General features: G+C 35.1%; 2 protein-coding genes across 2 annotated transcripts; one reads left to right on the top strand and one right to left on the bottom strand.

Annotated features, from left to right (window-relative positions):
• Positions 1 to 39,973: 39,973 nt before the first annotated feature.
• On the top strand, positions 39,974 to 83,447 carry LOC136040114 (protein dissatisfaction-like). Its single transcript, XM_065724248.1, has 8 exons — positions 39,974 to 40,268; positions 55,652 to 55,732; positions 63,257 to 63,418; positions 68,228 to 68,403; positions 72,750 to 72,911; positions 78,885 to 79,046; positions 80,025 to 80,106; positions 82,292 to 83,447. Exons 1-8 carry the CDS (start codon positions 40,226 to 40,228, stop codon positions 82,531 to 82,533), a joined length of 1,110 nt encoding a protein of 369 aa, XP_065580320.1. The 5' UTR covers positions 39,974 to 40,225; the 3' UTR covers positions 82,534 to 83,447.
• Positions 83,448 to 84,283: 836 nt separating this feature from the next.
• LOC136029744 (uncharacterized) lies at positions 84,284 to 92,650 on the bottom strand. The gene is made up of 2 exons (XM_065708253.1): positions 92,602 to 92,650; positions 84,284 to 87,342 (listed from the first exon to the last, which is right to left on the bottom strand). The coding sequence occupies exons 1-2, from the start codon at positions 92,617 to 92,619 to the stop codon at positions 84,373 to 84,375; spliced, it is 2,988 nt and encodes a 995-aa protein (XP_065564325.1). The 5' UTR covers positions 92,620 to 92,650; the 3' UTR covers positions 84,284 to 84,372.
• Between the last annotated feature and the right edge of the window lie 11,795 nt (positions 92,651 to 104,445).

Here is a 104,445-nt window from a genome sequence, read left to right on the forward strand (position 1 = left end):
TTTATATATATATATATATATATATCTATGTCATATCAGCTTATATTGTACATTGATATATCTCATTCTTTGATGTTTCTTCTAATAATATTTCAAAAGCAAATGGAGTCAAAAGTTCTTTTAAATGATCACTGAAAAGTTGATATTTTGATCTTGGGTATAATACTTAACAGCTTTGGGACAAAATTCATCATTCTTGGAAAGATAAAGTTTACAGTTCCCCTATTAACAATGAAAAGAATCCTTTTTCCAGTAGGCTATCTTTCATAAAATAAAGCCTTTGTGATTCTGCCGACCTGACACTAACCGCAAGATCAATGAGAAAACTTTGAGAAAAGCACAGGTGCAAAGTAATTTTCTCTCTTAGGGCACTTGGACACTTTCTACAAATTCCATTGGCCATTAAAATCACTTCACTGGTTTCTCATTGGTCCATTGAAGTTTTATAGCCTGGAAAGCGGGATTCTCCAACAGAGAAGAAGAGATGTCACAATTAATCTCGCAGCTTCCTACCTTAATGTCTTGCAGCTTTTTCTACAAACATTTCTATCTTTGATGGTGGGTTTTTCACCATCTGCTCTCCATTTAGGCAGACAATGGCCTCTAATTTTCTTGTTGTATATTTTGGACCGTGTCCGAATGATTCTATTGTTTCCAAAGACTATTTCGCGTGAATTTCTAATAGATACATTACACATGTTGCATTACCAGGAAAATAATTGGAGCTTTATTTCATTTTGATTTATGGCTAGTGCAGTTTTTCTGAAATCCCAAGGATAACTTTGGGGCAAGATAGTATCCAATTTGTGGGGGTTAGGGGTACTTTGAACTCTCTGTGAAATTTCTGTGCAATTCGCAAAAACGTAATGAAAATGCATATAAACAAGTGTGTGCTGCGTTTTTTGAAGTTTTTTGTAAGCCTACATCTCCCCCAAAATGTATACTCCCCTCGAACAAAAATCCTGGATACGGCCCTGCCTTAGGTCCAAATTAAGTCAACTTGAAGTCTTTTATTCTTTTGAAGTCTAATTTTTCATAAAAATAAGCACCGATCATCAGGAGCACCATTTTCTGTTCTAAACAGAGGGAAGAGAGGGTAGAGCCATGTGCAAGAATCGAAAAGTTTCCCATGCTTGGGTCTAAACTACGAAAATTCAACTTTTTATCGTACATTCTGGAAACTTTTCTATTTTAGCATAGGCCTTTAAATGTGACCTCAGGATGGCAGATCACTTTGTTGTTTATATTTTCTTTTACCCCTCTTTAACCTGTTTATGACGCAATATATTAGATAACTGTTAAATAATTATTAACTGAATGTTTTATTAATAAAGTGGAACATTCTCTCTCTCTTCCCCTCTCACTCCCTTTCTCCGTCTCTCTCCCCCTTACTCTCTCTCTCTCTGTCTGTCTGTCTGTCTGTCTCTCTCTCTCTCTTTCTCTCTCTCTCTCTCTCTCTCTCTCTCTCTCTCTCTCTCTCTCTCTCTCTCTCTCTCTCTCTCTCTCTCCTCTCTCTCTCTCTCTCTCTCTCTATCTCTCTCTCTTCGTGATCCGTAAACAAAGATAATTACCTGTTACAATAAAAAAAAATCGATGTGTTTTATATGACTGGCAATAAACAGCCTGTTTAACACTTTCCGAATAGACAAGCAAATCCTCAGTTTAAATATGAAAAAAGGCCCTATTTTTCAGTGAAAAATCATCAATATACTACCTTGTGTCAGACTTTTCCCATGCAAGTTAACACTCGTTTAACTTAATCCCGTGCAAATGAACCCTCGTACAACTCAGCCCCATTTTTACTGTGCCCCCGTGTCATTCAACCACTGTGCAACTCAATCACTGCTTAATTGAACCGCCCCACAACTCAAACCTCATTCAAATCAACCCCCTTTAACTCAAATCCTATGTGACTCAGCCTTCCTTCAACTCAACCCCCCTGTAATTCAACTCTCATTTATCTCAATCTCTTTTAACTCAACTCATGTGCAACCCAGCCCGCGTTTAACTCAACCTTTTTGAATCAACCCCTATTCAAATCAACCTCCAATCAACAATACGACTTGAAAACGTAATTCCCGTTTTATCGGAAGTGATAATAGTCGACTCGGATGAAATCGTCGTTATTCCTTTGTTAATTCTTATGAAAGTGTCTTAAGTTTAATTCAGAGACAGATTTATATTTGTAAATACATTTTATAAATTTTACAAACTTACGAATTATAATTTAGAAATTGCAAGGGAAGCGAGAATCAAACTCTGAGCTTCTAACCCGCACTAGTTTAAATTTATTGTTAAGCCTTGGGCTGATGAGTCAAACGAAGTTTATTTTAAATGAGAGTTGAGTTGCTTTGGGGTTGGGTTAAACGGGGTTTGGGTTAACTGAGGATCAAGTTCCTTGGGGGTTGAGTTGAATGGGGGCTGAGTTAAAGGGGGTTTGAGTTAACTGGAGCTGAAATAAATGATAGTTAAATTGCTCGGGAGCTGAGTTGCATTGGGTTGAGTTTAATGAAGGCGGGATTGCGAGGTGTTGATCTGAATTGAGTTGAGTCAAATGGGGTTTAATTGGGATTGAGCTGTGCCTAGGTTCAATTAAATAGGTTGAGTTACATGCGGTTTAGTTAAAAGAATGTTCAGGTGAATGGGAACCTTTGCCATATTTGGCAAGCAATTACTGTACAACCAGTGATTTGAGCTAATTGCTGAAACAATTGGAGAAAATTGTTTCTCTGGGAGGCAAAAGTACAGTTATATTTGTGTAGTAATAAATATATACTACCACTACCTAAAGTACCTTTTTTGATAAGTAAATAAAAGACAACTGTCAAATAAAAATGAAAACCTAAGTTTTTATATAGATGTTACTGTGAATGTCCGCAAATGTGTGAATGTTGACATACACCGGTGATTGTCCGAAATAGCTTTTTTTTCTCCTTAGATTTATTTAGAGTTGCCAGTCAACTTTTTCAATTTAATGCAAGGTTTGATGATGATAGGTTAAGTTAAAATAGATTAGGTTTGGTTAAGTGAGGTTAGGATGGGGTAGGTTAGCTTAGGCTAGATTTTTAACCCATTTCTGATATTTAAACCAAATTAAAACCAAATTTAACCTAACCAAACCTTTCGTAATATAACCTAACCTAAACTAATATATCTAACGTAACCTAACTTTAAATTTGTCCTTCGTAGCTTGCAAAAGACTTAAAAAGCTGACTCGCAAAGCTAATTGAATCCAAAGAGAAAAAGAAGGAATTTCGGACATTCTCCGGTAAATGTCAACATTGACCAGATTTCGAACATTCACGGTAACATAGAATTATTTTATGGGAAGATTTCAGAGAATTCAGCTTCCAATAAGACGTACCTGTCAGAAGCTAATCTCCGAGACTACATAAGCAAGCTGTATTTTCTGACTTGAGCTACTAATACTCAGACGTATCTTATATTTGTATGATAACAAAAATAAATTAGAAAAAAACAGACACATGGGAGAAAAGACTACTTCAAAGCGTGCAATTTTCTGATGATAGGTGCATCCCATCCCCAAAAAACTCCCCCCACAAAAAACTAATTACTGAGGGTTCGGCCCGGTACCTATCAAAAGCTTAATTAGCCCAATCATTTGGGGAGGGGAGGGCGGATTTTACTCCACCCTCTGAATTGCTGTTAGAAATTACTTTTCAGGGAATTCCATCTTAGTTATATAGGTATTAAAATTAAATTATTTTGCTTTTTATCGGCTGAGACTGATTTCTTTTATCATTGATTTTCAGTCATTTATTTCAATCAGCTTATTTAGCCTAATAAGAAAAATGAGCCAGTAAAATAGTGGTGCTTTGCGTAACTATTTAACCTGCTCAGATGTTTTTCCGACAGGCTGAAAACATTTGGGATGTCTTCCTACCTCTAACTGTGATGTAACTGCCAAAAACTACAGTGCATGATACCACTTCACCCCTTGCGACCGAAAACGCATCCACTAGGCGTACAATAGAAAGTTTTCCCGTCTGAAATACATTTAAACGGTTTTTCCTTTTTTTTAATAACATGGATTCCAGCTCAAAGTCGGAGCCAAGCAAACATAAAATTGACAGAAAATCTTATTCCAAATAAGGTCTGAAGTGCCATTAAGACGCTCTTCAATCAACTTCTTTATTTCAACTAAACAAGCAAATTAATTCCTCATATCCTTATCTTATCCTGCTATGGTCACTCAGTCTTCAGTCCCTTAACAACACTAAAAGACGAATTAAAAGAAATAAGATATAACAATAAATCCTACAGAATAAATTAAAAAAAAACACTTTGAAAATAAGGAGTAGCAATAAAACTTAAATGAGCAGAAATTATTGCGTTTATAAAGTTGCCTTCCCTCCTCAAGATCTCAGTCGTTACAGGTTAGAATATTTTAGTGCTTTCAAAAGCTTGTACTCCAGTTAAATGGCCATGTGTTTCTGCAGCCGTTCTTCTTTATGTAAAAATTAGGAAACAAAAAATAGGGAAAAAATTAGAAAATTTACTTAAAATTTCTGATGACTAGTATCAATAATACTTTTTATTTGTCTTTATTTCTCTCTGGCTGCTCATTCTTATATATTGCGAGAATTTTCCAGGGGGTCGGGGGGATTTCCCGAGAGAATTTTTGTCTGGAAAATTTTCCGGGGAGTTAAATTTTCCGGGGGAATTTGGAGGGCAGATATTTTTCAGGAGGGGGAATATGCCAGAATCCTGATTTATCTTATGCAAACTGGCTTAAAAACATGCCTGAAAACACTTTCACATTGTTACATAAAACCTTATGTAAGGTTCCATACGGCCCTCGGAATGGAACCGAGATCTGAGTGTTTTATTTGGTGAAGTGGAATTGATACAACCGCAAATATTTGAAAAAAAAAATATTTAAAATTGTGGATTCAGTTTTCAATGAGAAGCTTTCATGTGTGGTTTTTGGTAATACTGGATGCCAAATTTAGAAAAAGAGACGCTGGTGAACAATCAGCAAAACCAGCCGAAAACATGTGGAGCCAAACAGTTTTAAAAATTGTAGCTTTTCTTTGAAGGTATGATTATCTTTTGGAACGAATAGATTGTTGATGTTTGAATTTTTACGAGTTAAAGCATTGTCAAATCTAACTAATTAGACTTCAACTTGGCAAGACTGACGAAAATGCGGCACTGCCTTAAAAACTTCGTAATTTTGTAGCGATCAAAAGAATAGTTTGGTGACATTGCGATTATAAAGAATGAACAGGCTTATGATGGGTCTATGGGTAAAACAAGATTTTATTTTGACTTAGTTTTGACTTTTTTTAACTTATTTTTTATAAATATAAGACACTAGCAAGGATATAAATGGATATTTTGAAAGGGGTTTAAATTTTGGCCATACTGTAATAAAATTCAAAATAGTGTTTTTCTTTGCAGGTGTAATTATCTTTGGAAATGAGAAATTTTTGACGTTTGAATTTTTAGGAGTTGATGCGTTGTCAAATCTAAATGATTAGAGTTCAGTGTGGCAAGACTGACGAAAATATGGCACTGTCGTAAAAACTTCATTATTTGGAAACGATCAACAGAATATTCTGTTGAAATTGCGATTTTAAGTAATGAACCTACCCAAGATGGGTCTAGGGGCAAAATAAAATTTTATTTTTACTTAGTTGTGATTGTCTTATTCATTTTCTATGAATATAAGAAACTAGCACGAGAATAAATGAATATTGTTGAAAAAGGTGTAAATATTGGCCATCTTTTAATAAATTTAAAAAGAGGAGACTAGTTAAAAGATAAAAATGGGATTGATATGCTTCCTATAGAAATTAAATAAAAAAAAAACAAGTTTTTTCAACTGAAAGTAAGGAGTGACATCAAAACTTAAAACGCACAGAAATTACTTCGTATATGAAAGAGGCTGCTTCCTCATCAACGCCCCGCTCTTTACGCTAAAGTTTTTTACTGTTTTAGAAAGAAGAATTGAGAGAAAGAGTCAAACTTTAGCGTAAAGAGCGGGGCGTTGATGAGGAAGCAGCCTCTTTCATATTCGAAGTAATTTCTGTGCGTTTTAAGTTTTGATGTCACTCCTTACTTTCAGTTGAAAAAACTTGTTTTTTTTTATTTAATTTCTGAACGTTTTTGAATCAATGCATGTTTTGATTTTGGCTCTCCGCAGAGGAATAATCAAAACGAAATTTGCATATTTTTTTTTGGGGGGGGGGGGCTAAATGGCTTTCTCATAATTTTGATCGAATGATTTTGAGAAAAAAGAGCGGGTGCGAAGCCTAGTTGCCCTCCGATTTTTTGGTTAATTAAAAAGGCAACTAGAACTTTTAATTTTTTACGAATCTTTTTATTGGTAAAAGATTTACGTAGCTTATAAATTAGCTTACGTAAAGAACTTTTGTATTCTCATGTTTTTATTACATATATGAGGGGATTCGCCCCATCGTCAGTACCTCGCTCTTTACACTAAAGCTTAAATTTTATCCCAATTCATTAAGAATGACCCCTGAATCACAAAAGCCGTAGAATAAATAGTTGAAATTACTAAAAATACTTTAGCGTAAAGAGCTATGTATCATAAGGAGGTGAGCCCCTTATATGGCTAATAATTTCTGTTTGTTTTAAGTTTTATTGCTGTTCCTTACTTCCAGCTGAAAAAGCTTTTTCACATTTATTTTTTAATTTTTTTTTTTAAATAATGCTAGTAAATCCTGCTCTCCCTTCATGGAAGTTTTCTTTTCCCATGACAAATTCTCGATGGAAAGTTCCCCCAGCATATCCCCCTCTTCTCAACCCCTCCCCCAACCAAAAAAATCCTCCTGAAAACGCCTGTATACTTCCCAATAACCATTACTATATGTAAGCACAGGTCAAAGTTTGTAACTTGTTGCCCCTCCCACGGGGACTGTGGGGGAGTAAGTCGTCCCCAAAGACATAGTTATAAGGTTTTTTGACTACGCTGAATAAAATGGCTATCTCAGAATTTTGATCCGTTGACTTTGGGAAAATAATTAGCGTGGGAGGGGGCCTAGGTGCCCTCCAATTTTTTTGGTCACTTTAAAAGGGCACAAGAACTTTTCATTTCCGTTAGAATGAGCCCTCTTGCAACATTCTAGGACAACTGGGTCGATACGATCACCCCTGGGGGAAAAAAAAACAAAAAAACAAATAAACACGCATCCTTGATCTGCCTTCTGGCAAAAAATGCAAAATTCCACATTTTTGTAGATAGGAGCTCGAAACTTCTACAGTAGGGTTCTCTGATACGCTGAATCTGATGGTTTGATTTTTGTTAAGATTCTATGACTTTTAGGGGGTGTTTCCCCCTATTTTCTAAAATAACGCAAATTTTCTCAGGCTCGTAACTTTTGATTGGTAAGACTAAACTTGATGAAACTTATATATTTAAAACCAGCATCAAAATGCGATTCTTTTGATATAGCTATTGGTATCAAAATTCCATTTTTTAGAGTTTTGGTTACTATTGAGTCGGGTCGCTCCTTACTACAGTTCGTTACCACGAACTGTTTGATAAGTATTAGAGAAGATATTATGGACTGTAAACGTTTCAAAAGTTTTGATAGTATGGAAAAAAAGAACAAGGACTGTAGATTAAGAAAAACATATGAAAAAAAGCAAAAGCCCATAAAGATGTCTTTTTAGGTATAACAAAGTTTGTTTAATAATTTCGGACAAGCTGATTACAATAATGATTTGAAGCCATTCTTAGTGATAATTCGAACTCTAAAATTATTTTGGGACTTCCCAATTGGGACGTATGGAGCACAATTAAGGAACGATTCACTAGAGGCAAATATGATAAATATATTGAACTCAAATTTTCCTTTTTAATTCCAAATTTTTTTCCAAAATTATCAATTTAAAAATTCATAAAACTAGCACTCGATCAAATCAATTATTTGTCCTTTGAAATCCAATTGTTCGAAATGGTATACTTGAACAAATCATGTTTTTTTTTTCTAAATTCCTTTTGGTTGCAGAGGCTCGTGGGAACTTGAAACTTATTAATTCATTCCTTCGTAATTGTCAAGTGTTTACTCTCACCTAAGTAACAATAAGAAGCCTCGTTTTCGAGCAAATAAAATTAATCCACGAAACGTCATCAAGTGAATGAAATATTAATCCCTTTCCTCTGCTAAACATATGTCTTCTTGTGAGGAATCGCTTATGTAAGATCCCTGGGATACAAAATAAATATCTAAACCGATCCACTAAGTATGCCATTCAACACGTTCCTTAAATAGACAAATCCATCGAAGTGGTGGCTGGGAGAACTTAAATATTATTTTCAACCGACAAAGAAAACACTTAATGTGAAACATTGAAATTCAAATACTTTATTGCCTATCTCAAGTTGTTTGAAAGATTTGAATTTTTTATTAGTGGATTAGTTCCCATAGTTATTGCGGGATGAACACAGAGACTTTTTGTTATTGATATTATAATTTATTTTGTTCTATTCATACTTAAAAACTATAAAAAAGGAGTAAGTTTGTTAACAGGAGATTGGATAGCTTAGTGACTGAACCGGAAGCCTAATGTTTCTTATATTAAGTAAAAACTAACATAATAAAATTCTGAATAGAAAGTGAAAAAGCAATAAAATATCGACAACCCCCTAATTTTCAGTAATTATTTAAAGATCAAAGATGTCTATGCGTGCTCTGGCTAGGGGTTAGAGAGAGGAAGAGATTAGAGAAGGAGAGAGAGAGAGAGAGAGAGAGAGAGAAAAAACATTGGCTAATACCTTTCAACTTAAAACCAAACATACTAAAAAAAAACCTTTTTCTATCGTATTTAGTCTTTCTTAAAATATATTTACTTTCCTTAATTTTATGTGTTTGCTTTCTTATTAGAAAGAGACTTTGAGATTTCAAAATATATCTCTAAATTGATCACTGTCTCGATTAAAGTTTTAGGACGATGTCAATAATGTAGAACGATGTAAGCAAACAACAAATGCTTGTCATGTAATAGCTCCAATCTGCTCTCCCTCCGAGTGGGGAAAAATCCAGGGAAGTATTTTATCCCACTCCTGACAGCCCAATAAAACCAAAATTCAGAATTATTGTGCATTTCTTCGGGTACCGAATAACCGAGCTGCAATTCCAACTTTAAATTCTTCTTGGTCCGGAAATTGGTAAACTAATACCCAAATTTTAGGTCGCAAAGAGAATTGGCCCAAGTACCGAGGACCCAATTCGAGTGAGAACCGTGTAGTTGAAGAAAATCCGCGGTATAGGATAGTAAAACTACAAAACAAAATGGGTCAAACTTTGTCATTTGAACAAGAAAATGTTTTTGACACTTGCTTAATAACACATCCAAAATCGGCCGAAATAACTCGAGGAGAAATAACCCTTTTTCAGGGAGAAAAGGGGGGCAAGGGGGAAAATATCGAATTTTATATTTCTGTAATATTACCTGGATTGAAAGGTCGTTCTAACTTCCATTATTTAGTGCCCATTTTCAGTCTAAAGAAGCTCAGAGAGGGGTGAGAAATCAGAATCTTAATTTGTGTAGTATTTGCACACAAATGAACACTAAGATTTTCAGAAAAATTTGCTTGATAATTTATTCAAAATCACTTGAAATCGCTCGAGCAGAAAAATCCCTTTTTCAGGGAAGAGAGGGAGAGGGGGGAGGAGTGTCGAATTCAGATTTTTGCGACTTTTGCTGGATTGAAAGATCTTTTCCTATTAACATAAGCCTGGGGGGGTACGAGAATTACAGCGGAATTGAAACACTCTATCATTTATTACCCTGTTTTGCGCCCTAAGTCAAGTTAGAGAAGGATGAAAAATCAGAATCTTGATTCTTGCAATATTCTCACAGAAATGAACACCAAAATGTATTAAACTTTACACGAGGTCGACTAGGCTCCTCTTTCAGTCAATGTGTGATTTAGCTACCTCATACCCACAGCTCAATAAAGAACTCGAAAACGATTTGTTCTTGTTTGGGCGCTTGTCTGTTCGTCAGGGTAGTTTCCTGATTAAAAATTGAACAGGTCTTGATGAGGAATGAAAAGCGAGAAGGCCTAAAAAGAGGCCGGTGTTCTCTTAGCTCCAAAGAGGTGCATGGGCATTGGCAAGGCCAATAGGAAAAGGTACTGTACTTCACACGCCATTTTCAGGGGGATCTCAGACTTCCCTACAGGCTGTACCTTTACTGAATTTTCAAGGGACTCTGAAAATACAGAGCCCTGGTTACACCGAGTGTACATTTGTACTCAGTACACCAAGCGCCCCCCCCCCCCCCACTCGGTGAACCTATACAGAATTTCCTAGGCTCCTAAGCGGTATTTGGCTATCTAAGTGGTCGCACGAGGGTCTTTTATTTTGAGAGATAGCGGAGGCTCAGCAACGGATAATAGAGGACATAGGGGTAGGGGGTAGCTATACCTTACAGCGACATAACGCATGATTCATAACTTCTTATGTCTTTAAAAGCTACTAGCTCCCAATTTATTATTTATAAGAGGGAATGTGGTGATCAATCACACGTATTTATACGTGGATATTCCGCATTCACACATCTGGTCTTATGATCACACAGGTGGTATAGAGTTAATCTTGGAAGGATTTAAATGTTAGCTAAGTAAGCCGGAGGTCTACCATTTTGTCAAAGCACACTTTGGAAGAACTTCTGAACGTCTTGGTAGATTTAGCATTACAGATTTTCTTTCAGTTTTTTTTTCCGAAAATAAAGCAATCCGGACGGGAAGTCCAAGTATTCAGATTTTTTATCATTTATGTTTAGCATTTAATTTTATTCTCAAACAGATGGTATTGGAATACTTCTCGATATGCTCCTGTCTTGAGGCACTTGCCCTTTAAGGTTTGGGGCCGGCTCTCTTGTTCGACTTTCTTTTATTTAAAGCTTTTTTTTCCATTTTTTTTTCTATTACTAAAACTTTGGCAAAACAGGGTCGGGATTATATACCACCGTGAAGGGGCATTTCCTCCACTCCATGCTGAGGAGTTTGGGGTCAACTGTCTTATAAACTATCTTTTCCATATTTTGCACCTCCGTTTTTAACGTTTTTACCGTTCATCATTAGCATTTCATTTTTTCCATTAGGTTTTTTCTTCTAACTTTTGATACTACTACGGTTTTGGAGAAATTTGGCGAAATTATATGCCACAGTAAAGGGTGGCATATAATTTCCCCCCACTTCACGAATGTTTTTGGTCAACCGTCCTATAGACTATCTTTTCCTTATTTTGCACTGATGTTTTTTAACGTTTTTACCAGGTTTACGTGCTTATTTTTTGTAGTTCAAGATTTTAACGTTTTGATCTTGTTTCTTACTGCTCATCAATCTTATATTTAAATTTTATTACACTTCTGTAACACCAAATTGATCAAAGACTTTATTTTATTAATTTCGAAAAAGTTCTTTTTTATGGCCCAATAACCTTGTTTTTACACTTTCGCACACTCCCGTAACACTATATTGATCTAAAGGTTTTACTTGATTGGTTTCGAATGTCTTTTTCTTTTATTGCTAATTAGTCTTGTTGCCACATTTTCGTACACTCCAGGAACACCATATTGATTAATTTAATTGAGATCATTTTATTAATATCGAAAAAGTTTTTTTTTGTGTTGCTCATTACCCTCATTTTTACATTTGTGTAAACTTCCGTAACACTATATAAATCAAAATGCTTTATTTTATTCATTTCGAAAAAGTTATTTATTCTTTTTTTTTATTTTTTCTTCTTTTACTCATTTTATTCTTTTTTTAGCCTTATTTTTACATCTTCATACAGTCCTGTAGCAGCATATTGATAAAAAGCTTCACTTTATTAATTACAAACAAGTTCTTTTTTTTTCTTTTTTGCTCATTAGCCTTGTTTTACATTTTCGTAGACTCCTGTAAAACATATTACGCAAAAATTTATTTTAATAATTTCGAACAAGTTCCTTTCTCCTGTTTTTGGCAAGCTAAACTTGTTTTTTACATTTCTGTACGTTCTTATAACATCATATTGATGATTTGGCTAAAGTTCATTACTTTAGAATGGGTTCACTTTTTAACAGGTGAAAATAACAAGTTATTTTCTTTTCATTGCTTATTATCCTTGTTTTTACATTTCCGTACACTCCTTTAATACCATACTGATCAAAAGTCTTTATTTCACAAATTTAGTAAAAGTTCTGTTTTCTTTTTATTGCTCATTAACATTATCTTTAAATTTTCGTGCGCTAATGTAACACCATGTTGATCAAAAGGATTTATTCTATTAGATTCGAACAAAATTCTGTTTTCTTTTTATTGTTCATTAACCTTGTTTTTACTGTATAGTATAATTCTGTAACACCATATTGATCAAGAGGTTTTATGTTATTAAATTTGTACAATTTCATTTTTTTTTCTTTTTATTGCTCAGTGGCATTGTTTTTACATTTTGACTGCCGTAACACCATATTGATCAAAAGATTCTATTTTATTAATTTCGAACAAATTATTTTTCTTTTTATTGCTCATCTTCCAAGTTTTTACATTTACTTTACTCCTGTAACACCATATTGGTCAAAAATCTTTAACTTATTAATTTCGAACAAGTTCTTTTTTCTTTTTTTTGGCTCACTATATTTGTCTTTTTTGCATTTTTTTTACGCTCCTATAACATTATATTGATCAATTCACTAATTTCATTAATTTGGAATGGATATACTTTTCAACAAGTGAAAATAACAAGTTATTTTCTTTTCATTGCTCATTAGCCTCGTGTTTACAATTTCGTACACTCCTGCAAAACTATGTTGATCAAAAGACTTTATTTCACTAATTTGATATGAGTACTTTTTTTATTGCTCAATAATATTGTCTTTTGATTTTCAAAGGCTCCTGTAACACCATGTTTATCAAAAGGATTTATGTTACTGAATTCGAACAAACTCTTTTTTTTCTTTTATTGTTCATTAACCTTGTTTTTACGGTTTAGCACAATCCTATAACATCATATTGATAGTAATATCCTTTGCAAAATTACTGCAACAACCCTATTCTGGTGTACTATTTGAGTCACTAAGCCCTCCTATTCCTTACACAAATACTGCAACAGCCCTATCCCGGTGTGCTATTGGAGTCACAAATTCCTCACATCTGGTCTTTTGAGATAAAGACATTCCTGGAAACATTGGTTGCCAAGCTTATTGTGTAATAATCCAGTGGTTTCGAGCGGCCATTGCTCCCATTGCACAAGGTGTCTTGCTTAATCTGGTATTGCGTAATCATTACATGTTTCTTTTTAAACAAAACATTTTTTGCTTCTAAGTAGTTTTTCCAATGAATTTTTGACATTTTCATCTGATGTATGAATCGAACGTGAGATCCAAGATATTTTTCGGTAAAAGAACGACAAGTTAATCGACTGACCCAACAAGTTATTGATATTATTAGGTTTTTAGAAACATGTTCTAAGTAATCAACATATTATTTCCGTGCGCTAGCCAACTGGTGTTAAGCATCATTTATCGTGTCAAGTTAATTACGTTTTAGACTTTTAAATTGGAGTTGGATTTTTTCGTAAATTATTCTCGGGCGCCTTTTTTGGCATAATTCCAAGAATATGCATACCACGGTGATTTGAGATGCTTTCTGGACAAACATATTCTTTTGATGGTCAATGACACTTGTTTTGGTCCCGAAAAATTGTAATGACTACAACCGGTTGGCGTCCTTTTTTATAACGTAATGGAACTGAGACGACTAGTTTATAAAAAATCTTATAATGTCTTGCTACATTGAAGTTTTTTCAAAGGCAATTTCAATTATTTCGAATTCAAATTTTAACCATAGAATTTTCAAATATTCAATTCAGTCACATTCTTAACGCTGCCACCCATTCATTTTCATTCATAGATGGCGAAACATTTTGACCACCTTAAGGGCTGCAATCTTTTCCGCTTCAGTAATATATGGCAAAAGACTTTACAATTTTTTTACCCCTATTCATTTAAAATTGACTCTCACACTGCTCATTACAAACCAAGTAACACACAAATATGTGTCTGACCGTCTGTTTGTCGGTCTCTGAATCTGTAATTTTTACCAAATTAACGTCCTGCTGTCCTACGGTCCCCTTCAAAGAATATACAACTGACAAAATCATTTGGTAATAAATCATTTCAATTGCCTATGTCAACCTCATTACTAGTATACCATGTCCAATTCTAACATGAACCTGTTAATAATGCTTTCAAATTTCAAAACCAACGAAGGAATTTCAGGGTAAATTTCTTGATTCAAGCTTCTTTCTAGTATGGAAAATTAAACATTTCCCTAAAGCAAGCCAGTTGCATGACAAAGCCTTGATTCACTTTATCAAATTAATGTCCTACTGTCCTATGGTCCCCTTCAAATGATATACATCTGACATAACCATTTGTTAATGAATCATTTCAATTGTCTATTTTAACCTCATTACGAGTTTAGCATGTCCAATTCTAATATTAGCCTGTTAATAATACCTACAAATTTCAAAATCAAAGAAGGATATTCAGGGTATATTCATTGATTCAAGCTTCTCTCTAGCATGTAACATTAAATATTTTATTAAAACAAACCCTTTGCATGACCAAACCTTTATTTAAGTCTACAATTTTCCTCAAATTAATGTCCTACTGTCCTATGGTCCCCTTCTAATGATATACAACTGACAAAACCATTTGTTGAAAAATCATTTCAATTGAATGTGTCAACCTCATTACCGGTCTGCAATGTCCAGTTCTAATATAAACCTGTTAATAATACCTTCAAGTTTCAAAATTGAAGAAAGCATGTAACATTATACATTTTTATTAAACAAGCCAGTTGCATGACAAATCCTTGATTTAATTCTGCAACTTTTATCGATTTAACGTCCTACTGTCCTATGGTCCCCTTCAAATGGTATACAACTGACAAAACCATTTGTTAATAAATCATTTCAATTGTCCTTTTCACCCTCATTACAAGTATACCATGTCCAATTCTAATATGAACCTGTCAATAATACTTTCAAATTTCAAAATCAAGAAGTATTTTCAGGGTACATTCTTTGATTCAAGCTTTTTTCTAGCTTCTTTCTAACATCAAAAAAAATTTACTTGATAGAACCATTTACTAATAGCGTAGAAATCATTTCAAATTGTCTATGTCAACCTCATTACCGGCATATCATATTCGATTCTAATAAACTCCTGCTAATAATCAATTCAATTTTCCAAATTAATGAAGATTTTTCAGGCCCTTTTTTATTTGTCTCTGTGTGTCTTTTTGCCTGTCTGTCTATGAGTCTTTTTGCCTGCATGACTATATGCCTGTTTGTGTGTGGCAGCGTTCCTGTGCCCAATCCCCCCCCAAAAAATAATCTAAGTTAAAAAAAAATTCCTGACTTCCAGAAAGCAAAAAAAAAAATCAAAGTTAAAAAAAAAATCTAAGTTTAAAAAAAAGAAAATGCTAGAGGCTAAGGTGTTTTATAATAATATATTTAATATATTTATATAATATATTTATAATAATATATAATATATATTTTTATAATAATATATAATATAAATAGTTTATTTTTTTAACAGAAAAACAATATATACATAAGAGATTTGTTATATATAACCATTCACTACCCACTTGGTGTGGTCCCAATTTATACTCCACAAGTCCCTATTGTAGACATGCATATTGTGATTCACATACCAGTGATAGCATGACAATTCACTAAAGTCAATATTTAGTAATAAAAACAGAAACTCAAAAATTACACCAAACGGGGACTTCCTTAAACCAATTTACTCACAATCGAAAGCACCAAACACCTTTGAAACTTATTGAGCTCATTTCATCTAATGATAATAATTAGTGGCAATTCTTATTCTTTTATATCAAATACTTGGCAAACAATGTATTTCACCGGAAACTGAGATACCTTACGCAATGGTACTGGAACCAATGCATTGTTTCACTGGCAATATGAATGATTAGGCAATAGTGGCTGCTCTAGAGACCAGATGCAATGGGAGTACGGTCCGTCGGGAACAATTGTTTTTTTTTCAGCGACAAAATGAATGATCATGCAACCAGATGCTCGACGGACCAAAACAAATAAGTTTTAAAACATGGGGGGACAATAGGGCCTCTGGAGGAGGATATAGGGACCTGGAGGGGATCGTGGGGTCCAAACTTATGTGTTAAGCCCGGTAAAGGGAAACCAGTGTCCGCAGTCCCATTACATTACAAAAAAGGATACCTGACCATCATTGATGTCTGATGTCATTGACCATCAAAACAATATATCTGTCCAGCAGATATCTCGAATCACTGTGACATGCATATTCTTGGAATGATGCTAAAAAAAAAGGCGCTCGGACATAAAATCACTGATAGCACTTGCCAAAAAAATAACTCCAGTTGATAAGTCGATTACGCCATTAATTTGCCACGATACAATGATGCTTGACACCAGTTGGCTAGGGCCCCAAATTAACATGATGATTGCTTAGAAGGTATTTCTAAAAAACTTATAATATCAATAAATTTTTGTCTCTTTCGACTAATGTGTCGTTCTTTTACCAAAGGAAATCTTGGGTCTCAATTTCAATTCCGACACCAGATAAAAATGTCAGAAATTCATTAGTAAAACTGCTTAGCAGCTAAAACATGTGTCGTTTGAAAAGAAAACATTTAACGATTACTCAATAACAGATTAGGCAAGATACGTTACGCAATGGGAGTACTAGCCTCTCGTAACTATTGGACTGTAGCACAATAAGCTTAGCAAGCAATGTTTTCCAGGAATGTCGTTATCTCAAAAAGACCAGATGTGAGGGAATTGTAACTCCAATAGTATACCGGGATAGGGCTGTTGCAGTATTTGTGTAAGGGATACGAGGGTTTATTAACTCTAATAGTACACCGGTATAGGGTTCTTGCAGTATTTGTGTAAGGGCGACTGCGATTGGTCAAGAGGCTTTATATTATTAAACTTGAACAAGTTCTTTTTACTTATTAGTACAACCTAAACTTTTTTTTTACAGTTTAGCACAATCTTGTAATACCATATTGATCAAGAGACATTATGTTATTAAATTCGAACAAGCCCTTTTTATTACTGCTCACTAACCTTTTTTTTAAGTTTAGTACAATCCTGTAACAACATATTGATCAAGAGGTCTTATGTTATTACATTGGAAGAAGTTAATTTTTCTTAATATTGCTCGTAAACCTAGTTTTCACAGTTTAGCACAATCCTATAACACTATATTGATAAAGAGGCATTATGCTATTAAAATCGAACATGTTCTTTTTTCTTATTACTGCTCATGAACCTTGTTTTTACAGTTTAAACCAATTCTGCTACACCATAGTGATCAAGAGGCTTTATGTTATAAAATTCGAGCTAGTTCTTTTTTCTTATTATTGCTCACTAACCTTGTTTTTACACTTTGGTACACTGGTGTAGCACCATATTGATCAAAAGGTTCTATTTCATTAATTTCAAACCAATTTTTTTCTTTTTTTGCTAATCTTCAAACTTTTTACATTTTAGTGCCTCCTGTCACACCATCTTCATCAAAAGGTTTTATTTTACTAAATTTGGACAAGGTCTTTTTCATTCTTATTGTTCATTAATCTCGTTTTCTTTTACATTTTTGAATACTCTTACAATGCCATATTGATCAATACGTTAAATTCCATTAATTTTAAACAGGTTGCTTTTCTTTTTATTGCCTTTTAACCTTGTTTTTACATTTTGGTACACTCCTGTAATACCATATTGATCAAATCGCCAAATTTCATTAATTTTGAATAGGCTCTCTTTTCTTTTCATTGCTCACCAACCTTGTTTCCACACTTTCGTCATTTTCTATTACATAATGTTGATCAGAAGGCTTTATTTTATTAATTTGGAACAGATCATTGTCTATTTATCGCTCATTAACTTTGGTGTACATATTCGTACACTCCTATAAAATCATAGTGATCAAATTTAAAGCCAATTCTAAGTCTTTCATTGCTCATTATCCATGTTTTTACATATCCGTATGCTCCTGTAACATCATATTGATCAAAAGGCTTTATTACACTTATATTGAACAAATTATTTTCTGTTCATTTCTCATAAACATTGTCTTTATATTTTCATACGTTCCTGTAAAACCATGTTGATAAAAATACTTTATGTTATTAAATAGCAAAATTTCTTTTCTTTTTATTGCTCATTATCCTTTGTTTTTACATTTTAGCCATATAGATCTAAAGGCTTTATGCTATTAAATTCGAAAAAGTTTGTTTTTTCTTATTATTGCTCGCTAATCTTGTGTAGCATTATCGTACACTGCTGTAGCACCATACTGATCAAAAGGTTCTATTTTATTAGTTTCAAATCATTAGATTTATTTTTCTTTTTATTGCTCATTATCCGTGTTTTTACATTTTAGTACACTTCTTTAACACCGTATTGATCAAAACGTTTTGTTTTATTTATTTTGAACAAAGTTTTTACTTCTTTTTACTTCAAAGTTCTTTTTATTGCTCATTCATCTTGTTTGTACATTTTCGTACATTTCTGTAACCCTTTATTGTTCAAAAAGCTTTATTTTACTCATTTGGAACAAGGTCTTTTTTCTTTATATTGCTCATTAACTTTGTTTTTATATTTTTGTATGCTCATTTTACACCATATTGGTCAAGAGGCTTTATTTGATTAACGTCGATTTTTTTCTAATTATAGCTCATTAAGTTGATTATAAATCTGTAAAATTCTTCAGGTTTAAATTCATCCATTCAAAAGCTAAAAGCCTGGGAAAAAAGTCTAATTTTCTAAAAAGACGGATAACAACCCAAAAGGGCGAATAATGCTGATAGGAAAATTTGGTATTGAATTAAGCATGTAAAAGATCCTTCTTCTAGAGGTTTCATGCCAGTAACTACAAAAATGCGCAATTTTGTATATTTGTACAAGAGGGACGGTCACAGATGAGTGTTTATTTTTATTTTATTTCTATTCCCTTATAGGGGTCATCGTATCAAGTCCATGGTGTGAAAATATCAGAAGAAGGTTTGTTAGAAAAAAATTTACATTCTTCTGACTATTATAATGTCTAGAAAGAACTTTGCCGAGACAAAATATCAGTTTCTGCCATTTATTGCGTAAAATGTTGACTTTAGCCCATAAGATGCTCAGAAGCTGTTAAGTAGAAATTCTGAGATAGTGAGTAGATTTAAATTTACGAAAAATTGTATATTGAGCTTTTCAATCTCAGAGTAAGTAATGAACCGTGCTGGCGGCTTCGTTCTTAAAGAACCATACACTTCAAAAAAATAAACAGTTGATATATACGCTTCTATTAAGGGATCATTCAACTAAGTTCCATTTTTGGCTTAATAAATTACGTACAATAATATGCATTGCACATCAGCCATTATGTTGGAGGATCAGCTGATCTTTTTGTAGACAAGAGAAGTGTGCCTAAGGCCTAAAAAGTATACTTATATCCACAGAGTTCGGTTTGACTAATTTCGGTTTAATTTTGTGTGTAAATATAAGCTTTATTAAACTTACGTAAAAGCTAACTTGGTGTATTGTGATTATGTTTACATGCGTCAACAGCTAAATTTGATTAAAGTAACCAAGATTAATGAAACCTAAAATTAACATTCTATTTTTATTCATTATTAGGTTATCTATAGGTGCTTCGTTTTTCGTGGGGGGGGGGGGGTAGTTACCCCTCCAATAATGTGTAGATAAAAATTATTAAATATCCCATGCCCCTTGAGTATCCAGATATAAACCGCACTTGCCTCCCCCCAATGGAAATACTGGATATTCGCCCCTGGTTATCCAATTAAACATGTTCTAACGTGTTTAGGTTCAATTAGCTAAATTATACTTATACTTATACTTTGATTAGGACACTAGCTCTATAGCTCTCCCTCGCAAAGGGATATGGCAGATTGTTGAATTCTAATGAATACAGTTTTGGGTTAATGGTGCGTTAATTTCGAGCAATGAAGGTTCTCATCTGCAATCATGTCTGTGCAACCTGCCAATCGGCTCAGGACCAGATTTGACGGTGTTGTGCCAAGTTTTGACTTGTATTCCATGCCGTTTCCTCCAATCAGGTACCGGTTAGTAACATAGGCTTTTATTTGCAAAAGGCTCGGTAAAACTTTTGGCAAATATGGCCGACACAGGACAAGCCATGGCCTCGAATGACAGATGTGATGTTGTACTTCTGGTCACATCGCTGATGGATGATCGTATTTGGGATTCGGTCGCTGAGACATAACCCCAGTATTCTCCCCAGGCTTCTTTGTTAAAATATGCTGAGGGTGTGTGCCTCGGCAACTTGTAAGGGCCACATCTCGCAGCCTTGCAGTAAACCAATAGGACTATGTATGGTAAATAAAGATTTATGTTTTCAGGTGGATATTTTCCTTTTTCATAGTGGCATCTACAGCTGTGCAAAGACGGCAGAAGCTGATGCATTGCGGCACTGGGCTTCTTCGCTAAATCTGTCGTTGATTTCGATGTACGCTCCAATATACTTGAATTTATTGACAACTTTAGCCTGCCTTTGGTTATGGGTTATATGTGTAGAGTTTATATCCGGGACATTAGACACAGCTTTACTCTTGTCAATATTAATCTTGAAAATACACTTGGATAGCAACTTCCGAGACTTTCTGAAGAACGTTAAGGGCTTCGCGAAAGGATTCGCCAAGAAGAGCAACATCATCAGGACAATTAAGGTCGGTGGTACTAAAACAAGGGTTAACCTTGAGTCCTTGGAAGTTTAGCATTGCTTTTTTCATTATACTATCGAAGACAAAATTGAATAGTTTTGCCGTTTCCATCAGTTCGCGGGGTTATATTTAGCCGATGGTTCGCCAATCCGACTGCAGCCCTTCTTGATTTTTAAGGGCGTCTGCCGAGGTTAGATTGGTAAGGCTGTTGCCACCTTTCTTCCAAGGTGAGGCCACGCAACTGGATTTCTCCCTGAAGATTTAAGGACTGAAAAGATTCCCTTGGTATACCCCAGACACCCACAACCCTTTCTGGGGGCTGAATAGCAGCTTTTATCTACCCAGCCTAATCTACAGGGGAGCTTAGAAGGAAAAGTGACCTAAAATACAGAAATTTTGGCTAATTTTAACTAGCATGAATCAAGTATGTATCTTCAAAGGTTTGGTTGATTAAATTCATGCGTGTCTGAATTTTTAAAGCTTCTGGTCGTGTGTTTCTGACTTCTTAAAATTCAATTTGCATGTTTTTTAGCCTTTGAAAATTCTACTCGTGTGTTTTTGACCTTCTCAAGCATATGTTTTATACTTTTTGGAAATCATATTCACTTGTTTCTGACTCTAAGAGTTCTGTTCGTCTGTTTCTGACTTTTCAAGCATTTTTCCCGTGGTTTTCATTTTTTAGTGGCTCTATTCGCATGTCCTGACTTATAAAGTTTCTTAACACGTGCATCTTACTTTTCAAAATACTCTTTGCATGTTTAAGACTTTTTGAAAATCCTGTTTGTGTTTTTCGACTATTTAAGATTGTGTTCACTTTTTTCTGACTATTTAAAATTGTGTTCTTGTTTTTTTAATTTTGAATTTTTAGCTTTGTGTGTTTTAAACATTTTAAAGTTTCTGCTTGCATATTTTTGACTTGGTGTAAATTCTGTTCGTTTATTTTCAACCTTTTCAAGTATCTATTCACGTGTTTTTGACGTTTTGAAATTTTTGCTCGTATTTTTCGGACTTTTGAACATTTAATTTTTGTTTTTCTAATTTTGTCAACATTTATTTCAAAGGTTTCTGACTTCTGGAAAATTTTATTCATATTCCCAAATTATTCATGTTTCAGTTTACATATTTATCTTTTTCTAAAAATTCAGTTTTAATACATGTATTTTTAATTTTTTGAAGTTTCCGTTCTCAGGTTTCTGACTTTTGAAAAAAATCCCGTGTTCTTAGTCTTTTAATGTTACTGTTGACGTGTTCCCTGCTTTTTGAAAATTCCCTTCGAGTGTTTCTGACTTTGTGAAATTTTTTCATAAGTTTTTCGTCTTTTCAGGCTTCTATATCCGTTTTTCTGACGTTTCGAAAATCCTGCTTGCATGTTTTGACTTTTTGAATATAACGTTTTTGAGCTTTTCCCATACATATCTAAGGTATTTTAACTGACACGAGTTTAGTCTATTCTATTCTTTTAGGTAGTGAGACCTTTAAGAAAGTTGACGTTCGTGATTGAAAAAAAAGGGATTTTGATATTCATAATGGCATTTTCTAGGAAAATCTTCATCAGTCTTTCGAAGACTTTGAAAATGTGAAGTGAAAAAACAAATACCTGTATAAAATACCTGTATAAAATTTTGAATGTTGTGATGTTGAATTTTTTTAATGCATAGAATTTGTGAATTCTAAGGTTATCACATATAACAATAGAGGATACTAGTTTCAACTCTATCGTCCCTCAAGCGAGCCAATAGGTGAACAGCTTAAACGTGTACCTGGACTAAAAAATTCTCCTTAGGGGATGCTGGTTAGTTCGAAGCCATAAATGCGAGAGTCAACAGCGAAAAAATGAGTGGACAGACAAAAAATTACAGGAAATCTTGTTACTTTGGTAAAATGGTTAAGTCTCAATGATGAGTTTCAAAGATTGTCGGTGCAGTAGAAAATCTTGAGCCAAATAATGATTGAGGATATCAAGAAGCATGAGTTTCAAGCCTTGGATTATTGCTTGAAACTTGTGCATCTTGGTCCCAAAGCATTTAGTTAATTTGACAAGACAAAGAAAAAGACAAGACAAATTGATATTAGAGATTTGTTTGAAAATAACCCAAAGCTTCTACTACTTCTTTTATTTCTTTAGAGAGCCAATAGGCAAACAGCTAAACAGGAACCCGGAGCAAAGGAATTTTTTGAGATAATAGTTAATTTGAAACCTGGAGGACGAGAGTCAACAGTGAAGAAACGTTCCACATATATCTACTCTGCTCATACACATTGGGCAGGAGGATACTCTGTGAGAATTGAGCTAATGTGGATGAATATGATGAAGCGTGTGGACTATGCAATCCATTTAAATTATATTGAGAATATGCATTTCAAATAAAAGATTGTAAGTTATGTATTGAAGAAGTTTGTGACTCTCACATTATGGGATTCCTATGTACTAACTGTCACTATGATAAGTTTGAACAGTGGGAAAGGAGCTATTCTGGTATGATATCGAAAAGCCCCATAAAAAATTTTGTTATATTTCTAAGAAGCTAGTATCTTCGAGATTTTAAATTATTTTGGTAGGAAGAACATGGTCGTACTAAGAGGATTAAAAATGATAAGACCCCAGGTGCTGATAGTTTTGTAAATGAGTTTCTTAAATATGATGGCTCCGAGGTTAGAGAAAAGCTACTGAAGATTACGACTATAATTTTTGAAAAAGGGAAAGTACCTAGCGATTTTAGGAAGATTCCAATTAAACCATTGTATAATAAAGGTGATAAGAGTGAGTGTGGTAATTATCTAGGCCCTAGCCAAGTCTCTCTAGGTGGCGAATTACTTCGTATTTTGATGCTTTTTAGACTGGAAGATGCTATAAAAAAGTGATAAGAGAAAAACAGTGTGGTTTTAGAAACAGTAGACTGTAGAGGATATGTCGACCAAATTTTCACTCTTAGATTAATATTTGAGCAGTACTTGAGCTATCAAACACTTTAGTCCTCAGTCTTATGGATTATGAGCAAGCTATCGATTCTGTTGATAGAAGAGCCCTAGCAAAGATTTTATTCTTGTATCACAAAAACTGTATGAAATACCAAAAGGTGAAGTTAGCATACGGCATTGGATTTTACAGTCCTTGCCGGTGGTGCTGATCTCCGTTTCTAGGCCCTTGAGCCAGGAAGTGCAATGGGGGGGCTGAGGTCCAACCATCCTGGGCTTTCGCACACCTTTCCTGTTTACCTTCGCAAGATTTGTCCAGTTACCCAGTTAAAGCTGGGTCAACTCTGGCTGAGCTTACATAGTCACGCCCTTGACCCCCGTTCCAAACCAAATGAATAGTGTACACTAGGATTCGAACCCTCGCCCTCTCAGACAAAGGAACCTAAATCCAGCGCTCCAATCAACTCGGCTAGGACGGCCTGAAATATCAGACAAATACATTTAAGCGATTAGTGCAATGCACGAGAATAGCACTGCCGCGGATAAGGTAGGAAATGATGTTTACAGCTCGCTTCTTATTAGATCAAGAGCTAAGCAGTGTTGTCTTCTATCTCCTTTTATATGGTATATTTTCTTGGACTTTATCTTAAAGAGCAAAAGGAAAGGCAATGGGAGAACTGTGAAAAAACTGGTTAGCAAAACTTTTTTGGATTTAGATTATGCTGATTATTTAAGCACTAAGATTCGAACCCTCACCTTCTCAGACAAATGAACCTAAATCCAGCGCTCCAATCAACTCGGCTACAACAGCCTGAAAGACCAGATAAATATATTAAAGTGATTAATGCAATGTACGAGAATAACACTGCCGCGGTTAAGGTAGGAAATGATGTTAGCAGCTCGTTTCGTATTAAATCAGGAGCTAATCAGTGTTGTGTTCTATCCCCTTTTATATGGAACATTTTGTTGGAATTTGTCTTAAAGAGCAAAGGGAAAGGCAATGGGAGAACACTGAAAAAAAATGGTTAGCAAAACTTTCCTGGACTTAGATTATGCTGATTATCTCAGCATCCTAGATAAAAGTGTGAACAAAATGAATAAGCTTTTAGAGGTATTGCGAGTTCAGGGTGCTTGGATAGGTTTAAAAATTAATGTTAAGGAGACTAAGTTGCTAAGGCTAGTAATAAATGAAGTTGAAAAGGTGACGTTGATTAACAAAAAGTTTGATCAAGTGGAGATCTTACTTTGGTAATACTTTGGTAAAAGAACACTTACTTTAGTAATATTAACAGTAAGACGGTGGGATCAGTGAAGATTTTAAAAATAGAGTAGCCGAGGCTCAGGGTATTTTTTCACTACCGAAAAAAAATTGGAAGAGTAGGAAGAAAAGTCTACAAACCAAGATTAGAATATTGGAAGCTACAGTGATGACACTGGTCCGACATGGTTCTGAAGCATGGGCGCTCTGAAAAACTGATGAAGATTTGTTAGATGTTTCCCAAAGAAATTGCCTACGGATTGGTTTGGGTAAGTGGCTGACTGACCGTATTTCAGACAGTAGGCTGAATGATACCCCACTTTTTAGGTCTATAATGAAAGACCGTCTAGGGCTAAACAGAAAGGAGGTCGTCCGTGGCTTGGGTGGAAGGATGTCATAAAGAAAGATTTAAAGCAAATGGGAACTTCCTGGGAGGGTGTAAAGAGGAATACTTTAAATGGAATGGGATGGGGGGCAGCGTGATTAGCTGTGTTGGCCTCAGGCGGCATGTTGCTGCGGTGGGTTGTTAGTAATAGTAGTAGTATAGGTTTTTGATTTTGTTTTAATAGATATTTTAATGTCGTGATATTTTAATATCAGATGTGCTTAAATAACCCTAAGATCAGAACACAAATATCGTAAAACAGCATCGTAACTTCGTTGTAGTGAAAAATTCATAAAATCGTTCTGACGACATGTGTGGTAGCTCAAATGCTATTAAAGCTGTTTTTGCAAATACACGTTTCTTCATGACATGACAATATTATTATTTTTTTGCATTATAGTACCGTTGCATCATCTAAGCTACGAATATAAATAACTCACTCAAATTGTATATGCCTATTAGATACAAAAAAATAGTTTTTCAACTGAACGCTAGGAGAGTAACACTAAAACTTAAAACCAAGAAACTCAACCCCTAACTCGTTAAGCTAAAGATTTTTGTGCTTTAGAAATCTTCTAAAGCACTATTCCAGTTCAGCGGCCCTTGTGTTTAAGTAATCGGTCTTAAGGAATTTGGACAAAAATTCAAAGTTTAGCGCAAAGAGTGAAGGTTCGGTAGGGGGGGGGGCATCCCCTCCTGTACGGAATAATTTCCGTTTGTTTTAGTGTCGCTCCTTAATATTAGTTGAAAAAATTTGTTTGTTTTTATTCAATTTCTCATCCTTTTTCAAATCATGACAGAACCTAACGAAGATATGATAAGGAGCACCGACCCAACAAACCTTCGACTTCTTTCTGATAAATTGTTCCGCTTTTTAGTTTTTGGCAATTAAAATTTTTGACAGTATTTGAATAAAGTCAAAACTTTCGAAGGACGGTAGTCTTGTTTAACATTCCATAATAATATTCTTACTAAATAATTTTGAGCGGAAGAATAGGGATATGATCGTTGATATGGAATCCTGCGTGATCTCTTACGCAGCTGAAGCTATGGCGATCTCTACAAGAGGTTTATCTGATGTTTTAACACATTGGTAGATATTGGTAAATAATACATACTGTACCTTGTATACACATGTTTATTTGGTGGCTGGCGTTTACCTTCTTCCCCCCAAAAAAACAGGAAAATCCTCCCTAGATTATACACCCTGTGAAAAATTCTTTCACCAGAAATCCCTCCCCATAGAAAACACCTCCTGGCTTTCAACTGAAACCATGGAACGGAACTTAACCTTAAAACGAACAGAAATTATTACATATATGAGGGTCGTTAATCCCTTTATAATATCTCACCCTTTACGCTAAAGTTTGACTTTTTGTTCCAATAATTTAAGAATGACTCCTGAAACACAAGGGCCGCTTAATTGGATAAGCAAGCTTTCTTAAAAGTTAAAAAAAAAGTTAGCGTAAAGAGCAAGGAATTGAAGAGGGGACAACCGTCCTCATATACGTAATAATTTCTGTTCGTTTTAAAGTTTTAATGGTGCTCATTACTTTCAGTTGGAAAAACTTTTTATTTTATTTGTGACCATTTTTTAAACGCTACCGGGAAATCTGGCTCCCCCTACACAGAAAGTTTCCTTCGCCTACAAAAAACTCCTCTATGGGAAGATCCTCACACGTACCCCTCACCCCCCCCCCAGAACAATTCCCTGAAAATTACCTTATGAACAATGGGCAAAGTTAATAGCTTGCAGCCCTTCCTCCGGGACTGTGAAGGAGCCAAGTCATCCTCAAAGACAAAGTTATCAAAATTTTGATCCAAAAATTTTAATAAGGTCACCTTAGAGAAGAAAGTAGGGTGGTGGGATAGCTGCCCTCCAATATTTTGGGTCAATTAGGTAGAGCACTGGAACTTTTGATTTTCGATCAAATGAGCCATATCTTCTAGGATTACTGATTTGTTACGATCAACCCTGGGGAAAACATAAAAAAAAAAAATAAATAGACATCAGTGATCTTTCTTCTGGCAAAATATTCCTAATGTCACATGTGTGCATACAGGAGCTTGAAATCTCTACAGTTGTGTTCTCTGATATGCTGAACCTGGTGCTATTATCTCCAGTAATATCACCTGCTCTTTTAATGGTATTTTGTTTCAAAAATCGGGCAAGCTTTCTCAGGCTCGTAATTTTTAATGGGTAACATTAAATTTGATGTGTTTTGTATATTTTGAATAAACGTCAGAAGTCGATTCTTCTGATGGATCTATTGTTATGAAGACTTTCTTTCTTAAAGTTTCAGTTACTTAATAGTAATTCGGCTCGGTTATTCGTTTACTGTGAATGCAAAGTTTGGCAGCCACATCGCTCCTACTTACAGTTCGTGGACGTAAACTGTTTGAAAATAACAAATAAACACGTATCTGTGATCTCTTTTTCTACAAAAAAATACACAATGTCATATTTCTGCACAAAAGAGCTTGAAACCTCTACAATGGGAGGTTTGAATTCTCTTTATGCCATTTTCATGAAAATGGCTTGACTTCTGGAAGATGTTTTTCCCTTTTTTTGGCAATCAGGCAAATTCTGACATAGCTTTTGATAGGCAACCATTCAACTTTATGAATTTATATATTTGGAATAAGCATAAAAGGCTAATTCTTTTGATGTACTGATTGTTATCAATTTTTTTTTTTAGGGTTTCGCTTACTATTCATCTGAGCTCCTTATTTAGAGTTTGGTGCCGCCAACTGTTTGACATAATGATTAACCTACAGCACCAGCCCTATTTTGAACGCTAGACTCTAGAACGCTGTCTTCAGAGCGCATAATTGGTGGCAAAACACACAGTGGTAGTAGACCATCATTTATTTATGTATTTTTATTGCTATCACTATTATTCAACAGAAGGACGTAGTTTGGAGGGGGAGCAGTTGCCCCCTAATAATGTGGAGAAAAAATGATTATATATCCCATGCCCCATGGCTGTCCAGATATGGACCCTTCTTCCCCCCTCCCCAAATAAAAATGCTTGAAATTCGTCCCTGATTCAAATTACAATAAGGTCACGACCATACCCAAGTGGGTGGAGCTATTTGAAATGACAACCGCTCTTTTCTGAGATAAGAAATTTTCCGAAAAAGTGTACACCTTTGAGGTATTTAGTGGGCGATAAAGAAATGAGATTTTTTTTGTAGTTTTATTAAATAGGTTAAGTTTATTCAGTGTGAATCTATAGGTGATAAACTTCACAAAAAAATCGGTTGTTTTCTTCTCAAGCCTCACCTTGTTATATTGAAGCCTCTAGGTAGTCTTCTGAAATTTGTATAAGTTTGGCATATATCTCTGAATTCAGGTTATTTTAGCTATAACTTGAGGAATCATAGTCGACAGCGCGTAAGCTTATATTCATGCCAATCTAGGCGTAAGGTATAATCCCAGGCTATATTTTGAAGCCTGGATGAAACAACTCGAAGTGGCTAGGATCGGAGAAAGCTGGGAACAGGTGGAAATATTCCCAGAGAGATCAGGAATGACTTGCTTTAGACATGGGGACAAATGAGTTTGACATGGATCTGACCGGATCACTGATCTCGGTTCGTCTAAGCCGATTTGTTCTGTGTATACTGGACTATTAATGGAACGCTTCACTGAGCTGATACCTTTTTACGAGTGTTTCTTTTGACAATGAAATCAAACTCTAGTGAGATATAAAATCGGATCTTGCTAATAGTTTTAAAAAGAGAGGGGTGTTAAAACTGTGGACATTAAAGAAATATATTTGAAAAATCGTAAATGTACATTCAAAGAAGATATATTTAATCGTTATTATTGAGAGGGAGAGCAAAATGTACCACAATAGTGAAATGATAGGAAAATGAAAAAGGAGGAAAATGAAGAAAAAAATGATGATTGCTCCTTCAAATTCTGTACATAAGATAACTCTATTGTAGAGGATTCAAGCTATTACATAAAAAAACAGAAACTTGTTTTTTTTTCTGGACGGTTAGTAATGTTTCGTTATTTGTTTTTTCCTGTCATGAATATATCACACCATCGTATGAAGGTTCATTGGAAAGAAAATTGAACGTTCAACTGCCGTTGTTTAATTGTAGGAAAATATTTCTCGCAAATAAAGTAGTATTCTGCAATTTTGTGGCGTAAAGCGACGATTTTAGCTTGTTTAACTGCGACGATATATATATATATATATATATATATATATATATATATATATATATATATATATATATATATATATATATATATATATATATATATATATATATATATATATAAATATATATATATTATATATATATATATATATATATATATATATATATATATATATATATATATATATATATATATATATATATTCTCATCGTCGCTTGTCTTCAAACCGCAGACAATTCGAGGCAATTTGCTGTCTTTTTACAATGCAATTTTTTCAAAAATATTTGATGATTAAAGCGAGTCCAATTTCTTACAATGAAATCTACTAGGCTTCAAGCTTTTGGCTTTCTTTTTAAGGTTTTTGAATTGTTTTAATCCCTTGTTGAAATATATACAAATGTTTTTGCAATTACCAGCCGCCGGGCACCGGCACTTGGCAAGCGGCAGGCTTCTATATATAGATTCACATTTTCGCTCATCTTCTAAACGCAATTTGTTGTCTTTTTAAAGATATTTGATTATTAAAGCAAATCTGATTTCTAACAACGATACCAACTAAGCTTCCAACTTTTGGTTTTCTCTTTTAAGGTATTTGAAAAAACAAAATTATTGCAAGCATAAAATACAAATCATTATGCAATCTTATAATAATGAAATTCGGTGTGAATTGATAATTGGAAAAATTTGAATCTTGCTATTTCATAGGTAAACCCCTACTCTAAATATATCCTCATCCCTCTTAACTTCTGCACCCTGACCCTAAAATAAGGTTTTTAACATGTATGTATTTTTTAACCCTTAACATAGCTTTATAGAAAATTAAGGCAAAATTGAAAAAAAAAACCTTATTGCAAGCATGACATAAAAAATTCTTATACAGTATAATAATAATGAAATTTGGTGTAAATTGATAAATTGGAAAGTTTTGAATCTTGTTATTTCATAAGTAGAACCCTACTCTAGTTATCTCCCCACTCCCCTTAACTCATTCACCCTGTCACTAAAATGTGTTTTTTTTAAGTTTTGTCGAAAGATTAAGGCAAAACTGATCTTAAAAACAAACTTATTGCACGCAAAACATAAAAATTCTTATACAATATAATAACAAAGAAATTCGGTGTAAATTGATAACTTGGAAAGTTTTGAATCTTGCTATTTTATAGGTAAAACCCTACTCAAGCCATATTCCCACTCTCCTTAACTCATGCACCCTGACAATAAAATATGGTTTTTAAGAAATATGTATTTTTAAACCATTAAAATATCTTTATAAAATTAAGGCAAAATTGATACAAAAAAACAAACTTATTGCAAGCATGACATAAAAATTCTTATGCAGTATAATAATAATGAAATTTCGTGTAAATTGATAACTTGGAAAGTTTTAAAATTTGCTGTTTTATAGGCAGGACTTTACTCTAGTTATATCCCAGCTCCCCTTAACTCATTCACTTGTATTTTTTAACCATCAAAATATCTTTATCGAAAGATTAGCACAAAATTGAAATAAAACAAACTTATTGCTAGCATGACATAAAAACTCTTATACAGTATAATATTAATGAAATTTGGTGTAAAATGATAACTTGGAAAGTTTTGAATCCTGCTATTTCATAGGTAGAACCCTACTCTAGTTATATCCCCACTCCCCTCAACTCATTCACCCTGACTCTAAAATGTGGTTTTTTAAAGAAATATGTATTTTGTGACCCTTAACATAACTTTATCGAAAGATTAAAATAAAATTCATATAAAAAACAAACTTATTGCAAGCAAAACATAAAAATTCTTATACAATATAATAACAAAGAAATTTGGTGTAAATTAATAACTTGGGAAGTTTTGAATCTTGCTTTTTCATAGATAAAACCCTACTCTAGCTATATCCCCACTCCCCTTAACTCATGTAACCTGAAACTAAAATGTGGTTTTTAAGAAATAATTTTTAACCATTAAAATAGCTTTATCAAAAGACTTAGGCAAAATTGATATAAAAAACAAACTTATTGCAAGCGTAACAAAAAATTATTTTGCAATATAATAATAATGAAATTTAGTGTAAATTGATTAACTAGGAAAATTTTAAATATTGCAATTTCACAGGTAAAACCCTACTCTAACTTTACCCTCTCTCCCCCTAACTCATGCACCCTGACAATAAAATGTGGATTTTAAGAAAAATGTAGTTTTTCCTCCTCTGAAATAAAGGAATTGGTACTTGAAAATACCTCCCTGGGCCCTAGTTTCGACTGTGAATCCATTCTTTATCGCATGTTATTCATCTAGCACAGTAGATTTTAAATTTAGCTAAGGAATTTTAAATTTTATGACCCAATCTTGAACCAAATGCAATAAAGTGCCTCTGTTTTCTTCGTTAGCGCGTTTCATTCGTTAGCGAAAAAACGTATTGTGAAGTTGACATTTTTTCTTATCATTGCTATAGTGAGTAATGAGGCTTCTGCTGCATAAGGCCCATAATACTTAAGGCCCATTCAGTTTACTTAAGGCCCATTCAGTATGATTTTGATAGTATCAAGAATTAAATTGATACAATGTAACAGGCAGGGCCATTAATAGATCAAAAATCAGTACCATTGAGATGGCTGTGCGCTCTTATGTGGAAAGAGTTGGAAACATGCAATCCATTTAATCGTTTTAGAAAGCAGGCAGGGAATTCTCCGTTTGTGGAGTGGGTAATATCCTAGAATCTATTTCCTGAATCAAAATATTAGGGAGGTTTTCTTTGTCCCAGTGTCTAGCGCAAACTACCATATGGGGAAATCTCTTTCGAATAATAATGCGGACAAAAATCTTATATTATAAAGTTCCCCTGACAAAAAAAAAGGAAAATTAAATCTCGAAGGAAAAATCTCTTAAAGTATTATGCAACATCCCACGTGTGTATCGTCATTGCGTAACACCTTCGTGTGTGCCCTCCTCAGTTATAACCGGGGATTCCCCGGAGGCCTTAAGAAACAAGTCACGCGAGATTGCGTTATCTTTAACACAAGTTAGTATTCCCCCATTACGTGTGAATAAAAAAAATCTTGAAGAAAAATGTCTTGAAGATAAATATCTTAAAAACGTCTTGAAATCTCTTGAAACGTCTTGAAAAGCGTCTCGAAGAAAAATTTCTTAAAAAACCTCTTTAAATGTCTTGAAACGTCTTGAAAAACGTCTTGAAGAAAATCTCTAAAATAAAAACGCCCTGAAAACGTCTTGAAGAAAAATGTCTTAAAAATGTCATGAAATATCTTAAAATGTCCTAAGAAAAGTCTTGAAGAACGTCTTGAAGAAAACATTCTCCTACTACGTAACGCGTAAGTTTGAATTTTGAATAGCGGCTCCACCGTCACAGATGCGCTGTAGTATTGCGTAAGATTCAGGTGCACGTAATGACGTCTTGAGGAATTGGTAGCTCGAATAGTATACCCCTATTGCTGACTTTAAATCACTAACCCCTCACTACTCACAACAGCGTGTCTGCTTTATCTCAGGAAAAGCTAGGGGCTCAGTTGGAATTCTTTAAAGATGCTGGAGGGACATGTGGATCTCAAAATTTGACTTGTGGGGATATGCAGAGGTCAATTGTAAGAAAACAAGAATCCTGGCTATCAAAAAGGCACTTATGCAAGATTTCGGATGCTAACTGTGAGGATTGATCTGGAGTTTGTGGAGTGCTTGGGGGAGGCAATGGAACTTAATATTTTATATCAAGAGAGACTTTAGGTCCAACAAATGTGTGTCTGTAATCCGTATAAAAGTTTTGACATCATTAGTCCCGGCAGAACTTTGGCTCAATTTGCAGCAAAAAATGAGGTAAATCAAAAGATCCCAGACTTCCAAAATAGCGTATCTTAAAACTACCAGGGATAAAGTAGAAAGATCCTCATTGGTGGTGCAAAGGGAGTCGTACTGATGTTTCAACTGCAAGGTCTTTTTTACAGGGACAAGTGGGATCGAGTTAAAAGTTCTGGGAAGTTTTGAGGAAGGACATAAGGACTCAAAACATTATTTTTGGGAAAGTAATAACAGTGCAAAAGCTTTTTTGTCTTCTGAACACTGGGTCATCTGGGAAAGGAAATAACATGTTTCATTAAAAGCTTAAAGCTCATATCCGTAAGCTACTGGATAAAGGGACCCATATGCACAAAAAAACAAACTTGAAAAAAAAGTTTTGCCCAGGAATGGGTCCTAATATTTCTTTTTATCCTATCGGTTTCATTCACTTCTTTTTTCAGCTCAGTTGCTTGGCAGAAAATGTTTTTGATCATTCAAGACCAAAAGACTTAACGATCCGAGACGTGTAAAAAATGAGGCCTTAAATTTTGTCTCTTAAGATCGGCAATAAAACGACGAGTCATAAGTTTCTTGCCCAGGGGAACCCCTATGCAGAAGGCCAACTCTGAACTACAATGGCTCTATCGATTTGTGATGCCCGAGAATCGGACCAAGTATTGTTTCATCCCTTAGAGGTTATAACTTACAGGACATGCAAAAACGGCAAGATAGACTTCATTGAAAACTCAAATATTTCTTATATTGGTTATATTGCTATGTGACACTTTCAACTAAGCCCACAATATTTGTTTCTCATCTAGGCTTAGACCTACTGGTTATGTATTCGTATACAAAGACAAGGGACATAAGTACTTACCCGAACAAAATCTACGAGGAAAAAAATATTCTAAAAATGGCTTCATTTCGTGTAGCCCTAAAAGGGCTGATTTTATATATTTTGTATAAAAAAATCAGAGTAAGTCAACTCTATCTAGAGGAGCTTAATAAGGACAATATTTAGGAAGAATAAATGTGTTCATGTCAACTCTTAGCACGAGTATTTCGATTTTAAGTGGAAAAACTTCATTATCCCTTTTTTTGCCTGACCTACTTAAGGCCATGAGACACCTCAATTAAAACTTAAGGACCTAGGGAACATCGATTGAAAAAAAAGCAACACAAAGGAAACAAATGTTGTTGTACTGATTCGTGACGTCCTTATTTTTAATTAAATAAAAAAAACAAGTTTTTTCAACTGAAAGTAAGGAGTGACATCAAAACTTAAAACGCACAGAAATTACTTCGTATATGAAAGAGGCTGCTTCCTCATCAACGCCCCGCTCTTTACGCTAAAGTTTGACTCTTTCTCTCAATTCTTCTTTCTAAAACAGTAAAAAACTTTAGCGTAAAGAGCGGGGCGTTGATGAGGAAGCAGCCTCTTTCATATACGAAGTAATTTCTGTGCGTTTTAAGTTTTGATGTCACTCCTTACTTTCAGTTGAAAAAACTTGTTTTTTTTATTTAATTTCTGAACGTTTTTGAATCAATGCATGTTTTGATTTTGGCTCTCCGCAGAGGAATAATCAAAACGAAATTTGCATATTTTTTTTTTGGCTCAATGGCTTTCTCATAATTTTGATCGAATCATTTTGAGAAAAAAGAGCGGGGGACGAAGCCTAGTTGCCCCCCGATTTTTTGGTTAATTAAAAAGGCAACTAGAACTTTTAATTTTTTACGAATCTTTTTATTGGTAAAAGATTTACGTAACATATAAATTAGCTTAGGTAAAGAACTTTTGTATTCTCATGTTTTTAATACATATATGAGGGGATTCGCCCCATCGTCAGTACCTCGCTCTTTACACTAAAGCTTAAATTTTATCCCAATTCATTAAGAATGACCCCCTGAATCACAAAAGCCGTAGAATAAGTAGTTGAAATTACCGAAAATACTTTAGCGTAAAGAGCGAGGTATTAGAAGGAGGTGAGCCCCTCATATGGGTAATAATTTCTGTTTGTTTTAAGTTTTATTGCTGTTCCTTACTTCCAGCTGAAAAAGCTTTTTCACTTTTATTTTTTAATTGTTTTTTTTTAAATAATGCTAGTAAATCCTGCTCTCCCTTCATGGAAATTTTCTTCTCCCATTACAAATTCTCGAAGGAAAGTTCCCCCAGCATATCCCCCTCTTCTCAACCCCTCCCAAAAACCAAAAAAATCCTCCTGAAAACGCCTGTATACTTCCCAATAACCATTACTATATGTAAGCACAAGTCAAAGTTTGTAACTTGTTGCACCTCCCACGGGGACTGTGGGGGAGTAAGTCGTCCCCAAAGACATAGTTATAAGGTTTTTCGACTATGTTGAATAAAATGGCTATCTCAGAATTTTGATCCGTTGACTTTGGGAAAATAATTAGCGTGGGAGGGGGTCTAGGTGCCCTCCAATTTTTTTGGTCACTTAAAAAGGGCACTAGAACTTTTCATTTCCGTTAGAATGAGCCCTCTTGCAACATTCTAGGACAACTGGGTCGATACGATCACCCCTGGGGAAAAAAAACAAAAAAACAAAAAAAAAAAAAAACAAATAAACACGCATCCGTGATCTGCCTTCTGGCAAAAAATGCAAAATTCCACATTTTTGTAGATAGGAGCTCGAAACTTCTACAGTAGGGTTCTCTGATACGCTGAATCTGATGGTGTGATTTTTGTTAAGATTCTATGACTTTTAGGGGGCGTTTCCCCCTATTTTCTAAAATAACGCAAATTTTCTCAGGCTCGTAACTTTTGATGGGTAAGACTAAACTTGATGAAACTTATATATTTAAAACCAGCATTAAAATGCGATTCTTTTGATGTAGCTATTGGTATCAAAATTCCATTTTTTAGAGTTTTGGTTACTATTGAGCCGGGTCGCTCCTTACTACAGTTCGTTACCACGAACTGTTTGACAAAAAATAAAGCGTTTAACTGCATAATCTTGATATCCATTTAAGATCCAAATGACCCTTCCTCATTCATCTGAAATTCTATAATAAAACTATTTTCGAAAACTATAGCTCACAACTACCACTGATTGAAAATTTAAGCTGGATATTCAATGGGACGTTCTAATATTTAGAACGCTTTAGTATAACGTTTTAATTATTTGGCTTGTTAGGCTGGTGAGAATTTTCTTACAAAATTCTCAAGATTTACCTATAATAAGACTATGTCAATTAAAAAAGGCCAGTAATTAGTTTTTAAAAGTTTCCAAAAAGGAAAAGTAAAAAAGTTTTTCAAAGGAAAAGTAAAGAGTCATGTTAAAACCTAAGATGAACAAAAATAAAGCACGTAACAATTCAAACTTAAAAGAACCAAAAATTACTGTCAATGAATAAAGTTAATATAAAAATCACATCGAACCTAAATATAACAGGTACTGCTATAGATGAATAAAGTAATTCTAAAACCAACAGAAACTTAAATAGATAAGCAAATCAACATCAAAATGAACAGTAATTGATATGAACTTGAATAGAGCCAAAACGTCATTTGTACTTTACTAAACAGGAAAAACAAAAAACCTCAACTGTTCCAATCACATATCATTTTCAATAAAATAAATATGACACTCGAGCCGTTTAGAGGGTTTGAACGGGAAGTAGGGTTACAACTCTTTTCTGTCTTTTTTTTTTTTTTAATTGTCGTTGTTCTCGATGTTATTAAGAGAAAGAAACACACGGCGCTAAAATACAGATATTATTAGTTTAGTGCAAATGACACTCTGTCTTTTAGAGGTTCTAGAGGGCGGCAGCCCTACTCCTGTTTGCTGTAGTTTCTGTTGGTTTTTAGCAAGACTTGATTATTCATTTTAATTTCTGTTCATTTTAGAATCCATTTGTCCATCTACAGCAGTATTTATTACGTTTATATTCAATATGATCATTGTAAGTCTGCTCTCTTTCGGTTTTTATCTACCTTTTTATTCGATACTGTTTTAGTCCTGTTCATGCCACAAATGCTTCTTTACGGGTCAAAATACAAGAATTCAGCACTACCCTCTAGTGTGATCCCTTTTGTTACTTACAAGGGCAAAATATTTTTTTTTAATTTTGAGTCAAAGAACCCTCTATCAATAACCCACGACACATAGGTCAATACAACCAACCTTGGGGAAAGAGCAAAAATGCAAGCGTTACCATGCTTCTCCGGAAAAATAAAAAATTAACATTTTGTAGATCATGGCTTTATGGGTTCATGCATGTTGAATTTCAATGCATACTTTCTATTGAGTTTGTATTTCTTTTTCTAAAGCTTATGAATTTTTATATACTAATTAATTTTGATGAAAAACTTCTAGGTTAATTATTTTTTCATATTCAACATTGTGGAAATATTATATACGGCAATAAGTGGCCATCTTCCTATAAAACTTTGTCATAAATTTAGCTTCTGATCTTCCCTGTTTTTCTCGTAAAGTGAGAAAATTACAAGTTAACCCCCGTCCCCATAAAAAATTGCCCACCGCTGTACAGTAACAGGGATACTTCATTGTAAATTTGGCAATTTCTATTTTAGGGAATATACTTTTTTTTAAATTGTCCAGTCAAATTTAACTTGAATAAATTGTGTTGTGGGGTCCTCAGTCCACCTATTTACTTACAAATATCATTTCAAATTGTATAGCTCACTGCGCTACGATTGTGATTGTTGAGTTTTGGTATTTCTATTTTAGTGAATATATTTTTTTTCCAAATCATTCAGTCAAATTCAACTTGAATAAATTTTGTTGTGGGCTCCTCAGTCCACCTATTTACTTACAAATATCATTTTAAATTATATAATTCACTGCACTATGATTGTGACTGTTGCGTGAGAGTTGTGTAGTCATCTTCTAAAAATTTTGTCAGATATTTAACTTTGGTCAATACGAATATGTTTCTTTTGTTGCGTGAAGTGCGAAAACTATACTTCTATTTGTCCTTACATCAAAAGGATTTCCCAAAATCCAATTCAATATGTGAACCTCAATAGCTTATCGTATTTTCTTAGTAGTTTATCTTTAAATGAATTAAATAAATACAAACAGTTATTTTTTTAACTACAAGTAAGGAGCAGCATTAAAATTTAAAGCAAACAGGAATTATTCCGTACATGAGAGGGGTTTCCCCCTCCTCAACGTCCCGCTCTTTAAGCTAAAGTTTGACTCTTAGTCACAACTCTACCGCTTGAAACAATTAAAAAACAATTAAAAAAAACAATTTTTGGTTACTTAAAAATGCAACTAGATTTTTTTATTTTTTTACGAACATTTTTGTAAGTAATAAACATACGTACCTTACAACTTAACTTACGTAACGAAATTCTATACTTGTGTCTTTTTATTACGTATATGAGTGGGTTCGCCCCCTCGTCAATACCTCACTGTTTACACTAAAGCTTGAATCGAGTTCCAAATCTTTAAGAATGACTCTTGAATCACAAAGGCCGTAGAATAAATAGTGGAACTTACTAAAAATACTTTAGCATAAAGAGCAAGGTATTGTGGAGGAGACAAACCCTCTTATATACGTAATATTTTATCTTCATTTTAAGTTTTAATGCTGCTCATTGCTTCCAGTTGAAAAAAATTATTTATTTTTTCATTTTTTATAAAATACTGCTAGAAATACCCCCTTCATGGAAATCCTCTTCCCTCGTGAAAAATTCCTCCATAAGAAGATCATCCCATGAAAACCTTCCCCCCCCCCACCCACCCCCACCCTAACGCAAAAAAAGTCACCCTGAAAACGTCTGCACACTTCATAATAGCCATTACTATGTGCAAACAATGGTCAAAGTTTGTAACTTGCAGCCCCTCCCCCTGGGACTGTGGGGGATTAAGTCGTCCCCAAAGACATAGTTATTAGGTTTTTGACAAAGTTGAACAGAATGGCTATCTCAAAGTTTTGATCCAGTGACTTTTGGGGCGGAAATGTGCTTAGGAGGGGGCCTAGGTGCCTTCCAATTTTTTGGTCACTTGAAAAGCACACTAGAACTTTTAATTTCTGTTAGAATGAGCCCTCTCGCGACATTCTAGGACCACTGGGTCGATACGATCACACCTGGGAAAATAACAACAAACAAACGAACAAATTAAACACACATCCGTGATCTATCTTCTGGCAAAAAATACAAAATTCTACATTTTTGTAGATAGGAGCTTGAAACTTCTACATTAGGGTTCTCTGATACGCTGAAACTAATGATGTGATTTTTATTAAGATTTTATGACTTTTAGGGGGTGTTTTCCCTTGTTTTCTAAAATAAGACAAAATTTTCTCACGCTCTTAACTTTTGATGGAAGAGACTGAACTTAATGAAACTTATATATTTAAAATCAGCATTAAAATGCAATTCTTTTGATGCAACTATTGGTATCAAAATTCCATTTTTTTTAGTTTTGGTTACTATTGAGCCGGGTCGCTCCTTACTACATTTTGTTACCACGAACTGTTTGATATAGGAAATTCTTCTTAGGAATGAAGCCTGTCAAAGAGATAAGTTCGTGTCCAATTTGCTTTGTAACTTCTTCAGTGGAATTTGTTATTTGCTGGTGTCGTTTAAATTGTACAACCCACTTAAAATTTTCAATGACCAATCAACAATCACAGCCAAGTAAAGGAAACAAAAGAGAGGGAGAGAGAGAGAGATCCTAGCACATATTCCACCGAAAAGGTACTTCTTTTGAAGGGATCTAAGATACACCTGCAGTATTTCCCATGCTCAGCCTAATGACAAACTGGCAAGTATATAAGCTCAGTATTACTTGAGGGCCTGTGTCAATTGGCCTTGAGGCGAGTCATTTCTATCATCTGGAAAAAGACCAAAGTGCATTTGCACAGCCATTAAGAGTTAAAAGCTAGATCAATTAGAAAGTTGATCTAGCTGTGATTCAGTGACAGTTGAAAAAGGAATTTCAACCGGATATGGCAGTTTCTCAAGGAGGCTTTGATAAACAGGGAAGAAGGGGTGAGTTATAATAATTTAAAGAATGAAGTGGAAGCTGTATTAACCTAATTGTAGGTTAATTAAATGTATATATACACAGTTATATTAAGGAAAGCTGTCAGCAAGGAGCATCTTGAAAATATATTTGTAAATCCCTAAGTGGTCAAAACAACAAATATTGGGCAAAATGCTATTCTCCACTTGGTTCAAGTTTAATATTTGAGGATATTATTCGGCAAAATACTCTTTGAGTAATTCGATTAGGCAACTATTTACACTTCGCGACTATGGAACCAACGGATTCCTTTGGTTTGTGGGAATTATTATTTTTTTCTATTCAGAGGCATTTTTGCAGGTCTTACTAGATTTTCTTGCCAAAATTCAAATTTGTCACCAGATACATATTTAGGTATAAAGGTCTATCAGGTCTATACGTGGACGCCACCATGACAACACAAGCCGTGCAAATACTTCCTGATTGGTAGAAATTCCAAATTCCAAATGTGGAGCTCTAAAAAGGAGGGTCTTGGCTACATAAGTGCATAATTTACGGGGTATAGTCTTTCCCAAAATTCGTCTTTGGGAGTTCACACTTCACATAAAAGTTTGGATAGGCTCCACAGAATACCTAAAAATCTTCTTTCAGAATACTATCCTTTGGGTAACATCAATGTGAAGTATCTTCTCCTCTCAAAGCATCATCACTTTGCGCCAAGTCTGGCTGTAACTTGTTACGGCCGAGTGCTAAATTGATGTGTGAATCAAAGTGTATTGTAAACTTGTAAGAATATCAGGTACTTTTGTCTTATAGCCACCAAACTCAAGATCTTGTATTGCGAACATGACACAATATATGGTTTCCATGGTCTTTACACCGGATAATATTACCTTCGGCTCGGTGGAAAACTACATTGTAGCTACATTTTAATTAATTATTTAGTTGGTATTTCGGTTTGGTTAGATTAGTTTAGGTTTCGTGTTTAATATAATGCGGTCTGGTCAGTCCCCCTTAGATAATTTTTTTTTTTATTGATTTCATAATTTTGTTGATAAAGTGTTATTTTTTCATAATATTTTGTTTTATTTCATTAGCATTATCCAACTTCACTTCTCGACAGAACTTGAGTGTAGTGGCTATAAGACACTAGTACCGAATTTCATTCTCTTTGGTGTGAATGGTAGCTGCCTGGACACATTTGGCCAGGTACTTGTCAAGACAAAAATGATCTAGCTGGAAAGACATGTGAATACCGTCTTAAGCAACAAATGCTTAGTACTAGTGTCATTTCCTCTTTGCTTGGGAAACTGACAAAATAGACAACCTAACCATCAATTTTGCAAATCAGAAAAAACTGAATGTTTAAAATATATCAGTTTTTTTCCTATTTTGTCACCTGAATGACAATTTAGATTGTCACCAGTCAACCCTGATAGTAATGAAAAAATGACTTAATGCTAGTAGTCAGTTTTCAACAGCTACAAAATCTTAATCACTAAAAGTTTAATTTGAAATATATGCGATAGGTATTTTTCAAACGTTTAAAACCTATTGTACTACAGGCCAGCTGTTACAAACTATCCGTCATTCTTTCAGTAAATCTGACCAATACGTCCATTCCCATTAAAAAAAACACACATAAGCTGGGAAATTTAGATACTAACTGCTTTCAGCTTTTCCTTGAAGCTGCGATTCTTAACAGGTTGGAAACACGTTTCTTCCTTAGGTTTGACAAGGATATCAACCAGTTGGTGGTAACGAACTGTAGTAAGGAGCGACCCGGCTCAATAGTAACCAAAACTCTAAAAAATTGAATTTTGATATCAATAGCTACATCAAAAGAATCGCATTTTAATGTTGATTTTAAATATATAAGTTTCATCAAGTTTAGTCTTACCCATCAAAAGTTACGAGCCTGAGAAAATTTGCCTTATTTAGGAAAATAGGGGCAAACACCCCCTAAAAGTCGTAGGATCTTAACGAAAATGACACCATCAGATTCAGCGTATCAGAGAACCATACTGTAGAAGTTTCAAGCTCCTATCTACAAAAATGTGGAATTTTGTATTTTTTGCCAGAAGACAAATCACGGGTGCGTGTTTATTTGTTTTTTTGTTTTTTGTTTTTTTTTTCTTTTCCCCAGGGGTCATCGTATTGACCAAGTGGTCCTAGAATGTCGCAAGATGGCTCATTCTAACAGAAATGAAAAGTTCTAGTGCCCTTTTTAAGTGACCAAAAAAATTGGAGGGCATCTAGGCCCCCTCCCACGCTCATTTTTTTCCCAAAGTCAACGGATCAAAATTTTGAGTCGAAATTCGCTCTTTACGCTAAAGTTTGACTCTTTGCCACAATTCTACTTTTTAAAACAATTTAAAGCTTTAGCGTAAAGAGCGAGGGATTGCGGAGGGGACAACTCATTTCATATACGGAGTAATTTCTGTTCGTTTTAAGTTTTAATGTCGCTCCTTACTTTCAGCTAAAAAAATTAGTTTTTTTTATTTAATAGCAGTCAAGGCCACAGCAAGTCTTTACTGTCAAAGCGTAAAATATTTGACAAAATAAAACATGGATGGTGTGACTCTCCCTTATCATCAAAGGATTGGTTGTACAGCAGACAAAATAACTTATTTTGAAGGTTTTCTGGCATTAGCCTGCTTCTTTTCGTCTTAATTTTTAAAGATGATTCGGCCAGCTACACTTGGTGCCAATGCGCAAAGATAAGGTACCAGAGAAGATAATTCGTTCAATGATAGCTCACTCGTTACTTTCAGTTGTAAACTTTTTTTTTTTTTAATTTAATGCTCAATGAGAGCTGGGATGCTTAGGCATTAAAATGCAAATTTTAAGGTATCTCCCTCCTTCCGTAGCTACAAAACTATCAGAAAACCCCGTTTCAGAAGTTTAAGTGCTTTTTAATTTTTTTTTTTATTTGTCCATTGTTGATTCTGATATTGGGAAACATACGGATATTTTGGCGGGAGATTTTTCTGCAGGGGGAATTATCAGCTAGAATTTTCCAAGTAGAGAAACTTTTTCGGAAGAATTACCCTGAATTCTTTTCACCATTTTACATGTGGAGAAAATGTTACGGTGGAATTGTACGGGGAAATCCTCAGCAGGAATGAAATTTTCTGGCAAGATTTTTCCTTATAAAAATGTGTTTATTGTCCACAAAGATGCTGCAATGAGACAATTCCCTTCTTATTATACAAAATTTTTCTGGTGTTTATTTCAATTAACTCCCGGTCCTCCCCCCTCATCCTCCCTCCCCCACTACCCTACCCTCCCCCGCCTTAGAACCAATAATAATGTCGCACACCGAATGTATATATGGGAACTAAGAAGTCACTACTACTATCCTCCCCCCGCCTTAGAACCAATAATAATGTCGCACACCGAATGTATATATGGGAACTAAGAAGAATTAGACAACAAGTCCCAAAAACTCATTTAACATTCATCTGAAGGCTCAGTGAGGCCTAGAAAATTAGGCAATTGAAATGTCCTCTTTTTGGTATCTTACCAAACGTTGCCTTTGGTATCTTAATATATCCGTGCAATATGAAGCAAATTACTTCTAATAAAGGATTAAAAAAAAAGTTAGAAACATTTTGTGCTATAAGAAGGGAGATGGACATTACCTACACTTTACCACGGAAAAATCTTGTCAGACAATTTGATCCCCGTTGAAAGAAGTTTATTCCCAAAAATTTTATCCCCACGCGATATTCCCCTAAACAATTTCCCTCCGCCTGCAGAAAAATCCCGCGAAAAATGTCCGTATGTTTTTAATAGCAAATACTATCTGTAAGCAATGGACAAATTGAAAAAAAAAGGTTTAAAAGGCAATTAATTAAAAAAGGCAAATTAAAAAAGAAACTTAAAAAGCCAATTAAACTTCTATAATGGGGTCCTCTGATTGTTTTGTAGTTTGGAAGGGAAAAAGATATCTCAAGGATGCATTTTAGTGCCAAAAAAACCAGCTCCTATTGAAGCTTTAGATTAATGAATAATTAGTTTTTAGGGAGAGATGAGGGGAGTGTGGAGGTAAAAATTGACATATAACCCACAGGGGCCGCAGCCAAGACTTATTTCAGGTTTAGGGGGGGGGGTAATTTTTTGGGTGACGGTTGGTAAAAAATCTTTAAAAACGCATCGGAATGTAAAATTGATATTTAATCCCTCGTGATTTTTGGGAATATTTCTGGTCTGCACTGCCATTATGGAAGTAAAGAGTAAAATTAAACCTCAAAATGAAACAATTTATTCGTTTTTGCAGGTGACTACCCCTTCCTCATCAAAATTTTCCCTTTGTGGTCATAGAAACTTTGGAGGGTGCTCATTAGACCAGAAATTGAGAGTTCTAGTCCTTTTTTATAAATTAAAAGTGATTGGAAACCAACCAGTCGCGGTATGGGGACAACTATCAGAGAAAATATTTTCTTGGGGAGGGGGCCAACGCCGGCTCCCAAAAGTTTATGGGTTTCTATTGTACCTATTCAAAACCATTCAAAGGGGATGGGTACAACCAGGGTAACTGCCCCAGGTACCGCAGCAGGTGTGTGGGTGGTTTTAAATTTGTTTCAACTCGTTTTTAACTTTGGATCAGAGTTTTAACTTTAGTCAAGCTTTTTACTTATATTTGAGTATGTAGGGGAGCATTGTAATTCTAAAGTATCACCAACCCTGGTAATGACTCTGTGTCATTACTAAATAGCGAACCACTGCCCATAGTAAATAAAAGTTTAAAAATGCGTTTAGAGAAGAAAACTACTTAGTGAAAAATTGCCATTTTTTCACTAAGTGAAACAAAAATTCAGTGTCAACAAAAATTGAAAGTGATTCAGAAACGGTAGCTATTATTTCGGTTCGTTTTAAAATAAAAGTTTATTGCGAAAAAAGAAATTGGTAATTTCGAAAAAATAGTCTGAAATCCCCCAAAAAGGTGTCAGATCAAAAAAAAAAGTGTAATACTGAAATCAGCATGGTTAGAAACGCTTATAGAAGGAAATTACAATCCCTCATTATAAACAACAATGAAAATCATGTTTTTGCGTGGGCAGTAATGATCTGTCCCTCGGGTTTTTTTTCGATTATCTTTTTCAAGCAGGGATAGGGGTGACCAGAACATCATAGAGAAATATGTAACAGCCCATTCGAACAGGAATTTAATTTGCTCGTGCCCTTTTTAAGTGACCAAAAGCAGAGATTAATTTTCAGCAGGGATCAAATTGTCTGGCAAGAATTTCTGTGAATAAAATGTGGTTGATGTCCACAAAGATGTTGCAAGGTGTGACCTACCTTCTTATTGCACAGAAGTATTTCTGGCGTTTATTTTAATGTTTTATTTAACCGAAGTAATTTGCTTTATAATTGAGTGATATATTATTAAGGAAAGGAGGTAGATCTTTGTGTAGGGGGTGGTAGGATAACAAAATAAGTAAGTTTAGTGATTTAAATATTTCTCAGGGGTAATTATATCAAACCAAGGGTCCTAGAATATAGGGAGAGGGCTCGTTGAAAAAAAATAATAAAGTTCAAGTAACCAATACTAGGAGACTACTATCACCCCCTCCCCAGGACCTATAATAAAGGGATACAGTCAAAATATACGTGATAACTAAAAAGAATTAGGCAAGAAGTCTCGAAAACTCATTTAGCTTTCATCTGAGGCTTAGAAAATGAGGTCACTGAAACGTAATCCTTTTGGTATCTTAATTCCTTCCCTGCACAACAATCTACCATCTCTTATTAATAATAGACCACTGCATTGTTCAGCAAATCACTTTACGTCAATAAAGGATTAAAATAAACGCCAAAAATATACAATAAGAACGGAGGTATCACCCTGCAGCACCCTTGTTGAAATTACTTGCATTTTTACACGCAAAAATCTTGTCGGACAATTTGATCCCTGCTGACAGAAAGTTCTTTCCAAAAATATTCTCCCCACTGAAAATTTTCCCGGACAATCCCTCCTCCTTGCAAAAATCTCTCTTGCGAAAAATATCCATAAGTTTTGCAATAAAAAATACTATCTATAAGCGGTGGACACATTACAAAACTTTAAAAGGTATTTAAACTTCTAAATGAAGTTCTCTGATTGCTTCATAGTTATGGAGGGAGAGAGGTGCCTCAAAAGGCGTATTTTAATGCCAAAACATCCCAGCTATCACTGAGCCTTCTGATAAATTAAATTTAAAAAGTCAGTTTTTTCAACTAAAAATAAAGTTTGTAGCTTCAACAGAGGCCGTTTTCGAAAAAAAACTAAACACAAGTTTTTTAAGAAAACTGATGACATAATTAAAATCTGGTTCTTATATCTAATTTAGATAATTCAGTTGTTTCAAACTTTAAGAAATTCATATTTTCATTTATGTTTGTCATCTTGAAATAGAGCTTTTTAGAAATTAGAGTGCGTGTGACAGTTTATTTTTTATCTGATTACCAATGGTATCTTTTGGAAAAAATACTTCGTGTATATTTTTGGCCATGTTTAGGAGTATAAACATGGAATTTCTAACTAAAAAATACCAATTCCTGAGAAAGATATTGAGCATTGTTTGAGATAGAAAATAGAATTAGATCAAAATGGAGTAGATTCCTCATAAGAAAAAATATAGAAACTTTACTCTGCCTCTTTGACATTACTTAATTCCATACATCCCTGCTGCTTTCATTTTGTGCTGGATTGTTCTGACTAGGGCTCCCATCAGATAAAAAATAAAATCACTAAAAATGTGAAAAAAATCACTAGATGAGCAAAAAACCACTAAATTTAAAAAAATTTCTGGTCTCTATAAGAGGTAGAAAACGTTTACTTTTTGATTATCTATGTCTTTAGAAAAAAGCTTAAAGCAGTTTTCTGTAGAAAATAGAAGATATATAGAAGATCAAAATAGAAACAGGACCCAGTTAGTGACATGATGGGCATCATGCATGCATGCATGGGCATCATTAACCAAAACGTCTGCAATAGATTTTACCGACTTGCAGATCAGTTTTTCCGACTGCTCTTATTTTATCTAATTGCTTCTTGTATTCGTTTAACCGTAAGAAGCATTTAAATAGTTACCTATCAAGGAGGCTTTGAACAGTGTTGGATAGATTTTGAGGTTTTAATGGTTTTGGATTATAAACCCTCTCATTTTGTTAAGAAGATGTTCATGTTTGACTAATTGTACAGTTTGCTAATTTCAACAGGATTTCAACTGGGTCTAAGGTAATCTCTGGTTTGTATAATTATGATCAACATGTCTATATTCTAGAGCATCTAGGCCCAGAGATAGCTTTGATACTTCGGAAAGGCATTTATCGCTATCTTCTCCTTTACACCATATAGTTTGTCTAATAGTATGCTGGGTTCAGAAAACACGAGCTGTGGTGTGCATCGCCAATTCACTGCTAAATCCTAAAGACACTGTTGAGTCCAATAGCATAGAACGACTTCCAAGTCCTCCCGTGTTATCCGATCCTCCAGTGTTATGGCTTCAGAATCTGAAAATGTTTCTTTAAATTGTTGAGGTTCCTTGCGAATCGGCTGGTCATCTTGTCCCAGTGATGAAGTCCAGTTTTTAACCAATTATTTTCTGTCATTCTTTATTTAGACCCAGCAATAAGCAGCATGGATTCTCTAATCCCCTTTTTAGGCGTATTCGTAATCAATACCTAAATCATGTCTGTTAATATGTGATAACGACACTACTTCCTGTTTGACAAAGTTGTTGTTCAATGACATTACTTTAGCACCAGAAAGAGTTGAAGACAACATGAACCCAAATTCATCTTGGGGGAGGGTTTTTTGGGCAAGGGGATAATCGGAAAACACCAAAAAATCTCTGTGTAAAGTATTGAAAATATAACAAATCATGACCTTTGAAATCACTTTGCAACACTGACCCTTGATATTGCACTATAGAGAGGCAGTGTGGTCTGGAAAAAACATCTCTAATTTAAGGTATTATGCCCAGAATCCGTCTTATATATTTGGAAATGGGAGCAATCAAGAATGCAACTATAAATTCAATATTTCTTTTGCAATTAGAAGACACAGAATATATTGCCACCTTCATTGGAAATTTATTTTACATTTAGACAAGATTAAAGAAGAGAATTTACATCTCAAGACTTTGAATGAACCCTGTTTTTGAACTCTCTCAGAAAAATCTAGTGAATTACCCAGAAGTAAATTATTTTGTTTTCTATAAATTATTTAGTTTTCATTTTTAATACTGTATGATTTCCACTGATGACGATTCCTATATATGTGATTGAAATAATTATTGAATATTTCAACCAATGACGATTGCTGTATATGTGATGAAGATATCTAGACTTTTGTACATGTTTTTGCTGCCTAAATAAATGGACTTAAAACGTTTATTTGTTCGTCATATAAAGGCAATGTGGTCTGAAAAAGGCAGACCCAATTTTAGGTATTATGCCGAGAATGAGTCTGGGAGAACTACAGTCGGTGCTTCGGTACACCATCCGGGCCTCTGTGTATCTATAGTTGGGGTTGTAGCTTGCTAATTTTTCTCCCATAAAACTGAAGCTACATCGACCATCAAAGAGGTTGATGTTAATTTCGGTGCTCAGGAAAATCAATAAAGTAAATGTAGATAACATGATAGCATATTCAATAGGTACCAACAGGGACGGTACTTGTGAAAGCTATTTTGAAAGGAAAATATTAGTGAATAATGCAGATGAAATAAGACAGGAAACATGCGTTCGTTAATGAACTACCCCCACCCTAAGAATCCAAGAATAAAAGCAATAAAAAATTTCCCAGGAGCCCCATCCCTCAGAAAAGTCATGCCAATCAGTAGGGAGGGCTTACAACTACCACCTAAATTTGAAAAAAATACCTTCCTATCTTATGTTCATTTAGCATAAAATATTGAAAAAGTTTCTATTCTAGATTTTGAACACAACTTTTTTGCGTTTTCAGTAAAAAATAGGAAAATTTTCCCCTTCCCTCATCCTCGTGAATCAGTCCCATCTTTCAGAACCAAATTAAACAAATTCCAGGACCAAAATCCGAGGATACAAGCATTAGGAAGATGATAACTCATATTTAGATGCCTTTGGATCCCAGAATTAATAACTACTGGTCCAACTTTAAATCCCCAAGAGCACTGTATCGGTTGCCAAAGAATCAATTTTAGTGAAAACCACAAATTTCGACGTACCCCAGCTCTTTTACTCATGAAAAAAAGTGTCTCCTCGTCAACTATTGTTTTTTTATTGTATCAGTACCTTCTTAATCTTCTCTTCTTATTTTTGTTTTAATACGCCATGATATATACTTTTTACGCACTATACGCATACAATATAGGTTTAAAATTGATATTACTCAAAGCTCAGGCTGAAATGTGCTCGATCTTTTGAACTTATCCAAATCTTCTGGATTACCTATTAGCTCCCTAGATAGGTTTGTACTTCTCACTTCTTCACATGTACTTTAGCCTTCCGCTTTTCTTTTTGTTTCCCCTTTCTCTCCCCTTTTAATTCAGTACTTATTTTTTTTATGTATTATTACTTTTTAATCAGAGATGTTCTGTCTTCATGTGTATTAAAAGTATGTTGCTCTGTTGCACACTGATCTTGTCAATTTCATTACGTTTTGTCAACTTATTAATCCATGAAATGTAAACGGATTGTCTCAGAGATAAAAACTAAAAATAGCTATGATTCACATCTGATCAAATTTATCCCTGTGATAAACATATGTTCCCGTTCCCAATCAAAAGTGAACGGCAGCAGTAAATGTTTTGAAATGTTGATTCAATGTTACTATTATTGGTATTAGCCTATTCTTCGTTTAAGCTAAACAGCAATTTTGTTTTCCATTGTGTTTTCATAAAAAAAAATGTATCTCCTAATTTTAAAGCGATGATTGGATTCTAATTAAATAACCCCTCTCATCTTCAATGACAGTTTCTGCTGTATAGAAAATTACATAGACGACCAGTTAAAGCTATATAATCTCAACTCAATTGCTTGACAAAGATATTGAAATTCCTTAATAAGGGACATAAATTGCTATTAGAAGCAAATATTACACCTATGTGAATTAATATAACCAAAAAAAGTAATCTAAGTAATTATAGACAGCCAAACAGTTCGTGGTAACAAACTGTAACTAAGGAGTGACGCGGCTGAATAGTAACCGAAACTCTAAAGACGGAATTTTGATAACATCAAAATTCATTAAAGAATCAGCTTATTATGTTGATTCCAAATATATAAATTTAATCAAGTTTAGTTTTACCCTTCAAAAGCCACGATGCAGAGGAAATTTGGCTCATTTTGGAAAAAGAGGGAAAACATACATAAAAGTCAAGTAATATTAATAAAAATCACGCCGTTACGTCCAGAGTGTCAGAGAACTAGTATAGAAGTTTCAACCTCATATCAGCAAAATTTGGAATTTTGGGCTACTGCCAGAAGAAAGATAACGGATACTTGCTTATTTGTTTTTGTCTTTTCCAGGGGTGCCCGTATCGACCTAGTAGTCCTAACGGAGAGAACTCATTCGAACGGAAATTAAAAGTCCTGGTGCCCTTGTTTAAGTGATTAGTCTAAAAGACTTTTCATAAAAATTAATTTTGGTGAAAATTAATACGTATTACGTATATATTGCGCATTTTTGATACAAAAATCATTACGTATATGAGGGAAGTTGCTCCCTCTTCAATACCTCGCTCTTCACGCTTAAGTTTGAATTTTGTCCCGATTCTTTAAGAACGACTCCTTAAACACACGGGTCGTTTAATTAGAACAATAAGAAGCTTCCTTGAAAGTACTACAAAAATTCAGTGTAAAGAACAAGGTGTTGAGGAGGAGGCAGCCCCCTGATATACATAATAATTTCTGTTGTTTTAAGCTTTGATATTGTTCCTTACTTTCGGTTAAAAAAAAACATGTTTTTTTATTTAATCTAAGTTAAGAGCGAAGTTGAAACTTAAAATGAACAAAGTTATTGTTTTACTGCAAATGTTCCACGTCCACACTATTCAATTCAAAGCTTCAATTTTAAATCCATCCGATGGAGTCCCCATTTCCTTTAAGTCCTTTCTTGTTGCTTCCTCTCAACCCAAAACTTTTATGCTTGGGGCTTTTGCAGCATGTGTCTTTACAACTAGCACAGATAATTCAATTGATGGTATTTTCCTATGCTTCTGGAACTTCACAAAAGCAGCGTTTTATTAAAAAACCTTAATAACATACGATTTTTGCACAGGAGAAATAAACCAGTTTTTTATTGTTCTATTACATAAAAATTAGTTTGACTTTGTTTAATTTGCCATGACTTCTGCAAATTGAGCCCAGTTGAAAAAACGACTCTTTTGAGTCCTGAGCGGAACATTTAGGATTATTGTGCAGAAATGTCCAAAGTGAAGCCCGCCTAACTTCAGAATTCACATTACTCGAAATTATCACATTTATAGGCACAAAATACCTTGATTTCTTGAGTTTAAATTGTTATCTATTAGTTGTTTCTTTTGAAGGTTTTTAAAATGTGTTTCTGCAGTTTGAAACTGAATATTTTTAACTCTTGATGTTATGGCTGGTAAGACCAATTTTAAAAATCCATGAAAGTTTAAAAAAACAATATTACCACAAATGATAAAGGGGTTACACCCCCTAAGCCCTGACAGGCTACACGGTCACTGAAAATTTGTTCAAGAGGCCATGTTGTTTCAACCATGTGTTTTTGTTTATTTTAGTATCAACAACAAAGAAATACAAAAGTCAAAATACTGGTTCACTTTATACGAAAAAAATATTTGCTTAGAATCAATAGTTATGTGATTTTCAATTCAAAAGTTTGCTTCTTTGTCAGTAGGGCAAATGTCAGACTGTCGGGAAAAATTCTCAGAGGTACATAAACGTAGATCTTTTTAAACGAATTTGTCAAAAGAATAAATCTATAGGCAAAGTTGCAAGATTCTAAAGTGTCTTTATGCTAAAAATGCTCAGTGACAGGAGTTACGAACAGGCAACTAAGTTCGAGAGTAAAAAGATCAGAATGGCTGTAACTAAGGAGGGTGGAAAAAATCTGAAGTTGATAATAGTTCAACTATAGTCACTTAAATCCCATGGTTTACACATTCAGTCCCAACTGTCAGTAGAACTAATGAGATAAAATACCTCAAGCTAAAAGTTTCGCCGCGGACATTTAAAACATGTCCAGTGAGAGATCAGCAACAACTAGCTGAATTGGTGTCCCATAATTTTGTGCTTTTTATTCCGCCCAGATTTAAAAAAAGATTAATCAGAAATATTGACATAAAGTATTTGTATACCTCGCTATATTGCATTACCTCGTAGAGCCATCTGGATTATAGGAAAATTACACTCTAAAATGGGCAGTAAAAAAAAGTTTCAGGTTTCCTTTAAAGGTTCTCAATAAAATTTCGGGCAGTAATGGGTGGTATATTTAAAAACAGTTTTTAATACCAAATCAAATGATTTATTTTTGCTTATATGGACCTAAATAACACATACTTCCATAAGTATGGATAAAAAAAAAGTGGAAAGTGGTGGCATGGATGGGTGGGAATTGCCATAGGTCTGAAATGTCAAAACGATGTAGCCTGTAATCTACAAATACCTAATACTAAGCAATTGAGGAGGAATACTAGGAAAAATTTACAACACACATGACTGAAAATCACTGATCACCTTTTAGTTTTTGCCCTATATTCTATTAAAATTTCCTCCAAATTGGAGGGAAAAAAGAAAAATAGTAAAATTTCGTCGATTGTTTTTTTTTTAGAAAGTTGATTTTGTCAAATATTTGAGATGAAACATAGGTCAAAACACGGTCAAGATGCACGAAATTTACACAGGCGCCATTTAGACCAAATCTTGGGGTGGGCATTAACTCCATCTTGGCCCCTTCCCCCAACTCACTTCGTTTCGCGTAAGAAAAAATGTGGGTTTTTGCAGCACATCGATCGAATATTCCAAGTAAAAACGCATTATCAGCACCCGTGTGTTGCTTGGAAATGTACTGTAGCCGAATGTGTAACTCAGCCACACTGACCTCTAAGATTAGTTATAACATCGAAGATCAAAATCAACGAGGTTAAGTAATTAAACTGAAAGTGGGAAATTCAACCAGACTACAGGCTGGCCCTCCTCAGCGAGAATCTTTCCTATTTAAGTAAACAATAAGTCAGTGAAAGTAATCTTCATTGACATGCTGAGGCTTGTATCAAAAATATCGGTTTTCCTTCAGCTTTCAGATCAAATGTATTTACAAAAGGAAAAACAAGAGAAAAAAATATTACAACACTCAAGGTAACAAGGGGAACTGCCGAGGTTTCATCTTTGCAAAATCGTCAACAAGCTGGTCGTGGTCCAATTTTTTACTAAATCCTTCTCTGTAAACATCAAAAGGAGGTGACAGAGACGATCGTCTCCTGTTGTAGACCGCAGGTAGTTTTTCACTATTTCTAGGCTAGAAAACAAACGCTCATTCCTCGCTGTTGTCACAGGAAGTGTGGCAGCAATACAAAGTACTTTAATTACTTCTGAGTAAGCCACTGATAATGCCTGAAGATGGTCGACAATGTCTAGGAAGTTTTCTGGCTTTTTCTCCTTATCGAGCAAGAAACGCTTGGCAATACCAGCTTGAGATTCGAGAAGAATGTCGTCGATATCCAGCTCGCCGTAGAGAGCAGAGAAACGCTTGAGCAACTCTGTGTCCATAAGCTTTTCGAGCTTGGATCCAAGGCTTCGAGTGTGCTCATCACTGGCAAATTATCTGTAAACCTTCTGTCAAATTCGGATAGTAGACGGTCGAAAGTCTCGGAGTACTCTCGCTTCATTTCATCCGCCAAAGTAGTAGTCCGATTTCAAGATTGGATGAAGTTCTTTCCTAGCGTCGAAGTCGTCACAAATTGTTTCAGATGCTTGGTTATCTTTTGAGTTCTAATGCTAATGGCTATTAATACCTTTATACTTACCTTACTAAAAAGTTAATAGGCAGAATGATGTAAAGTCTTCTACTTCTCCCTCCCTGTGCTCTCGTCTTTAGAGTCTTATGGTAGAGTTGGCCTACAATCTGGGGTTCGACCGGTAGAGGATGTCAAGCGTCTCTAACTTTCATAAGGTTTATGTGTAGAGCATAAAAATGTTTACTTATACATATGATACAGTTTATGTACATAAAACGAGGACAGAAACAGAATAAGAACCGACTCAAGTAATCTAAAACGGTGGCTTATATTCACTAAAATAAAGAAATAAGCATCGAAACATTCTACAGGAACTGACCTATTTTGATCTGTCTTCTTAGAGGAATTACTGCAAATATTCAGAATTTATAATATTAATATAATTATCCATCTAGGAAGTTGGCATTTGACAGAACTTGAGACTTTTATTATGTATCTAACCTACTTTCAAAGTTTACAATGATTAATAGCAAATAGCGTAATTACCCCAAGGGTCGTTAGGTAATTACGCTCTTTGGTTAATAGGCGTGCAGTAATTTCAAATCAATTGGACAGAATGGATTATGTTGGACACAAAGGATTATTATGGCCAGCCAAGGGCCCTTTTTGGTGGAAGCTTGGGCCCCCTGGAAAATCTGGGATGGGCATTTGCCCGCCCCTGACCTTCCCTCAAATGGCACCTCTGCAAATTTTATAACTAAGCAAGAGTAAGCACTAAAAGATCAACACTTCATGAACTAGAAGAAAATCCTTTAAGACTGAGTCTGACAAGGGTTTAATATTTCACTAATTACACTAGCAAAAAACACTTTATAAGGAGCCTTTTTCCCTTGAAGGGGTGTGACCTATACTGAAACTCTAAATCTATTGAACTCTAGGCCTATCTTTAGAGTTCTATTAAAATTAAGGTTTATAATTCGGTTTAGACTCTTAAATGAATATTCATTCTTTATAACCTAGTGGCAGCTGTCTCCCAGCCTGGAAACCCCTCCCTCTTTTATACACGGCAAACGCCAATGCCCTTTTATTCTTTCTTTCCCTGAACTTGTCACTGGCCTGGAACCCCCTCCCTATTTTATACTAGGCAAACACCAATGCCCTTTTATTCTTTCTTTCCCTGAACTTGTCACGGTCATTGGGTACTTTGTTTAAATTTGTCTGAATAGATCGACGAAATGCTAATTTTTAGGGCAGGACTAAAAAGTCCCACTTGTGCATTATTTATCTTGACCAGCTAGGTTGATGACATACCCTTGTATGTGGTGCGTCTACAGGACTGCACAATGTCCCTATATCAGTTGTTATTATATGTTGAAGTCCATAGTTCTCAGAAAAACAACCTAAAATAAGGAGCAGAAGTGGCAAATTCGAGTATATACTGTGAATTAGATTGTTTATTAGAAATGATTTTACTATTTTCATTTTCTTATTAGGTGATCGTCTCTTGGACATTCCTTGCAAAGTTTGTGGGGATAGAAGCTCTGGGAAACACTACGGAATTTATTCCTGTGATGGTAAATATTAAATTTTTCAGGGAAGTTTTTCTGACAAGCTGTAGGCAAATACATCAAAAGCAGTTACATTATTAAATACATCTGTTAAAATATATGAATAAAATTTACATTCAAAAACATTCGTGGTTCTTTTTTACTTTTATAACTTCATTCAGAAAGAAAAATTTTCATTTTGCCTTATTGTAGTGTAAATAATAATAATAATAATAATTTGTTTGTGACCCACTTGAGACAGCGGAGTAGAAAACAAACACACAGAAAAAAAAACTTCTGATAACACATAAAATTACTGTAGAAAACATCTTAGAAGACCATGAAAAGGGTTAATAGTAAAATATATCGAGTCGGATAGTTTCTGGTGTAGCACTTTAAGTTTCTTTAATAAATCTGGAGCCCCGAAATTTGTTACCATATCACTGTTCTTGTACCAGGAAGGAAGATACAACAAAAATCGGAGGAAACGAAAATAAAATGACTTGAGAGCCTTTAAATCTTTTCTTTTTAAAACAGGATACAATCCAGAAAGATATAAAACCGAGTGATAACAAAAGCAAGAATAAATTTGTGAAAGTGCTTTGCGGTTGTATTTCCCCCTGTTCGCAACAATTTTAGAATAACCCACTTGAGGTTTAACCTTAGCATCAGAAACAATTTTATTACGAAAAGAGACTAAATTGTTAGTAAGAGTGATGCCCAACCACCTTAAAGAAGTCACGCAAGGAATGCTAAATTCAGAACAGTTTTCTAGAAAGTCTAGAAGATTGGTTAGGAGAAGGACCAAAATGAAGGAATTCACATTCATCAGGGTTAAGGGTTAGACCTACATTCGAGAAAGCAGTAGAGATAGAACGAACAGAAGCCGAAAGCTCAGATTTAGTTCTACTAATGAGAAGAATATCGTCTGCATAAGCAAGATATGAGACATTTGAACTACCTAAAAGGTAAGTTGTTGGAAGACTATTTAAAATATCAGCAATACAAATTTTGAAAATTGATGGAGATAAAACTCCACCTTGTCTCACACCTTGTCTTACGGAGATCTTTAAAATAGAAGAATCAGAAGGAGAAGATTTAATATGGGACATCCCAGATTTAAGATTCAATCTGGGACATCCCAGACCACGCTGAAAACCAAACTGGTTAACTCCAAAGTTTATATTATCTGTTATAGAAGGGAGAAGTAAATACTCAAGGACTTTGCTTAAGGTACAAGAAACAGTGATAGGACAATAAGAAGAATATGAAAATGGATCTTTCCCCCTTTTTAAAATAGAAGTAACTGTGCCACACAAGAAACTGTCCGACACGACAGAAAAACACAAACACATTTGAAAAAGTAGTTGTAAATGCGATATTAAAGGGGGGCAATCAGGTTTCAAATGATTCACTGATATTCCATTTGTGTCAACTGAATAGTCAGGTAAATTGAATCAGCGGATATCGGAAATATATCCTGCTGAGATAGAGCAGACGGTAGCATACGTTTCAAAACAGCTGAAAAACGTGAATGAACTGCATAATTAATCCGGGAAAAAAAATAGCAGTATAACACGATTCTCAAGCTGACTTATAAATATAAGTGCCAGGACCACCACTAACAATTTTACTAGAATTTAAAACTTTCTTCCAATCACTTGGATTTGATGTAAAATCAAAATCCCGAAATCGGACTGCACGAAGGTATTTCTTATAAGCAGATTTTAGTGCAATTTTTAATACTGAAAACAATACCAGAAGCAGGCCTTCCGCATTCTGACCATATACGCAACCATAACTTTGCACGGTTCTTAATCGACTTCAACTCTGAATCATTATTCCACACAGGTGGACGAGTCCCTAACCTAACTCGTTCACAAGGGACAGCACAAGACTCAGCGTTTTTCAAACAGGAAATAATTTGAAAATAGTACAGGTTTATATCGGCAACCATATTTTTCACAGGCACCCGCGTCTGGAGCAAATGAAACGAATACGAATAGAACTAAGCAGTGTAGCAAGCGTCACACTGTAAAGGGCAATATTTTCACGATTCCAATTATACTTGTCGAAACACCGTGAGGGCTTAGGAGTAGAGGAATATGCAGGAACATCAGATAGGGAAAACGTAAATGACATCGGCATATGATCAATGTCTTGTTCATCCGTAAGAACATGCACTACAGAAATACTGAGACTTGGCGAACAGATCACATGGTCAATATTTGGTACACTATCTGAATGATGAATGTAAGTATATGACTGATCCTTTGGCAAAATTTTATGATCAGGAACTAAATCTAACAAGCAGTCAGTTCTGGCCGAGTTATCTAAAATATTGCAGTTCAAGTCACCAACAATTAGATATGTAAGTTCAGAATCAGCGAATTGCTTCACAGCTGAGCATAACGAGGAGCAAGCTTTAGCGAACCGAGTCATAGAATCAATTCCACGTGCATTATGTGGCAAATAAGTGTTAATTATAACAGTATTGCCTAACTGGATGGCAAGAAAATGATCGTTCGAGCATAAACAAGTGGGATTTAGACCACTTAAACTCCGCTTCACAAAACATGCAAGCCCTCCAGAGGGTCTGTTAAAATTTGTGCGGGCATTTATAAGAAATAACTGATGTGATGTACTTCGTTGTAGGAAACTGAAACTGGTGGAAGAGAGCAGGTGTTCTTGTAAGCAGACTATATGGTAGTCATTTATGAACTCTTCGATCACAGAAGCTTTATCCTTAGTACCATTAATATTAAAAGAGAGTAGGAATATCGAGCGAGCCATCACTTGGCAGCAGATATCACTTTTTTAAGGACTTGACATTTTAGGCTAAACGACAAATGCGGACCACCAGAATTCGCACATTTTGCCGGGAGTTTACAGGGAGAGTCTTTCGTAGAGACATGGGGTCCTGAGCAGATTGCACACTTTGGATTTGAACTGGAACAGGCGGACTGGATATGGCTGGGGGATCTACACTTGTGACAGCATCTAGGTGGGGTCAGAAACTCAGAAACTCGAATAAGTTCATAGCCGATTTTTAGTCCTGTTTTTAGCAGCCGAGCCTTTGGCAATAGATCTGTAAAGTCAATCTTGACAACTGTAGAGGCACCAAGACAACTAGCTGATTCTATGCCTGCCTCACTGCAGAATTGGTCAACATCAAATTCAAAAGGAATTCCTTTAGCAATTCCAAGTATTTTTTTTTTGTGTGAGAATCTTAGTCGCACAAGATGTTACCGTATTTTTATTTGAAGAGCAAAAGTCATTCACTGCGGATTTGTCTATATGAACAATCAGTTGGTCCTTTTTTGCTTTTACACTACTAACACATTCATGACCAGTAACTTTATCCAGCATTTCTTTTCTTTTGATTGGATTGTCAAATGGAGCAGGGATATTGGAAACCACAATAGTCGCTAGGACATTTGGTTCAATAGGTTGAGGAAGGGGCGGAAAATGGTTATCATAAACTTCCGCACGAGACGCAACAGCATTAAGGACTTTTTCCATTCGCGTGAGCTTCGAGGATAGATGTGAAAACATCAGGTCAGGAACCGAAGGAACTTCATTAGCTGACAAGATAACATACGTAGGTACAGTTAAATCTTCAGAATCGCATTTCGCTAGTAGCTCAAGAATATCACATAAATGACTCTGTGTAGCCTTATATCCTGCACGTCTTGGGCAAATTTCTCCGGGCAAAACTTTGTTCCAAAAAGCAGACTTTGCAGCCGCAACAGCAGCTGCATCGAAGAATTCCAAGGCATGCCGAATAATAAGATCATGTTTTAATGAAAACCGATCTTTTGCCAAATATTGCTACATCTAGCTAGCTTTACTGGGATTAAAATTCATCATTCATAAAGTTCACTGAGAAAGCTTACTCGTTTGATATTGTCAATAAGTATCCAATTTTAAGATAGATGCATTCACCTTGAACTCTAAATCATTACTGAAAATGAATCATTAAAGAAAATTGAAGAAAGAGAAAGCTTATTTATTAATCTCACAGCTGGTCAAAACTTGACATTAATCTCTTGCTTGTCTTCTTGGCTTACAATTCCAAACAGCAGCCCTATCAGGCTTTAAAAAGCAGGGTTTGTGGTTCCAATGTGGTTCCAGCTTACGCTTAAGGAATAATGTGATTGCCTTAATTAGGTATGCAGTAGCCGCACACCAATGAAATTCAATCAAACCTTTCAGACTACTGAATCATATGAAAATAAACTCTCCTTTTCTCTTTAGTTACACTCCAAAATGATTATTCTAGACAGAATAAGGCAGGGTGTTTATAAAGTCCTTTACAATTGAAACCAATGGCATTGGTGAAAAACTCTACCTACATTTATTTATTTTTGTCAGAGTTTATAAGAAGTTTTTAACTGTATTTAATATCCCTTTATATGAGCAAATTTAGTAGTTCGAAGCTCATCAAGACATCACTTGATTTCCTGTCGTTTTGATACTAGATAGTCATATCATTAGTGGCAATGACATGCAAACTGTTTATTGAAACTCAGCAATGTTACTATTTGCCCAATATCTGTGGTTGATACATGATATCTGGAATTGACCCAGTCCCTTCCAATGCATCTGTCTTCAACACAGTGGCCATTAATTTGAGCTATCCCAACAAATTCATAGCCTAGAAACGTTTCACTGAAAAACTAACGAATATGCAATGTGACGGTTCACCATCTTGCTAAAAAATCAGGATCGAATACCAGTTAATCAGTTGTGGTTGCGAAACTGATGCATTTGGTCAGAAAGGTGAATAGATATCTACAGCAATTTTTGCGTCGATGAAGAAAAACGGATCAATTATCTGATCGCACTTGACTCCCCGTTACACGTTCACTTTTGAACTATGAAGCTGGGGCTCCTTAGTCAAATAAGTTGTTCTGATCCCCATATTCTCACAGTATGTCCATTTAAATCACCAGAAGCCTGAAAAGTTGTCCCATTGTCGAAACAAAGCTGTCTGAGGAATGCTTTATCTTCTGAATTGTGTTCCAGTGCGAACTCTTGTTGTTTAGCCATGAGTGAATTTAACAGTTACCTTTCTAAGCGTACAATAGTTCACTTTCATTTGAATATCATTTAATGATACAGAAGAACAATTTTTTTCCAGAGAGGGCTTTAAGTGATATCGAATCAAAATTCTTAACTTGCCGAGCTGTCAAAAAATCTTTTAAGTAGCTTCTCATTATCTGAGACAATAATAGTACACGGAGGTGCGTTCGTCTTTAAAGCTTCAGAAAATGCAATTTTTTTGGCTAAAATTTCGTAGCTTTCGTAGCTTTAAAGACGAGGAAAGAATCGTTCACAAAATTTGGACTAGGACTGGACATGCAGGCTGTGAGGTGACAACTCCCCTCTTATTACGGAAAGATTTTAAGTTTCGTGTAAAAGAGTTCTTTCATATGCTTACTTGCATACAAGGGAGAAAGGTTGTGCGGTATTCCGTCAAAGCTACATTTTTCCAAAGAAACACGTTTGATAAATGTAAAAATTTTTACCCTAGGGTTCAGCTTTTACATTTCAGACACCCCCACACACAACATAAGAGTTTTAAAAAGTGCACTTTTTCAAGGATAGTAATCATTTTTGAAGCATGGTAGGGCTTATTTATTTGAATTTGCTTTAAATAATAAAATATTCAGTTCAAACATCACGAAAGGCCTCCGGTAAATTACAAAACACTCAACAATAGCCAACCGGTTATATTTACTGCATTCATGTACATTTAACTTATAGATCATTCCGATATATAAGCCCCCTCCCTCCCCACTCTTTGTATACATGATAGTTTTTGTTCGTTTCAAATTTTTTTTTTAGGTCTTTAGTTCATTTGAAAAACATGTTTTGTCTTTTTCAGGGTGGATGATTAAGTAGATATATTATACTTTTTCCATAATTCTTATTTTTCAATCGAAAATAAATGGATATGATTCAACTTCCTTTTGATTTTCAACAGGCTATTTATTTTGTACTCTTTTCAACTATAAATAATGAAGTCCATAAGACAAACAGCGAAGAAAATGCATAACGAAGATTATTTGCTGATTTTCGTAATCCTGTAATAATCGTCTGGCAAGAAACTAAATAAGTGTGTATCAAACACAATTTAAAATATTAAAATTAATAGCTAGTTTACAATAAGATCTAGCTAACGGCAGGATTCAGCCAATGCCAGATCCATTCATAATAGGATTCATTCGATAGGATTGTTCTGGATAGTTAAAATATAGTCTTTTTTTAATTTTTTTTTTTTTTTTTTTTTTACTACAGCCAACGACTAATAATAAAGTTTTCTGATTGGTCAATCTTAGCTAAATTAAGAATAAATCAAGGAAATTGAATTTAGGTTCTTGATTGGTTCCTGATTTCAAATAAATCTTATTATCGATTGATAGTATGCCCGCTAAATCTCATTATAAATTATGTTTTTGTCAAATTTCGCTTTGAAAAGAAGGGACTGTTGAAGGGGCAAGATTTAATGCACAAATAAAAGGCGATCAGGAACGAGAATAAAACTCGTGCCTTTATGTAAATTGGTCCCGTACCCTTTTTGTATGGGTCCGCCATTTTAGATGGCATTGCTACTTTAGAGGATTACCATTTTAGATAAAATCCACACGAAGGTACAAGATATAAATTGTTCCAGTACTTAGACAATAGAATCTCATAAAATGTAAAAAGTGCTCTTGGACTGATTTTTGTTTTCCAAGAAATCGTTTTCTGAACTTTTCTCCACTTACTAACCTCAAAATCATTTTAACTTATAGCGCTTGCCATGTTCCTTTGAATAGTCCAAATCAAATTCCTGCATGCTATATAGTTTTCAAGATACTTTGAAGCTTTTTTTCAATCATGTAATATTTCCTCTTTCTTATCAGCAATGATTGTTTGAAGTTATAACCTTTCCCTCCTCAAATGGATGCACTGTAATTTCTCTATTGCATAGCCAATTCAGAGGGCGTCATACGAGCACAATCCATTTTGATTTATCATGGCCGATTTAGCTTACCGCTCTCCTTTAAAGTTTATGGCGAATATTTATAGACAGGAGGAATAAGCCTCCTTGCCAATCCAAAAAAAAATACAGCCTAAAAATAAACGGTCTTCTGGACTTACCACCCTTCGATGGAAAATTCAGGGACACTGTATTAGGAAAAATGAGAAAAGCAATTTCAATTTTCAAGTGTCCATATACAATTAATTCTTACTTCTTTTCTTTTCAAAATTTTTAATGCTGTACCAGCTCTTTGTCAAACTCATTTCACACAGGAATGTTTATTTATGTATTTTGAATTTCACCGATGTGTTGTTCTTCTCTGTTTTCAGCAATGTAATTTATTCTTTGGTATCGTCACTGCTCACAACTCAAAAGTTATACTAATACTGGATGAGTATTCTTCCATGTAAGTCAAAAATTGCTTGAAAGAAACAGATAGTTAGGCCTGGACCACACGCTATTATTCTTTTTTAAGTAGGTTCAATCATTTTCTTCGAAATAAAAAGATTTATTTCACGAAGGTTGTTCTGGCTTCTTCAAGAGAAGCATACATCGAGGCCGAATTTATACATGCAAAGCCCAAGGTGAGCTTAGAGGAAAATGTCCAGTTGATAAAACTCATAGAAATCAATGCCGAGCCTGCCGACTCAATAAATGTTTTTCAGCAGCTATGAACAAAGATGGTAAGAAAATTTTATTTTTTTTTTTTTACTTTATTTTCCTACCTTTTGGATTTCTTTTGCCTCTGATATTAAAAACTTTACAAGCTCATATAACATAATAAATTAGTATCGGGTGAAAGAATGTTGTCTTAAGTTCTTTTATTGGCTAAGATTGAATAGAATCGTCAATTTTGGTACAAAGAAATGTTTCGAATGAGTGTTCATCTGCTTTTTATTGTATATTAATTTAAAAAACTTTTTCCACAAAATAGGCCTTTCAAAAAAAGGTAAAGAACTCCATTAAACCAAGAATGAACAAAAAAGGAATCAAATAATCTACCAAGCATACAACTACCACAAACCAGCATCAATAAATAAATGAAACCCAAAACGAACAGAAATTAGAATAAATAACCGAGTCAAACTTAAAACGAGCAGAAATTAACATGAGTAGGGTTCAAACCCCTTTGCTTTCTAAAAGTTAGAAAATAATTTGCACTCTACTGAAAATAAAATCAGATGAGTGTGCATTGTTAGTTTAATATATATATATATATATATGCTGATATTTATTCCTTAAATTCTTAATTAATTTTTGATTTGTTAAATTTATAAAAGTGAAAATATTTAACAGAATTTCTTCAGTAAAGTACAAGTTATACTCTAGTTTTTAAAGGCGTAGGGACTTTGGACCCTACTCATGTTAATTTCTGCTTGTTTTGAGTTTGACTCGATTATTTGTTATAATTTCTGTTGATTTTGGGTTTCATTTACTTATTGATGCTGATTCGTGGCAGTTGTATGATTGGTAGATAATTTGATTCCTTTTTTTGTTCATTTTTGGTTCAATTTAGTTCTTTACTTTTTTTGAAAAGCTTATTTTGTGGAAAAAGTTTTTTAAATTAACGTACAATAAAGAACAGATAAACACTTTGACTCATAAAAGGGGAACTAGAACTTCTGATTACCAATCCAATGAGTCCCGTCCAAAGCATATACGACCACCTTTTCTATAAGAACCTTATATGTTCCCAGGGCATAACTTACAACCCTTGCCCTGAGTGCTGTTGGGGTGGGTTTGTCTTCCTGAAAGACGTAATTTCTGGACTCTACAACTACAGTGAACAAAAATTGAGAGATGTAGAGATGTAGGGGGTGGTTTCAGAAACATAATTTCTGAAACTTTCAACTGCGATAAACAAAATTGTTGTCTCCAAATTTTCATTATAAAAAATTAAGGGAAATGATATGTATGCATGGGAGGGGCTGGCTGCTCCCAAATCACTTTGAGTCTTAAAAAGGGCAATATAACTTCCAATTTCAAATGAAATAAGCCCCATCTAAATTTTATGCGATCGCCCATTCAATAAGAACCTGATATGCTCACATGGCATAACTTACAATTCTATCCCCATGGTGCTGGGGGGCTGTTTCACCCCTAGAGGCATTATTATATTTTCTTTGAACTATTTTTAACAATGTCGCTATGTAATTATTTCATTAAGATGCGTTTAGTGAAAAGAGGGGTTGTTAGGGAAAGGGGGCTAAACGCCCTCCATCACTTTTGACGCTTAAAAAGGAATTAAAATTTCCAATTTCCAACCAAATGAGTCTCTTCTAAAGATGAACAACCAACACTTCCATAAAAACCTTAAATGCCTCTTGATATAACAACCCTCGTCCCAAGACTCTGATGATTTGTATCAGTCCCAAAAGCCTTGTTATATGATTTTTGGACTATTTTCAATAAAAATAACTGTCTCAAAATTTTTATTCGATGTATTTCGGGAAAACACGACGTTTTTTGGGAGGGTGGGGAGGGGGTATCTGCCTTCTCATATCTTTGACTCTTAAAAGGGCAGTAGAAATCCAGATTACCAATCCAATGAGTCCCCTACGAAGCAAATACAACCACCCTTTCTATAAAAAACCTTATTTGCCCCCGGGGCATAACTTACAACCCTTACCCTGAGTGCTGTGGGGGTGGGGGTGTCTTCCTGAAAGACGTAATTTCTGGACTCTTTAACTACAGTGAACAAAATTTCTATCTAAAAATTTTGATTGGACGTCTCTGGGGAAATCATGAGCGTGGGAGAAAGGGTGGTCGTTGCTCTCAAATCGCTTTGACTCTTAAAAAGGGCACTATAACTTTCAATTTCAAATCAAATGAGCCTCATCTGAATTTTATGTGACCAACTATTTCATAAAGACCTTATATGACCCCAGGCCAAGATTTACAACCCTGAACCCAGGGCAATGGGGGGTTGCGTCAACCCTAGAGGTATGTTGAAGTTCTTTGGACGATTTTGTGCAAAATCAGTATCTCACAATTTTAATCAGATTCATCTGGTTAAGAGGGGTTCTTGGAAGGGGGAGGGCTAGCTGCCCTCCGTCACTTTTGACTCTTAAACGGGATTTTTGGCCAAATGAGCCTTCTCTCAAGTTTATCGACCGTCCCTTCCATTAAAACCTTAAAAAAAAACCCTGAGCATAACTTACAACCCTTGAGCCTAGGCTCTGGGATTTGTTTCAACCCTACAAGCCTTGTTATATGATATTTAGACTGTGTTGATTCAAATAGCTATCTCAAAATTTCTACTAGATGCATTTTTGGACATTACAAACGTGTGTGTGTGTGGGGTGGGGGGGGGTAGCTGCCCTGCGATCACTTCGTCTTTTTCAAGCTCCAATCAAATGAGTCCTTTTTGGAGTTTTTAAGACAAAACTTTCTACAAAAATCTTATAAGCCCCAGGGCATGAATTAGAACCTTTGCCCTTGAGGACTGGGGGGGATGTCATCCTCAAAGACATAATTTCCGGGCCTTTCAACTATGTTTGATAAAACGGCTATCTCAAATTTTGATTGGATGTGTTGGGGAAACGGTGGACGTGGGAGGGGGGTTAATTGCTTTCAAACTCTAATCGAAAGAGCCCTTTTTGAAGTTTCCACGACAACGCTTTCTATAAAAACCTTATATGCCCCAAAGGGTTTTTTTTGGGGGGGGGGTTATCCTTAAAGACATAATTTCCAGATCTTTCAACTATATTGAACAAAATGGCTATCTCAAAATTTTGATTGAATATGTTTGGGAAAATGATGGGTGTGGGAGGGGGGTTAGTTGTCCTCCAATCCCTTTTGACTATTGGAAAGAGCAATAGCACTTTCAATTTCCAAACGAATGAGCGCTTTTTGAAGTTTCTCCGACAACTCCTTCGACACAAAGTGAATGTTTAAAAAAAAAATGAAACAATCAAATAAAATAAATAGTAAATTGGGCCAAAATCGTTTTTTACTGGTTCTTTACATTCTTCACAACATCTTTCGATTTGCTAACATCGTTTTTTTTATGAAATCGCTGCCTGTGATAAGGAAACAGTTCCAAACTGTATTTGACCATAAATAAAATGATATCATCGAATTTTGTGTTACTGTTGTTGTTGATTTAGGTCCTTCTTTGACCCTAAAGTCCTTAAGACCCACTTGATGGTAATTAAATAACACTTTGAATTTGATAAATGTAGATGGCAGTGATGTAATGCTATTTTCGCATAGCTTAAATTGCAGGTTTTCATGCTTGGCTGTCTCAAGGACTGATTCTAATCGCAAACCTTTTTGTTTTATAATCGTTAGATGCATACATGCAAATTGAATCATCTGTATTTTATAATTTAGCAGAGTATTTTTATTTGTTTTCTTTTCCAGTCGATAAGTTGATCATAATTCGAGAATCTGAGATTTATCAAGATGTAAATCTCAGAACTGAAATAAAAAGACTTAAAAAGTAGTAAGCAGAGAACATAGGTACCCTTTTTGTGGCATCGTCCCATTTTCTAGGAGCATCAACTGTAAGTGGGCTCTGAAAAGAAGATACAACTATCGAGAGCAAAAACTGTTTTTCAACAACGGATTAGTCCTAAAAGACAACGAGCAAGAAGTAGAGAAAAAGGACAAGTTTGGATTTTTATTATATGAGAATGACCATTCCAAAGTCGAACATATGATTCACAGAAATACTAGATTGGTTTCAGTTTTAATTTGTACAGAAGGAGTCTTTTTGTCCCAATAAGACCATCATTACTGATGCTTACTTCCATGCGAAGATTTATAGTTTTCTACTTCCTTTTTCAATCAGAACATTTGAATGACATATATTGACTGAAAAAGTTTTAAATTAAAATTGAATATATTGTAAGATAAAATGAACCAAAGTCACCCAACAACAAAGGAAGAAAGCCATTCTGTGGCCTGCCTTGACCACAGAAGGTTTCCCGTTACATATTCAGTTTCTATTTTTACCTAATTATTTCTCAAAACTGTTTCTTTTTTATTTATTGGTTAATACTACAACGAATTCATTTATCAGAAAGCTGTTTCATTCAAAGAGTAGCCTGTAATGAAAAGAATTATATCCAAAGCCTTTAGAGCACATATTTTAATCAATTGTTGATTTCAGCTTCTGCACTTCAGTTACTAAGGACTCGAACGCACATATCAAAATATTGAGCTGTAATGGCATTGAGAACTTTTTTCATTTCCAGCCATGTATCTTTGGACATTCTCATTACTTTTGGTCTTCCAGATTCAGCTCTATCATTACTTTCGTTTTTTCGCGAAATTTCCTAAATAGGTTCTTGTGAGAAGACAAGATTGTCCTGGAACATATACAAGTAGTGTGCTGACATCACGATTTTTTACAGTTTATAGTTTTTCAATACATAATACTTCCAAGTGGGAGGATGAAGGTGTAAAAAAAATTTTTTTTTTCAGTTTGTTCAGTTTGTTGTTTAAATCTTTTTAAGCTGAAACAGATACTGTTCTTTTTTATGCAGCTGTACAACATGAGCGTGGGCCTAGGAAGTCAAAAACCCACAGGGAAACTAGAGCACTTGCTCCTTCTACGGCTACTACTGATTTCCGTCTCACTCTTCCATCTTTCATGAGTACATCAGTCACCCTACCAGAAATATTTGGAACTGGGATTCCTTGGCCTCATTTTGACATACACGTAATTATTATTTTGTTTTCATTTATTTATCAAACCATATAAGCCTGTTTTATCACTTCTTGGAAATTATTATTTTAACTATGTTTTCAAGACCTTTTTTTGCTGCCTGGCTTCATTCAAGTGTTCAGACTTAATCACAATCAAAACGGATTATTTACTTAGTTTTAGTTGAATACCAGATGAAAATACATGTAAGATTACCATCACGTTCATTGGAAGAATGAGGCATCTTTCTCAACAGCGTTAAGTCTTCGTGATTTGCTCTTGTAATGAAAATATTTGGAAATAGACTAAACTGCAATCTACTATTGTATTGGAAAATTAACTTAAGCTTGAAAAAGGTAAAAACGAAATCTCAGTTTCATTGCTGCTCTTGTAGGTAAATTTTAATAAAATATATCTCGTCTATAGATATACATGATGATCCTTGCAATTTGTAGTTTGGCTAGTAGACAACTCAAATGCCAATGTTGCCAAGTTATTTGGGCATTCTTCTGTGCTTTAAAAGAGGCTTAATAAAAGGATTTTGACATACGATATGGTATCCAGGGTTGTTAACACAGTAGGGGGAGGGGGCACTTACCCAAAGTGAAAGTTCTTAGGATTTTAATAAAACTAAAACCAAAATACTTTAAAATAATATAAATATTTTTAATCAGGATTATATTCCAAAGCAAGTTAATGCGTCTAAAATATTTGACAGTTCTGCTTCTACGCTATATTATTTTCCTTAACTACATTAATCTAAAAGATCAGCAACGCTGTTGCCTGGAAACATACGTTTTTACATGAGCAATTTTATACCAAATAAATTACAATTTATTGGTTTCACACCTATTAACATAGGAAATAAAGGGTGGTATTTCTAAGAACTCTCTTTCCTGGAAAGATAATGCATTATGAATTAGCCTTGCAACTAGTGCACAGAAATTGACGAAACTGAGAAATCGGACCAGATTTTCGTGATTTCAATTTTTTATGCCATAGATGTTTTTTTTCTAGTTTTTATGAAAAAATCTAACAATAAACAATATAAAAATGGTCATTCAGCCTTAACAAGATGCTAAAAGTTTAAACAACTTTTAATTTGCAATATCATATTTCTTTATAGCTTCTGTGACCATAAACCGGATGGTGGAATTCAGGACTCTAAACAGTATTTATTTTCAACTTCTGTTCAGTAGCGTTTTTGTCCAATTGAAGTTTGGTCCATAGGTGAAAAATTTCCCTTAATATTTATTCTTTAATAGATAATCAAAATTTACAGGGTTTTCAATTTTTCAGCTCTTCTTAGTCAAACTTAGGCTCTTGAACTTTCTTTAATCCTAATGTTTCACATGGTAAAAAAAAACATTCTTCTCCCCCATTGTCAATAGACATTGGAGGAAAATCCGCTTATCAACAGCAAAATCACACTACATTAAACATTACATGGAAAACAGAGAGGGGGAGGGGTTGAAGAATAAGATTCCAGGTGAACAGAGGCCATTAAAACATGTCCAGTATACGGGGGTAGCTATTGAACAGAGTGAAAGGTAATATGGTTTAAATAAAATATAGATATACGATAACAGGTGAATAGATTAAAGTAGGGATATGTGCAAATCCTTTGCAGTTGATTCTAGGACTCACAAACATTAAAAAAATCAGGCACGAAAAATAAGATAACAAGTAAAAAAAAAAATGTGGTAGATAGGGGAGGTGAGGGAGGGTGTGATTTGGAGCAAAAATTTTTATACTAATTGAAGGATAAAATAGGGGATTTTCTACAGTCGGTGGTGCCACTGTATATGGTATTCGTAAGAATTTGTTACACGATATAGTGCAAATTCTTCTTAACAAGATAGAAGAAAATTTTACGTGCATTTATCAAGCCTGGAATCCACCTTTCTACTCTTATGATAAATTCACACCCTTACGATAATCTCAGCTGATGTGACACAGAAGTAAAATATTACGTGCGTTAATCACATCTGCATGGTTACGGGAAAATTTTAAACAACACAAAAATATTAGCTAGGTGAGCAGGGACATGTGTTTCAGCGCACCTGTACAGACATTGATATATATAGTACATAAGGCCAAAGAAATTTGCTGAAAGTATACCTTTCGCTTTTGATGTGTTATAAACTGATGACATTATATCTTAATAATGACATTATATCTTGGGTAACTGACGTGGCTAAGCCCCTGAAATTCATATTTCTATTTTTATGATAAATAAACCTATGTATCTTCAACTGGTGCGACATTGAAGTTTTGCACCTCAACCCTAGTACACATAATGAGTCTAAGAAATCCAGCAAATTTTGAAAGGTCATGTTTAACACGTGTTTAACTTGGAGGAAGAAGAGACGGGGAAGCTCAGGCTTTAATTTCTTCTATATATGTAAAATATCCTTCTAAAATACAAAATGATGCTTTTGAATTTTAAATGTATCCCTTCAGAATTTGGCAGATATTATTGCTCTAGACCCATGCACAACGATCACGAACACTCATGTACAACGATTCTTGACATTAGCTTATAGGGAAGAATATTCTCGCAAGCAAAGGAGCTATTCTCAGTAGGGGGTAATTTTGGTAAAAAGATGAATTAGTAAAATTATATGAAAAGCATATAAAACCATTGGATAAGTTTTAAAAATTTTATAAAATTTCAAGAATTTTTATTTTTGCATATATCTGCCATGAGAGCCTAAACTATTCAAGGTCATTTCAAATTTTGAAATATTCTGTTGGAGGCATCTTTAACAGATTCAAAAATCTATTTTCTTTACATCATCCCTATTAGATATGGTGAGCCATAAAAAATCATAAAACTTGAGAAGCGTCAGGTTTAGCTTGATCGTAATTTGGGGGACTAAAAGGGCTCACATTTCCATTCCTATTAAGCCGTTGAAGCTTTTAATGAGATTTGCTTAACGTGAATGGGATGAACATTCAGACGAACAAGGATTTAGCCTCTGACCTACGAGTTTAGCCTAAAACTTTGACCTCTTCTCTAATTCAAACTTTAAGCACAAAGTTGCGACTGAAACATTTGGGACGTCTGTGTTTTTCTCAGGACCCTGGGGTGCCAGTGTTGAACTTACATAAGCCTCAAGCTTTAGGACGCCTCCAAGGATTTCAAAACAGCGGGAAAATTTTATTTGATAAATCTAATTGGCTTATGTAATTAAATGTAAACTAATTTAATATTTCTACTTTTGTTACAGTGTCTTAGACAAACTGTTTGATTTATTAATTACTTCTGTAAGTCCTAGTTATACTGGTGGGAAGCTTGGTGGCACCGATTTGTGCCAGCTCATTCGTCAAGGCTCTGTACTTCGTTTTATCTGTTACAGAGTGATAACTGGTCTATCTTAAAGTCGACAGATTTCTCCGTCCGTCTTTTTTGGGGCCTGCCCTATGAACATAGGCCATAAAGAGAATTCCCTATTATAATTAGCGAACTGTCAAATTGGAAATTTTCGCCTTTTTTCCAATAAATGAATTCCTAATTTAAAATTTTAATATATGAGATAATATTTTGTGTATAATTCAGCTAAAACAAGCCATGACAGGACGAATTCGATGTTTGGCTCCATTTCTGTAATAGACAGTGTGGTATTCGCGCTTAATATTAATTAGGATCTTGAACTAGTTAGAATCTAATTCGGATTTTATAACATTGACTTTCCCATCACATATCGTTCCGGCAATAAATTTCAAAAAATTCAAAGCCATAACTAGACTAGGAAGACTGTGGGCCTAATAGTTTGAACGGCCTCGTTCACTCTAAGTCTGCGGTATGCCATTCTCTCGAAGATTCTATTGTTTAAACCTGTAATAAACACGCACATCTTTAAAAAAATTCAGCAGCCAGGAAAAAAAAGCTTCAGAACCGTCCAGAAAATATCCTGTGGTCCAGACTGATCTGGAACCACCCGGGTTCTAGAAGTATGGGAAAAGTTGGACACATCAATGACTAGAGATAATAAAATCTGCAGAAGCTCATCACGAATGATGGTGCCAGATTGCTGGTGGCTAACAAATACCCCACTGAGCCTCGGAAGTCTTGTTACCTAAAATTACCAAGAGTAAGCAAGTATAGGCTGGATCAAGAACAAAGTCCTAAAAAAACAACTAAAAGTACAACATTGAAGAGAATGTTATCAAAGAAGAAAATTCCCAAAAAATGGAAAGACCATAAGCTCTCAAAATTTTCTCTTCTCGTCAGCCGAAAATTTCGAAGTAATTATCCATCCTTAGTGCCCCATTGAGCAGACCCTTGTATTGAGTACTCCTTTGCCTTGGGGAGCGATAACACTTAATTAAGATACATACGGTTGCTTCATTTTTAGGGTTTAACCTGGCCTTTAAGACATATGAGTCAAGAAACTATTCCTCTGATTAATTCACCAGTTCATGACCTCCTGCAAGAGACGAGCACGCGACTTTTAGAGATGGCCATTCGATGGGTTAAGTGGCTTGCACCTTTTCAGTCCATCTCAGAGTCAGATCAGGTACGCAGAATAATAGCATCAAAAAAGTGGTAATATCAAGCGTACTTTTTCTTCCTTTTGCTGCAGGCTTAGTTTCAGTATCTGTATTAAGAAAACTAAATGAAGGCAAACAGGAAAAATAATTCAATTTTACTGGAAAGCAAATTTTTCAACCCTTTCAAATGTCTTTTATTGCTTAATTTATCGTTTTCTGCAAGTGTCTCATTTTCATTTTACATACACTCTTATTGTACCTTCTTCTCCACTCTTCTCGCCAACTGATTACAAAATTGGCCTAAATATGGTGACTGGTGTAGACTTTAATTTAGAAGTGTGTATCCTTAATTAACAGCCAAATGGTCCTGAAAAAGGGGGGTTTTTCTGGCTGAGCATTTTTTCTGAATGAATTTTACGAATTATTTGGTGGTTATTTTAGAAAGTTTTTCATTTTAGAAAGTTCTTTTTGAAACATTCGAAACAACCAATTCACTTTTCTGTTGAATTTTTATTAGGTTTTTAGGCAACCGTAACTTAAATTTTACCATAAAGAGGGGCAGAAAGTCCTTCGCACTTAGGGTAATTTTACCCATTTTGGACTTTCACCCATTTCCTTCCATGAAAAAATTCGTTAAAACTTTATTTAAGCTTTTTGAACCTTATTTCTGAATGACTTTTACGAATTATTTTGTGGTTATCTTAGAAAGTTTTTCGAGAGTTTTTCATTTTAGAAAGTTCTTTTTGAAACATTCTAAACCACCGATTCACTTTTCTGTTGAATTTTTATTAGGTTTTTAGGCAACCGTGACTTAAATTTTACCATAAAGAGGGCCAGAAACTCCTTCGCACTTAGGATAATTTTACCCATTTTGGACTTCCACCCATTTACTTTCATGAAAAAATTCGTTAAAACTTTTTCTGAAGCTTTTTTTGTGTTTGGTTTTGTCCCGGTTTTTCTTTTTTCCTATGCCGCCGATGTTAGCTTATTCCTGGAAACTGGTAAGGGTCTAACCTGTCCGGTTTTTACGGAAAGTGTGGACCTCAGGCCGGATTGATGAATATGGCATTACATTTTGGAAAGCTCCGCAGAACTCTTGCCTGTGGCCAAAAAGGATGGTTTTTGCTTGTCCACGAGCCAGGGCCTATGGTGTGCGAAGTGAAGTGGAGTTATGTAGCCTATGTCAGAGAGGAGTATCTGAAGTTGCGCAGCCAAGCTTTCGTTTCATCAAATCATGTTTCTGCTTTCGAGTGGAAAGCTCCGTTCAAGCAGGCAGGCACCAATTTCAAATTGAAGAGGGACTAAAATCTATAAGTGTTAAATATATGCGACAGTTACCTGGCCCCACAGCCAATATATCTTCTTTGAGTGATAAATAGAAAAATTTACAGAAGCTAAAAAGAGGCATTTTCCCACGGGTCCGAAAGTGCTGCCGTGATTTTGTCTGGGTTTATCATTTGTTTTTTCGGACTTGGGATTGAGGTACAGAAATGTTATCAGATACACCTCTTAAACTTTAAAAGTTCTGTCATTGCTAAAGAAATTGGAGCTTATCCTTTGCTCCTTTCTAAGTGGTGAGGTTAGAAAGGTGGCCTACGGCAATAAAAAAATAATCCACTTTTGAACTAAGACGGATAGAATTTTGTTTTCGACGGCAATCGATAGCTCTTGATGAGCTGATCAAAGTTTATGTCATCCACTTTTTAGTACAAAAATTTCTTCATGAGATATACTAGTTTGAAAGTTTCAAGGGGTTGACAACTTCAGTAGTAGGGTACACACTGAAACCAAAAATAAGCCGATACCAATTGTGCGACATGTAGATGACTTGTAAGGAAAGATCGGCTGTTAGCTCATAATCATCTTCGGCAGTGAGGGGCTTGCAAATTTTGCTATCTGGTGTACCAATTATTTGTTTCCAGTGTATTTGATGGTAAGACAGAGTTGGTTCCAGTGGTAAGACATGTAGAGGACTTGTAAGTAGTAATCGTCTCTTAGGCTACAATCATCTTTAGTGAAGAGGGGTTTGTAACTTTTGCTAGTTGGTGTAGCCTACCCATACTCACCGTAACCTAGAATTAAGTGTTTACGCAACGGGTACAAACGATAACGTAAAACAACGAGTCAGTTTCGTAATAATTAATAGAGTGTCATCTAGGGTATTTTGATCCTGAAAAGTTACGGATAGCTTTAAAATACCAACTAGATTATATAAGATATTGTTCCAAGTCTTGATCAGTCACGATGTCTACGATTGAAAAGGATAAAGTTCAATTGGTTGCAAAGTCAATTTAGTCCCTTCTTTCGATATTCTTCTGTTATTGTTGTTTTTTCAACGCTGAGGAATAGCCTTTGATCATGTGATTACTGATTGCGTTCTTCTTTGAACATAACGTTTTAAAAGCTCCGATAGGCTGTCAACTTCAGCGTTTAACCGATAGCAAAGAAACAAAACCAAAGTGTTGCCCTCACAATACTTTATTCGGCGAAGCCGGACGAAGATTGCCGCAACACTTCACGTTACTCAGGCAACGCAGGTCTAGTTTCTAATTGCGATGAAAAGTAAAAAAGAAAATAAATATACTTTTCAAACTTCTACTCAGATAAATTAGCATTTCCTAGGATTAAAATGAAAGTGTGGAACGGTCATAACACAGAAAGGAGTTTACCCTTTTCGTTTTGAAGATTTATTTTACTAGATTGATTAAAGTATTTTTTAAAAGTGTTGTTTTAACTTTATTCTCTCTGGTAAATTTTAATGAATCTTAGGAAAGGCACGTAATGTTTTCGCACTTCATTTGTACGATCAAAACTTTATTGTAATTGATCTTGCGCGTAAAAGTTCATTCCCTGATCACTCCCACCCCTTTTTCAAACGATAGCCTTAGCACTTCAGTGCGTTACAAGTGTGATAGCATTACTTGCAAAGTCTAATCCACATGAATATTCAGCGAGAAATTTATGTCTAACCATATTCATTGTCTACCAATCACACTTTCCTTCTTCTTTTATGAGCAGTCTTGACTGGTCCCAAGTAATGACGGTTATAAATTTATGTCTAGATGAGCAAACGTGTGAACGTAGTTTTAACAGATATTTGATTTCTTTTAAGATTTTATATCTTTAAGTTATTTGATCCTCTGAAAAGCTAAGTGTTTATAAGGATGCGAAAATATTTTCATTTTCAATTTAATTTTGGTTAATTTCAAAATCCTGCTTTTTCAGAAGGTTCTTAGAAATTCAAGGTGAAAATTAGCAAAAGTGTGTAAAAAATAAGCACAACACAAAAAAGTGCACTTGGCGTAATCCCTTTATTTCTTTTATATACGCTTGGGGTAAAAATTGACCTCGACAACTTCTTAAGGGAAGTAAGAATATTCTGGAATACACAATTTATTTCTTGAAACTCCGCGCACCCCTCTTCCCCCAAGAGAATGTGTTGGACATGAGATTTCAAATATCTGTATATAAACAGTCCAAGTTTAACCGATTGTACAAATGTTTCGCGATGGCAAATTTTCAATATGACAAATTCAGCCCACTGAAATAATATCCCTCCTATAGAAGACTTTAAATGGTTTTAAAATCTTTGGCTGACTCAAAATTTTTGCCCAGTGGTGTTTTGGCCATATTCAAACACAAATTGGCATTTCTTCAAACAAAACGATTAGAATAGCTTTATGACATGGCCCCATGTGTTTTGTTAAAAGGGCATTAGAACTCAATTTTTTTTAATGAGTCATCTTCAAAGTTTAAAGGACTCATAGCTCAACATTATCAGCCGTATTGAAAAGATAGCAAATAAAATCACATCCCTGATGTTCTATAGAAAAATTAAATAAATAAAAAACAAGTTTTTTCAACTGAAAGTAAGGAGTGACATTAGAACTTAAAATAAACAGAAATTATTACGTAAATGATAGAGGTTGTCCCTTCCTCAACGCCTCACTCTTTACGCTAAAGTTTGACTATTTTTCACAACTCTTCTTTTTAAAAGAATAAAAAACTTTAGCGTAAAAAGCGAGGTGTTGAGGAGGGGGCATCTCCTTTTCTGCTGAATATAATGACTATCTCGAAGTCACCGATATGGTCCGTGGGAGGGGGCCTAAGTGTCCTCCAGTTTTTTTTGATCAATTACAAATGGCACTAGTACTTTGAGTTTCCGTTAGAATGAACTCTTTTGTGACATTCTAGGACCAATTGGTCGATACGATCACCCCTGCAAAAAAAGACAAGAAAACAAACAATAAATAAACATGCATCCCTGATCTGTCTTCTGGCAAACAAAAATTCCACATTTTTGTAGATAGGAGCTTGAAACTTTTATAGCAGAGTTTTCACAGACGCTGAATTTGATGGTGTGATTTCCGTTAAAGATTCTATATTTTTAAGGGTTGTTTCCCCCTATTTTGTAAAATAAGGCAAATTTTCTCAGTCTCGTAAGTTTTGATGGGTAAGACTAAACATGATGAAACTCGTATATTTAAAATCAGTATAAAATGCAATTCTTGTGATTTAACTATTGGTATCAAAATTCCATTTTTTAGAGTTTCGGATACTATTGAGCCAGGTTGCACCTTACTACAGTTCGTTGCAATGAATTGTTTGACACGAAATTGCGTATTTTTGCAAGTAAAGACTGAAATTTTCTATCTGAATTCTTCAGACAACAAATTTGATAGATTAATTCACAACAAATTTGTATTTCTCTTTCTTCTAACTTCAAAACTAAGTTTTTAAAACGTAAATGCTTGACATACTTTATAAATCCGGAATCAGCACAAAAAATATATGTATATTTATTTCCATAATAACTTCTTTTTTTAGCTTTGGTTACAACTTATTATGATATTTCGTTTTTCACTGTTCATTAAATTGAACAATTTTGCAAAAACTTTAAAACTAGAACGTAATTCTTGAAAACTTAATACAAAATTAACTTTATACATTCATTATGTATAGACTGTTTTTGGTCACTTCAAAATTCCTGTTTTTATAGTTTTTGTCACTATTGGAGATTACTCACCAAGGTTAATTACCATGAACAGTTTCATAATATTCTCAGATTACGGATGATATCAAGAAAGACATTTTTAAACATATGACTTGGTAAGTCCCACAATCAATTCAACTGATAATTTGCAATGTGACAAAACCAGGAACAAATTGTAAGTAATATTTCAAGCCCAGGCTAAACTATTAATGGTCGTTTTCTCATTTCCGTAGATGTCCCCAAGCTATATGCGATAAACTCGTCATACACGTATAATAATAATTATTGTTGGGTTGTTGCCTCTGAATTATTTGTCTTTACTGTTTTTATTGTTTGGTTAATGACGACTTATACTTATTGACGACATGACTGCCTGTCCATGGATTATTCTTTATGGTTGATTGTGTATGGCTATGCTGTTTGACCTATGTGGTTTTATGGATGAGTAGGGTTAAGGCCTCATTCAAGTGCTGGTCTATATTAATCACTAATTTAGGAAAACAGTTTTCCCTTTCTCCTTCTATCTCCTTTCTTTTTTTAATATGTTTGTGCTGTTGCATTGATGATTTCTCTTTTCGTTATATTCATAGATGGCAGTTTGCACTTGTGTCCCGGACTTCAATTATCATCAATGATAATTAATGAACCGTCATTAGTTTATTTCCAAGACACCAGGTAACAAAATCATAAATGATTCAAACATATAGAATGGACAACTAATTAAGCCTGTTTTATGTATTGCAAGGATTTTAGACCACAATGCCTCACCACTTACAGTTCAAACAGAAATATATTGATAATTGGTAAAATTTCTTATCAAGACAGTGAAAAAAAATTAGTACAAAAACAATAACATTTTGCTTTGCCGGAGAAATTCACCGATAGACATTAGTAGAAATTTTATAAAGACCGGATAAAATATTATTGGCAAAAATTGTTACTTAAATGTTTGTTAGTGCAAAAGAAAAGTATCTGTTAGTTAAGAGTATTGTATTTTACTTTCTAGATCACCCTCCTCGAGAATACTTGGTCAGAATTGTTTCTTTTGACTTTATCCCATTGGTCAGCTCCATGGGACTTAAGTCCGCTTCTCACAGCTCGTCATTCAACAATTCGCCACCAACTGCCAGATCAGCTTGTGATCCAAGCAGAACTGAACACTATACAGGTGAATATCTTCCTATTTGCGTCACTTTCTGTGGTGTAAGATCCATCCTCTGAATAATATTTTTTTCTTAATTTTTTGAGCCTATTCTCCTCTCCTAAAATAAATTCAACAAAGGGACAGTTGTTCAGTCTGGAATCTGAAATGAACGTTTTCCCATTATAATGCTCAAGTCGAAAATATAATGGACTTATTGTGTCTAGAATAGAAGGATGCATTTGACGTGATATTTTTTAAAAATTAGTTATTTATTACGCTCCTTGAGTTCTCTTGTGATCCAATAGAAGTATAAGGGGGTTGTATTTTCACCATATTTTTATTCAGCAAATACACCTGGTCTTCTAGGAAAGCAGTGACCAAAAGAAAAGGATGTATCTAAAGTCAAAACTAATTGCTGTATCCAGGGGGAGGAGCTACCGGGTTTTACCCCCCTTCCACTAAATTTCTATCCAAGTTTTTGGTGCATCTTTGTACCCCCCCCCTCCCGAGAAAAGTTTTATATTGATTTACTGGTTTATTATGCAATTTTTATTAGCTGAAGCAAGATTGGGGAGGATGTTTTGAATTACAACCTAGCTCTCAATCTCAGACGAAGCGTGGCTTTCGAGCTGCTTATAAAGAAACTAACACAACTTAACACTTAAAATTCTAGCAACATAATACCAAATTGTAGTAAAGCATTTAGAGAAAGGGGAGTGGTCGTCAGAGAGTGATTTTAGCCAGAAAGCCATACCACCCATCTACAAAATTTATAGCATAGTCAGACTGTCAACTTTGAAAAGTAGATAGTTCATGATAAACAGAATATAATATGCAAACTCACTGCTAGATTTATACGAAAATTTTACCTCAAAATGTAAATGAAAAATACTTGTAATTTTATTAATGCTTCTTGGGATTGTTCATACTTATTATTAGTTATTATTAAAACTTATTGTAGCTATTAATAATACTTATAATAACCTGTGAATTTTTATTCAGGAGTTTATGGCGAGATACCGAGAACTAGCACCTGACTTGAGTGAAAACGGATGCCTAAAGGCTCTCGCTGTTTTCAAATCTGGTAAGTATTTTGTTCCTGCAAATTTACACACAACAGTTTGCACTGCAGCAATGCCTAGAGTAGTTGCATATATATATATATATATATATATATATATATATATATATATATATATATATATATATATATATATATATATATATATATATATATGTATGTATATATATATATATATATATATATATATATATATATATATATATATATATATATATATATATATATATATATATATATGTATATATATATATGTATATATATATATATATATATATGTATATATATATATATATATATATATATATATATATATATATATATATATATATATATATATATATATATATATATATATATATATATATATATATATATATATATATATATATATATATATATATATAAATATATAAATATATATATATAAATTATATATAAATATATATATTAATATATATAAATATATATTATATATAAAATATATATTATATAAAATATATATATTATATAAAAAATATATATTATATATATTATATTATATATAAATATATATTATATATAAATATATATTATATATAATATATATATATATATATATATATATATATATATATATATATATATATATATATATATATATATATATATATATATATATATATATATATATATATAAATTACTTTGCTAAAAATTCAGTCCGAAACAATACTAAGTTTAGCTCAATATCTTGCTAAAAACCCTTCCAAAGTTCAATTGACCTATTATGTCAACTGAAATTAATATGATACAAAACTAACTCAATTCAGAACCTTTGACTATCTTAACGTCTCTGAATATCTTCCTAGACTAATTTCTATAGTTTTATTCTAACATCTCTTTCATTCCTCAATGGATTATTTTACTTGTGTCAAAAATTTCATCCGATATCACTCTCTAGGCCTACAATGAAAGAAAGTTTAATCTAGCTATGACATGTTTTATGGATAATAGGTTGCCAACGATTGCTCATTTTTGCCATTTATCTGGGGCCAAAGGAAAAGCCTATTTTCCTCAAACAAGGTGGAAAGTGATCATAAAAAAAGGAAAATAGAACTCCTTGGGAAGAGAAAAGAAAACTTTTAACAGAATAGGGCAGAGAATGAGCATGCGCAGCTCTGCTGCTGCATCAGGCAGCTTGGTGCTGAATAAGTATTTAGTAGTAGCATTTCATAGCCTCCATCATCACGAGTATCCGTTATACTGTCAGACTTTTCCCAGCTTAATCACTCGATTCCATGCATCTGTTGAATGTCCATTTAAAGCACCGACAAAGGACCACTCTTCAAACGCTCTTTCATTTGTGTCATAGGCATGCCTTCTTCAGCTAATATTTCTTGTTTCTATTTTATACCCTCTGATTAGCTATGACGATTTCAACCCTGTGTACATTCAAAGCAGAGTCAATTTGCAAGAGAGCCAAAACTTGGAATCCGTTGTTGCGTACCTCAATTTAATTTTACTTGCTTGCGATAGTTGGATCATACTAAACACGATTAAAGTTTGCTTATAGTACTTGAATGATTTCAAATATGCAATCACTAGTAAAAATGTTGGCATCTAGTGGTCTTAAGTAAAACTGAAGTGCTAATATTGAGGCTTCTACCTGAATTTATTCTAAACATACTATATATAAACACGTCATTGAATATTGTAACAACATACTGAAGTTATTAAAATTTCAAAAACTAGATCGATGCTTGTCACGCAGTGATAATAGACTTTTGATTTATTCTACATGTAATTGTAGTATATTATACTTTCAATTAAAAAAAAAAAATCAGATTGAGACTCTTATTTTGAGAAAAAGTACCATCTTGCATCAACTAAGTTGACAGAGATAGAACCTCCAACCCGACTGCCCTGAATCTTAATTTATTTGTGAGTAACATGTTTTGTGAATTATTTTATATAATTTATAGAATTCATTTGCTATTGACTTTATTTCCTTAACTATAAAATTCACTTTTCTTAAAAAAAATTTATTTGTGTGACTCCCGCCCATTTTTTAGAAAACACTTTGTAGTGGCAAATCATAAAAGATAAGATGAACGAAACTGAAAGCTTTGTCGCATACAACAGGCAACTTTCTTATAAGAAATTCGATTAACAAGTTGCTTATAACTCACCCGAAAATTTCAATTTTAGGTGTTTCTGGTATTAGTTCTCCAAATGTAGTTGAAGCTCTTCAACACCAGGCTCAAATAGTTCTAAGTGATTATTCTCGCCAGAGACATCCAAGACAACTGACGAGATGTGGAAGACTCCTGCTTCTTCTTCCGTGTTTACGGCTTGTCAGATCGTCCACTGTTACTGCATTATTTTTTAGACCAGCGAATGGTAGAGCATTTAATCAGTCAGTTATTAACCAATATAAGCAAGAAAAATAGATATGTCCTTTTTGTGTTCAGAAAACTTCTTAACGGTAAATTTTAAATGTCGGGGCACGGTTTCACGGTTGAATGGAATTTTACATGAAATATTTTCTTGCTAGCTTTAAAAGCTGACTGGGAACTGGAATTTTATTTTCTCTTCCTTAAAATTATGAGCTTAGCAGCGGGAATTCAAAAGGCGATAATTTGCATTCTTACTACTTAAGAAGCAGACATTTATAAAAAGAATATTTTTTTCGGTATCCAAGCTACGTTAAAAACTATTTTGAAATTAAAAGCTCTAATTTTCAACTATTTCTGAGAGTGACAAAAGACAATGCCTTTTAGAAGAAGAAACTGTTTTAAGATCTTGACAGCCAAACAAGATAGAACAAACCATATAAACCAATCATTAGATCTTACTTAGTTAAATGGGTGGACTGTAACTAATTTTTACAGAAAAATAGTGACACACTACACATTGTGAACTAGTGCAGTCGATCCACAAGCGAGAAGAGTCACATATCAAATCATTTAAGACTAAGTGCACAACCTTTGTGTTCTCAATTTTAAATTGCCCTTCTCAATAGTACAAACATATGACATATATACATATGGCTTTCCCTATTGCGTGTTTCATTTTCACACCCTGCGACGTGCTTTTATTTAATTCTCTATTTTTCTAAGTCTCATTTGCAGCCATGGGTTCAATAGAGTTTCTTTCAGAATACAACAAAACGTTCTACCTTAAAAAACCGTTTTGCAGTCTTAAATTAATTGTTGAGTTCACTATTCTGTTCTTTAAGTTTCTAGTCAAACTTGTTTCGCATTTTTCCTATTTGTAACTTGTTCTAGTCCAGCTTGGTATAATTTATTATTTTTGTACCTGAATTTTATGATTTGAAATTTTTAATCTAGAATAAAGAGCTTTTTTTGGCCATCGTTTAGTAAAATGACCACAATTTCTTTATACATTCGTTCCCGTGTTTTAGAATAATGGGCGTCAAAATCAAAACCTTGTATTTACGAATAAAATATATGGCATGGAATGATTTTAAAAGGCGGACACGGGGCTACTAGGTTATGAAAAGAAATTATCATATAAGAGAAGAACATAGGTTGCTGAATGTTCATTAAAATCAAGGGAACGGAAATATACCTTAGAAAAGAGCGTCCTCTTTGCAATTATTTAAAATTGGCGAAGCATGGATAGCGAAAATTCATTTGACATTATTGAAAAAAACTTATTATGCTATAAACGTATTTCAGGTATTTATTTAACGTATGAGGGTCTTCATTTGGCATTTTATGGATAAGATAGACTTTTCACAGATTCTCGATCTGGGCAACGTTTTCCAAAAGAAGCACGAATCACTGGGTAACTGAGCTAGAAAATGTTTGGGAAATTCCAACCAATATTATATATTTTAATTAAGCAGACCGTTATTGAAAGGAATTTTTTGATTTTTTGACATTAGCCATCAAATTATTGAATTACAGGCAGTTCAAATTTATAAATTTTAGAGCACAGCAAATCATGCTACTTCTCAAAGATTAAACCTAAAGTTTCAAAAGCATTCGCTAATTTATGAAAAAATATAATGTAAGCAAATCAGTCAATAATTAAATGCGTAAAGGGGTCTTTCCACCACTGTTCTCTTTTATGTTTAATGTTGGTGATTTAATAACAACAAAATAATGGAACGTATTGGAATTGAAAATTGTTCCACCCAACACGTTTAGCCTATATACCTTACGACGTCGGAAATTTATGTGCAATAATTATTTTATTGATAAATAATATAATACCATTATAAACTAGGGATTGTACATTTTTCCTCTACTTTCTTTACTTTTCTAATACGAAGGCTGGTATGGCTGTGGCTGGTATTGGGGTGGTTGATACGCAGGGGGCTGAGGCTGATACAAAGGAGGTTGGTATTGAGGGGGTTGTGGCTGATAAGGAGGCAACTCATAGGGGGATGGATGTGACTGATACGAAGGTGGTTGATAAGGAGGCGGCTGTGGCTGATATATAGGTGGTTGATATGGAGGCGGCTGTGGTTGATACGAAGGTGGCTGGTATGGAGGTGATTGTGGCTGATATGGAGGTAATTGATAGGGGGGTGGTTGTGGTTGATACGAAGGTGGTTGATATGTAGGTGGCTGCGGCTGGTATGGCATCGGTGGATATGAGACTGGTGCATTTGATAATGGAGCTGCCATTGATAAGGGAGTCTCTAGGTTTACCTCCTTCGAAACTTCTGAAGATACTGTCGCAGGAGGTGTTGTCATCGGAATAAGATACATTAAAGGGGGTGACGCAACTGAATGAGCATGACTAGCCGCTGCAGAGGACTTGCTACCTCCTATTTTTATTGCCCACCGCCGGTGCCGTCCAAGTAGCTCAGTAGCGTTTGTGGCGCTAGTTTGTGTTGTTTCCAACATTGCAAATCGCTGAAGTCGACTATTAGACTCAGCAGGGTCCGTGGTGTTAGTATCTATTGTCTCTTCAGAAGTAAGTCTTCTTTGCCGACTCAAAAGCTCTGCGACTGCGGTCGCATTGGCTTGTGTTTTTTCTTGTGTCGATTGACTTGTGTCGATCACAGATCGACGCTCTAGACTAACATGCTCAAGAGGATCTGTGGTTTTAGTAGCCACTATTTCATCAACAGCCTTCATTAATGGTCGTTTTGGCAAAATAGTAGATTCAGTGATATCTGTAGTGCTGGTTCCAGCAGCATCCACCATTGCAAATTGTTGTTGCAGAAGATAAGGATCAGTAGGATCAGTGCTGTTGGTATCTTTTGGATCATCAACAGAAAATCTTCTTTGTCGGTCTACAGTTGATGCGATATCTGTAGCGTTAGTCTCTGCTGTTTCTATCACTGCAAATCTCCTTTGCCGACTAATAGGCTCGGCAGGATCCGTGACATTTGTATCTATTACTGTATCAGAAACTTCTCTTCTGTGCCGACTAGCGGGCTCAATTACGTCTGTTGCGTTGATTTTTTTCTCGTCCATCTTTGCGAATCGTCGGCGCCGACCAATAGGGTTAGTCAAATCTGTAACATTTTCATCTGTTGCTTCATCAATGGAAAGTCTTCCTTGCCGAATAGAAGGCTCGGTGATGTCAGTGGTGTTGGTTTCTACTGCTTCCATCATTGCAAGTCGCCGATGCCTAAATACAGACTCGGTAAGATCTGTGATGTTGGTATTTTCTGCATCATCAACAGAAAATCTTCTTTGTCGATCTACAGTCGACGCAATATCTGTAATGTTAGTTTCTAGTGTTTCCATTACTGAAAATCGCCTTTGCCGATGAACAGGCTCCGTAGGATCCGTGACATTGGTATCTATTACTTTATCAGCAGTAACTCTTCTTTGACGACTAGCGGGCTCGTTGACGTCCGTCGCGTTTATTTCTGCCTCATCCATCTTTGCGAACCGTCGGCGCCGACCAATAGGGTCAGCAAAATCTGTGACATTTTCATCTTTTACTTCATCAGTGGGAAGTCTTCTTTGCTGAACAGATAACTCGGTGATGTCAGTGATGTCTGTTCCTACTGCTTCCGTCATTGCAAGTCGCCGATGCCGAAACATAGGCTCAGTAGGATCTGTGATGTGGGTATCTTTCGCGTTATCAACAGGAAATCTTCTTTGTCGATCTACAGTCAGCGCGATATCTGAAATGTTAGTATCTGCTGTTTCCGTCACAGCGAATCGCCTTTGCCGACCAATAGGCTCGGTAGGACCTGTGACATTGGTATCTATTGTTGTGTCAGTAAAAGCTCTTCTTTGCCGACTAGGGGACTCGATAACACCCGTTGTGTTGATTTTTGCCTCATCCATCTTTGTAAGTCGTCGGTGCCGACCAATAGGGTCAACCAAATCTGTGACATTTTCATGTTTTGCTTCATCAGTAAAAAGTCTTCTTTGACGAATAGAAGACTCGGTGATGTTGGTTTCTACTGCTTCCATCATTGCAAGTCGCCGATGTCGGAACACAGGTTCGTTAGGATCTGTAACGTTGGCATCCTTTGCGTCATCGACAGAAAATCGTTTTTGTCGATCTGAAGTCAACGCAATATCTGTAATGTTAGTCTCTGCTGCTTCCATCACTGAAAAACGTCTTTCCCGACCAAGAGGCTCGGTAGGATTTGTGACATTGGTATCTATTACCGTATCAGCAGCTACTCTTCTTTGACGACTTGTTGACATCCGTGGCTCGTTGAGGTCTGTCGCGTTGCTTTCTGCCTCATCCATCTCTGCAAATCGTCGGTGCAGAACAACAAGGTCAGCCAAATCAGTAGCATTTCCACCTTTTACTTCATCAATGGAAAGTCTTCTTTGCCGAACAGTTAGCTCGGTTGTGTTGATTTCTACTGCTTCTGTCGTCGTAAACCGTCGCTGCCGATGACTAAGCTCAGTAGAATCTGTGACTTCACTATCCATTTTACCATCAGCAGTATGTATTTCTTGTGGATCAGCAGAACCAGTGTCGTCGGTAGCGTTATTTTCAGCAGCATCCACCATCAGAAGTCGCCTCTGTCGGACAATAATCTTCGCAGTATCTGTAGCATTCAAATCAGCTGTATCCAGGGTAGAAAGCCTCCTTTGCCGTAAAATAGACTCAGTAGGGTTTTTAGTATTTTCATCAGAAAATTGGAGTCGCTGCTCCCGACTAACAGGCTCAGTAGAGTCTGCCAAGTCAGTATCGGTATCTCCAGATATCGAATCCCTTTTTTGTAGACTAACGGGCTCTATGACATCTGTGACATTAGTTTCAGTAGCTTTCACAACATATGACACGGCGAGGAGCAATATCTGAAAGAAAATGTTAAATGAGGGTGCATGTTTTTTATACCGTTTTCACATGAAAATAAAGAGCACCGTGGAACTTGAAACAAACGGTTAATTATATCAGTGTGAGGGCAGCTTTGACTACCCACTATTTAGTCAGATAGCTATATGAATCATAAGGGCTCATTTAGGTGTATTGCTTTACACAATCAAATTTATAGTTCTAGGTTTTGAAAAGGAAAATGTAAGTAACACCTGCAATTTCCAGTTGACTATATTTGTTCTCAGCTAATGTCTCTAAATATAAACCTGAGCCGCCAAGCTGCTTCTTTGCTTTGAACACAATGCGGGCTATTTCCTTTGGTCGAAAATGGACGGGAACAAGAGCAACTTATGAGTTTTTGAGCATTTGAGCAACAATAAGTCGCTGAACGCTAAATATCTGAATTTAGAATATTAGTTGAACCCATTTTGACAAAAAAATATGTTTCTTGTGGCCTTAGCTAAACTTTGAAGACACTGTTAAATAGCACGGAGCTATTTTTCCCTTCCTGCTCCAAGTTGCCTTGTTGTTGCTACAGCTGATAAATCTAGTTACCATGAATCGATACCACGCACCCAGTTTTGTTTTTTGATCAGTTCGAATTTTGGGATGAAACGGAACATTTACTGCATCATAGATTTCTGAGATAATGGGTTCAACTGGAAACGTAGCATGAATAAAGTTTTAAAGTTGCTCATTTTGTCTGCACTGTCATCCGTTTAATTTTTTTCTTAAATATAAGAGAAAAGAAAGTGAAAAGTGACATTTATAGCTTAAACAAACGTGAGTTATTTACAGTAAAGAAGGTTTCCACTCCCCCCTCCTCTTTGACCATTAGATGTTTATTTGTTAATTACCAGGAAGGATTCCACAATGTGTACATCTAGTAGTTGCAAATGTTGCAATTACTGATTACCTTTCAAACAGATTGGACTGAAAATTTTGCTATTTAAAGTAGATACGGTCTTGAAAAAAGGCCAAACATTAGCACCGACATCAGGGGTTTAAAGGATGGTAGTACCCAATCTAAATATAATTTGTGCTCATTCATATTTTTAACATCGCTTTGTACTTTCATATGAATAACCCTGCTTGTCTTTAATAATTCTTGTTTAAAAAAAATAATAAGAGCTATCCCAAACATGTTGGGGCTGTCGCTCCCCCATTGCAACTGTATACGCATACTATAGTTCCAATTTCTCAACCTTGTTCAATTTTACTACCAATGACTTGAAACATTCATTCCAGGTAAAAATAACATAAAAAAATCACGCAAAAAAAAAAAAAAAACAGTGGCTGGCTGCTCTCGCAGCTGTTTGGTCTCCAGTCCCTTTTGACTTATAAAAAAGGACTCGATTTTTTATCTAATGAGCACCTTCCAAAGTTTCTGCTACCATGAGGTTGAGGTGCAGATAAGAAAGGGCAGTCCCCCTCCTATACGGAGAAAATTCTGCTCGTTTTGAGCTTTAATGTTACTCTTTACTTTCACAATAACAGCGTGGACCAGAAATATTTCCAGAAATCATAAAGAAGCAGATATTAATTTTACGTTTTTGATGCGCTTTTAAAAGTTTCTTTTGTACCCCCCCCCCCCCAAACTAAAGTCCTGGTTGCAGTCCTGGGTATTATACATTAATTTCTATTTTCACCCTCCCCTCGTCTCTCCCTTAGAACTAATTCTGTATTTATCTGATGACTCAATGAAAGCTGGGATGTTTTCGCATTAAAATGTGCCCTTTGAGGTATCTCCCTCCGTCCCAAACTAGAAAACAATCAGAGAACCCCATTGTAAAAGTTTAAGCGCCAAAGTTTTGTAATTTGTTCGTTACTTACACATAACATTTATTATGGGAAAACATGAGGATGTTTTTGCGGGGGAGTTTTCTGCAGGGGGGGGGATGTCTCGGGAATTTTCAGTGAGGAGTAAATTTTTGGGAATTATTTCCTTTCACTGAGGATGTATTTTCTGGGGAGATATTTTCCATGGGAGGGGCATTTTCCGCGGGTAGGGGGGTATTTTTCGCAGGGGGAGGCTATTTTCCACATGGGGGGGTATTTTCTTCAGAGGGCGGCTGTTTTCCGCAGGAGGCGGTTATTTTCCACAGGGGGCGGTTATTTTCCGCAGAGAAAGGTATTTTCCGGGGGAGGATTTTCCAGCAGGGTATTTTCCAGGAGGGGGGATAAACGCCTAGAACCAAAAAACATCTTTCTTTAGAAAAATAGGTACTTATCGTATTTTTAGGTAGATACTTGAAACCTCTTTTCTCGAGTATATATTTTAATATAAATTTTCGTATTCTAAGAAATTTATAGGAAACCTTAAGCCATACTAACTTTGCATCCACCATAAAAAATAATTTTATGCAAATATCGTTATCACAATTATGTTTTCAGTTGAGTTGGGGCAATTTCAATGATCACTCTTTACTTACTTGCCGTTCATTTTCGTAAACAGTTAATAAGCCAAAAACTTTTGCGCACGGTAAATTACATGAAATGCTCTACGGTTAACATAAAAAAAGTACAAGATGATGAAGCAACCTAAAATGGTTATGTCTCAAACAATGTATCATTTTTGTTGAATCCACAGAGCCCGGATGAATTGTTAACTATTGGAAGTTGAAACAATTTCAGAAACTAGAACATTAAAGTCATATTCATCTAAGTATTGAAAGAAAAGAAACATCAGAAATTTGCGTCTTTTATTTATTTTATTACAACTTTGATATTGACAATACAAACAATTAAGTTGTAATATCCTATCGCTTTCTTCAAAAGTGATATAATCGACTTATTTTTAAGCGGAAAATCTGTTTCGGGCTGTCATAATATTTTATAATCAGCAGAAATATTGCTTAAATAGATGGATAGCTTTGTGAGGTTAGCTGCGTGAATGAACTAAGGGTGAGTTCCGAAAGCCAATTATAATTAGTGATAGTTTTTTTGTCAGTTATTAATTTCACTTCAAACCTGAGATAACAAAAAAAAATGTAACCTATTTTCTTCATGCTTTAAAACAACAGGAAAATTCATTATTTTATGCTTTATTACCCTGAGCCTCCCTGGGCATGAAATTTTTAAAGCCTTGATAACCTAAACATATTTTAATGACTTGTGCCCCTTTCGAAATGTTTGCGGTGCATCACAACATCGGCTAAATATTTATCTTCATAGTGTGACTGATAGAAATAAAAATCTTTCAACTAATTTTAAAAGAATATATCGTTACAATAAAGTTTTACTAAATTACAGAAAGATAAAAAATCAACTAAACATGGATGAATAACATTTGTAAACTATAAATTGAAAATATTGCGTTAAAAAAACAAATCAAGAGAAATCGCGTAGCAGTATGAAAATGATTAATTTAACTGTCAAAGAACTGATCTGATTAATCCACAAATCAAAACACAGAAAAATACACCTTTCTGGTTTCTGATCTAACATTCCCATAAACCCGTAGGAAGATGTCAGGATAATTTAGCGTTTGATTATCAAGTGCTTGTTTCAATACATTTCAATATGCTTTAGCTAAACTAGGTTTTGAATTACTTGGCATTCAATGGCTGATTTTTTAAACAGTTAAGTATGGAAATTTAAATTGTTAGAACTTACGAATTTGCTACCAAGGAACTAATTAATTTAAATTGCTTTCTTTTAATTATTTGAAAAATAAAAATAATTTTCCTTCGGATGATGTTTCAAGGCTACAAAACCCATTTTGCCTAATTTCTATTCTTATCAATTGGCTATTTATGCCAAAAAATATTGAAATTTTCAATGTAAATCCTTGCGTAGCTACAGCACTTTTGGGACGGGATTGAAATCCTTAGCTCAGATTCGACCAGTTTTTCCATCTTAAGCAAAAAAAAAATTTTTGTACGGGAAGCACTGATTTTGTCTCCTTTTTTCATCCAAGTGGTATACATATCAAATCAGTGGTCAAATAATGTTGAAAGAGCTCATTTGAGCGAAAATTTAGTTTTCTTTTTTTTAAGTAAAAAGAGATCATACCCCAGCAAAGGCGCGTTTTCTGGAAATTTTATGCCACGAACGATCGATTATCGGCAAAATATACCGGTCAAGAGAATCAAAACGTTATGTGAAAAAAAAGTATTCCTAGGGTTAATTTTAGTTGTACCGGAAACATCAGAGAACTTTTATGTGATTTCTATATCTTTTAATAATATATTCTAGATTACAGCCAGGGTTCATTGAGGTGATCAGGGGTATAATTCAGGCCTATTCCACTTTATGCAGAAGGAAAAATAAAATCTGTCCTTTTCAATCAAATATTGCCCATTTTTCATTTTTAAACATTTTCCATGACAGGGTCTATTCAGAGCCGTTCATCGTGGGGAGGGGCAAAGAGGGCAGCTGCCCCAGGCACCTTGACTAGAGGGGGAGGCTGTGTTTGGGGATTTGGCCACTTTGATCAAATTTTTCACTTTGTTTCAGCTTTTTTCATTATATTTGAGTCAGGAGGAGGCGCCACAATTAATTTTTCCCTAGCACTACCGACCCTAGGAACGGTTCTGGTCCTAGCGCTTTCATCCCTCTAGGATAAGCCTAGACACGAGATTTTTCATAGATAGAATAAAAAATTTAAAATTTTAAATACTCATTAAAAGCAGCGTGGTTCCCTCACCTGAAGTAGTCCGGAGTGAACGCCTAACCATACTAAAGACTCGCATACCCACATAAGAAAATAAGATAAAATAACAGTTAAGCTAGGCTAGACTGTCGTGAGCTGATTCAATCCAAGTGAGTACACATGTAATATTAAAGGGGGGGGGGGATCCAAAATTTTTGAAAGGAATATGTAAATTAGACACTAGTAAAATTGCAAGCGATATGATCGATTGCTCAAAATCCTGTAGATTTAAAAGACAAAATTGATTCAAAAACCCAATACATACAAAAACCTTTTTGATCCTCTATTTTTTTTATTATCTTTATGATTATTAATAACGTTTAAGTATAGAATCAAAGCAAATGTTTTTTGTTTTTTTTCAAGGGTCGGCGACTATCACTTGAATTTTGCTAAGAGTTACAAGCAAAATAAAATGAGAATTGATTGCAGCATTAGAAATTACTCAGCTACATATTAAGATAAAGAAATTACGGTTTGACTGATTATACCTGAGACTATCAGTACCTTTCTATGATTAATATACTATTCAAAGATAATTTTTTTCAAACAGACAGTAATAGGAGCTCAATACAAATTCAACACATACCAGATAGTTTATCCCCATGGTTATGGCCAGAAGTAACCTCTGGAGAACTGTCTCCCAAACTATTCTGAAACATAACTTGAAGAAGCATATATACCCAAAAGTCAATTAATTAAAACAACCCAATAGTCAGAAATGTCAAAAAATAACTGGTAAGGCCCAGGTGAATATTCAGTTAAATCGATAACCTAATAAATGCAGCGATTTATCAGGCCTGTTATTCCTGACACAAATACGGAACTAAAATTACGCTTGCAAATTAAGCAGACATTCAATTATTTCCTTGAAGAACAAGGTAAGACAGTTCCAAAAATACAGACCAATCTCAAATTAAGTTCCTGGTTATCCAACTATATAAAATTACTCCACCGTAATGAGCAAAAAAAGCCTGAATGATATTGCTATTCAGGAGAGTGGGGCTTGTTCTGTGGAGATCCAAATATTGAGTCTATTTTGTCTTTTTTTTTTACCAAGAAACAGCTGAAAGAGATATATTTGGATGACTTTTCATTTAGGTGGGGGGCCACAAATGCAACTTTAGCGGTCTCGTTTTTTGTAATTCTTGGAGAGTGAATACTACGCAATGGACAACTGTATTGTAAAAGAACAAGGGCTACAGGACAGCGTGACTTTCCTTCAGGGGAGGGGGGTGTAACTTAAAGCAGCAAAATATTATTTGGTGTAAAAGAAAGGAGCAATATGAAAACAATACTAGAAACTGGTAAATTTGAGAGAGAAGCAACAAACTTCAAATTTCCTCCCTTCCCGTACATACATGGGATATATATGGCTCAGAGCTCTGTATATTCCTTGTGCAATCAAAATTGTAATCTAGACAAATTTATGCAAAGCAGAAGTATTTCGCACTTTAGACAGGAAAGATAAAGCCAAAGTCCCTTCCCAAGAGTCTCCAAGAAAGGAAGGGGTACTACTTTATTTAACCAACATTTCTTGAATAAGTAAATATTGATCTACAATTTCAAATTTTTAGTGGAGCTAAAAGTCCCCCTTGACAGAAAGTCGGATCAAGAAATCGGTTGCATTTGTTTTGTCTTAGTTGTAAGAAAAAACATAATTTCTACGAGAATTTCAGAATTTCCACAAGAATTCTCTTTACAGAGAGTCGATCAAGAAAATTGGTCGTATTTGTTTTGTGTTAATTAAAAAAAAAGGAGAATAATTCAGAATTTCCCCAATAATTCTTTTGTCACTTACATAATTGTTCTTTTTTTTGTTAAACCAAAGCTCACTGTTTTTTAATATACTTCATCTTTTTACTTTTTTAACCCCCCCCCCTCATTCAGATAAATTTACGCGTAGGTACATGGGATGTTATACATCAAGTAAAGCAAAATTTAAGACAACCAATGAAAATGAGCATCAATTAACAAAACCACAAAATTAATGGTTTTATTGTAAAGGATGCCGCGTTCAATGCTACTAATACTACGAACGGGTGGTTCCCAAAATCGCCACAATCTTTTTGCCCACGGCTCAAAATGCCCACGATTGGATAAATTTTAGGTTTCAGTCCTTAATTGGGGATGAGATGAAGGGTTGTTCACTCCCCAGACCCGTGTGTACCGGGTGCCGGTACCGGTAGGGTTCAGGGAGTGTGCCATTTCATCCTAGACAGGGTAAAAACTGACAAAAGTGGAAGGTCCCGGGTGGGTGCCATTTCATACTAGACAATGTAAAAACTGACAAAAGTGGAAGGTGCCAGGTGGGTGACGGGAGGTGCCGAGAATGAGTGTACACCGGGTGCTGGTGCCGGGAGGGTGCCATTTCATCCTAGATAGGGTAAAAACTAACAAAAGTGGAAGGTGTCAGGAGGTGCCGTATGGGTTACGGGAGGGTGCCTGGAATGAGTGTACACTGGGTGCCGGTTCCGGGAGGGTGCCATTTCATCCTAGATAGGGTAAAAATATGGAATTCATAAGGTCAGCTTTGGTTTAAAATTTTAATCGAAACAAGCGGGCATTGCTAATCTGTTTTGAACTGACACATTTCGGAATCAGTGCGCAAGGTTCATCGTAATTTATATTTCTGGGGCAAATCGAACAATACCGAGGTGAGAGGGGCTTCTGGTTGTTACAGCAAGAGATTTATCACCGTTCTGAAAGACCCCGACAAGAATTTCCGCATCGGCCTTGCTAGCTGTAACGACTCACCAATTATCTTTTCAGGGCTGTAATTCGACAAGTTTAGAGCACTTTCTGCCACAAATTTTTGCATAAAGTCTTTCCTCACATCTGACTATGTGAGGTCAGAGGGTAAATTCTTGAATACCACTGCATATGAGGGTTTGTTTCAGTAACTGTTGGAAAAATCGAGGGTGCGGGAGGGTCCTTATTCATGAAATTGTCATGCTTCTTGGGAACCTCTGTAACTTTTCTTGTGACTACCGCTGCCTATCTAACCAAGACAGATAGGGACTTCGTCAGGTTCAAATATCACAAAGACTGGCAGCTCAACGTTGCATTGCTCACAAAGTTCAAGTACTTTAATAATTCGTTAATATTGTGTTCGTTTTTTTTTTATTGGCACTCTATTGGTGTAGTGAGCCGAAGACCACAGTATCTCCTTAGCCTTAGTTATATCGTCCTTCTAATAAAACTCGCAAGCTTCACGACTCATCTCATCACTCTTATTTCCAGCTCATCGCATTCCTAACTAATTTCTCCGATATAGGTAACGCAGATAATATCTCACCAACTTCCAATTTGTAATTTCCTGCAAGTTCTGGATTTTAAACAATTTGTATAATAATAAATTAAAATAGTATGTAGTTCAGTAAGCATACGTAGGGATTGGTTTTAGATAATTCTTAACCGATTGGCTATTTCTGAGTTTTCGAATTCTATGCCGCAAAACGGGAAAATGTTTCTTAGAAGTGCCACAAAATTGTAATTTACGTTCGAATGAGCTATCCTACGATTCTATACGACCATTAGTTCGATACAGTCACTCCTGTGAATAACACAACAACAACAAAAAACACGCTTCCGAGGCCTTTCTTGAAAAAAAAGATGCAGAATTTTACATCGCAGAAATAGGAGCCCGAAACCTCATTAATCGGTCCCTGATATGCAAATCTGATGGTGTTATTTTCTTCAAGATTACTTGCCTTTTCAAGGGCATTTACCTAATTCTTCCAAAATGAGGCAATGAATTTTATAATTTTTGAAATCCCCATAAAAAACTGATTATTTTAATCGCTCCCTTTTCTAGATTTTAGACTACTGATAGCCCGTGACGCTCCTTCAATAAAATTTAGTTTAGTTCAACATCCCCTATATACTCTCCAAAGTTTCATCTTGATGCGCTTGGCCTGTTTGGAGACTCGAGAAACAAACACTCCCCATTTCCAATAGTATTTTGAACAAAATGCTGTTTATAAATCATTATCAACGTTGAGGAGAGAGGGCATCTAAAGGGCAAGGAGGATGGGTGCCCTCCAATCCCTTTTACCTCGTCAAAAGGACACTAGAACTTTCCAATTCCGATCGAATGATTTCTACAACTGCCATACGAAGTGGTGTACTGAAAAATAAAATAATACACAAAGCCTTTCGTTCTTTACTTATGCAGTGATATTGTTCTGCATATGATAGAAGAAGAAAAATTGCCTGAATTGCTATGATATATTTCAAGACATTTGGATTTTCATAAAAGCTGAAAATACCTTTTTATTCTTTACTTTTTTTGTATGTTTAACATTCGTCAGTCAGCTGCTGAATCACCAAGATGGCTTGGCGGCAAATCCTTTTACTAAATACTTAACGGTACTGCAATATACCAATGTACTAACCACTTACAGATTTTTCAGAGTTTTATATTTCGATGTTTCCCTATAACTCATCTGGACGTAGGTCTGTTTTAGACGCTTGCGCAGTCACCAGGAACTCGTGACTGCTCATTTTGGCCTTTAAGTTTCAAGTTATGCAGGCAAATATATTAAAAGGGTTTTCTATTTGAAAAATGAATAAATAGTCTTATATCATCCTCGATACAGGGTGGCTGCAGAAGTCTAAAACCATCGCTCGGTTTAGTGTGTCGTTTGATTTCTTTTGTCTTTTTCAAGCAATAAGAAGCAAAAATTCTTAAAACCAACCAGTGAAAAGATTTACCCATAAAAAAGCATTCGTTACCCTCATAGTTCGGTTTGAAGACAATTTAAGGGTAAATTCTGAAATATGTATATTTCCAAAATTTTAAAATATGCTTATGGTAATTTTTCACGTTTAGCATTCGCAAGTCAGACGTTCTTGGTCGACTTCCTTGAGAAAATGTTTTTTTTTAAATACAAAAAAAAATTAACCTGCCTATGCATGCATGCAGGTATTTTTATGGGAGGCGAGTGAATTTGTCAAATAGTGATCTATAAGAAAAATATAGAAGAACTATAGTAAAATCTAGAGAAATTTTTCAAATTAAAAATTTTCAAGACCCTGAGCCTGAAACTATCCCATACATAGCGCTAGTCCCCAGTTCAAAATTTACATGATTAAATTAATAAATAAAACAAGAGCTAAGATGTCATATGGCACTTGTGACGAGGCAAGAAGAGCTAAGAGCCATGAGCTCATATGATATGAGCTCTAACAAAATTATAAGAATCAATAGATTGATTTGAAAGGAAAATCAGAGGCTTAATGCCGGTCAGGGTTTAAAATAAGAGCTCTGAGTCACTATGTCCTTATAAATATCAAAATTCATTTAGATCCGCTCACCCACTCGTAAGTTATGAATACCTATTTTTTTCTAATTTTTCCTTTCCCTTTAGCCCCCTAGATGGTCGAATCTGGGAAAAAGACTTTGTCAAGTCAATTTTTGCAGCTCCCTGACACGCCTACCAATTTTCATCGTCCTAGCACGTCTAGAAGCACCAAACTCGCCAAATCATTGAACCCCTCCCCCAACTCCCCCAAAGAGAGCGAATCCGGTACGGTTACGTCAATCACGTATCAAGGGCATTTGCTTATTATATCCACCATGCTTTATCCCGACTCCTCCGCTCCAAGTGTTTTCCAAAATTTTCCCCTCCAACTCCCCCCAATGTTGAAAGATCTGGTCGGGATTTAAAATAAGAGCTCTGAGGCATGAATTACCTCTAAATATCAAATTTCATTAAGATCCGATCACCTATTCGTAAGATAAAAATACCCCAATTTTCACGTTTTCCAAGAATTCCGGTTTCCCCCTCCAACTCCCCCCAATGTCACAGGATCTGGCCGGAAGTTAAAATTAGAGCTTTAAAGCACAAGATCCTTCTAATGATCAAATATCATTAAGATCCAATCACCTATTCGTAAGACAAAAATACCCCAATTTTCACGTTTTCCAATAATTCCGGTTTCCCCCTCCAACTCCCCCTGATGTCACAGGATCTGGGCGGAATTTAAAATTAGAGCTTTAAAAGCACAAGATCCTTCTAAATATCAAATTTCGTTAAGATCTGGTCACCCTTTCGTAAGTTACAAAAACGTCATTTTTCCAAATTACCCCCTCCCCAACTCCACCAAAGAGAGCAGATCTGGTCCGGTTATGTCAGTCACGTATCTTAGACAGGTTTTCATTCTTCCCATCCAGTTTCATCCTGATCTCTCCGCTTTAAGTATTTTCTAAGATTTCCGGTCCTCCCCCCGACTGCCCCCCCAATGGCACTGGATCCAGTTGAGATTTAAAATAAGAGATCTGAGTTACGAGGTCCTTCTAAATATGAAGTTTCATGAAGATCCAATCACTCCTTCCTAAGTTAAAAATACGTCATTTTTTCTAATTTTTCAGAATTAACCCCCTCCCAATAGAGCGGATCCGTTCCAATTATGTAAATCACGTATATAAGACTTCTGCTTATTTTTCCCACCAGGTTTCATCCCGATCCCTCCAATCTAAGCGTTTTCCATGATTTTAGGCCCCCCCCCCCCAATGTCACCAGATCCGGTCGGGATTTAGAATAAGAGCTTTAAGACACGACATCCTTCTAAATATCAAATTTAATTGAGATCCGATCACCCGTTCGTAAACTAAAAATACCTCATTTTTTCTAATTTTTCATAATTAACCCCCCCCCCCATCTACCCCAAAGAGAGCAAATCCGTTCCAGTTATGTCAATCATGTATCTAAGACTTGTGCTTATTTTTCTCACCAAGTTTCATCCGGATCCCTCCACTCTAAGTATTTTCCAAGATTTTAGGTTTCCCCCTCCCAACTCCCCCCATAATGTCACCAGATCCGGTTGGGATTTAAAATAACAGCTCTGAGACACGATATCCTTCCAAATATCAAATTTCATTAAGATCTGATCAACCGTTCGTAAGTTAAAAATACTTCATTGTTTCTATTTTTCCGAATTACCGGGCCCCCACTCCCCCCCAGATGGTCAAATTGGGAAAACGACTATTTCTAATTTAATATGTCCCGATCCCTGATACTCCTGCCAAATTTCATCGTCCTAGCTTACCTGGAAGTGCCAAAAGTAGCAAAACCGGGACCGACAGACAGACCAACAGAATTTGCGATTGCTATATGTCACTTGGTTAATACCAAGTGCCATAAAAAACATCTTAGACAGACAAGTTATGATATGCTTGATCCGGCACAGAACGGCCATAAATTTTAAAGTGTTGTGTAGCTAGACATAAGCTCTGGAACTTAACTCTTAGAACCGCAATTACTCGAAAATTGAAAGTAATGTGAAAAAAGAATGCGAGAATCGTAAGATCTTGAACCATGCAAACTCTTAACCATTCAACTTAATAATAAATATTACGGCTGCATTATTCTCTTTTGTAACAAGAGGACCAAAGCTCTAAAAGAAAATGAAGAGCTTAACGCTGAAACCTCATTATGTAGAAAGTGGTTGAGGTAAGAGACGAAGGTTTTTGGATGCTGGTAAAAAAAAAAAAAAAATGAAAATAACTCCTGCTTTGGAACAAGAATGCTTTAGTGTTTTATCTTTCCCATATTCTGTAGATGGAAAATATGACAACGCTTTTAAGCTTGCTCTCTATACACATTGCTCTCTATATTTTGAGCATCTCCTCAAACATAATTGTCCTTCTATGCACCTGACTAGGAAAAACGAGGGATGAGGTTTTTGAATTAGCCTGGCCCAGCCTAGATACGAGAATGTATTGATAAAACCATCTATCTTGATGCATACAAAAGTAGCTGAGTTGACTAGCTAGGGTTTATAGTGAAATGTCGACAATCGTCACTTTTGTTATCGAGTTGTAATTTTACATTAAGTTGGCTCGAATCATTCGTCTAAGTGAAGTTGGCAAGGTTTAATAGTCTGCTTGAATCTTCTTCTTTAGAAATTTCTGATTGCTACCAAAGTTCAGTTTGTGGTGTCAAGTTGTCTGTTCTGAGCTGCCTGTTCCAGCTGGACACTCAGGAAAAACATTTTTTGTTAAACAGTTTATTGATGTCCTTAACCCAAAGGCGGCATATCTAATTTAGAACATTAAAATTTGAAATTTGGCGTTTCGAAATTTGAAACAAAGGTTGCGCAAAGGACTTTTGCTTAACCCACCACCCTATAATTTGCTTCATAACTAGAAACTGGGAACTAGATCTGTTTATGCGATACGACGAGCTCTATAGCATGTTATGATCATCCATTCTGCATGATGAGGCTGCATACAAAAGAGGTTGAGGTGGCGGAGAAGATCTTTAAACGCAGCTTTTTTGGATATTCCCAGTTAAAAAACTAAATTCTCCCTTCTAGATTAAAAAAAATCCTTTTTTGTATCTTCATTAAAAATTTAAAAAAAATCCTTGCCCCTTCCTACATTGTAATAAATCAGCGCCTCTGTGAGACTGAAGAAAAATCTTTGAACCATTTATAATGATAAAACCTAACCATTTAGTTAAAGACGAACGTACGTACCTGCCCTCAGTATTCAAAATATCCTTTTTCCAACTTTATCGTTTTAAAACTAATAAAAAAAATCAACTGAAAGTAAGGAGCAACTTTAAACTTAAAACCAACAGAAATTATTACGTATATGAAAGGGATTACTCCACCACAGCACCTCGCTCTTTACGCTGAAGTCTTTTAGTACTTTTAAAAAGAGCTTCTTATTGTTCTAATTAAACAAACACAGTGTCTCAGGAGCCGTTCTTAAGGAATTGGGACAGAATTCGAACTTTAGCGTAAAGAATGAGGTGTTGTGTAGGAACCACCCCCTTCATAAACGTAATAATTTCTTTTCCTTTCAAGCTAAAACCTGCTGCTTACTTTCAGTTGAAAGAAACCGTTTTCTAAATTTAATTTTTGATCTTCTTTTAAATAATGCCGGGATATCTGGCTACTCCTCCAAGAAAAAATCACTCCTCCCCACAGCTTTATTCTCTAGACAACTCAATCCTGGTAAACATTTAAACTGGACAATTACCCTTAACAACATCATGCCTGAAATTGAATCGGTAATGAGAAAGCAAGACAGAAGAAAAATTTCACCTAGGAATTCTGGCAAATTCCATTTGTGTAAAACTTCCCCTGACCAATTTGTCCCCTGGAAAATCCCACCCACACAAATCCCCCCCCCGACAAATGCATGCATACTTCCCAATAACAAATACTATACGTACACAATGGGCACATTTCATAACTTAAAAGGCTCTCCCCAGTGGATTGGGGGGTTATTCGGCCTTTCAACTCTTCTGAACAAGACGGCTATCTCAAAATTTTGATCGGACGATTTTGATCGGACAATCAGGCAAATTGTCTTAGGCTCATAATATTTGATCAGCAAGAGTAAACTTAATGAAACTTATATATTTGAAATAAGCATAAAACCCAGATTCTTTTGATATATCTAGTGATATCAAAATTCGGATTTTTAGAGCGGGTCACTCCTTACTTACAGTTCGTTACCACAAACTGTTTGAAAACACTAGCTAAGTATAAAATCCCCTCATTGGATTTAGTTAAACTGACATAGCACTTTATACGATTAGCGTCATTATCTCTCAGACTTTAATTAATAGGTTTAGTTTGAAAATTTCGTATAGGAACTCTGACAATTTCCCCCAGTGTAAAATTTCCCCCTGGAAAGTTCCCTCCCATGGAAAATTCTCCCTGTGGAAGCCCCGCAGCAGAAACCCCCCCCCTAATAATGCATGCATACTTCCCAATAACAAATACAATAGGTAAAGAATGGGCACATTTTCTAACTTAAAGGCCTTTCACCAAGGGATTTGGGGGTTATTCGGCCTTTCAACTAGGCTGAACAAAATGACTATCTAAATTTTTTTATCGGATGATTTTGACAAAAAAGGGGCAAGAGATGGGACCTAGTTGCCCTCTAGTATTTTCGGTCACTTAAAAAGGGCACTAGAACTTCCAATTTCCACTCGAATGAGACCACTTCCGATTGTCTTGAACCATTGGGTTGATACGATCACCCCTGAAAAAAAAACGAATAAACACGTATCTGTGATCTTTCTTCTGGAAACCTCTACAGTAGGGTTTGCTTATATGCCGAATCTGATGGTTCCATTTTCATTAAGATTATATGCCTTTTGTGGGTGTTTCCTCTTTTTTTTGACAATCAGGCAAATTTTCTCAGGCTTGTAGCCTTTGATGGGTATGACTTGTATCGTAGCGTTTGACGGGTAAGACAAACAACACATTCATTAATAAATACAATTTCCGAACATTTGGGCTCCACATCCGGGAGCCTTTCTTAACGGAGAAATATTTTAAACGAGAGCAGTATTTTAAATGTAGTAGTAGTAGCAGTGGAAGTGGTGGTAGTTATAGTACCAACACTCTGAATTCAACACTCGAAGCTTCCATAGTTCTTATTTTTTCCAATTTTTAATCTATGGCATGTTAATGTTTCCACGAATTTCGGCAAATTGTGTCATTTAATCTTCTGTATCAATCTTAATATCAATACTTTCCAGAACAAGATTTTATGTCATTAATTTAAATTTATTTAATCTGATTGTACAAATTTTGAGGAATTTTCGCGGCATATAAGCTGACCCCTGACTGATCATCAGAATAGTTAAGTGGGCGACCGTCTCAAGCTAAAGTGCTTCGATCTGCAATTGGAGAAAAAATACCTTTTATGTTTTATCCTTGACACATCGTAGTCAAATTAAAAACAACAACAAAACAGTCTAAAGTTAAAAAGAAACAGTTAGAAACGTTCACCACGGTGGGGGGGGGGCGGTGCTTTAGACATACTCCCTTTTTATCCTGTTTACTTTATGACTTATTCCACGAATTCCTTTAAAATTATTTTAAAATTCAACAGTTGCGGGCAGGGGCGGATCAGGAGCAAAATCTTGGGGGAGGGGCAATGCGATATAGGTGCCAATAATTGACCAAATTGACAAATTTATTCTAAGAAAATAGTGAAAAAAAAGAAGGGAAAAAGGGTACCAGAAATAATCTTGGGGGGGGAAGGCCCCCTGGGACCCCTAGATCCACCAGTGGTTTGCGATTAAACTTTTCCTTGATACATTGTGGTCCAGTTCCGTATAAGAAAAATAATGTAGAATTAAAAGACACCCATTAGGTTCGTACAACAGGGAGACAGGGGCGTATAAAGGAATTTTGTTTGGGAGGGGTTAAAATATTTTTTACATTAAAAGTTTTTACATTTTTACATTTTACATTAAAACCAATTTACGAGGCGGAGAAAGATTTTCAGCTTTGCGAGAAATAGTCTTTTTACCTACGCTTTTACGACCAGTCATATAAATATTTTGGGGGCACGGTTTAAGCCTGGTACCCCTCTCCCCTGTATACGTCCCTGGAAGTAGACATTAGGGGCCATATAAGGAAAAAAATATATGATTAAAAAACATCCATTAGGTACGTAAACCTGGAGGACAGGGCCTAATCCAGCACTTTTGCTCGGAGGAAGGGTGGAGTAAGGTTTTTTACATACATTTTTAAAACCAATTTACAAGGCAGAAAAACATCCTTATTATTCACTTATTTTGGGTTTCAGACTGATAATATCATTTTACGTAGGACATACTGTTTAATTCCTAAATAAAAAAAAGTACTTCAAACTAGAACTGTTTTCCAAATATTGGAATTTGTATCACTTACACACACAAAATCTGTTACTAATCTTTAAATTCACCAGTTTTTTGGCGGAGGGGAGGGGGAATCTAAAGCCTCTGTAATTCAGCCCTTCCTCGATAATGAAATCCCTCGTAAGCTCATTGATACTCAGTGTTTTGCCGTTTTCGGTTTTATACTGAGAAGTGCTGCAAAATGTTGCTTGAATAAGAAATTAAGAGCTTAGCCCCTTTCCTGAAACACAAATGGTCTTGGGAACCACAAACCCCAAAACCTAAGGATAGTTACGACTATACTCCTTAAACTGCTATATTTTTCTTAGAATTCGTCTATTGGCACTTTTCCAGAATTTGCCTCCCACCTGCCTTCCCGATAAACGTTAATGGCCAGCGCACGTTCCTAAATCAAGTGGCATTCTTTTACGGACTACATTGTAGTTTTGCTTAAATAGAAAAAAGGGTAACGAACGATAACTAAAAGGCGACCCGTTTTAATGAAATGGAAACTCTAAAAAGAAAAAAAAAGATTTTGGATATCAATGTATACAAATATTACATATAATATTATTCATACGCTGATTCCAAACATACAGAAGTCACCAATTTCCAATTCATTACTAGAAAGTTATTTATATAAGAAAATGACTCCAATTTTAAAAATAACTAGAGACCCGAAGTGGGCCTTTGGTCCCTGCAACATCCTTCACGAGTGATTTTGCTGAAAGGTAGGTCTGCTGTAAACAACTGAACCACAATCACACAATGATATCCAACCGGTATGATTGGAGAAG

The sequence above is a fragment of the Artemia franciscana genome, chromosome 1, assembly GCF_032884065.1.
Source record: "Artemia franciscana chromosome 1, ASM3288406v1, whole genome shotgun sequence".
Taxonomy (NCBI): domain Eukaryota; kingdom Metazoa; phylum Arthropoda; class Branchiopoda; order Anostraca; family Artemiidae; genus Artemia; species Artemia franciscana.

Bases quoted from the DNA above. Each gene is read 5' to 3' on its own strand.
- LOC136040114 (XM_065724248.1), top strand. From the start codon at position 40,226: ATGGCAGTTTCTCAAGGAGGCTTTGATAAACAGGGAAGAAGGG. The intron at 63,419-68,227 runs GTAAGAAAATTT...TTTTTTATGCAG, and splicing joins AGCAGCTATGAACAAAGATG to CTGTACAACATGAGCGTGGG. The intron at 68,404-72,749 runs GTAATTATTATT...CTTCATTTTTAG, and splicing joins GGCCTCATTTTGACATACAC to GGTTTAACCTGGCCTTTAAG.